This window comes from Delphinapterus leucas, chromosome 14 (assembly GCF_059928025.1).
Source record: "Delphinapterus leucas isolate spDelLeu-1000000601 "Yukka" chromosome 14, BTC_Dleu_Yukka2, whole genome shotgun sequence".
Lineage (NCBI taxonomy): Eukaryota > Metazoa > Chordata > Mammalia > Artiodactyla > Monodontidae > Delphinapterus > Delphinapterus leucas.
Window position 1 is genome coordinate 27,216,767 of NC_143142.1, and position 118,593 is coordinate 27,335,359.

General features: G+C 61.0%; 5 protein-coding genes and 1 non-coding gene across 14 annotated transcripts; 4 read left to right on the plus strand and 2 right to left on the minus strand.

The window, feature by feature from the left end:
* The first annotated feature begins 1,523 nt into the window (after positions 1-1,523).
* On the plus strand, positions 1,524-22,813 carry DGCR8 (DGCR8 microprocessor complex subunit). 3 transcript variants are annotated; one of them, XM_022551157.3, is made up of 15 exons: positions 1,525-1,641; positions 6,187-6,415; positions 6,514-7,187; positions 7,633-7,792; positions 9,620-9,762; positions 9,924-10,206; positions 11,485-11,682; positions 11,840-11,941; positions 12,500-12,598; positions 13,854-13,936; positions 18,299-18,399; positions 18,630-18,736; positions 19,639-19,766; positions 20,707-20,820; positions 21,115-22,813. In XM_022551157.3, the coding sequence occupies exons 3-15, from the start codon at positions 6,525-6,527 to the stop codon at positions 21,196-21,198; spliced, it is 2,265 nt and encodes a 754-aa protein (XP_022406865.1). In that variant the 5' UTR covers positions 1,525-1,641; positions 6,187-6,415; positions 6,514-6,524; the 3' UTR covers positions 21,199-22,813. The 3 variants fall into 3 exon arrangements, with proteins under 3 accessions (XP_089750985.1, XP_022406865.1, XP_022406864.1); XM_089894859.1 differs by having other exon boundaries at positions 1,524-1,641; positions 6,187-7,187; positions 20,710-20,820; XM_022551156.3 differs by having other exon boundaries at positions 6,187-7,187.
* On the minus strand, positions 22,544-27,666 carry TRMT2A (tRNA methyltransferase 2A). 4 transcript variants are annotated; one of them, XM_022551161.3, is made up of 13 exons: positions 27,310-27,631; positions 26,628-27,193; positions 26,325-26,433; positions 25,897-26,078; positions 25,604-25,718; positions 25,397-25,512; positions 25,209-25,320; positions 24,648-24,770; positions 24,390-24,465; positions 24,003-24,119; positions 23,771-23,867; positions 23,549-23,682; positions 23,029-23,168 (listed from the first exon to the last, which is right to left on the minus strand). In XM_022551161.3, the coding sequence occupies exons 1-13, from the start codon at positions 27,331-27,333 to the stop codon at positions 23,137-23,139; spliced, it is 1,803 nt and encodes a 600-aa protein (XP_022406869.1). In that variant the 5' UTR covers positions 27,334-27,631; the 3' UTR covers positions 23,029-23,136. The 4 variants fall into 4 exon arrangements, with proteins under 4 accessions (XP_089750986.1, XP_089750987.1, XP_022406869.1 ...); XM_089894860.1 differs by lacking the exon at positions 23,549-23,682 and having other exon boundaries at positions 22,544-23,168; positions 27,310-27,657; XM_022551160.3 differs by lacking the exon at positions 23,029-23,168 and having other exon boundaries at positions 23,186-23,682; positions 27,310-27,612.
* A 201-nt stretch (positions 27,667-27,867) lies between these two features.
* On the plus strand, positions 27,868-33,941 carry RANBP1 (RAN binding protein 1). The gene is made up of 6 exons (XM_022551162.2): positions 27,868-28,012; positions 29,078-29,214; positions 30,727-30,884; positions 32,218-32,346; positions 33,007-33,072; positions 33,529-33,941. The coding sequence occupies exons 1-6, from the start codon at positions 27,998-28,000 to the stop codon at positions 33,642-33,644; spliced, it is 621 nt and encodes a 206-aa protein (XP_022406870.1). The 5' UTR covers positions 27,868-27,997; the 3' UTR covers positions 33,645-33,941.
* On the plus strand, positions 33,113-33,238 carry LOC115804133 (small nucleolar RNA SNORA77). The gene has a single exon (XR_004024984.1). It is a non-coding gene; the product is annotated as a small nucleolar RNA SNORA77 (small nucleolar RNA).
* Positions 33,942-36,492: 2,551 nt separating the features above from the next.
* Positions 36,493-51,347, plus strand: ZDHHC8 (zDHHC palmitoyltransferase 8). Of its 4 annotated transcripts, none has more exons than XM_022551304.3 (11): positions 36,493-37,045; positions 43,316-43,437; positions 43,605-43,762; positions 43,840-44,012; positions 44,216-44,318; positions 44,741-44,832; positions 44,994-45,135; positions 45,329-45,449; positions 45,523-45,632; positions 46,945-47,945; positions 50,774-51,343. In XM_022551304.3, the coding sequence occupies exons 1-11, from the start codon at positions 36,942-36,944 to the stop codon at positions 50,997-50,999; spliced, it is 2,352 nt and encodes a 783-aa protein (XP_022407012.1). In that variant the 5' UTR covers positions 36,493-36,941; the 3' UTR covers positions 51,000-51,343. The 4 variants fall into 4 exon arrangements, with proteins under 4 accessions (XP_022407012.1, XP_022407014.1, XP_022407013.1 ...); XM_022551306.3 differs by having other exon boundaries at positions 36,775-37,045; positions 43,605-43,678; positions 50,774-51,347; XM_022551305.3 differs by lacking the exon at positions 50,774-51,343 and adding an exon at positions 49,039-50,259 and having other exon boundaries at positions 36,777-37,045.
* Positions 51,348-52,376: 1,029 nt separating this feature from the next.
* On the minus strand, positions 52,377-54,622 carry CCDC188 (coiled-coil domain containing 188). Its single transcript, XM_089894864.1, is given in 9 exon segments — positions 52,377-52,563; positions 52,651-52,813; positions 52,816-52,886; positions 53,076-53,140; positions 53,231-53,290; positions 53,398-53,454; positions 53,542-53,703; positions 53,801-53,908; positions 54,014-54,622. Coding segments are annotated over 9 exon segments (1,410 nt in total). The 5' UTR covers positions 54,551-54,622.
* Positions 54,623-118,593: the final 63,971 nt, after the last annotated feature.

The following is a 118,593-nucleotide window of genomic DNA, read 5'->3' on the forward strand; positions in this document are numbered from 1 at the left end:
GTTGGAGGGTGGTGTGCTGAGGGTTCCCATGGGCTCTGACTGCACTGGACAAAGTCAGCAGCTGGCTGAGTCCAGGAGCCAGACCCTTACAGGGCTCGGTGTCCACTGGGGTTCCTGGTGCTGTCCCCTGGCACAGCCTGACAAGCAGAGGGGCAAGCAGGGAGGGAAGGGCCTGGGTAGGCCTCCAGCTTAGTCACCTGCAGCACCCCTGCCCCGCTTTTTTGTAGGAAATGATTTCAACTTGCCACAAACTTGAAAAAAATAGAACAAAGAATCCAATATCCTTTGCACAATTCCTCCCGACTGTAACTTTACCTAACCACAGTAAACTGTATTACAACCATGAAATTAGCATTGACCTTTTCTGAATTTTACCAACTGTCCTGCTAATAACCCTTGTCTGAGTTCAGACCCCTCATCCCACTTAGTTGTCTCTCCTTCAGTCCAAGACAGCTCCTCAGTCTGTCTTTGACTTGAACAATCCTGACACTTTCTGAAAAGCACTGGCCTGTATTTTGGGTAGAAGGGCCCTCCTATGGGTTTGCTGGATCTTTCTTCACGATTACATTCAGGTTTTGCCTTTGGGGCTTTAATGTGGATATATGTCCCTCTCAGGAAGCCGTCCATATGTCCCTTTACTGGTGCTTTTTTCATTTTTATCGAGGCATCATTAACACACAAAGCAACACAGGACTTTCAAGTGCATCCTCTGATGTTGGTCGTGTGCACCTTCGGTCACCTGGTGAAGGGGTCTCCCAGGTTATTTCTTGAAAAATCACTGTATTCACTTTGCCGTTAGAGTCTGGGGCGGGTGGGAACTCTGCAACTCTGCCAAACTGACAAGCCCCGTCTGTTTCTCATTCTTTGCCCTCTGTCTAGCACCCCTAGCTTTTGTCTGCAGCAGCCACCGTGCCGGCTGCAGACGGCAGAGCGTGTTCCCGGCGTTCCTGGGAATTCCCGCCTCAGCAAGAGCGGTCCCTGCTCCACGGCTCAGCACCTTTGTCAAGGTTCCTCGCGCAGGATCAGCAAATGGAAAAGTGCCAGACACTTGCGCACACTTGTCTTTTTTCCCCTAGTGGTTACGTTTAATGCTTTTAAATGGAAAACGGGTGATGTCTCTATGTGTACGGTCTCGTCCTCACCGTGCACACGGGAGAGGCACCCTCTACTCCCAGTTCCCGGCGTCCTCCGCGCCTCCCCGTTCCCGGCGTCACCCGCGCTCCCCGTTCCCGGCGCCCCTCGCGGCCGCCGTCCTCCGCGCCACGAGCCCCGCCCCGGCGGCACCCGTTAGCGCGGCCGCGGCCTCAGCGCCTGGTCCCGCCCACGTGGCCGCGCCATTGGGCCGCGCGCTGTGGCCGGGAGCGCCGCGCGCCGCCGATTGGCTGCCTCTGCAGCCCGCTCTGCGGTTCCCCCAATGCGGGGCGGCCGCGCGCAGGATTGGCCGCGCGCGCCAAGGTCCGCCCTCCGCTCGCCCCGCGCGGCAGGCGGGTCCCGCCGACTAGAGAGCGCCCGCGCGGCCCTTCTGGAGGGCGGCGGCGGCGGCGGCGGCGGCGGCGGCGGCGGCGGCGGCGGCGGCCGGGCAGTAGGGATCTCCGCTGCAGTTGGGCTGCGGGCAGCTCGCGCCGGCCGCGGGCGCCGGAGGTAGGTGCGGGGCGCGAGGGGCGCCCCGCGGCCGAGCGGGCGGGCGGGCGGCGCTGCGGCCTGCGTGAGGCGCGCCCTTCCCCTCCCTCCCTCCCGGGCCGAGGCCGCGGGCCGGGGTCGAGCGGGCGGGGGGCCGCGGGCGGGCCTGGCCTCTCCGAGTCCCGGCCTTTGTGAAGCATCATGGCCACGGGCCTCGGAGCGCGGGCGGGGGGCCCGCGGGGGCCGGGGTCTGGGCTGGAGCCGGGGGCGGGGGCGGGCCCCGGACCGGGGGGCGCCGCGCCGCGCCGGTCGCTTTCCGCCCGGGCAGACACCGGGGTGTGAGGAGGCCCCTCGTCCCGCGGGCCCGAAGCCGTAGATGGCTTTCAGGCGGGAAAGGTACCAACAGGGGCGGCGCTCGCCCAGGACCCTGCCGGGTGTAACACAGTTTGGGAAATCTGAGAAGTCGCCCGTCTTCACCAAATGCTCACGGACTGAGTGTCACGTAGGTGATCAGGATGTGGTTTTGTCGTAACAATGACCATGATAGAAATAAGTGGAAGGTGGCAACCTGTTGACAGTGGTACCTGTCAGGTGTCGTCCGATGGACTTGGGTTGCTCAGGGTAGGAACTTGATTTGTCGTTTGCATGCTTGCATGTACCTTGTTACCCGGTGCACGACAGTCCATTCTGGGGCTGGGGACTGTGCCAGGCCAACCGCTAGGCGGGGATCCTGTTTCCTGGCGGCGGTAGAGTGGGCCAAACCCTGCCACAGGCGGTCACCCACCAGAGGGAGTGAATGGCCAGTCGGCAGTGCCGCCTGTAAGTGCGGGATGTGAGGCCGATGGAGGATGACAAAAGGACGGGATGAGGTCATACTGCTGCTGGGTTGGGCGGGAGGCTGCAGCGCCGAGAGGCTTGAGCGAAAGGCAGCAGCCACAGCGCTGGACCATCACAGACGGCACCTCCATGCCAGCCCAGCAAGCGGACTCCAGTGAAGGGCACTGTCCAAGCGTCTCGGTTTTACCCTGTGTCGGGATCCAGGGGAGCCTGCTGCAAGTCTGCTGCTGGCTTATGGTCCACTTGGCAAGCAAGGTTTGCATCCGTGTGTGCAGTCAGCTGAAGCAGTAGTGAGGCCGATGGCAGGAGAGCCACCCTTTGAGCCCTTTGTGGCCAGCCACTGTGCAGGGCACTTCCCAGGGGTTTTATAATCCAACCGTGACCTTGGGGGTACGAAAGTGAGTCTGACTGGTTTGCCCAGTCTCGGCTTCAGGTTGGAGCTGCCCTCTACTCCTTGGTGATCTCGTGCAGTCTCCTGGCTTTAATGCCGTCTCTCCTTGACATCTGCATCTCCATCTCCAGCCCTCGCCTCCCTTCTGAGCTGCAGCCTTATGCCTGTGGCTGCCTCTTCCACATCCCCCCGCGTTACTTTGATGCCAAGTAGCCATGTGTAAACCTAAACTGTGATCTTCACTCACCCCAAACACTCCCCATGCTGCCTTCACCACCTCTGCACGTGACATCTCTGTCCTTGAGTATGGAGTCACTCCTAGGCCTCCATGCAACCCTCAGGACAGTTTCTCACCACTTCCAGCGTGACATGCTGGTCCAAGCTCCCGGTGAGCCTCTTTATTCTTTTCTTTGCTCTCACCCTTGCTCCTCCTACTGTCCACCCACCTGGGGTTTTTCTGGACCTACAGTGTTTCTTTTAAACTGCAAGATTGTAATCCCGAGGCAGTACAGACTGGAGCCAGCTTACCTGGGTGGTAAAGCAGCTCCACCACTTTCTAGCTGTGTGACCTCGAGCAAGTTGCTTCACTTCTCTATCCTTAACTTTTTCTCACAGTGCTGTGTGAGAGCTGGTGAGTGACAGTACCTAAAGTGCTTAGAACAGGGCTTGCCTGAGGGTTGGTTGCCACTGCTGACCTTGGATCATGTGACCTCACCGCTTGGACCCTCCTGTCCAGTGGCCCATCTCTCAAGATAAGAGCCAGAGTCCTGCTTTCCCTCGCCCTCATTGATCTGGCCTCCTCTCTCCCCACTGGGCATACTGCTGTCACCTGCCACCCCATGCTCCTACCCGGAGGCCTTTGCTCTTCTCGCTGTTGCCTGAAATGTCCCCTCCTCCCACCCCAGCTACCCACCCGGCCCACTCCTCTACCTTCAGGTGGACGTTGGCTGTGAGGCCTTTGCTGCCTACCCATTTTGAAGCTGCCTCCCCTTCCCCAACTCCTTGCTTTGTTTTTTCTTGAACGGTTCTCAGTTTTTCTTAGTTGTTACTTGTCAGTCTCTCTGCTAAAACGTGAGCTCTGTGGCCAGGGGTTTTGTCTGTCTCATGCCCTCAGCATCTAAAATGGTATGTGTGTGCCACCTGGAAGGTATTGATAGGTACCGACAGGCAACAGGGATGGTAAGGAGCTTGCTTAGGATGGCCTGCTGTGGAGCCCTCAGCATGAGCTGCTGCCCCTGGGGCTGGACAGCTTCCCTGAGCTCCAAGGACCACACTTTCCATGGCTTCTTGGAGACTCCACTCTGTGCAGCTCTTCAAGGCTTCCATTCTTCAGTTTTTATCATTCTCATCCTGGCTTCGTGCTGCCCTTAGCCTTTGAACGTGGTAGCAGGTGTCCCTGTCCTGTGCCGAGTGTGTCTTCAGTGCCCCCCGTCTCCTCACATCTCTTCATGTTAGCCTTTTTAGCCCCAGAATCACGAGTTGGCTCTTGCTAGGGTCTCTGCAGACCTGCCTGGTGCCAAGGGGTTTGGTCCTGGTCACATCTGTGTTCTGTAGCACTGGGTATGCTGACCTTCTGTCCTTCTCTGAAATGACCTTTCTTGGTGCCAGGAGACTGGCCCATCTCCACTCAGTGTTCCTCGTGTGTGTCTGGCTACAGCCTCCTCAGCGATCACTGCGGTTCTGAGTCTGTCATCATTTGTGTGCTATGTTTCCTTGGTCCTTAGCACCTTTGACAGACATACCTGTGGGGGAGGTATTATGTTAAATTCCCACTGAAATCAGAAATGTGAAGACATCTTAGAATCTAGGAAATAGATTGACAGTCAGTGGTCGTTGCCCTGTAGTTCATGGTAGTGCCCCCATCAGAGTAGGTAGTCTTTGGGTAGTTGTTGGATGAATTAATCAAATCTAAACAAGTCTCTGGTTTTTATGTTATGTCCCCTTCAAAGTTCAACCACCACACTCTGTCCCTTCACTGTAAACTTCTTAAACATGTGGTGTCTGCTGTTTACTGTTCTGTCTGCAACCAGCAAGCTGCCCCGAGTGGGCGTGGGCACGCACATGTGTCTGCATCCGCGTGCATATGGCATGTTTGTGCGTGTGTCTGCACGGTGTGGGGGTGTACATGTGAGCACATGCGTGCGTTTCTGCACGTGCTTCTGCTCTGGTGGGTGCCCTCCCTCCTGCAGGCCCCTGTGTTTGGATGGCCCCCTGCCCTGCCTTCTCAGCCTTGTGTCTTCCTTCCGTCGTGCTTCTCCAGAGTTGCGTCCTCAGCCCTCTTCTCGGTCTGCATTCCCTCTCTGGGCGGCCTCTCCTGCGGTTTGGGTGACCGCCTGGCTGATGTGTCCTGGCGGCCTCAGCCCCGTTGGCCAGGTCTGCCCAGAGGCTCGGGGCGCCCTCCTCTGCGGGCGCTGCTTGACTGTCCCTCCGGGGAGAGGCCTCGTTGGTCGTCAGGGCCCCCTTGTCCCAGCTCTCCACCTCTGCCCACTCAGCAGTGCGGTCAACCCTGTGTCTCTGCTGTTCTCGAGGGCACGGGCACCATGCCTGGCGCAGCTGTTGGCCTCCCTTCTCAAGTAGGGACTGAATTGTGGCCTGAGGGTCCCTTCACTCCCGGTGGCTTCTTGTTGCCCCCCAGGATGGAGCCAGGCTCCGGGCGGCTCCCAGGACTCCCCGTGCCTTGGCTCCAGCTGTCTCCTGCGGCTCCCCTGACCCACCCTGGCTGGGCTCCCTTCCCTGCGGCCACCACCCCTACCTCTCCCGGGAACAGAACCACGCCACCTCTGGCTCCCCCAGCCCGCTGCATCACTGTCCCCATCCACCTGCCCCAGGGTCCCGGGTGACAGAACCCCTGGCCCTAGTGCCGCAGAGTTGAGCCGAGGGTCTCCCGCTTGCCCTCTGACTGACCCGGCCCTCGCAGGTGAGTGGATCCATGTCGCTCTGGTGCTGGAGGGAAGCCGCACACCTTCTGTGTGTTCTGGAAAGGGCAGCCTTGCATTGCATGCTGGCTTGCCTTGTAAACTGAGTTAGGGGGTGCTGCGGTGAAGTTTAGTGGAGGATTTTTTTTTTTAATCCTTTTTGAGCCTAAACATAATATGGTTTTTGTGTTTCTCAAGTTGGAATTACAGTGGACAATTAATAAAGTATTTAATTTGGGACTTAAGGTACAATTTGGGTTCTGAAGAAAAAAGTAAAGTTCGATTGTTTTGAAGCATAGAAGGTTCTCTTTTTGGGCAGCATTCTTTTAAGTTTTCACTGCTCTGTCAATAGCACTGGGCTCTTGATACCAGGACGCGGAGGGCTCTGTTGCGTTGTGACGGCGCCTTTACGTCTCTTTGCAGGTGGAGGAAGACGGGTGCCCCTCCGGCTTGAGGACAGACTCGCTTAGTCGTCAGTCATTTAAGCTGAGTGCATTGTGATTTCCAATAATTGAGGCAGTGGTTCTAAAAGCTGTCTACATTAATGAAAAGAGCAATGTGGCCAGCTTGACTAAGCCGCCAGCGTGTGCAGCGCGGGCAGGACGGCACCCGGGTCTCGACGGACTTGTGCATGTTAGCTGTATAGATTTATGTAAGGTTTTTTAAAACTCTGGTCTTTTAAAATAGTCTTAATCACTTTTACTATGGAGACATGTGAGAGCCCCTCTCCTCTCCCGCGTGAGCCCGCAGGAGGAGCGGTGATGGAGAACCAAGCTTGCCCCCTCCGAGCGCTGCCCCGTGGACAGTCTCCACCACCTCCCCTGCAAACGTCCAGTGATGCAGAGGTAATGGACGTTGGCTCTGGTGGTGATGGACAGGCCGAACCCCCTGCTGAGGACCCGCTCAACTTCTACGGAGCTTCTCTTCTCTCCAAAGGATCCTTCTCTAAGGCCCGCCTCCTCGTAGACCCGAACTGTAGTGGCCACAGCCCGCGCACCGCCCGGCACGCACCTGCGGTCCGGAAGTTCTCCCCTGACCTTAAGTTGCTTAAGGATGTAAAGATTAGCGTGAGCTTTACCGAGAGCTGCAGGAGTAAGGACAGGAAGGTGCTGTACACGGGAGCGGAGCGCGACGCGCGGGCAGAGTGCGGTCTGGCCCTTAGCCCTGTCAGTGGAGACATGCATGCTTGTCCCTTTGGCGGGAGTGTTGGTAACGGGGTAGGCGTAGGGGGTGAGAGTGCGGATAAGAAGGATGAGGAGAATGAGCTGGATCAGGAAAAGAGAGTGGAGTACGCAGTGCTGGATGAGTTAGAAGATTTTACTGACAATTTGGAGCTAGATGAAGAAGGAGCAGGCGGGCTCACGGCTAAAGCGATCGTGCAGAGAGACAGAGTGGACGAAGAGGCCTTGAAGTTCTCCTACGAGGTATGTCGGTGTCCCCTCCTTTGGAGCACTCTTAGCAAAACCCAAAGAGAGGTGTTTGGGAATCGCAGCATCTCTGTAAAGCTGATGTTGCAGAGGAAAGAACACCCACAGGAGGTGGAAACGTAAATGTGAAAAGAGAAAGCCGTCAGGAGTCCAGGTTTTCAAACTTTGCTAATGAAAAGTTTGGCTGACAGGTCTGCCTCGTACCCTTGTCCCAACTGAGTTGGAAGGAGCTGCTGGGCACGCTCCCTGGTGGCACGCACACCTGCCTGAGCGTGTGCTTCAGCTGGCGGTTTCATTCCATTTGTTTTTCAGATGATCACGCAACATAGAGGCACACCTAGGCCCCCGAGAGCGCCTCCTTTCTGTGTCGTTGTCAGTGACACTGTGACACTTGCCTGGAGGGCACCGGGGGGCTGTGGTGTCTGAACAGCATATTTTGCAGGATGATTTTGACAACGATGTTGATGCTCTGCTGGAAGAGGGCCTCTGTGCTCCCAAAAAGAGGCGGATGGAGGAGAAATATGGAGGAGACAGCGACCACCCATCAGACGGAGAGACAAGTGTGCAGCCAATGATGACCAAGATTAAAACAGTGCTCAAAAGTAAGTCGGGCCAGGAAGTAGCGAGTGTTCACGGGGCTTTGCATGTATGGGCATGAGAGCCCTCGGTGTCAGGCAGCAGGTGTGTGTCTGAGGCCAGGAGGGCCCTGTCTGGTGATAGGAAACAGACAAGATGTGAGGACACACCCAGATGCATGATGGCCCAGCTGCAGGTGGTGCAGGTGCTGTGGAAACCAGAGCAGCTGGGCTTGTGCGGCGTGGTGGGGAGAGGCCTTCTGAGGGGGTTGGGCAGATCCCTGGGGAGGGGGCATCCAGGGGTATGGATGCTGGGCCCAGAGGCGGTTGCTCGGCATGGTGGCTGGTGATGGTTGCAGTCCGGGTTCTAGATTCTGTGCCAAGTATCGGGGGAGCCACTGGAAGCAAGCAGGACTCGTTCCACAGTCTGGTCTGAAAGCACGGCTCGCGGTGCACGTGTGACTCCTGCACTTTGAGTGGGCAGAGGTGGAGGGGTCGGAGACGCGGTGGGGAGCGGTCAGGGGGTGCCCAGAGCTGGCCCGTGCAGCCCCCCTGCTGATGCGGAGAGGTCTGAGGGGTCTCCGTGTCTGTTTCTGTCTTGGCCTGGAGGCACCTCTCAGTGTCTAGGTGGAGGTGTCAGGTGGGCGGTGGAAAGGGGCTGGAGGGACACAGGACTCAGGCACACAGGTTACATCTTCTGCTGAGCACCAGCGCAGGTGGCCAGCGTGATGGGAGGAAACCGAGGGTGGCCGACGTACAGTCTCCTGGCTGCAGAGCGGACATGTTGGCAGTGCTGGGCCGCGCGTCTGCCAAGTGGGCCGCAACAGGAACAGTAACAGACTATGAGATGCACGCGAGCTCTCCGGGCAGCTGGGCCAACTCTGTGACAGCTCACTATCGCAGACATGCCTTGTCCCATGATGTGCTCAGCTTGAGCTGTGTGAGTGCCTCCTTCTCCTTACTTAGCCCATAGCTGGTTGCAGACAGCTCCCAGCCCAGCCCGCGGTGGGCATGGGGGTGCCTGACGGGGTCTGTGCGTGTCCAACCTCACATTCCCTCCCAGGGCTGTCCTGACACAGGTGTCTGCTGGTGTTGGCCAGGTGTGGGTGTCAGACCTGGCACAAGGGTGTCATTCCCTTTTCTGTGAGAATAGCTGGTGCTGTTTTCAACTCGTATGTGTCTTTTTAGATTTCACTTGGTTTTTCACTTCCATTTCTGAATTTTTAACTTGTTCCCAATACCCTTAAGAAAAATAAGTTTTACTTCAGTCTTTGCCATGTGCTTTTTTCAGCAGCCAGGGCTGTCAGTAGCAGCTTGAACAGCACAGGCTTGTCACCTGGTCACAGGGAGCAGTGATCCACAGATGTGCAGTTACTAGCGAAGCCTACCCAGGCCCTGCGGTGCCTCTGGCCACACCTGTGGGAGGCGGGCGGGGAGTCAGTGTCCACGGTGCTTGCCAGCCGTGGAGGCAGAGCTGTGGCGAGGCCCTGTGTCTTGCAGAACCCTGCTCTAGGCTCCGTGGCGTACCTGTGCCGTTCTAGGCTGGGGAGTATAGCAGTGAGCAGGGTGGACAGCTTCCTGCTGCACGGAGGGACTTGGAGCCTGTGGGTCACACCCAGAGGGACAGGCACAGCAGCAGAGGGAGAGCAGAGTTTTGCAGGTGGGGCTGGGTGGGGCTTTCTCTAGTGGAGGGCGGGGTGTTCCCCCCTCCTACTTTTTAGAGGTTCTCTGTAACGTTGGGTCCACCTTGCTGTTGTTTCTGACACGGGTTGTAACTTTGGAAACGTCCTGACAGTTCTTACTCAGTTACAAGTGTCTTTAAGTGATTGCAGGGTGTTCTTGTCTTCTGTGCAGGTCGTGGCCGTCCACCTACGGAACCACTGCCGGACGGGTGGATCATGACGTTCCATAACTCCGGAGTCCCCGTGTACCTGCACCGAGAGTCTCGGGTGGTCACCTGGTCCAGGCCATACTTCTTGGGAACGGGAAGCATACGGGTAGGGGACACATCAGTCATGAATTTAGTCTCGTAAGTTGCAGGAGGAGCATGCATGTCTGCCCACGTTGCATTGCAGCCAGACAGGCAGGTGAAAGGCATCGGACGTTCAGATGTTTGGGGCCATCCTTGTAATCTGTGTTGCAATTTCACTGTCCACAGAAACATGACCCTCCTCTGAGTAGTATCCCCTGTCTGCATTACAAGAAAATGAAAGACAATGAGGAAAGGGAGCAAAACAGCGAGCTCGCCCCCTGTGGGGAGGTGTCTCCCGCCAAGCCCCTGAGCCGATCTGCAGAGCTGGAGCTCCCCCTGGAAGAGCCCGACTCCTTGGGGGCTGACTTGGGGCCCCCAGATGAGAAGGATCCACTGGCGGCCGAGGCCGCCCCCGGGGCCCTGGGGCAAGTGAAGGCCAAGGTGGAAGTGTGCAAAGATGAATCAGTTGGTAAGTTTCCAGAGTGAACTTGGTCCCTGAGGAGGAAGGGACCTGTCCGTGCTTGCCTGTCCACTCCCGCATGGCTGGAGAGGCCGTCTCCCTGAGCTTAGGAGATTCTGCCTGCTGACCTCTTGCTCCCGACCCGCACACTGGTGCTGCCCTGCAGATGGCGTTTTTCTTTGGTCATGTTCGCGATCTTTCCTCAAGTCTTGCTTTTCATGAAAATGGGACATGCTCGCATGGAGTCCTGGTGTACCAGTGCGCAGAGTGGGCGTCTCCACCACGTGGTGTGGATGCCGCCCCCTTCTCAGACCCTCAGTTGCTCTCAGGTGTGGGGCGTTCCTCCCTGTCCCTCCTGCATCTCTTCCATGGTGGCAGGCTGTCTTAGCCCCCATGCGTTTTCGGGGTCTCTCACTCTGTGCTACTGCCCGGCCTGTCTGGAACTCCTGCATGTGAGGGGCTGGGGCTGCTGCTGAGGAGGGGGACAGTGGTGTCTGGCTCCCCGTCCCGGCTAGCTCTGTCAGCGGGTGGGCTGTTCTCGGGACACAGCTGGAAGGGAGCCCTCCCTATAAGACTCTAACTTGACGGTCTGCCTCTTTACACCGTCCTTCCGCACATGCAGGACACACCTGAGTGTGCTCCTGTTTTTCTGAAAACAACTGCCTCCCACCTCTGACCTCATGGCGCTTGTTTCCAGACTCGCTTCTCTGCACTCATGTGTAAAGAACTATGTGGTTTTGGTTTGTCACTAAGTGTGCAAGCACGTTGTTCTGTAGCTCACGTGGAATCTCAGGCATCTGCCTGGTGGGAGGAGGGGTGCAGGCAGGGCGCCAGCAAGACTGATGGGAAGCCCTGGGGTCCTGGGGGAGAGGTGGAACAAGTGCCATGGCCCTGAGCTGCCTACTTGCTGCAGGGCGTGGGGGCGGCCATGGTGGGCACGTGGTGCCTCGGCTGCTGCTGGCCGTCCAGCACCTGTTTCCATATGGGGAGAAAGGTCCCAAAGGCTGGTTGCGGTTGGCTTTTTTTTTTTTTAGATTCATTTTTGTTTTTTTATTTTTGTATTCTTATTCTTGTTCTAAATAAACTAAAGGACATGCCAGAAATTTGTCCCTAGGGGACCTGGCAGGGTAATTTGAGCTGGCAGAATGAAGGGACGTGATTCTTTACTTCCCTCGCCCTTGGAGAGGAAAGGGGAAGGGGGTGTCGTGTGGCTGGGACCTGTCCTGCTCACCGGGTGGAGGGCGTGACCTCCACCCGTGACTTGGGTCTCTGGTGAATCCCGTGTAGACCTCGAGGAGTTTCGGAACTACCTGGAGAAGCGCTTTGATTTTGAGCAAGTTACCGTGAAGAAGTTCAGGACATGGGCTGAGCGTCGGCAGTTCAACCGAGAAATGAAGCGAAAACAGGCTGAGTCAGAGAGGCCCATCCTGCCGGCCAATCAGAAGCTCATCACTCTGTCTGTGCAGGACGCGCCCACGAAGAAAGGTGAACGGGACTCGCAGGTCTGATGTTCCTGGGATGTGTGTTCCAAGGGTGCTGCATCGGCCTGTGTCTGCCCTGCGGCGCAGAGGTCCTCTCCCCGCGGGCTGGGGTGTGGTCGCTGCAGCCCCCGCTGTTGCTGAGACGGCCCCTCTTGTCACAGAGTTTGTCATCAACCCCAATGGGAAGTCGGAGGTCTGCATCCTGCATGAGTACATGCAGCGCGTCCTCAAGGTCCGCCCTGTATACAACTTCTTTGAATGTGGTGAGTGTGACCTTCCCCATCTCACTCCTAAAGCATCAAGCACGTCACTGGGGTCATTGCTGGGGAGGTGGGAGCTGACTGTCATTCCCCTCTGCTGGGTAGGAACGAGAGGGGAGGTCGAGGGGGATCAGATGGTCACCTCCCCGCACCCCCTTCCCACTGCGCCTCCGAGGGTGGAGGGGCTGCAGCCCTGCAATGGCCACAAGCTGTCCTCTGGCCGCCCGCATCACTCCTTAGTGAAAACCAGAAGCTCAGCGTCCGCTATTGTCTTCCTGCTTCTCTGGCTCACAATGTCTGCATCCCACCCCTTGCACTCCTCCGTCCATCTTTCTCAGACGTTGGTCCCTGTCCCCCTCGACTTCCTGGCCATGCTCTCTGCCTGCTGACTGTCCCTCAGCCCCACCCCAGTGCCTCAGGGACCCCCCCCGCAGGCCTCTGCCTTCAGCAGCAGCCCTACCCCCACCTCGTCTGTCTGTCAGCGCGAGCAGATTGTGTGTGTGCACGTATGCTTTTAACGTCTTGGCAAGTGTGTTTTAAAATGGTAATTTTAATTTTAAGAGAACCCAAGTGAGCCTTTTGGTGCCTCGGTGACCATCGATGGTGTGACCTATGGATCTGGAACGGCAAGCAGCAAAAAACTCGCGAAGAATAAAGCTGGTAATGTGCCTGCTTGGTGTCAGAGACCCGTGTTGGCCCACCAATGGCTAGGGAAGGCTGTGGATGGGGCAAGTCTGTTTTATTTATGTAATCATCTACTTGGATCTTTTTAAATTATGTACTCACTGGAAAAGATTCAAATAGAAAAAGTAAAACGTGAGAAATGAAAGTAGAAGACCCTTTTCCACTCAGATGGCTGGGCCAGCGCCTCCCGCCCCGTCCCCAGCACTCACAGATGCTGGTTGCTCTGTGCTGCCTGAGCCCAGGGCACCGTCTGTTTAAACCCAGCAAGGCAGGGGTGTGCTGAGAAGGAGAACAGGCGGCATCTTCCTCAGGTGGTTTTGATGTCCATGAGGACCATTTTCCAAGTCCTTCCAGCTCCAGACTTGGGACTGCCACTCCTGGAACACAGCCAAGCAGGCCCTTGGGAAAGCTGGTGGTTTTTGGTGGAAGTCTGATGCTCCTCCTGCCCGTGGCCTGCTGCTGGCTATATTCCCGGCACTCCTTGTTGTTGGCGTGCTTTTCCAGAAGCCGCTTAGCCCCAGCACCAGGGTTATTTGGCCTCTTCTGGGGAGTGGACCACATCGCAGGCACGTGATGGATGCACCCCGGGCCCTGGCACCCCCATCGCCGCATTGTCTTCAGAGCAGCTCTGCCTCTTACAGAGTGCGGAGCGTTTATCGCAGTCTCACCGAGTCTCGGGTTGGTGGAGTGTCTGTGCTCCGGGGCTCAGAGTGCCCCTGGGCCTTGCTCTCTTCTGGTGGTGAATGTCGAGGGTGATGGGACCCCACCTTACTGTCTGGCTGACCCCGTGTGAAGCTGTGCTGGGTTCACAAGCTCTGCCCGGTCCCCAGGAGGTCTCCTGTCAATTTTAGAGAGATTCTCTCCAAAGGCTCTTCTGCTTCACAAGTGGGGCGTTCCTGGGGTCTCGGAGCAGAAGCCTGTGAGGGTCCCATAGTGGGTGGGGCCATCCTCATGGCGCTGGCGCCTCGCCTCCCACCCCCACCCCATGCTCCTCCCCACGTGCTCTTCGTTTTGCACCCCTGTTCATGGGGTGCCTGCACTCGGCTTCTCGCCACCCCTACGCTCGGGCCTGCAGGCGCCTCCCCAGAGTGTCCTTTTGGCCCAGCTGCTGCTCCCCACCACACCCTTTGCCTGTGCCTCACGTGCAGGCCCTTGGGGCTCTGTACCCGGGGCCCAGGCTCCCTCGGCCGTGGGGACCCCACCCTCACCCTCAGTGTTCCTCTTTCCACAGCCCGGGCCACGCTGGAAATCCTCATCCCAGACTTTGTTAAACAGACCTCTGAGGAGAAGCCCAAAGACAGCGAGGAGCTGGAGGTGAGGGTCGTGAGCCCACGCTGGTGTCAGGCTGTGCTTGGGTTTAATCGCCCAGGTGCCAGGTGCTCCGTCTCTTGTATTTCATCAAAGAGGAGACCTGCTTGTCTTTGCAAGCAGAGGAAATGTTCTTGTCAGAGATTTCTGTCCTTGTGTCTTGCCGAGGGTCGTGAGAAGCTGCGGGTAAATGTTTCGGAAGGAAGCCATGCTCTGCTGACAGCAGATCCAAAGTGGAGTGAGCCTTTGAGGCAGAGGCTGCAAAACCTAGATTGTTCTTTATGTTAAGAACCATTTAAAACTATTTGTAAAGTTTTTTTGGGTAAATATGGTCCTATGGTTATTTGTAGCAAGGGCTTCTCACTCTGAAGAATGCATTCTTTTTTATAACACCATAAATTTTTCCCTTTTAAACTACACAGTACAGTGGATTTTTGTACATTCAGAATATTTTCATCACTCCAAAAAAAAACTTTGTCCCCATTAGCAGCCACCCCCATTCTCCCCGTTCCCAGCCCCTCAACCCCCAGCAGCCACTCATTTACTTTCTGTCCCTGGATTTGCCAATTCTGACGTCTTCTGTCAGTGGAATCATACGATGTATGTTCCTTTGCGACTGGCCTCTTCCACTTCACGTGCTGTGTGAGCTGTGAGTATTATCAGATTGAGGACGTTTCTTCCACTCCTGGTTTGTTGACAGTTTTTGTCAAGAATGGGTGTTGGATTTTGTTTTTTCTGTTCCTGTTGAGATGATCTCGTGGTTTTTGTCTTTGACTTTACAGATGGGGGGGGTGTTTCATTGACTTTTGAATGGTAAACACACCTTGCATTCCTGGGATAAATTCCACTCAGTCGTGGTGTATAATCATTTTTATGCGTTGATAGGTTTGGCTCACTGGTATTTGTTAAGGATTTTTGCAGCTGTACTTATAAGGGGTACTGTTCTGTATTTTCTTTTCTCATGATGTCTTTGGTGTTGGTATCAGCGTAATACTTGCCTCATAGGATGAGTTGGAAAGTGTTGCTTCCTCTTTCATTGTGTGGAATAGTTTGCGAAGGATTTGTATTAGTTTTTTTTTTTTTCTTTACGGTACGCGGGCCTCTCACTGTTGTGGCCTCTCCCGTTGCAGAGCACAGGCTCCAGACGCAGAGGCCCAGCGGCCATGTCTCACGGGCCCAGCCGCCCCGCGGCATGCGGGACCCTCCCGGACCGGTGCACGAACCCGTGTCCCCTGCATCGGCAGGCGGACTCCCAACCACTGCGCCACCAGGGAAGCCCTTAATTTTTTTTTTTAAAGATAAACCACACGCTTCCTTGGTGGTACAGTGGTTAAGAATCTGCTTGCCGATGCAGGGGACATGGGTTCGAGCCCTGATCCAGGAAGATCCCACATACTGTGGAGCAACTAAGCCCTGCGCCACAACTACTGAGCCTGTGTGCCGCAACTACTGAAGCCTGTGAGCCTAGAGCCCGTGCTCCACCACAAGAGAAGCCACCTCAATGAGAAGCCCGCACACTGCAATGAAGAGTAGCCCCCGCTTGCCACAACTAGAGAAAGCCCGCACGCAGCAACGAAGACCCAACACAGCCAAAAATAAAAAGATATACCATGCAAGCACAATATTTATTCCTTCATTTATTTATTTATTTATTTATTGGCTGCACTGGGTCTTCATTGCAGCACACAGGCTTCTCTAGTTGTGGCGTGCAGGCTCTGAGGTTTCAGCACACGGTCTTAGTTGCTCCGCGGCATGTGGGATCTTAGTTCCCTGACCAGGGATCAAACACACGTCCCCTGCATTGGAAGGCAGATACTTAACCACTGGACCACCTGGGAGGTCCCGGTATTAATTTTTTAAACACTTGGTAGAATTCACCAGTGAAACAGTCCAAGCCTAGACTTTGCTTGGTTTTGAAGTTATTTATTTACTGATTCAATGTTTTTGCTTGTTATACATCTTCAGATTTTCTACTCCTTCTTGAGACACTTTTGGGATTTTGTGTCTCTCTAGGAGTTTTCCCACTTGATCTAGGTTATCTAATTTCTTGGCAAATACACATTCATAGTATTCCGTTATGATCCTTTTGTTTAAACTTTTTAAAAATAAATTTATTTTATTTATTTTTATTTTTGGCTGCATTGTGTCTTCATTGCTGCACGCAGGCTTTCTCTAGTTGCAGCCAGCAGGGGCTGCTCTTCATTGGGGTGCGCGAGTTTCTCATTGTGGTGGCTTCTCTTGTTGCAGAGCATGGGCTCTAGGCACGTGGGCTTCAGTAGTTGTGGCACGCAGGCTCAGTAGTTGTGGCTCATGGGCTCTAGATCACAGGCTCAGTAGTTGTGGCACATGGGCTTAGTTGCTCCGCGGCATGTGGGATCTCCCCGGACCAGGGCTCGAACCCGTGTCTCCTGCATTAGCAGGTGGATTCTTAACCACTGCGCCACCAGGGAAGTCCCTTATTCCTGATTTTTAGCAGTTTGAGTCTTTCCTTTCTCTTGGTTGGTCTGACTAAAGGTTTGTCAATGTTGTTCGTCTTTTCAAATATCCAACTTCTGGTTTTGTTGATTTTTTCCTATTGGTTTTTTATTCTCTATTTATTTCTGCTCTTGCCTTTATTATTCTTTTTTTCTGCCAGCCTTGGGTTTAGTTTGTTCTTCTTTTTCTAGTGTCTTAAGATTAAGGTATTGATTTGGGGTCTTCTTTTTAAATATGGAGTTTACAGCTATAAATTTTCTTCTGTGTACTATTTTGCATCCCATAATTTTGCTTTAATATGTGTTGTGTTTCTTTTGTCATTTGTCTCAAGGTATTTTCCTGATTTCTCTTGTAATTTTTTTCTTTAAACTAGTGGTTATTTTAGGAGCATTTACTTTTCATATATTTGTGAATCTCCCAAATTTCCTTTGGTTATTGATTTCTAACTTAATTCCATTGTGGTTCAAAAACATAGTTTTTGTGATTTCAGTCAGTCCTTCTAAGTTTACTGAGGCTTGTGTTGTGACCGCCTGAGAGGATGTGCATTGTGTGTTTCTGAGTGGAGTGAACAGGCGTCTGTGGGTTGAGCTGGTGTGGGGTTTGCTGTTCTCGTTCTTGGTGGGTCTTCTGTCTGGACTGGTGTTGAGTCCCCAGCTGTTACTGTTTAATTGTTTATTGCTCCCTTCACTTGTCAGGTTTTGTTTCATGTATTTTGGGGCTGTTAGGTGTGTATGTGTTTGTGATATTGTGATATAAAATACACGTTTGGTCTTTGTCCTTGGTTCCTGGTGGGACCTTCTAACGTAGTAAATAAATTAACGTTTGGTTTTTGTCTCCAGTTCCTGAAATAGTTCCAGTTGATAAAAGTGAAGGGAACGTTCTATTCTAACCCCTTCAACTACGCCTGAGTTCATGTTCAGGAGGTGAATTTTGGAAGCCCCGAGGATGGGGGTTGGTTGCCAGGGGAACCATCATGTAGTCGGAGGTTGGACTTCCAGCCTTGTCCTCTGCCTCCCCCAGTGCCCGGGGAGGGGTGGTGCTGGGGGTTGGGTTCATCCCTCGTGGCCAGGGGTCTGAGCAGCCTGGCTCACACAGCGATGCCTCTGCAGACACCCTGACTAAGGGGCTCGGGGTGCCTCTGGCTGGCGGACCCATTGAGGTGCTGGGGGCGCGGGGTTGTGCTTAGAGGGGGATGATTTCCTGCTTGCTGGAACCAGGGCCTCCTCCTGATGCTGGGTGAGGAGGAAGCCCCCTCTCTGCCAGAGCAGCAGGTTCCAAGGCTTCTATATGAAGAGGGCAGGGCTGGGGTTGATGCTGCTACAAGCCGAGGGGCCCTAGAAGCTGGACAGTCTGGGAAGGGACCTCTCTGAGAGGCCTCAAAGGAGCATGTGGTTCTCCGTTATGGCCAACCCGGGAGGGGGCCCACACTCCTGAGTGGGAGCCGGGGGCCATGGGGTCAGAGCCACCTCTGGGCTGGCAACGCCCCTGTCACCAGCTTCCTTTTTCTTCCCTGAACCAGTTGGGCGTCGCCTCTTAAGAACGTTGGTCACGTTTCTGTTCTGCCGTGTCTGGTCACTTTCTCTCTTCTATAACCTCACTTATGATGGTTTTCAAGCTTTTTTCCGAAGGTTGTGTGTCTTTAGACTTCTGACCGGTCGTCTGATCAGCCTCTTGATTCAGGATGGGCTCCCCAGGCCAGCGGCAGGCAGCCCGGCCCTTGCCATTCCTCGTTTGTGTCTCGGGCATCTGGGTGGGGAGGTGTGGGATGTGGGATGCAATGTCTCCGAGAGGTAGTGGTGGGGGCAGGAGGCCCCAGGGGAGGCGGCAGCACGGGAGCCGCTTCACGGGGCCGCGGGAGTGGCCAGCACTATGACCGGCTGCTTCATTTTGTAGTATTTTAACCACATCAGTATCGAGGACTCGCGAGTCTACGAGCTGACCAGCAAGGCTGGACTGCTATCTCCCTACCAGATCCTCCATGAGTGCCTTAAAAGGTAAGGGGAGGGGGGCGCTTCCCTGGCCATCGGGCATGGGAGCCTCTCTTGGGTGCCCAGCACCCTTCCACCCAAGGGGCCGGATGGCGTGTGGTGGGAGAGTCCCTCCTTGGAGCAGCGGTTTGGCGAGAAGGGTTGGTTCTGTCTTGATGGGCCCTTGGAGGGCTTTCTGGAAGCAGCCGTTTCCTCCCCCTCAGTTGATGTCACCTACTGTCTGTTTTCTCCTACAGAAACCATGGGATGGGGGACACCTCCATCAAGTTTGAAGTGGTTCCTGGTAAAAACCAGAAGAGTGAATATGTCATGGCGTGTGGCAAGCACACAGTGCGCGGCTGGTGTAAGACACACACCCCTCCCCCAATACACCCACACACAGGCTTTCAGTGATCCCGAGGACCACTGCCCTGGCATCAGCCGAGCCTCAGTTGTTTGCTGACTGCCCACGGTTGTGCCCACAGCATCCCATGTCCACGTCTGAGTCACAGCTGACCTGAGTGCAGCTGTGGGTGTCCCGTCCCCAGGCTGGTCATTTTGGCTGGGCTGTGTTGCTCCCCTGCGGCTGCCACCACTGCCCCTGTCCAGCCCTCGGTCCCTGTAAAGGGAGCAGGAGCCTCCTAAGACAGCAGCAGAGCCCCCCGCAGGGCCCTCTGCTGTTGCTGGGCACCAACTGTGCTCTTCACCTAATCTGGTGTTTGGATATAACCTTACTTGAACTTTGTGTAACTACTGTAAACACAGACCAGCGCTGGGTAAGTGAGAAGGTCATGACCAAGCAGGCCCTGGGTGTGCCCTGTGTCCTGCAGACACCATTCCTTGCTGAGGCCAGCCCTGAGCAGGTGGGCAGGGCATAGGATAGATCCCCCATCTGAGCCAGAGGCCCTTGCTGCTCTCCAGGCCTGTTCTGCACCCTGGCCCCACCTTCTCTCCATCTAGAAACGTCCCCAGCACAGGATGCCCTCTGGATGCTCCCCCACCCCTGTGTCTGCCCTGCAGGTGCGTCCTCTGTGTCGGCAGATGTGGGCTGGGGGCCGGGAGGCCTCATAAGCTATGGCCTTGGGTGTGTCCTGACCTCCCCGAGCTTCTGATGGGCTGTTCTGCAGGATGGGCAGGGCTGAGGTGCTGTGCCCAGTGCAGCGGCTGCGCCTTCTGCCCCCTCCCGTCGGGAGTACCCCTGTCTGGACGAGGTGGCCTTGTGGATGGCTGGTATCTGTGACTCCCTCTCTCTACATTTCCTCTCAGGCAAGAATAAGCGAGTTGGGAAACAGTTAGCTTCTCAGAAGATCCTTCAGCTGCTGCACCCACACGTCAAGAACTGGGGGTCCTTGCTGCGCATGTATGGCCGTGAAAGCAGCAAGATGGTCAAACAGGTAATGGGGTCCCCCACTGGCACAGGGGGCCGGGGGCAGAGTCAGGCTCTGGCTGCATGGGGAGGGGATGGGGTGCGGGCCAGGGCTAGAGGGAGAGCGAGCAGACCATACACAGACAGCTCTCCCTGGCCACCAACTTTCAACAGCCCATGTGTGTCATCTGTTTTGTTTCTGCTCTTTGGGCCAAGATCTCAAGATTTTAGCCAATACCCTTAGGTTTTTGTGTTTGGGGTGGAGAGAAGTACAGGGAAGCGAGGTTTATGTTGACTTTTTCCCTGACGTTTACAGAAACGGTCTGGGTCACCAGCACCCCTGTGAGTGGTGGGTGTGGAGGGTGGGGACTGTGGGGGGTGACCCCCAGGCCGTCTGTGAAGAGCTCCTTGCTCTCGGCCTGACAGGGTGGGTGAGGGGAGGGGACACTGGGCCCCGAGGTGCTTGGCCCTGTGTTGCTGAGCCTCTGCCTTCGTGTCTGTGCTCTACTTCTGTGCATTGTGCTGGGCTGTGAGTGAGGGGAGAAAGCCTGCTTGGGCCCGTGGTGGGAGCCCCCTGGAGCTGGCGGGCGAGGGGTCCATCCAGAGGCAGGGGAGTGTGGCACCCACGGCCAGCAGGCATCCTCAGATATGGCTTCTTCACCCTCGACGGGCCTGCAGGGAGCTCAGCGTCTGGGCCCCACAGGCTCCCAGGGGCCGCAGTGCCGGGGCGAGTCCTGTCCTGCAGTGTGCTGTCCCCCCGGCTGAGGCTGTGTCCTGGTTGCTCCTGCCTGAGGGCTCTGGGCATGTCAAGTGCCTGGCCAGTGGCTATGTCAGAGGCCAAGGGGGCCGGGGGAGCACCCTGCACAGGAGGCAGTGGCAGAAGTGGGGAACAGCTGGCAGGCAGCCAGCCAGGCGGGTCAAGGGAGGGGTGACCCCAGACGGTCCTGCGAGCGGACTCTGCTCCCCAGGAGACGTCGGACAAGAGTGTGATCGAGCTGCAGCAGTTTGCCCGGAAGAACAAGCCCAACCTGCACATCCTGAGCAAACTGCAGGAGGAGATGCGGAGGCTGGCGGAGGAGAGGGTGAGGCCTGTCCGCATGCCCTCAGGCTGTGGCAGTGCTGGAGAGCTGGTGGCCCTGGCCTCCTGTGCACTGATGTGGGGTCCCTGTAGGGCTTGTCGGGGCAGCTTCAAACCCCTGGTGGCTGTGACCTCCTTGACCCTCCACTCCCGGGCATGCGTCTTGATGCCCACAGAAGTGCCAGCACGCGGTGACTTGCGATCGCGCACATTCTGCAGCCCCGCCACCGGCCTTTCACCGAGGTTGGGCTGCAGGTTCCCATGTCGCCTACATCCCTGACCTTGGCTGTTCTTCCAGGAGGAGACGCGGAAGAAGCCCAAGATGTCCATTGTGGCATCTGCGCAGCCTGGCGGCGAGCCCCTGTGCACTGTGGACGTGTGATGGCTGGTGGTCCGGGCTCAGGGGCTGCCAGCTCTGCTGCGGGGGAGACCTGCCCTCACTCTGCAGCCCCGGGTCTCCAGTCCACGGTCCCCTGCCACTGCGTGTCTGACAGCCAGGTCCACGCAGCTCTTCCTTGGGGGCCACCCACAGGTCTGGGTGGCCATGTTAAAGCATCGACTCAGCCTGCCACACAGGTGGACACAGAAAGGTGGGAGGTCGCCATGGACCTCTGCTTGTGTGGACATGCTGCAGACTGGTGTTATGAAGGTTTTCATGAATTTTAGTATGTAACAGGCGCTGACAAGAAATGATAGTTGGATGACATGAAATGAGAAAGCCCTGCGCCTGGTGCTCCTGCGGGCACCGTAGGGACCTGGCCAGAAGATGCACGCTGGCACCCCATCCCCTTCCCCGCCTCCTGGGTTTTCCTTTTTTCTCCAAAAAAGTTATAGTTAGGAAGGAGTATTTCAGATCTCTTTGGTTTAAAATAAACACAACTTAGTATCAGAACTATTTTTCAGAGGCTGTAGGCAAACCACCAAGGTGATCATTCTTTGCCTTGAAATGCATTGCCCGTGACGTGGATGAAGGCACCTGTCCCTGCCCAGCTTGCTGCCCCTGCCTGGGCTGGGGGGGTGCAGTCCATTCTTCTGAGTAAGTCTTAATGCCCCCAAAACATGCCTTCTTAGACACTGAGGCCCCTCACCTTCGCTGGCCTCTGGCAGTTTTTTACTAAATTTTTGCACAGTCAAGTCTGTCCACCCATCAATTTTTAAAGCTTTTATGATATTTTAGCGTTTGGAAAGAAACTTTTACAGTGAGAGTAGAAGATAGATTTGGAATCACGTAGCAGATGTGAACAGTTAATGCATTTTAGCTCGTGGACTTGAGAGGAAACGACCCTCAGTGCAGTGTGTTCACATGCTGGTGCTCCTGTCCAGAGCTGGTGCGAGCATGTTGGGGCGGCACTGGGTCTTGAGAGCAGCCGTCTGGTGCAGCCAGGTGACTAGGTGGCCCCTATGGACAGGTGTGGGGTAGATTTGTTCCCACTGAGTCCCAGCAGTCCAAGTTGGTTGGGAGCCGTTGGCTCCCCGCCCCCGGCACCTGTTCAGGGCACCGTGTGCTCATGGCACAGTGCTTGACACCTCCCCTATGGGTGGTGTTTTTACAGGACAGTATTCTCTATGCCCTGCCACGCCCCGTGACTGAGGTTGGCGCCTGTGCCGACCTTTGTAAAAGAGAGTCCGCAAATCGAGTTGCTGTAATTACACACTTGCTTCTGTCCTGCCCTTTCTGCAGTTGTGAATAACCATTTGACTATAACTGTTTGCCCTTAAAACAGTCAGATGCACCACCTCGAACCAAAGCTTTGTGCACACTGGAGGCAGGTGAGCCTCATTGAGGTCTCCCCGAGTCCTTCCTCTGTCCCGTGTATGGGTGCAAGTATCCTGTGAACACAGCCGTACTGAGGGGGCAGAGGGCAGGGGGAGCCTATGCGGAGGCCACTTCTGGGTGGCCACCACCCTTCGTGTACCTCCCAGGTGGCAGCTGGGCCATGGCTATAGGGGTGAGCCTTGATTGTCTGAACGTATAAAGCAAAATGTCCAAAAGGAAATGGCTGGTCTGTCTTTCTTCTGGCCATGAGGTGGTCCTTAATTGGCTAGAGCTGCCCTGAAGGCCAGAGCAGCTGAGTGGTGTCCCAACCCCACCCCTAGCTCTTGTGGTCACTGGGAGGTATGTCCCTTTGGGGATGGGACTGCAATGAGGGTGGGGAAGGGCAGTAGGGCAGCATCTCATTCTGTGCTCCCCACACCATGTGTACAGTTGGCCCTTGGCCACAAGGCCTGTGTCTCTTGTCAGACAGCAGGCTCTCTGCTGGGACACCGGGACTTTCGGCCACGCGAAGAGCTGGGAGAACTGTTCCAATTGGGCCAATTCTTATGAGCGCTTCTGGCCCTGCCCCGTTGCACCTGTGGTGAGGGTAGAGGAGAGTCCCTGTGTGCCAGGCTCTGAGTTCTTATCACAAACATTGGTAGTTCAGCACTTGTTTATTCCAGCCCTTGCGGCCCATTTTGGGGGTGAGGGGAGAGCAGGCCACAGGAGCCCACGGGGACAGGGGTCTTGTACCCTCTGTGGCTACTGCCTGAGTATGCCAGGCCGGGCAGGGCAAGGACTTGGGGAGCCCCAGGATTCTGCCCATGATGCAGTCTGGGTGCTGTTCTGGAAAGGCTGGTTTCTGCTGCCCCAGAGGACTAAGAAGCAGGGGAGGCCCTGGTTTCTGGTGGGGTGTCACCTGGGGGCCCTGGTGGGGGCTGGACTGGAGGATCCTGGGGCTCCAGGGCCCCCATACCATTGGGGTGCTCCACTCTCTCAAACAGGATGAGCATCTCACAGTGTGGGGTCTGTGGGAACAGGTCCACGGCCACAGCCTTAACTGGCCGGAAGGGACTGCCCTTCACCCGGTTCGACGGGGCCCTGCAGAGACTGTATGGGAGGGAGTGCCATGGTCAACTGCGTGGGTACAGCCGGGTCTCCTGGGGTGAGGCCCCGTCCACCCATGCCCCACACTCACTCCACAAAGTTGCCCATGGCTGCCCGGGGGTTGCAGGAGACATATAGGAGTCGCTTGAGGTTCTCAGCTCTGCGGACAGCCAGGATCACTTTGGAATCTGGGGAGGCACAGACCCCTCAAGGGAGAGTCCCCAATGGCTCCCCCTCAAGGAGCAGACAGGGGCCCGAGACCAGGCAGCCTAGTGGGCCACCCTCTGCCTCCCCACACCACCCCTCAGGTGGACACCACTCACGTAGACCGGCGCGGGGTGGGTCCAGGATGGCCATGAGCTGCTGGGATGCCAGTCTGCTCACCAGTGCAGGCACCAGGTCCTCGGCCCTCCCACAATGGAACTCAACGTTGCTCAACTCTGGAGGTGACAGAGCAGCAGCCCTGCCATGAGGCCCGGGACACCCCCCAGAGATCTGCCCAGCCATGTCCAGAAGCCCCCAGAAGACACCTCAAGAAAACCCTTCCCTGCGGGGCAGCCCCAGGCATCGTGGGCGCCCAATAGGTCCGCGCAGTAGGGGCCCTTTCTGCCCCCACCCCATGAGCCCTAGGAGCCACTGGGTGGGTCCCAGGTGCCCTGTGGAGGGACACACAGGGCCTGCCACCCACTGTGAGGCCCGCTAGCTCTCACCGTTGTCCAGGGCATTCACCCGGGCGTCCTCCACAGCCTCCTGGCACAGCTCGATCCCCACGACTCTCTTTACCTTCTGGAGCAAAAACAGGGCAGACTGATGGCACCCCTCCCCACCCCTGGACCTTCTGGGGGGCAGCGGAAGAGGACCTGGAACAGTCTGAAGTCATCTTAGGGGGGTCATGACAGACAGGACGGGTGACGACACAAGGGTGGGGTGGGGGAGAGCATGCTCTTGACCGGGGTAGGAGGGCTCACCCGGGCCAGAGCCAGGCCGATGGTGCCGGTGCCGCAGCACACGTCCAGCACCGTGCTCCCTGCGTCCAGCTGGGCCCAGTCCTGGATGAGCGTGTAGAGCACCTCAGCCGCGGGGGTGTTCACCTGGGTGTGGGTTACGCATCAGAGCAGCCTATCCACTGCCCACCAGCCCCCCAGTGTCTGCATCCCCAGGCGCTTGTGCTCTTGGTCGCCCCCCCCCCCGACTCCCTTCTCCACCTCTAACTGCCTGAGGGCCCCAGGGCCCCTCCATCCACACCCAGTCTCCCGGCCCAAGAAAGCAACTCAATGCTGCCCCCCTCCCACCTCCTTGAAAGCTGGACCCATGAGACCCCTGCAGCAGCAGATACCAGACCCCACCAGTGCCAGAGCCTGGTGTCGTGCCCACAAGCCACCCTCCCACAGGGTGGTCACCAGGGTCTAGCGAGTGGCCACGGTTAGTAGCCCTTCTTCCAGGTGGCCGACCTCACAGCCCTGGCAGCTCCCTGCCTGGATGCTCTCCCCTCTCTGCTGCACCAGCCCGGAGCCCAGGGATCTGGTCACCTGGAAGAAGGCGTGAGGGGAAATCCGGAAGGTCAGCCCCAGCAGGTCCTCGCGGATGCACTCGTCCCCGGCCACGTGCTCCAGAGGCAGGCCCTCTTGGCTGGGGGTCTTTCTGTGGGCGGGAAGGTGGGTCTATCGGTGTCACCAGTCCTCGGAGAAACCCGCCCAGCCCCACCTGGACTACTAACCGCTGTCCCTCCTCCACGAAGTAGAGGCAAGTCACCCCGCTGGTCTTGCCTGACCCCTCCATGAAGTGCTGTGCCAAAGAAGCCTTCAGCCCCTCCAGCTCCTCAGGGCTCAGATTCTGGAGCAGGCAGTAGAAAAAGCCCATGAGACTGTGTCGAAGTCTGCTCTGGCCCAGACACCCCTCCCCCAGCAAGCCACCCGCTTGAGACCTGCGGATGGAAGTAGGCAATGGCCATGGCTTGGCCACGGCGGCTGATGCGCACGGTCAGCTGCTTCCAGTGACCCGAGTATGTCTCCGGGTCATACGCCGAGTAGGGAGTGGACCTGTGGGAGCCACAGATGGCCCTAAGTCCCTGACATCTGCCGACCAAGATAGGGTGAGCAGCGTCCCTGCTCTCTCCTCCAGCCACACCCACCAGACCCCCCAGATAGGACCCAGGTCTTCTGCTCCCAGACTGCCTCGGGATGTCCCGGAGCCACCAGCCCAGCCACGTGTCCTCACCGGATGAACTCCTGGAAAGCCTTCACCACCTGCTTGGTGGCCCCAGGGATATGCACGGTGTCGAAGGGGGCTGCCACAGCACACGTCCCGCCCTTGTACTTGCCAAGCCGGCAGCCGACTGTGTTGTCTTCCCCATCCACCCCAACGCCAACAAGAAACTCACATTTGTTCCGATACTCGGTCTGCAAAGAGAGGAGAAGGAAACAGAGATGCCCACCCTTACCCCAGCGGTCCAGCACTCGTGCATGGAGGGTGCACAGCAAAAGACAGCAGTGACCAAGGCCCTGGTTCCCCTGCAGGCCCTGGCAGCCCCGAGCAAAAGGCTTACAACTAACAAGCACTTGATGAGAACCATAAGCAGATGCGCAGCAGGAAGAGAGATGGAAGAGCCAGGAGGGAGGAGCTTCTGTGAGAGCAGAGGCCCTGACCTGCTGAGGTGATGGCCGGACCCCCTCCAGTGGGCAGCAGGCCTTGTTGTGTTTGTGCCTCTGTAAGAGCAGCCAAGGGAGCAGGGCGCGGTTGGTGCTCCCGATTTCCCTGCGGGGCAAAGGAGGGGCAGAGGTCAGGCTCCAATTGCCCAAGCACCTGGGCCCCTTTTTGGGACCTCACTGTCCCGACCGGTAACACAGGGTTTTTACTGGTTGGCTCCCCAAAGGGGTATCTGCGCAGGCTGAGCGCACAGGGAGCCGCCGATGGGCGCTCTGCCCAGGAGTGTCTGCACCCACACTCACTTGGCAAGCTTCTGCAGCACCTGCTCACACTCCAACCGCTTCCGTTCAAGCTGCTCCGCGTAGGGCATCGTCCAAAGAGGGGTCACCACATCAGCAATGCACGTGGCGGGGGTGGCAGGTGGCTCCCCTTGGTCCTCCCGTTGCCTCTTCCGGGCCAAGGGGTCAGCCTTGGGCCTGGCCAGGCGCACGCTGAGCGGCCGGCCCTTCCACAGGGCGCCGTGCAGCACACACAGGGCTTTGTCGCGCTCGGCGGCGCTGCGAAAGGTCACGAAGGCGCAGGGAGGCTGCCCGAACAGCTTCGTCTTGTGGGGCTGCAGCCCGAAGCGGCCCAGGAAGCGCCGGACGTCGCTAAAGCTGGCGTGGCGCGGCACGTTCTGAAGCTCCAGCTTGAAGATCTCCGAGGTGAACAGGCCAGCCCGGATGTAGCCGTAGGGCCCCGGCTGAGCACCCGGTCCCGCGGCCCCGGCCCCCGTGGCCTGCTCCTCCCCCTGATGGGGGCCCGGGGCCGCGGGGCTGCCCGGCACGCTGGGGCCGTCCTGGCCGGGGCCCCCCACGCACGCCCGGCCCTGCGTGGAGACAGCAGACAGGCGGGCTGGCTGGGGCCCGCGCGCTCCGAGCTTCTCCCTCCCCGTCCCATCTCACCACCCGCCCCCGGCTCCGCCAGGGTCTCCCTTCACCGTACTTCGCCGTCGAGCTCGTCACCCATCGTCCGCTCCGTCCGCCGCCTCGCCCGGGGCCTGGCACACGGGCGGCGCGCGGAGAGCGGCTGCGACTCGGCGAGGCCGGCCCTGCTCCGGCCCGGGCAGGGGCGGGACTCGTACCCTCTGCGCTCAGGTCCGGGTCTCAGGCACGGGCTGCGCAGCCAGCCAGGCAGGGTCCCGCGCCCACCGCTCTCCTCGCCTGCCGCTCTCTCGTCAGCCGGCGCGCGCAGCTGAGGCGGCGCGTCTCTATCGTCCCCGCTTCCGGCGACGTCATCGCCACGCGCCGCTAGGACCCCCAGCACTGTCCGCGAGCTCTAGGGGCGCGCGCGGCCGCGGACGGAAGTGCGCGCGAGGGCCGCCGGGAGTGCGCGCTCCCCGGCCTCCGGGCGGGCCGGGCATGCGCTGCGGGCGTTTTGGCGGGAAGCGCGGGGCGGGCTGGACAATGAGAGTGTCCGCCGCCTGAGCCAATAAAGCTGCGCTGGTTTTGAATCGCGGCGCGTTTCCCGCCGCCGGGGTCAGGGGTCGGGGTTCGGGTCGCGGGGCGGAGGGAAGAGAGGGCGGGCGGGAGGTGCCGGCGCCAGACGCGGAGGAAGGAGCTGCGACCAGTCGCCGAGAGGCCGCAGAGCCCGCGACGACCGAGCCAGCCGAGCCGCCGCCGCCGCCGCGCCCATGGCGGCCGCCAAGGTGGGCCGGGCTGGGCGGGCTGGGCCGGGGGCCGGGCGGGCCGGGGCCGCTGCCGGCGGCCACGTGGGAGGCCCGTGCCGCCGCCAACCCCCGCCGGCCAGCGGGCTCAGGCGCGGGGCCGCGTGACCTTGGGGCGGCCGGGCCTCGCTCTCACTCCTGGCCGCCGGGCCGCGGGCAGGCGCAGGCCTCCCGCTCGATCCCCGAGGGCCCCACACCGAGACGGCCCCCGCCCGCCCGCGGCCCGCGCAAAGCCCCATTCATCCGGTGCTGGTCCCTGAGCCGCCACCGGCCTCCGCTCCCGCGCGACCCGGCGGGTGGCCTGTGGCAGCGGGGGCCCGGGGGTGGCCGTGCGGCCCGGTGCGATCCGGCCGAGGAGTCGGCGAAGGCCTGCGTTTCTGGGCAGAGCCCGGGAGCTAAGTCTGGGTGTCTTATCCTCCCGGGCTATGGATTGCCAAGCCACGTGCTCCGTGAGACAACCTAAAACATGATCCTTTGTGCTCTACAGTTAGTTCTTTGTACTGGATTAGAATTCTGTGGCTCTTGTGTGAATTCTTTTGAATTTTAAACGTAATTTTCCCAACCTAGGTATAACTGCCGGCAGAAATGTGAGTCCTGTATAAACGCTAGCAGACCCATCACAACTTTTTCTCCTCTTAAGCAAGAACACAGATTTTTCTCAACCAGCAAAAACTCAAAGGGTTGCTTTGTTTTAGCGGTAGTGTTTCTTTCTAGGCTCTCTTTCCTCCATCATCGTGTCCGTAGTCTGTGCGTGGCAGTACCAGCATCTGCATCTTGCAGATGAGGAGCCTGGGGCAGTTTCTCCCCGGCACTGGGAGCTTCAGGGTTTAGGGAGACCAGTCAGTTTGTGCAGGTGTGGTTGTTGCATCTGGGGGAGGGTGTCGGAGTCCGGTGTCTCACTGCAGATCCCGGAGAAAAGCTTTGGGTTGAAAGGCTTTTTTAATCCCTTGCTTTGTGGTGAGGCCCTTCACTAGTGGGGATGATGGCTGTGGCCACTGGTGAGCTCTGGCGTGGCCAGTAGGGTCATATCTCCACCCTCCTCCACAGGACACTCACGAGGACCACGACACCTCCACCGAGAATGCCGACGAGTCCAACCATGACCCCCAGTTTGAACCAATAGTTTCTCTTCCTGAGCAAGAAATTAAAACGCTGGAAGAAGATGAAGAGGAGCTTTTTAAAATGTAAGTAAGTTGGTGTGTTTTCAGAAGTAGGCATTTTTAGTATAAGATAGTAACTGGTTTTTACGGGTGTCAAGGTCTTGGCTTGACCTTTAACCACACGGAGAGTTTTGTGATGGCTACTCCCACGTGGAAATCAAGGCTGTTGTTAGAATCAACTCATTCCTAGGTCCTGGGTGTCCCTGCTGCCCTGAGGCCAGTCCTGGGGAGGGCATGGGCACTCCCAGGTGTCACGTTACCACTGCTCTGTCCACAAGGGACATCTCCCCAAGACCCCTGTCCTTGCCACCCTTGCCTCTAAGACTCTCTCAGCCCCCTGCCGCTGGTTGAGCATCGGGTCTTTACTATTATCTTTTTTCCTTAAGTGTGGGGGTACTTTGAAGTTTATGAATTTCCAATTCAATACTTTTAGTATACAAAACAATGCTTGGAATTACAAATGAGAGTGGGCAGTGCTATAGTCATTAAAGTTACTCTTTAAAAATCATACGTGATTCTTGGTGCTTTCAACAAGAAGCTACGGTGGCCGTGTCACTTTGAAGCAGTGGTCACAGAAGCCGTGCATCCAGATGTGTGCAACAAAGTGACGGCACCGCGCGGACACGCAGGATCGCAGGAGACGCTAATGTAGCTACAAGTTAGTGGAAATCAGGGGGAAGCAAACTCTCCACCCATTCAGATTCTGTCCAAGATGCCAGGTTATGGTTTGAGTGCTTTGCTGTGGGTCAGGGGAGGGAAGCAGAGGGGATCCCAGCACTGCGACTCCTCCCTCTAAGACAGGGAGGCTGGAGAGACCAGCCCCTCCCCACCACTCCCAAGGGTCTGGGGAAGGAGAAGCTGTCTGCACCCCTTGGGTCTCAGAGGGTGCTGGGCGGCTCCATAAAGATACTGGTTTTCTGGGTCTCTGATCTGCATAGAAATGCTGCTGCACCTCCTGGCATCCTGAGGGGGTTGGGGCCCTCATGATGGGCCTGGGACTTCTTCCTGAGGATGCATCTCCCTTGACAGAGTTGAGTTCGGAGAGCAGAGTCTTCCACAGGAAAGGGACCGGCTGAGCTGGGGTCCTGTGGGGAAGCAAAGGGCAGGGCTGCTCTGGACAGGAAGGCGGGCTGTTGGGCCAGAGCCTGGCGGCCTGAGCAGAGGCCTGCAGCCCTGTCTTCCCAGCAGAGGGAAGGCTCCTCGGCTCCTGCCTACTTTCGTGCTGCCCTTGTGGCGCCGGGGACGCCAGGGAGCCCCCCGTCCCGTGATTGCAGCCTTGCCCAGGACGTGGTGGGCTCTCTGAGAGGTCAGGTCTTTCTGTTGGAATATGTTGCAACTTCTAGGAAATTTTTTTCTTTTTTTATTGTGAAGTAAAAACCTGGAGTTTGTTGAGCCGCCTCACTCTTTTGTTGACGTCTTGACTTGTGGTTCTGGGAGTAAAAAGAAAGGCAAGGGTGTCTCGTGACGCCGCGGGCGCAGGCTCATTCGTCCCCTTCCGTGCTTGCCTAACCCCTCGCTCAATGGCTTTCCTCAAAGGCGGGCCAAGCTGTTCCGGTTCGCTTCAGAGAACGACCTCCCAGAGTGGAAGGAGCGGGGCACCGGGGACGTCAAACTGCTGAAGCACAAGGAGAAGGGGACCATCCGCCTCCTCATGCGCAGGGACAAGACCCTCAAGATCTGCGCCAACCACTACAGTAGGTGGCCCCGGGCACAGTGTGGGGCGTCCAGGGAAAGCCACCTGCAGCTTGGCTGGCGAAGGGGTGACAGTAAGATTCCCCCCGTTTCAGTCCCTTGGTTACTGGGCTGCTCTGGAGCCGCGAGTGTGTGTCTGGAAGCAAAAGTGTCCGGCGGGGCAGGGCCCCTCCTCTGGGCACACAGGTGACCCTGGCAGGAACCAGAGGGAGCAGCCCTGGAGGGTGATGTGGCCAGATGAGCAGGGAGGGGCCTCCTGGCACCACAGTCCCCCTGGCCTTCACGGGCCAGACTCCATGTCCCTGCCCCATGGTCCTCCCACCCTGCCCAGGCCATCAGCTCTGGCCTGGTCCTTGTCTTCCAACCCAATTTGAGGTGTTTCCCTGGGGGTTTTCCCTGACCCCCTGCTTTTCTCAGAGCCAGGCCAGTCACTGGGTTGTTTGCTGTGAGCTGCAGGTGGGTCCCAGGCCTGGTGCCCTGTAGGAATGCGGGATCACTGGGTGTCTGTGGGCTGGGATGACGCTCTCGGTTTAGAATGTGACGTATTCCTGAGGCTGGGCATGTCCTGTATCTCAGGAGGCTTCTGCCAGGGCCGTGGGGTGAGCGTGGCTCTGGGGTGCTCCTGTTTCTTGGGGAGCTCGTCCCCCTTGAGTCTGTGCGAGGTCTAAGGAGATGGACAGCTGTGCTTATTCCCGGCCGTGGCTCAACCTTCTGTGACGTACGAGCAGGTCACGAGGCCCTCAGTGTCCACTTCTGGTGGCCTCGTTCCCTGTGGTGTCCCTGGACAGTGCAAGGCTGAGAGTGGTTGCCCTGGTCTGACCATGGCCTTCCTGAGTGATCACTCCACGTCCTGGCTTCCGCTCCTCTGCCGCTCCCCACTTTCTGTGGGCCAGGTCCCAGATGGAGCGGCCAAGCATGGACACAGCCACGTGGTGGGTGCCCTTCACTGGAAGGGCTGGGCGCACCAGGCCTTGTGGCCCATGTCTGCGCTGGGTCTGGGGGCTGCTCAGACAGGGGCAGGGCCGTGGGGCTGGGCGTGAGCAACTATGGTGGCATTGGAGGCCTTGGCTGAGTTGGGATTGGAAACCCTCGCTGAGGTGTCCTCGTGGTCAGGGAATGGGCCACCCTGTTCCCAGATTTAGGGCGGTCCTGGCTTTAAGTGAACATAGGATGTTTTCAGAGGTTTGGGTAAAATCCAGACCCCACAGGACTTTGTCTGAGCCTGGTTGGCAAACCCCAAACCAGGCCTGTTTTGCCCCAATTCGGGCCTTCAGGGGTCAGGGTGGGTGGGCCAGCTTGATAGCTGCACCATTCTCATGGGGCTTCTCTCTCCAGTCACGCCAATGATGGAGCTGAAGCCGAACGCAGGCAGTGACCGTGCCTGGGTCTGGAATACCCACGCAGACTTCGCTGACGAGTGCCCCAAGCAGGAGTTGCTGGCCATCCGCTTCCTTAACGCCGAGAGTAAGCAGGCCTGGGCCAGCCTGCCGCTGCTTCTTAACGGTGTAGCGGTTTGGTTGCAGACGCCAGTGCTGTTGCTTTCCTGGGAGAGTTGACGGCAGCTGGGAAGCGTGTGGTGGGGACTGTTCCTGCCCTGCCTGATGGGCCCTCGGGGAAGGGATCTCGGTGCCCTCGAGGTCTTGCCCAGACTCTTGAGTCCATGACAGTGTGGTTCCTTTGCTGAGTTCACAGAGGCCTGTGCTGGCAGTCTGCCCAGGGCCGACCTGTTCTCTCACCATGGCCTGAGTGCCAGCAAGGGCAGTGCCCAGGCAGACCTCTCCCCTGCTGGGACATCTTTCCAGCTCGGGTTGTCAAAAGCAGCACCCAGTGGGCCCTGGGGGGTTGGTTGGGTGCTGGGGCTCAGCACCCCAGTAACTGAACATCCAGTGCTGAGTGGACCTCGCCTCTCCTCTGGGAATGGGGCCTGCAGGAGCAGAGAGCAGAGCGCCTGGCAGGAGCAAGACTACCCTGCCCTGCCCAGATGGGTGCCAAGTCAGGCAGGGAGGTGGAGGGTTGGGGCAGCCGGGGACAGGCCTTATGAATCTTGGAGTTTCAGACCCACCAGGACACGTACTCCTCACTGCTCAGGGACCTTAAGGGGGGTATCTTTTCTCACCTCTGCAGATGCACAGAAATTCAAAACGAAGTTTGAAGAATGCAGGAAAGAGATTGAAGAGAGAGAAAAGAAAGGTGCCATGCCCATGGGGTGGCGGGCGCCCGGGGGGGCTCTGCAGACTCACTCTGCACCTGACTGCAGCCCCAGGCGGGTGCTTTTTCTGTCTGCCACAGCAGCATTCCGGGAGGCTGTGACCACTTTGACCTGTTAAGGGCAATGCAGCCACCCCGGTACATGGGTGCTTTCTGAGGGGCAAGCCAGCCACTGGGGCCCCGTGCATGTGCTTTCTGGCCTGGCCTAGCAGCCAAGTCACGACGTCTCCTGGAGTCTCCCAGGGGCTGCAGAGGCTTGGAGAGGTCCTCGTGGTCACCTGCTTACTCAGGGCCCCATGCTGGTCGCCAAGCATCCTGAGCGGGGTCCCAGGCGTGAGCACGTGTTTACCCGGAGGCACACAGGGAAGTGGTCTGTCCGCTGCCACGGGGCTGGGCAGAGCGGTGATTCTTTCTTACTGCGTTCCTGTGTCTTGGCAGGATCTGGCAAAAATGATAGTGCCGAGAAAGTAGCTGAGAAGCTAGAAGCTCTTTCGGTGAAGGAGGGCAAGGAGCCTGAGAACGAGACCAAGGAGGTGGCTGAGGAGGAGCAATGAGTCGGCTCCCGTTGTGTTCTTTCTTCCTGTCTTTTCCCTTTTTCTTTTTTTAAATTTTGCCCTGCACCCTTCTTTTTGGTTTGTTTTTATTCTGTTTTGTTTTTACAAGGGACTTTATATAAAGAACTGACTTCCAACATTCAGGTTGTTTTTTTCTAAGTTTTTGCCCTAATGAAGACGACTTCAGAAAATCCATTACCCAGTCGTGAGAATGTACTGTGCTAACTTTCTTTTCCATAGTGGAAACACTTATTTATAGTCATCAAAATAGCAAATAAACAACACGTTTGAAACTTGCATGGAGGCAGGACCATGTGTGCGTCGGCCCCATCCTGGGACAGTGGGTTCCTGCCCCGTTGGCTGTCACACACGCTCTGCTGTGTGGCCTTTGGGCCGCGGTTCGTCTGAGCTGGTGCTGGTGGGGCAGGTGGCCTGGGGAAGCCAGTGCTGTCCTGGAGACCTAAACAGCCCTGCTTTGCCCCATGGCCAGGAGCAGGGAGGTTTTTTCCTGGCCTTTGGGGGAGAGAGGAAGCCCACCAGGTCCCCTTGGCTGTAGCACAAAGAGACCTAGTGGGTCCCCTGCCTTCGGCTGGGCATCTTTCGTTGGCCCTCAGTCCTGGCAGAGCCACCCGTCCACAGCTCGCACATCTGGCCTGGTGCTGGGTGCAGGCGGGGCTCAGCCCCACAGCCATCCTCGGAGAAGACCTGTCTGCGTGCTCCTGGCCCTCCGTCTGGGTGGAGGCTGGGGACATCTGCAGGAGCTTTCAGTAAGGGAGGACTTCAGAGATGCAAGCGGGTTAGTGCCATTTGGAGTTTGTCCTGTAAGGCAGGTAGGCCTAAGCAGCAGAGAGGTTTTCCAAGCACACGGTCTAATGGCCTGTGTCCCGGGAGACCACCCGGGCTCGGAGGAGCTCCCACAGGGGAGGGGAAGGAGCCTGGCAGGAGCCGACCCTGGAGCATCTATCAGAGGCTTCCATCATGGCCCGGCCCTGGCCTGTCTTCCCTGTGTCCTGTGTCCCATTTAAACCTCACTTCCTTGGCATCTCTGGTGGAGGCACCTCCAAAGGAAGCCAAACTGAAGACCTCACTGGCCTTGGTCACGTGCTGGCATCCCAAGCCCTCGCTTGCCCACCAGGCACCTGTGGTGGTCCTTGCCTCCCAGGGAGGCCCAGGGAGGGACGTGGAAGCTTTTGCACCTCCCCATTTCAGTCGTGATGCTGGTGGAGGTCACGATGCATTGACCGGAAAGGCTGGTGCTGGGCCGTGGTCCTCCAGGGAAGGGTGGTCAGACACCCCTGCCAGCAGAGAAGGGACGTGGAACGTCTCTGCTTTGGGCTGTAATACATGGTGAATCCCACTTGCTGTAAAACGCCAGACTGACTTCCCTCCTCTTGGGTGAGGAGATGTGTCTCCAAGGGGGGAACCCTGAGCGGGGTGGCCCCTCAGGGTGGCTGGGGCACAGCCAGGCTGTGACCAGGCTGCACTGCAAGGTGTGACAGCCAGGACGATCAGGGACACTGGGGGGGCTCCTCTGAGCCCCCAGCCAGTGTATGTCCAGGTGGACTCCCTGAGGCTAGGGTGTGTGATGGGGTGGGGGTGGGGCGCGAAATGGCCACTCTGTTCCAGGTCAGTCCCCTGGCCTGCAGCTCAGGCACTCTCTGCTGTGCTCAGGAGAGGACACCTGAGCCATGGCCTCACTGGGTCCGCCCCACCCGGGACCCCTCTGCCCAGGCAGTCGGCAGGGACCTCTTCAAGGGGGACACGTGCCCTTCCTGCCCACGCCCAGCGACAGGTGCTCACTGCACAGCTCTCACCCCTCACAGACCTGGAGGCCCTCTGGGGGCCTCCGTGTGCGGGCCACAGAAGAGCCGGAGCCAGGGCCAGCCAGGCCCAGGGGGTGGCGGAGGGCTACAGTGTGTCCTCAGGCCCTGAGGCCACCAGAGGCTGAGGCAGCCCCGGCAGAGCAAGGAGGTGTCTGCTCTCCGCTCACCTCTGGGCCCTGGGCCTCCTGGGGTGGGTGGGCTCCCCGATGGGCGGAGGCTGTAACTGGGGTGGTGGGAGGAAGCCCATTACCACCTCTGCTGTCCAGCAGCTGCATTAATGCCTCTGTTCTGGCCCCCAAGCCCAGGTTCCTTTCTAACAGCTCACGGCCCTGCCTGCTGGGCTAGGACCTTAAGGCGAGGTGGGGTCTTCCAGTCTGAGGAGTCCCAGGGCCTGTGCAGTGTGGCCCAAGGAGGTGGCCCGAGGAGGTGGCCGCTGGCCTGCGCGGGGGTTCTGGCTGTAGAGAAGCAGATGGCCAGGGCCAGGGAGGGCGAGGGCCCCACATGGATTCTGACGTGGGGAGGGGGCAGATGGGTCTTGGTTTCAGAACAGAGGACCCAGGGACCGGTCCTCACTGTGGAGGTTGTGGTCTGCCCACGCGCGGCCCAGCGCTGCGAGGCTGCTGGTCCACCTTAAGCGACAGCAGTGGCGGTGCTGGCGGGGTGGGATTTCCTGCAGGAGGTGGGCCCGCCCGCGGGCCTATCCCAGGCACGGGCAGGGTGCCCGGCCCTTCCTGAGGGGCACTCCTTTCGGTCCTGGGAGGCCTGCAGCCTGGGCTGAGATGCAGAGGGACCAGCAGACCTGCCCTCCTTACCCTGCCCGCTGGCCCTGTGGCTCAAGGGCTGTGAGGTGGGCAGGGGATAAACAACCAAGGTGCCCCTGCAGTGTCACAATCCCCCACCCTCATGAATGCTGCGGGTGGGGTGGGGCAGGCAGGGTGTTGCTCCAGATGGGAGGGGCCTGGCCCTCCAGGAAGAGCTCCGAGGTGTTTAGGGAAAGATCTGTGCAAACAGGGACCCGGAAGGGACCTACATGCTCCAGCGCCGCGGCCTCTGGGCTGGGGACAGGAGGCCTGGCGGTCACCGTGTGTACCCCGGTGGGCGAGACCTCAGGTGTGCGGCGGCCGCATGCCTTCTGAGGGTCACAGGCTCCCAGCCTGGAGTTGGAGGAGAGGCCCCGCTGCGGGAAGGTCCGCCGCCGGCTCTGCCCCGAGCTCAGAGGGAGGAGGAGGAGGAGGAGGGAGGTTGCAGGCCAGGCAGGTGGGAGGGGCCGGCTGTCGCGAGGGGGCCCCGCCCGGCCCCACGGCCCCTCACCGCTGGTCCACCTTAAGGGGCGCGCTGACATCAGCACGCTGTCTCCGCCGCCGCCCGGGAGGTGGGATTTCCTCTGCTGCCACCGCTGCTGCCTGGGTCCTGCCCGTCCAGCCGGCCCCGCCCGCCCGGCTCCGGGGAGGGATGCGGCGGCGCGGTGCCCAGGATGCCCCGCAGCCCCGGGACGCGCCTCAAACCCGCCAAGTACATCCCGGTGGCCACGGCGGCCGCACTGCTGGTCGGCTCCAGCACCCTGTTCTTCGTGTTCACGTGAGTCGGCCGCGGCGCTGGGGCCAGAAGGGGCAGGGCTGCGCACAGCGGTGGACGCGGCCTGGTGAGACCAGGTCCGGGGTTGGGCTGGCGGGCCGGGCTGGGTGGGGGCACCAGGGCCGTGGGCAATGTGAGACCCCACTCTGGGCCAAGGATGATGCCACGAGCGTGCCCTTCCTGGGGTGTCAGGGACAGGTGAGACCTGGGTGTGAGGACACTGGTGTCCGATGGCCACCCTGTGAGCATACCGGGCAGGCCCTGGGTGCGAGGCGCCGTCCCGGGCAAGGGAGTGCGTGCGGGGGCTACCCAGGGTGTGGCTGCAGCCCTGCCCTCCCCACGAGGGGAGGGGGGCCGCCCAGAGCCACCAGCCCTCCTTGCTAGGAGCCAAGGACGACTCTCGAGTGCCCTCCCAGCCGTCCGGCCCCAGGCCAGAGCCAAGTTCCCGCGTAGGTGTGGCCTGGCCCGGCTGCCACGTGCCTGCCCCATGGCCACCGCCGACGCTGGCCTGGCAGTGCCCTCTGCCTTCTCTTGACCTCCTTCTCAGGAAGGTCCAGTGGTCACAGCTGGAGGGCCCAGGTCAGGCCACACCCAGGGACACTGGCCTCAGTGGGCACTGGGACCCTTGAGGCAGAGGGCAGGTAGGTCCCGGGCCCATGCAGACCAGGGCAGGCGCTGACCACAGTTCCCTCTGCATTGTTGTGCCACCCCCCTCCCCAGGGCTCCTCAGGCACAGGGAAGGGTTGGGGACCCCAGGCTTCAGCCATGCAGGTCTGCGACCACCTCCTGCCACAAGTCCCAGGCTGGGACACAGCCAGGTCACCAGAGTAACAACCACTCTAGCCTTCCTGGGGACCTGAGGCTTGGGGTGGCCGCAGCCAGTGGGGCATCTGTTCCAAGGCGGGGGTGGGCAGAAGCCAGCCGGGTACCCTTTCACCTTAGCCGGGGCGAGGGCAGCAGCACAAGGATGGAAGGCTGCATTGGGCACCTTGGAGGTAGGCGAGCCCCGACCTGGAGGCTGGGCTGGGTGGGCACCACAGGCTGCCAACAGCGTGTTTAAAAAAGGCCTGTGTGGACAGGCTTATTTCTGGCTTTGGCGAGCAGACTTGTTCTTGTCACTCAGATGCTGCTGGCTATGAGGCTGTGGGCAGCGGGTGCGGGCCGAAGTGGGATGCGTCCCGCTGAGGCTTCTGGAGGGTGGGGCCTGGGCAGGGGTCTTGCGGGAGTCTGGGCCCTGCTTCCCTGCAGCCTGGCCTCCACGTGCTGGTTCTGGTTTCTCACTCCCCAAATGCAATTCAGCATTTGTCCTGACTTTAAAAGGAATATGTGTTCTCTCATGAGAACTTGTGAAACGCTGGGAAAAAGTTCAACAAGCAACTGAGATCAACCCCACCCCAGGGAGCTCACCCACCTCCTCTCCCCTTAGGTGCACACAGGCCCCCTGAAGGGTGCTTGTCCTGAGCCTTCCCTTGATCTCAGAGGGTCCTTACTGTCCTGTGAACTCGACCTGCCCCAGGGGCTGGGCATGGAGGCTGCCTACCCTCCCTCTGCTCTCACTGCTGGGGTTCTGGGTTCTGGGTTCAGTGATCCAGCGCTGAGAGGTTCGGGGTTGCCTCAGGGCAGCACAGGTGTGCCCTGCATCCTGCCCTGAGTGACTCACTCTGCCTGAGAGACCATGCGGAAGATGGAGGTGCAGGGGTGCTAGCCGGCGTCCAGGTGCAGCAATCATCTTGCCAAGGGACCCTCACTCGCCCCCTGGAACAGGGATCCCTGCACCCCACAGCCACATTCCTTGGCTGAATGGCCATTGAGGACCCTGGCTGGCGCCCAGCCCAGTTCTGCTGGCGTTGTAGTTCCTGAGGGGGTCTGCTGGGTAGCCCAGGCCCAATGACACCACCCACAGTGGGCTGATTCCGGGTAAGCAGGGGGCCAAGCAGTCCCCTTCTTGGGACAGGCCTCTCGTCACCCCGGTACCCACACCTCTGCCCTGTTTCTGATCCCAGGCCCACTGCAGACTCAGACACCTGCTCCTGGGCCCTTCCTACCCTGCCCTCGGGGCCCCACAGGATTCTGTCTGCTCTGCTCCTTGGACTTCACTGGAAGCTGAGTGGTCCCCGGCCCCCGCTCTATACTCAGTAAATATGAGTTGCCCCTTTGAGACAGGTCCACGTAGGCAGCAGCTCCGGGTGTCACTCAGGGTGGGGAGCCCAGGCCTAGAGGACCAAAGACCCCTCCCTTGGGCCAGCTCTCTGAGGGGCTCGGCCAGCAGGACATTCAGACATGTCACCAGGAAAGGCTGGGGTGTGGGGAGGAGGCCCAGAGCTGGGGGTGTCCCCCCACGAGGATGGGTAGCATGCCTCAGGGTAGGTTCCTGGTGGCCCTCCTCCTCCAGGAAGCCTTCCTGGGTTCTTGGTACAGTTCTGTCCCCCTGGACCCCAGAAGGCTCAGTGTCAGGCCGGGTCAGGTGCTGGGAGGTGTCCGAGAGTGCTGAGGCCAGGTCTCTGCCCCTTCCCCTTCCTCCTCCTGGAGCCACCTTACGGAACGACAGGGACCCTGTGAACATCAGAGGACCAGGGCTGCTTGGGGGGATACCCATGCCTGGGGCCCACACTGGGCTGTCTTGTCTCTGTCTGGGGCCAGTGGGCTGACTTCTGGGATGTCATGGCAGGTCCCCAGGATGGGCCTGAGCCCTCCCTATGCTTAGAGGCCCAGTCAGCCACAAGGCCCAGCCTAGGACAGTGAGAGTTCCAGTCCAAGACCAAGCCAGCCTGCGGCGGGCCTAGGTGGATGGAGCCGCTGGCAGGGACCATATGGGGAGGGGGACACTTGGTGTTAGCCCCCTGCCAGGACTTGCTGTGTGTACCCCTGGTCCCCTGAGCTTCAGTTTCCCCATCCGCTTGGGTGTCTGTAGGGTGGGTGCATGTGGCCAGAGGCCCTGCCTGGCTGGACCAGGCAGAGTAGCCGCAGACCCTCTGGTTCTGGGTGTCCCGTGTGTGAGCTTCATTAGTCAATGTTAATGAAGAACCTGATTTAAGTGAAAACGTCTGAGTTAAAATTTTCCATTCTGCACTTAGCCGAGGCGGCATGCTACGCTGCAGAGCCCCATTCTGCTGGGCGGTGTCTCCCGCCGGCCCAGGTGGGGCCGTGGTGGGGGCTCAGGAGGGGGGCCGGCCCGGGGGAGGGGCCTGCAGTGTGTCTGCCACCAGTGGGCAGTGTACAACCCCTGCCTGGCAGGGCGAGCCTGGAGCACACCATTCCCTGGGAGGGGAGTGGGGTGTCATCCCTGAGGGCAGAGAGGTGCTCCTGGAGCCTGGCACAGACTCAGGTGGCCGGAGCAGGGCTGCCTGCCAGGCCTCGCCCACGGAGCTCGTGTGTCCTCACACATCCTCACACTTACCCAGCCCACAGGGAGCTGAGAGATGTCCAGAGAGGGCTGGGGTGTGTGGGTCAGTGGAGGAGGGGCAAGTCTGCATCTGTGTTTGTGTGTGAATGAGGGTACAAATGTGCCATTGTGTGCACGAGTGTGCATATCCATACACACGTCAGCACACACGTGCCTTTTGTGTTGATCACATGTGCGTGTGTGTATGCATGCTTGTGCAGTATCCACACATGTACGCCTGGAGCATTGTGTGTGTCTGCATGTGTGCTACACACGTGTGCATGCATGGGTCCCTGCATATTCATGTGGATGTGCGTGTGTTCTTTTGTCTTCTCCCCTACTTAGCCGTTCCTGGGCCCTGGCAGCATTGGCTAGTGAGCCAGTCCTTGTTGGGCATGACCCAGGCCTCAGCCCCTCTTATGGCACAGCCTGGGGGTAGAGGCCCCTGGGGCGAGGATGGGGGGACAGAATGCGTGCCAGTGCCTGATCCTGGGTCTGAGTGAAGCCTGGGGGGCTGGAGGTGGTGAGTGGAGGGTGCAGTGGCTCAGGTCCCAGTCAGAGAACCCGTGCCCTCCCAGACTTGCCCAGCACCGGCTAAAGCCCCACCCTGCCCTCCCCGGTATGTGCTGCCCACGCATGCAGTGGGTGTGTAGTGTCCACCCTGGGTAGAGGCCGTCTAGAGCCTCATTGCAAGCGTTACTCCATCACCTTGCAGCTGCTGCTCTCCCCAGCCCCAACCGTGTCACTCAGGGTCATCAAGGCCCAGGGAGGACAAAACAATGTGGGCCTCCGGGGCGGGGGTTCAGTCCCTGCCTTGGGTGACAAGCCCTCAGATACCCTTGATTGTAAAATGGGGATGACAGAAGCGCCGCCCCCCAGCCTGAAGGGTGGGATGCATGGTTCACTGAGCAGGCCGGTGGGCAGTGGGCTCTCAACATCCGCCGGTAAAACTTGGAGGGCAATGATGAAGGGCCGCGCTCGGCCCCCGTCCCACGTCCTCCCGCCTTCAGCGCCCGCCTGCCTGCTGCACTTCGTGTCTGCATGTCTGTCCGTTCTCGGCCGGTTCCTTCCTCTCGAGAGCAGGCTGGCTCCCCAATGTGCGACAGTGCAGGTGCCTGAGAGCCACGTTTTCCTTTTGCACAGACTACATGGTCAGCCCTCCCAGCAGGCGCATGGGGAGCTGGCTCGCAGCACCAGGGTGGGTCCGCGGTGCCCACCTCTCCCAGGTTCTGGCTGTGCCTGGCTCTCTCTCACCTGTCTTAACCGGCATCTGGGCTCCTAGCCCCCTCCCACCCATTTGGGCAGACCATGCATCAGGGACCCACCGTCATCCTGCCAAATGACATTGGATCTGAGGTCACAAACATACATTGAGCGCTGTCTGCACGCCAGGCTCCAGCGTGCAGGGGTGGGGAGTATGGAAGGTATCTGCTCTGGGCCGCCTGGGCAGGGGTGGTGGAGGAAGGCCTCCTGGCAGAGGACCCCGTGTCCTCAGACTATGCATCACTTCCACGGCGGGTTCTGGAGAAGAGGTAGGGGCAACTCATGGCTCCCAGCCTGCCGAGTGTGCTGCCTGCCGTGGGAGCGGAATCTTTAAATAGCCTCTTGCTTTCCACTAAAAATAGAGAAGTTCCGCTACCATGGAGGTGGTTGCTGGGGTGGCAGGGCTGGCTCCTGGCCAAGGCAGGCGTGGGCACCAGTGTGGCCGGCGTATGCCATGGGGGCGGGCAGGGCCACGGGCACGACTCACTCTGCAGGTGGCCACAATGCCCTGTCCACATGGTCAAGTCTGGTGTAGGGGATCCCCACCGGCCCCCCAGCTACACAGAGGGCCTGAGTGCGGGGAGGGAAGCAGACCCACTGGGTGCCCCCTGCTTATCACAGCAGCCATGGGAGAGATGGTGAGCCTGAAGCCAGAGGGGCTTCGTAGTAGCCTAGTGGGCAGAAACCCACCACAGAGTTGGGGCAGGGGGTCACAGGCCATGTGCCTGAGGACTGGCGAGTCTCCAGTGAGGGGGCGCTCTGGTCAGGTCCTGCGAGGCCTGAGGAAGATGCTCTCTGTGCCAGAGTGTCCACCAGGGAGGCGTGTGAGACCTTTGCAGGGAGCCATCAGTCTGAGAAGGCTTCATGGAAGAGGGGGCAGCCTTGGAGCCAAGTGGCGAGGGGTGATGAGAGATGGCGGAGAGGTGGGAGGCGCCATGCTTTTAGAGTCTCCAAGTATTCTGCACTGCCCTATGGAGAGTAAGGTGACAAACTAAAAAGAAGAGGCAGCCTGGGTGGGGATGCACCCGGGTCCCAGGCCCTGAGACTGCACCCCTCAGGGAAAAGCAGGGAAGAACCCTCCACGCATTTACCGACCGAGGATTGGGGCTCCCCACACCACACCCCAGAATCTCCCTGGCAACAGGACCCTGCCAAGCTGGGGACAGGTCTGGGTGAGGCCCAGGACTGGCCTGAGCTGCCCGGCAGGTCACTGGCCTCTACCCGTCAGAGCACATGGGCAGAGCCAGCTCCTTTCCCATCCTGGGCTCCCACCTCCTGTCTGTACCTCCCCATCGAGGGCAGGGGACCCGGAACGATTCCCAGCTGGGGCAGGAGGACGCGGCTTGGCTGTGGCCTATGGGCCTCTCTGAGCCTCAGTCTGCTCAACTGGGGGTTGAGCTCCTAACAGGTGCTCAGGGGTGTCTGGGTCAGGGCTGGCACACACGGAGCCTGTGCACAGCCCCTGAGGGTTGAGCAGAGAAGCAGTGGGCCCGTGGCAACAGTGGTCTCCCTGACTGCCATGCTGAGCGCTGCACGCGTGTGGCCAAGCCTAATTCCTCTGCCCCGCGTCACCTCCCCACACACCTGCCACACCCCCAGACCCAGCTCTGCACTGCTGTCCAACACAGGTGCCCATGGTTGACACGAGCTGTGTCCCCAGCCGTTCCTGTCTACAATGGCATCCTCTTCCTCTTTGTGCTGGCCAACTTCAGCATGGCCACCTTCATGGACCCTGGCGTCTTCCCCCGAGGTAGGGCCCTGTGCTGGGGCAGCTCATCTGGCTGACTTTTGCTAGAGTGTGAGTGACTGACAAAAGAGAGCCTGGCTGGGGGCGGTGTGGGGGGTGGGTCGGAAGGGCTGGCTGGAGAGGGGCTCTCCTGCCAGGGAAGTCACTTTCATGCTGCCCCCGGCCCACAGCGGATGAGGACGAGGATAAGGAGGATGACTTCCGGGCCCCGCTGTACAAGAACGTGGATGTGCGGGGCATCCAGGTCCGTATGAAATGGTGCGCCACCTGCCACTTCTACCGCCCGCCGCGCTGCTCCCACTGCAGCGTCTGCGACAACTGCGTGGAGGTGACCGCCTGCCCCGCCCCCAGCCCACGCCCTCCTCCCCTGCCCGCCGTGTGCCCTGACGCGCTGTTCCTGCCCAGGACTTCGACCACCACTGCCCCTGGGTCAACAACTGCATTGGGCGCCGCAACTACCGCTACTTCTTCCTGTTCCTGCTGTCGCTCAGTGCGCACATGGTGGGCGTCGTAGCCTTCGGCCTGGTCTACGTGCTGAACCACGCCGAGGGGCTGGGCGCCGCGCACACCACCATCACGTATCCTTGGCCTGACCACAAAGGCGGTGTGGACCGGGGACGCTTCTCACAGGGGAAGTCGAGGCTTGGAGGGGTGGGTCGGCAGCCCAGAAGTCCCCAGGGAGTGGGTCTCCTTCCCTGAGTGGGTGGTGGGGAGGGGCGGGTAGTCTGTCCACAGGTGCCTGCTCCATCCTCACCCACGGCCGTTGGCCTTAACGGGCCAGCATGGCCGTCATGTGTGTGGCCGGCCTCTTCTTCATCCCTGTCATCGGCCTCACTGGCTTCCACGTGGTGCTGGTCACTCGGGGCCGCACCACCAATGAGCAGGTGCAGACCCTGGGTGGGGCCATGCAGTGATGGGGTTGGGCATGGGAGGGTCCCCGATGGGCTGAGCGAGGAGCCAGGGCTGCACAGGGACTGGGGTGGGGTGGGGCAGGGCAGGGCCGGGGCCCTCGGCTGATGGGTAGGGGAAGCTCTGGCCCTGGAGACCCCAGGTGGGGTTTGGCATGTGGGGTCTCACCTGCCCTGTCCCCCTCCTTGCCCCCATCTGTGGGCACTGCAGCCACCAGTGAATCAGAGCCCAGAAATTCCACAGCAGGGGCAGACCCTGGTGACCTGGGTTGGGGGCACCCCTGGGCTAACCCTGCCTAACTCACCTCTGTGGAACCCCTGCTGTCCCTGCCTGTCCCCCTGCCCTCCTTGGCCAGACCCTGGCTGGCCAGGCTGGCTGAGGGGTCCCATGTCCACAGGTGACGGGGAAGTTCCGTGGGGGTGTGAACCCCTTCACCCGCGGCTGCTATGGGAACGTGGAGCACGTGCTGTGCAGCCCCCTGGCGCCCCGGTGAGGCCCGGCGGGTGTCCAGTGGGCCTCCTCGGGGTTTGGGGTGGGCAGCCATGGGCCCTCAGCCTGATCCACTTCTGCTTTTGGCAGGTGGGGTCCTGCCCTTGGCATGCATTCAGGCCAGGTTGCCCTGGCCACTGACCCCTCTGGCCCTGGTGCAGGTATGTGGTGGAGCCGCCCCGGCTGCCGCTCGCTGCTCGCCTGAAGCCGCCCTTCCTTCGGCCGGAGCTCCTGGAGCGAGCCGCACCACTCAAGGTCAAGCTTAGTGACAACGGGCTGAAGGCTGGCCTGGGCCACAGCAAGGTGGGGGCCCAGGGGTGGGGTAAGGGATGGGGTGAGGTGGGAAGTGGTCAGGTTGGAGGGGCCTAAAAGTAGAAGGGGGAAGGACTGGGTGGAATGGGGGAGGGGTCTAGGTCCCAGGCCTCAGGATGGAGTCCCCAGTTAAGCCCTGCCCGTGGCCTGTACCCTACACACCACTGACTGCGCCCCCTCCCAGTCCAAGGGCAGCCTGGACCGGCTGGATGAGAAGCCGCTGGACCTGGGGCCGCCGCTGCCCCCCAAGGCGGAGGCTGGCACATTTGGCAGCGACCTGCAGACCCCACGCCCCGGCAGTGCTGGTGAGGCGGGGGCGGCCAAACGGAGGGAGGGGCACAGACTGATCCCAGTCTGACAGTGGTCCATCTTCCCCAGAGAGCGCCCTGTCGGCGCAGAGGACCAGCCCCCCGACACCCGCCATGTACAAGTTCCGGCCCGCCTTTTCCACGGGTAGCAAGGCGCCCTTCTGTGGGCCGGGCGAGCAGGTGAGGAGGCCTGGCCCTGCCCAGAGGTCCCGAGGTCCCCACCCGCAGGCTCCACCCAAGAGGCCCCGCCCGGGAAGCTCCAGAGCCCCGCCCCCAGACTTCGCCACACCCTGGAGGCCACTTCCCAAGGAATCCTATCAGAGGCCACGCCCCAGGTCTCACCCCTGAAAGACCCGCCTGGGTCGCAGAGGGTGTGGGCATCCCAGCTGGGGCTGGTAGAGGGGAGCAGGGCCAGGTGTCCTGGGAGGGGCTGGCGCAGGCAGCCCTAGACACCCGGCCCTTGGCCAGTGTTGCCTGCTGGCTCTAGGCGCTGCCCCCGGGGGCACTGTGTGCCAGGATGCCTGGAATTCCACAATTAGTCATTCTGTAAGGTCCTCAGGGCCCTCGGGAAGGCTTCAGAGGAATTTGAGATTGTTTGAGGAAGCACATTTATTCTCTGCGTTCACGTGGAGCAGCGGACGGCCTGAGCAGACACCCAGACCCCTGAGGTTCCCAGGCTGCCTGCCTCCTTCGTGCCACCAGAGGGCAGGCCCATGGCTGAGCCAGCACACTTGGACCAGCCCCTCTCTCCCAGGGAACTCCCTCCAGGACTGATATCCTTCCTGACCCTGCCTCTGGGGCCTGCTGGTCAGGGCAGTGAGTCTGGGCCTCCCTGGCCAGTGTCCGGTGGCCCTTCTTGGAATGAGGGGGCTTAGGTGGGTTGCCTCCTTCCTGGGATTGTCCTGGATCCCATGAAGGGTCCGGCTGGTTGGCCAAGTGCCCTGAGGCCACATTTGTCCCCACCCATGCGCCTTCTGGGTTTTGAGGTTCTGCAGGCTCTTGTCCCAGTCCAAGTCTGTGTGCCTGGAATCACGGAGAATCAAAAAGGCCCCTCTCTGTCACTGTGGCTACCCCCTGGGTTGCTGGGCTCTGAGGGCACTGCCCTGCTGTCTGCTTTGCACTACCCGCCCAGACCCTCAGCTGTGGGCTGCCTGGGAGAGGCCCTGGGTCACTGTGTGGTTATTAAGTCTCTTTGAGGTCCTGATCCCAAGGCTGCCCCAAGGCCCCTTCCTCTCCCTGGGGAGTTGGGCTGGAGCAGATGCACAGCCTTCCCTGGAGAGATACTGGGGCCCCCCACTCTGCTCCACCCTGTCCCCACTTCCCTCTGTGGGGCGCAGGGGATAGAGAGCTTCTGGGAACAGCTCGTCGGTTGCACCTGCCGCCATCCCTGATGCCACCGGGATTGCAACTTCCTAGTGGGCACAGAGCACCTGGTGAGCGGGCAGGGCACGGTGGGTGGGCCAAGATGGATGTGCGCCATCTCCCCCTGCAGGTCACAGGCACTGACTCCCTGACGCTGGGGGAGGACAGCATCCACAGCCTGGACTTTGCATCCGAGCCCAGCCTGGACGTCCCTGACTACCCGCCCAGTGGCCTGCATGCGGCCTACCCGCCATCCCCACCACTCAGTGCTGCTGACACCTTCTCAGGCGCCTTGCGCTCCCTGAGCCTCAAAGCCGCCAGCCGGCGGGGCGGGGACCACGTGGCCCTGCAGCCCCTGCGCTCTGAGGGTGGGCCCCCCACACCCCACCGTGGCCTCTTTGCCCCCCACGCACTGCCCAACCGCAATGGCAGCCTGTCCTACGACAGCCTGCTGAACCCTGGCTCTCCTGGGGGCCACACGTGCCCGGCCCACCCCTCAGCTGGCACAGCTAGCTACCGCTCGCCCTACCTGCACGCGGGGGCAGCGGGCGACCCACCACGGCCCCCGCCCCGCAGCTTCAGCCCCGTGCTGGGCCTGCGGCCTCGGGAGCCCTCGCCTGTGCGCTACGACAACCTGTCCAGGACCATCATGGCCTCCATCCAGGAGCGCAAGGACAGGGAGGAGCGTGAGCGGCTGCTGCGCTCTCAGGCTGACTCGCTCTTTGGCGACTCGGGCGTCTACGACGCACCCAGCTCCTATAGCCTGCAGCAGGCCAGCGTGCTGTCCGAGGGCCCCCGTGGCCCCGCGCTGCGCTGCAGCTCCAGGGACGACCTGGTGGCCGGGCCCGGCTTCGGGGGCGCCCGCAACCCCGCACTGCAGGCGTCGCTGTCCTCGCTGTCCAGCGCCGTGAGCCGAGCGCCGCGGACCTCCTCTTCCTCCCTGCAGGCAGACCTGGCCAACAGTGGCGCCCCGGGGGCCCGGCCTGCCAGCGGCTCGCACAGGTCGCCCGTGCGCCAGGTCCCTCCGTCCCCACCTAGCACTCCCCGCTCGCCCTCCTACGTGGGCCCCAAAGCCGTCGCCTTCATCCAAGCGGAGCTCCCAGAACCGCCGCCCTCGCTGTCTGTGCAGAGGTGGGTGCTCAGGGTGCGGTCAGCTGCCGGGCACAGGGCAGGTGGCTGGCTGCCTGCAGGGCCTCTTGGCCAAGCACATGGGGGCTGCCCAGGAGGCCTGAGGCTACCTAGGGGGGTGGGCCTCACCCACCTTGGAGGATCCTGGCGGCCAGTGTGAGGGTAGCTTGGCTCCAAGGGCGCCTTGGCATGTCCTGGGACCAGGGGCAGGAGAATTTGCATCTTGAGCCCAACACCCACACTCTCCCCTGGCTGGCACAGACCCAGCATGTGGGGGACCCTAGGGTTCTTCCTCTAGAGAGGGTGCCACTGTCCATGTCCAGAAGGCCAGGTCTGGGTGACCCTCCTCCCACAGCAAAACATGCCACTCTGGGCACCACGGTCCTGGCCCTCGGGGGGCACACAGCCCCAGGAAGCAAGAGCTTCCCTGCTCAGAGATGGGCAAACTGAGTCTCAGAAGGACAGGCTGGTCCCAGGCCCAAGTACAAGAGCTGAGCACCTGCTGGGCACGTTTGCTCACCAGGGCTTCACCTGGCTGCCGTGAGCACAGGCTCAGTTGACGAGGAGGTTCCTGTTGTGCGTGTGACAGGCCCAGAGGGGGCAGCTGTGAGGCAGCCCAGGGAGGGAGGGGCTCCTGCCCGCATGAATGCTGGGCAGCGAGGTCCATGCTACTGGTCAGTGCTGGGCAGACTGGAGGGCAGAAGGGCAGCCCCTCGTTTCCCTTGGAGGGAGCAGGGAAGAGGCCACATCGTCACTGCTGGGCTTCCCAGCTCAGGGCACCAGGACAGGGCAGGGTCTGGGGACTCGCCTGGCCAGCATCCACCTGGCCTCCCTGTGTTCTGTGGTCTGTGCCGAGAGGCCTGGGAGGGGATGGCAGCCATTCTGACATCTGTCTGTCCTGTGACAGCACGGCCCTCCCCTGGCAGGTTCTGCTCCCCCACCCACTTCCGTGTGGGACCGTCCAGGGTCAGAGGCAGGGGCTGCCCAGTGCTCCGTCTGTGTCTGTGTCCTCTGTCCTCTTGCCTCCGCTGGCCCCTGTCCTGCCATGGTCCCGTGTTCACCGTGTGTGTGCGTGTGTGTGCTTGTTTTGATGCAGGGACCACCCTCAGCTGAAGACCCCCCCAAGTAAGCTTAATGGGCAGTCCCCGGGCCTGGCCCGCTTGGGGCCTGCCACCGGCCCCCCAGGGCCCTCCGCCAGCCCCGCCCGGCACACGCTCGTTAAGAAGGTGTCCGGCGTGGGTGGGACCACATACGAGATCTCGGTGTGAGGACTGACTGCCACCCGTCGCCATGGTGCCATGGGAGCCAGGACCCCCCCCCACAGCGGCTGCCCCCCCTCCCAACTTCTCTACCCCGGGAGAGGAGGCCCAGGCTTGGTGTGGACGCATCCGCGGGAGGAGAACTACGCCTCCACGGGCCTATCCCTCGTCCTCAGCCCGTGCATCCACTCATCTGCTCACCAGGGCACGGCTGGGCCAAGGGCCATGAGGCTGCAGGATCTGCGTGTTGGTGGCCCTGCTCCCGCGAGCTGGGGCAGCAAGGGGGCGTGGACTGCACAGGTTGTCACCAGGCCAGTCCCTACCCACTTCCCTTACACATGGGTCACTGTGGCCCACAGATGGACAGAGAGGCCTGGGCCCCTGGCCGTCCTCCCAGACCGAGGGCCCCACCGCCCAGCTGCTCCTAACCATTGCCTTTCAGGGACCCGCTGGAAGCTTGTAGCTTGGCAAGGCCCACTCTTCTGCAGGGAGTCCAGGCCCGGCCCACAGGCACCCAGCTTCGGGACTGCTCTGGGTTCTGACGGACAGGTGCACAAATGGACAGACGGACGGACAGCCAGCTGTGGGTGGGGTCCTGGCTCCGTGTGTCTCGTCTCGCCCAGCTGGTGGGCGCGTCCCCGTGTCTGTGCGCTGAGCTGCCATGCCACGTCCCATGTGTTCACGCTCGGGCCCCCGCTGCCCCCACTGCCCGGAAACTCGCTTTAATTGAAGCCTTAATCTTTGCTTTATGCTCTTGTGGGAGGTGACGGGGGCAGGGGGAGTGGGCACAGGAGGCCGGATGCCGCCACAGGGGGCCCACGCGACCCCGAGTCCCCTCCCTGCAAACTGGAGACCCCCACCCGAGGCATGCAAAGTCCAGGCCCTGCTGGAGCCTGGGCACCCACGTGGAAAGCACATCGGGGAGGGGTCGGAGTTTTGTCTGGCGCCAGGGACCCGAGAGTAAGCACACGGCAGCGTCCGCTTGCGTTGTGTCTGTTTTATGTTTTTATATCTACATCTATATATCTATAATTTTATTAAAAAAAGAAAAAGAGTCATTTCGATCCTTTCCTTGAGCAAGGCCAGGGGCTCCGGGCGGGGGCAGAGGGGGTCAGGCTCCGGGAGAGGTGGTGCCAGATAGTCTGGGCGTGGACGTTCTGCGTGGGCGTTTCCGTGGACTTAAGCCAAGTTGGAGGCCTGGGGGTGGGGGCTGGCCGGTGGTTCTCTGGCTGACCAGCGTGAGGTTTCCCTGGGTCTGCGTCATCCCTGGCAGTAACAGGACGTTTGGAGAGAAGCTGGGACTGCAGCTGCCCCAGGGGCCCCGGGATCCCAGGAGCAGGGAGTGCCCGCCCGTCCTGCAGCTGCGCGGACTGGAACTCATCTCCCGTCCCCCCTGCAAGTGTCCGGGGTGGGGGCGTCGGGAATCCACAGCTTTTCAGGGGCTGGGGGACCGGGGCAGGGGCTGGCCATGCGTGGGAGGCCAGTGGGTCCTCAGACCCTGAACCGGGCAGCTCTGCCCCTTGCTGACCTCCGCCTTTCTGCTTCTCTCTCACGGGACGCTGCAACCCACAGGGGGCGGATCGGTACCTGCAGCCGTGGATGGGGGCGGCGTGGCCAGCCCAGGGTGCCCCCCGGCCTGCACCTGTGCCACCTCGGCCTCCCGGTGGACCGCCCGTCACTGCGGGTCCCCTGGAGCCCGGCCACTGGGGCGCCCCCCCGAGGGGCCGTGTGCCGTCTACACTTGGCCGCCTCCAGCCTCTTCCCCAGCCTCTCAGGGCCCGAGCGGGACACCAAGTAGGAGACTCCGGGGCCCAAGAGACCAGGCTGCCGCGGACCCTAGAGTGTGGGCTGGGCGTCCCCTCTCCACCAGCTGCACCTTGACTGACCCCGAGCCCACCAGGGCCCGTGACCCTGTGCCCTCCCAGCTCAGGAAGTCCCCACCTGCTGCAGAGGGTTTGAAACCCTAGGTGGGGGCCCTGGAGCTGCTGGGACCAGCACAGCCTTCCCGGGTGTCACCATCACCTGATCCCCCTGCCTGACCAAGCACTTTACATGCCACTTCCTCCCAGGGAGCCCCGGCCTCTGTGGGTTGGGCTGGGTGGGGGTCTCAGGTCGCCCCTGCAGGTCGCTACACTCCCCCCTCCCTGCACCCAGCACATGAACAGATGCCTTAAGCTCCTGGAGCTGCCAGCTGGAGGAGACCCCAGCCCACCGGCCCTGCCCGGTGGTCTTCACTCCTTCACTCTGAGATGTTGCACCTGGCGAGCTCAGAGGGCCCTGCCACCCCCAGCCTTGCAGCCCCCAGCCGGCTGGGCCTGGACGCTCCCAGGGGCAGGGCTGGGCCCTGGCCGTCCCCTCTGCCTGGGCAGCGGCTCTGTTTCTCCCACTTGGGGGTGAGCAGCCACAAAGCTATTCTCTATTGTTCTAAAAGGTATTGCCCCGCCCCAGTTTAATGCACTAAATAAAATTTTTGGTGTTTACCTCCATGGCTCTGTCCACCAGCGTGGTCCCCCTGTCCTCCAAGCCTCTGGGAAGTGCCAGGAGGCTGGACTGGACAGGGACCCTGGGGTGGGGAGGGAACAGGAGCCGGGGGACGGGTGGTGGCTGGGCTGGTTTGGGAAGGGGGGTGGTCAGCCAGACAGGGACGTGGCTTATGTGAAGGGACAGCAGAGCCGCAGGCTTATGTGAAGGGTCCCTGATCTCCGAGGTCCGCCAGTCCCAGGGATGAGGCCTGAGGGCCTCACTTTCAGTGGAGCCCCTTCTGCACACCCTCTGCTCAGAGCCCTTCTGGTGGCCAGGGCGGTCTGGGGGCGTCCTGTGGAGAGGCTGCCCTGGCAGTGGATGGGGCTTGGGGGACGAGGCAGGGGCGCCACTGCAAGTGGGACCCTAGGGATGAGGCAGGGACCCTCACTGCAAGATCCGCCTCAGAAGGCGGCAAAGCCTCCTGTGCCCCGCCCCCATTTCCATGGAAACAAGTGCACAGGCCTTGTGTCACTACTATATGTGCAGTCGCAGGCCCAGCCCTCAGGACAGACCCCACCTCCACCCTCCTCCAAGGCTCTGGGCTGGGACGGTGCGTGGCAGTGCCATGGGTGGGGGCTGGCACGGCCGCTGGGCACCCTGGGCCACACCAGCCGCCTTGCTTCCTCCTCGCTGGGGCTGCTGGGCCTCTGGCCTAGAAGGGCAGGAAGTCGTCCACCTCAAGGCGCAAGAACGGGCCCAGCAGGGTCCGGAGCTTCCAGACGGTGGCGCGGCTCAGCAGGGGTGGCACCAGCCCCTCGAAGGGCGCGGGGTCCACCATGTACACGTAGGCGGCGGTGCAGGCTAGGAGGGCGCCCAGCAGCAACCTCAGGGCCAGCAGCCTGTGGACGGCTGTGGTCAGGGGGCGGGGGCGCCCAGGGGACAGTCCCTGGGGACTGGGCTCTGCCCCAGCTCGGACGGCCACCTACCAAAGCTGGCCTTTGAGGCCCTCGGAACATCCCAGCTGCGGCCGCGCCTTCTGCGGGAGAGGGGCTGAGTCAGAGCGAGCTCCTGCTCTCCCCCAGGACAAGGATGATTCTGGTCACAGGGATCCTCTCCAGCTCCCTAAGCGGGGCCTCCAGGGAGAGGGTGGGGTGGGGGACTTACCCCTATGCACGCCATCTGCTGCTCCTTCCTGACCTGGCTGCGGCACTGGGCCCGTTCCCTAGCGGGGGGGGGGGGGGGACAGTGCACAGTCAGCGCCACATGTACCCCCCACCTCAGCCTGGCGCCACCTGGTCTGGTGCAGGGGAATTGGGGAGGGGTCAGGGATTGGTCCACCCCATCCTGACCTGGACACCTACCCCTATCCCGGCTCAGCCAGGCCCCACTGGCTCCCAACCCTGCACATCACCCCAGAATCTCCAGCTGGATGTCCTTCATCTGGTTCAGCACCCCCCGGATGTCCTTCTTGAGGTTCTGGGGGGCAGAGAGGGTAAAGCTGGTCCCCCAACCCCACTGCCCCCACCCAGCCCCCTCATCCTCTGGGTGTTGCCTTTAGGAACCTACCAGGAGCCCGGTGGCCTGGTTGTTCAGGGCCATGTGTACTTCGGCCACGCCGTCCCACACCTGGTGAAGGGTGGAGGCTGGGTCACGCCCCAAGGAGCAGGACCCATGCAGGATGCACGTCACAGGTGGCTGCCCCAGCGCCCCCTCCCACCCTTGCAGGTGGGCACCTCGGTGATGGCCATCTTCTTCCTCTCAAAGGACAGTCGGATCTGCTGCAGCTCGTTCTGGGGGAAGGCACAGTGTGGGCAGAGGGAGGGCTGGCGGGTGGTCAGCTCCTTCCTCCCCGCACGCCCCCGGCCTCCAGGGCCCACCTGGGACTGCTGCACGAAGGACTCTTTCCCCCGGCACAGCTCCTGCTGCAGCAGCTGCGGAGGGGCCCTGTCCTTCAGGGGCCGGGCGCTGGCCTGCGCAAGGGGCTGCAGAGGATCCACCGGCTCAGCCCCAAGGCCATCAGCAGCATCCGTGGTCAAGGACTGCTTAGGAGTGGGGTGGGGGTAGCGCATGGAGTGACAGGGAGCTCCCCAGAGCCTCCCATTGTCCTACTGGGGCTGCACCCCGCCACGCACTCACCCAGGTCAGGGCCGTGCAGCTCAAGTGCTCCGGGCACAAGGGCAGGAACTGCTGCCCCGGCCCCAGGAGGGCCCCCAGCTGCTCCCGCAGGTCCTGGTTCTGCCTTTTCTGGGGGTGGGGGCAGAGAGATGGGAACAGCCACTTCGCAGGCAGGAGGTCTAAGCGGGCGGTGGTGGAGGGCTTGGGGCCTGGGAGGGCTGGGAGCGCACTCACCAGATTCTGGTTCTCCTGCTCCAGCTGGAGAAAGGACTGCTCTGCAGGCCCCAGGAGCACGCTCTGGAGCTGGGAGGGGGCTGCCCTGGGCGAGGCCGGGGTCCCTGCCCCCGGGGTCAGGGGCGGGCAAGGGCAGGGTCTGGGCCCTGAGCTGGGCCCCGCCCCCTGCATGGGTGTCCCCTGCTCTCGGCCTGAGTGCAGGGGCCAGCCCCACCCCAGCCCCGTCTCTACTTGTCCTTGTCTCACCCCCGCCGGGTGGTCTCGTGGCCTCTGTCGCTGCATCTCTCCCTCTTCAGCTGTGATAAAGTTCCCAGGTACCTCGTCACCGACCCTGGGCCCCCCACCCCCTGTCCCTGGGGCTGGGAAAGGCCTGGCCGACTCCACTGAGTGGGTGGAGCTGAGAGGCACCATGCAGGGCCACCTTACAAACCCCTGGCAGGGTGGGTCCAGGCATCCTCCATGGCTGCTCAAAGCTGGGGGTTGGGGGCACTGGGGGTGGGAGTGGCCACGGGGTCCCAGGGTTTTCGGCCCCTCCATACCTCCCTGTGACCCCTTCCTGACCCCAGGTCTAGGCTTTGGCCTGGCCTGAGCTGCCACCCTCTTACAGATGGCCCTGTGAGCCATCTGCCCCTTGGGACTAGATCATGAGACACCTCACAAGTCTGAGGGCCCTCTGGGTGTCATGGCTCACAGGTGCCTCAGGGGCACCTGTCACAAAGGCCTGGGCATGGCCAGGGAGGTCATAATGGGCTGGGGTGGTGGTCAGAGCAGGGCTGGCAGGGCCCCTCCCACCATGTCCCTGTTCCTCAAGTAACCTCAGGGGGTCACCCCCTCTGCATCGTCCCCACCACACCCACCTCAGCTATTTTCTTAAAATGTACAGCAGATCATGCAGACATGTGGTTAGAACAAAGTCAAACAACAGGAAGTGTCCAGTGTGACCCTGTCCCCAGCCTGTGATCCCCGTGGCTGAGACCTTTCTGGAGGTGGCCACACGTCTCATGGTCTCTCTTCACACAGAAGAGATCATCCTACAGCCTGGCCTTTTCACCTAACGTATCTCCAAGTTTTTTTAAAAAAATCATTTATTGAACATTCGATGGTCCTGCAAGGACTATTATTATCCTCTCCCTGTAGGCGGGGGACTGAGGTGTGAAGACACTTGCCCGAGGCCATGGCCTATTCAGTGATGGAACCAGAGTCCAGCCTGCTCTTCACCACTTTAGGGGTCTTTTCAGTGACAGCAGAGCGTGCCTCCCATGCGGAAACAGATCCAGCCCCCGCCCCACAATGGTTTCTCCTCCCTTCCTACAACATCGTGTGGTGCTATCTGTCCCACTGCACCCCCACTGCTCCTGGAGCCCCTGCCTCACATCCTCCTCTTTCTCAGTTCCCTCCCTTGTTCTGTGGAAGCACATCCTCAAGCAGCGTCCTCAGAAAGGTGGGTCGGTGGAAACCCGAGTGCCTGTGTGGTGGAAACAGCCGCAAATCCCTCCTGTCCCCGGGTCCTTGGCCCTCTGCAATGTGACCCTGGGCTCTGGGCTAGCCTGGGGGTTCGATAGGGCCAGTGGAGTCTTACCAGCAGAGACCTGAACAGTGCTTGTGTGTTGGGCTGTGACTGTCTTGCTGCTCTGGGGACCCTCTGTGGTGGGAGGGGGGCACGACCTTGCTCTCAGATACCAGGTTGTGGGGAGGGAGGCTCTGGTCATCCCAGCGGGTCCCCAGCTGCCAGGAGCTGGGTTGAAGAGCCCAGCGAGACCACAGAGACCCACCACGTGGGGCTGGCCAAGTCGCCGAGGCCCGACTGACTTGTGCTTGTTTTAGCCTCTGAGATTGGGAGCCATCTGCCCCTTGTGACTAGACCATGAGACACCTCACAAGTCTGAAAGCATCTTACTCTGACCTCACGCTTGTTGGCTGAGTTTGGGCAGAGTCAGCTCGGAGGGCATTTTCCCACAGGAATTCAGGGGCTCCACAGTCCCTGGAGCTGCTGCCCGCAGGCCGTGCTGCAATCGTGCTTTAAAATTTCAAGACATCTCCATTGTTCTTTGTGTGCCCTTATTCTTTTTTCAGAGCTTCCTGTTCTGTTTTAGGGATAACGTGGATTTTGCAGGGAGGGGAACTTTTGCTTCCTGCTTTTTCTCTTTGTGGTTCTTTTTTTCTGTTTGGTAGGACTTCCTATTAGTCCCTGTCCTCAAATGTCTGGCTTTTCTACTCCTGTGCATAGGGAGGCAGGATGGAGCTGAGGAGTTTCTCTCCCCGTTAGCAGCCGGGGTGTCCCAAAGTCAGTCCCCTGGAAGGAAGGCCTCCTGCCTCTGGGCAGACGTCTGGAGAAGGGGACAGCTTGGGGAGTTTGCCTGGCAGTCCCCGTGTCACCTGCCGTCCCTCACACGTGCTGGAGGCCACCCCAAGCCGTCTCCTAGCCAGCCCAGTTTTTATGCCCTGCCTCGTCCACACCCAGGTGATGTCAGCCCCTGTCCTGCTATGTCAGCCCCCGCTTCCTGCTTCCTGTCTGAAGAAGTCTGTCAAAATCCCTTATCTGCTGATGGTCTCACTCCTGTCCTCTTTGTAGGACAGATACACTACAGGGGCTGCTGGACGGGGGCCACCCACAGAGGAGGGGGCATGCACAGCTCACAGGCTGTGTCTACCTGGACACAGGTGGCCCAGCCCCAGGAGGTCACTCTGTTTCTAGGGTTGCATCTGTGAAGCATTAGCAACAGGCTCTGGCTGGGGATGGGCTGGGAAAGATGGGCCTGGAGCCCCACTCAGGCATCAGCGGTCCCCTGAGCTCTCCCCTGAGCAGACTCTGCTTAGCCACCAGGGGAAGAGGGGGTCTCTGGGGTGGGGCGGGGAGCGGCGTCCTGTCAGGTGCCAGCAGGTGCCTGGGAACGTTAAATGGGGAGAGGGGATCTCCTCATGGAGACTGGGAACCCCCTGTAATAACAGCAAGGACAGTGGCTGCAACCCGGGAGCTGCTAGCAGAGGCCTCAAGTCTCAGGAGCCAGGCAGGGCACCCAGGCGGGGCTGCAGGAGGGGGTGCTTGGGACACCCCATGACACAGGAGCCTTGGCCGCACCCACCGTGTCCCTGCCTGGAACCCCATGTTCCTGGATGCAACCTTTACCCTGGCTGCGCCCCATCTGGGAAGTTTGCTGGTGGCTCACAGCCCAGCCCTGAAGAACCCAACACCCTGAAACCTTCCTCACACCCTCCCTGTGGTCCTTGTGAAGTGCCCCTGAGCTTGAGAATAGCCCAGAGGGTGGGGGGCTCTCAGAGGGAACCTCAGCTTTGGTGGCATTTCCACAAATGGGGACAGGTAAGGTAATGTATGCGGGGCACCCTGCAAATCCTTGTTGATTGGGGTGAGGGTCTGAATAGAGTCAGGGCTCCAGGATGGGGTCGGGGAGAGTCTGCATCGTCAGATTTCCTTGCCATGGCAGGAAGCGAGGCTCAAGTGCGTCGTGGACAGAGCCAGGCCAAGGCCCTCCTTGTCATGCAGTGTGCACCTCCCTGGACACCAGTTGCCATGGCAGCCGCTTCCTGCCCAAGTTGCCATGACGCCCAATAGCCTCAGGGAGCCTGAGCCTGTGAGCAGGGGTTGGGCTGCGGAGGGAGAGGAGGTGTGGAGGCCCGCGCCCTTCCTGCTCCTGCCAGGACTTACCGTGGCCTCGACATTCAAGGCCCCATGCTTATTTCCAAAGCTGGGAAACAGACCTGGAACTTGGGGTCCCTGGACCAGCCATAGCCCCTCAGGAGGAGCCCCATCTCTGTATCCCCTAACCAGGGCCCTGGTCCAGAACCCCCCTCCAGCCCTCAGACCCTCAGGCTTCCTGGAGCAGCCCCAGGCTGGGGATCACCCCCTTCCCTGGGGCTTCAGGTCACTCTTGGGATCTCACCTCCTCCCAGGGCCTGGCGGTTCTCCCAGGGCCTCCCAGTTCTCCTGTGCTCTGAGTTTGTAGCAGACACAGATGGCCTGAGGCTGGGACCCATGGGGCTCTGAGGGTGGTCTTGTGCCCTCTTGGGGCACAAAGGGGTGGTTAGGCCCATAACCAGGAGGACAGGTCCACTGGGTGTGACTGCATGAGGGTGGGTGGCCTGGGGAGTGACCGCCCCAGCCCAGGGCCAGAGCGCAGGCACACTGCAGGCGAGTGGTCACAGGCAGCTGAGCGCTGGGCAGCTCGCTCCCCTCCCCAGCCTGTGGGGAAGCCCTTCGGGATGGAAAACAGGCTGGGGGTGGGCCCTGGGAATGGGTGAAGGTGAAGGTGAGAGGAGGTGTTGGGGGTGGGCCCATGGGGTCCTCCCACAGTGGTTCTATTTCAGAGGCGGTGACTGAGCAGCTCCCAGGGCATGGGCTTGGCAGGCCATTTGTCTCCCCTCCCTCGGTGACTCTTTGGACAGCTGCTGCTCACATTTTCTATTTAAGAATCAGAGGAGACTGTACATTTGAGATTCACCACGAGATAGTGTCAAAATGTTTTTTATCATAAGATCTACAAATAATTTTCTGACAAATCTATGATACCGTATATGTGTAATGTAAAATCACAACCATGGAAACTGTTACTTTGGAAAACTATGCCTAAATCTAAGTATGATTGGAGCTTTAAATTTTTTTCCAGCAATAATGCTTGTTACTTGTTCACTTATTTTGTCAAGCAGAAAATCAATAATTGATACTACAGATTTAAGCAAAATTTATGAGAAAGTTATTTCAAACTAAGGCAATGCTCTCCATGAGCCTAACTTTTATCTGTAAATTAGGAAAGACTGTTTTGGTTCAATCAGTGATCAGACCCATGGATCATTGGTGCAGGAAAAAAAAAAAAATCAGATGAGATAATGTCAAGGAAAATACTCTCTATAAATTACCATCAGCCAGGGTGCTGAGGGCTGAAGCCTGGGGAGGTGGCTGTGCTGTGGCTGCAGGGCCTCCTGCACCCCAGGGTGGGTGAAGTGGGTGTTCTTACCCTGCCTAAGCCCAGAGATCCCCCCCAAGAGGGTCTCACCCAGCTAGGTTCACCCCCTTTTCGATACCGCCATGCCCATCTGCCCCTGCTAGCCCGACAGTGGTGCCCGGGAAGCCAGCATGGCCAGAGCACCTGATGGTCAATGCTGGACTCACCTCACCAAGTCCATACCGCGGCCAGAATCCAGGACATCTGCCCACCCCGCTCTCCACCCTCTGCCCCTAGCCAGCTCTTGCTGGGCCGTGAGCTACTGGGTCCATCCCTGAGTCCAGGCAATGGGCCCAAAGGGGTTGAGTGAGACTGGGGGTAAGGTGAGGGACGGAGACCTCGGTGGCAGATGCTCCCTCCCTCTGAAGGACGCTCCATCCTCTCCCGGCTGGCTCTGTGTAGGTCCCAGGATCCACCACCAGATGGCGCCAGAACCCTGCAGACGGGCTGCAGGCTTTGGGGAACCCCAAACCCAGGGCAGGGGCAGCCCTGGGCTGAGGAGGAGCCAGGGGTGGTTCCACTGAGGCCTAAGCTTCTGGCAGTGCTGGAGGAGAAACCCCCTCCCCACTTGGATCTGCAGTTCTGTGGGGGTCTGAATGCCTCCTGCTGGTTCCATCTCACTGTTCACGCTGAAATAAATGACCCTGGGACACACCCCCCACTCCTTCCGGCCCCTCGCCTGCTCCCTGCCCAGGGCCTGGGCTCCCAGAATGGGGGGGAGCCTTCCCCAGTGTGGGAACACCACCCCCAACCCTTGCTAGCAGCCCTGGGTTGGCCACATGGTGCCTGGTTGTCAGTGGGCAGCCAGAGATGGTGAGGGGGTCCCAGGTTCAAGACTGTGAGGCCTTGGCTAGAACGTGGCTCAGGCGCTGGGAGGTGAGAGCCCATCTGCAGGGGGCAGGCTGGGGCGTCTGGCACCCTTAGGGGGCCAGTGCGGCAGGGGCAGGCTGTGGTCACCTGCATGGTCTCCAGGGTGTCTGGGAAGCTGTGCAAGGGGACAAGGAAGGAGGCAGAGGGGTTGGGGAGAAAGAGCCCCCACTACCAATTGTTGCCTCAGCCCCCAAGGCAGCAGTGGCGGTGGCGTGGGGATGGGGGACGCTGATGCTCTGTGCCCAGAGATGCCGCCCCAAGCCTTGCCCTGGGGTGACGGGCTGGCCGGGCAGCAGGGTACAGCCACTGTTTTGGGGTGACCACGTGGTGCTGGCACAGAGAACAGGCCTGGAACCATCTCTGCCTCCCACAAGATCATCAAGGTGGACACACTGGACGTTTGCTTGCATGCTGGGGACAGGGCCTTGGATGGGTTCTCAGCGCAGGCTCTCCGGACTTGGGACTGGACCCCCAAGGCTTCCGTGCCTCAGCCCTGGGGGGGCCCAGCCCTTTCTAAGGCCTTCAGGCCCCTGGGCAGCCACTCTACTCTTGGAGCCAGGTCAGGGGTCTGGGCTCTGTTCTGGTGAGATGGGGTTTTGGGGTGCGGGACCAATTGCTGGGGTGGTGAAGTTGGCTGTCTGGGCTCTGGGGGTGGGCCTCAGAAGTCGGAGGGAAGTGGGTCAGTACTGGGGCATGAGTTGGGGGTTCCTGGGTTGGGGGATGCAGGCTGGAGGGGACACAGGCTCTCTCAACCCTGGGCTTTTGGGGCCTGAGCCTGGCTTCCTTCCCAGGCAGGCTGTCCCTTTAACTACAATTCCTGCATGAATGGGGAGATGTGATGAGGGAGTATCAGAGCCTCCCTTGGCCTGGCCCAGGACACACAGCTGGGAAGTGGACCGAGGTCACACTGTGCACCTGACCTTGGGGCTTCAACACCGACCATACCACCAGAGCCTCCAGTTGAGCCTGGGCTGCAGGGCCACAGCGGTGGGGATGGGGGGAGCCAGTGGGGGATGGAAAGGAGGCAGGCGCATAGTTGTGGGGTGCAGTCATCCCATCCACCCACCTGCACGGGGCTTCCATCATCCTCCCTGGCTGCCCATCTGGTCCCCTCCAGGGCTCCTCCAGAGGGCTCAGCTTCAGGGGAAGGTCGGACCTCCAGAGCCAGTATTCCAGGCCCCTGGCAACCCCAGCTTGTAGCCCTTGGCCAGAGTCTGCCCAGACATCCACAGTGGGAACTGATTTGGGGCCTTCCCCCTCCCCCCCCTACAGAGCAGAGACCAGCACCCACCCCCCAGCTTTCTCTTGTGAATAGTCTCACTGTTGGGTCCTTTGTCTGAAGGTGGTTCAGCTGAGCACAGCGGCCAACACTTGTAGCAAACTCAGTCTCTTGTCTGGGCATCTCAGCTTCCCCACTACCCAAAAGGCCACCCCCCAACCCAACCAGCAAGAGGCACGTTTCTGCACCCACCAGCCAACTGTGACCACCAAACCCACCAGCTAACCAGCTCACAAACTTACTGACCATTCAAACACTTGTCACCTACTCCGCCCTCCCTTCTGGCACTGACCCTGAGATGCCCCAGGACCCTTGGGTGCCCAGCGCAGCCCAGTGGGCAGTTAGCTGCTGGGGTCAGCTTTGGTCAACAGGAAGGGGCAGGTGGGTGATCCCCCTCCCTTGTTGTCAGGCCTGCTCTCTGCTGCCCTTCCCTCAACCCTCTCCAACTCCGGTCCCCTACCAACCAACCACAGCTTCCAAGCAGAGGAACCCACCGCCCACACACCTCCCGAGCCGACCCTGGTCCACTCTGGACTGTGCGGTGGAGCCCAGGTGCCTCCCGGGAGGCAACGTGAGGCATTCTTCCTAAGAAGGCCCCACGTCAGTGATAAAGGGCAGGATCACCCCTTGCTGATGTGCCATGAACCGCCCGCCATACAGGGAGACGTTCATTTATCTCAGGAACTGGGCGCAAGTTATAAAAATGGTAATTTCTTGGAGATTCAATTACGTGTTTTCACTGTTACCCTCAGTAATCAAGGAAACGATTTTTAAAGGAAGTCTGTGGGATGACAGGAATCTGGAGGGGAGGATCGGGCCGGGCGTTCGCTGGTTTGAGGACCGGGAGAAGGATGGTGTCTGCTGTGGGCAGGTGGGCAGAGTGGGGCTGGGCTGCTGGCCTCAGTCTTCCACCCAAGATGGGCCCATCTGGGACCCTGCCAGCCCGCAGCAAGATGAAGTGATCCTAGGGCTGCCGAGGACGCCCACTCCCCGCCCAGCCCCTGGGCGGGCCTCGTCTGTCTCCCAGGGCCTCTGTGGGAACAGAAGTGGCTCCTTGTGGGGTTTGGGCTTGATTTTCCCCCAGTGATGTCTTGACTTTAAATAACAGCCCCAGGATTAATGGTGCTGGCAGCCAACAGCTCCAGGTGATTGGAAAAGGGTTTTATGGCCCCTCGGGTGAAATTGAACTTGCTTCCTACGTGTGTTTCTGAGGTGAGATTGTCCTCCCTGGCAAAGGTGGCAAGTTTCACGCTAATTACAGCGGCTCATCACCCACGCTGCCTGTGGTCGGGGCTGGGGTCACTGCCAGGTCGCCTAATCTCAGCAGATCCTGGTGCCAGTTCTGGGGAGGTGACCTCACCCAACCAGGGGCCAGGGAGGGGAGGCAAGGCTGGCCCAGCCAGTCACACCAGGGAGGGCGCTGGAAGGAGGCCCCAGCCTGTGGGGTGGGTAGTCTGGACTCCCTCCCACCAGGCCCACAAGGTGGCCCTACCTGCCAGTGGTGACCCTGACAACAGGGGGGGCGGTGCCCAGAATCCAAAAAGGGGACTTTTCCCAGAGTAATCACCTTTGATTCACTTGCAGTAAATACTAGGTTATTTTTTTCCTTTCCAATAATTGAACTTATTTATTTTTAACTAAGATTAAATGTTGTCTGTCAGCTCAAGATATACCGCTGTCAGGTCTGGTCTAGGCTCTCTTACCTGCTGCCTCTAGGGACAGCCCACAGGCAAGGATGGGGCCAGTGGCTGGGGTGGGGCCAGTGGCCAAGACATTGTTTGTCTGGGAAACTCTGGGTCCTGGAGAATCAGTTTTCATTACCACTGCTGTCGCCATAAACATGACCATCATTATCATCACCTCTACCTCCACAGCTGCCACCATCACCTCCTCCACCATCACCTCCACCCTCACCTCCACCACTACAACCACCAACACCTCCACCACCACCACCAACACCACCGCCATCACCAGCACCACCGCCATCACCAACACCACCTCCACCAACACCACCTCCACCACCACCGTCACTTCCACCATGACTGCGATCACTGTGCCTGTGCCATCAGCACCACTGTCACAGCACCGTGTTGACAAGCCGATCGTGGGTTCAAGCCTCCATCAGTCGGCACTAATCACTCCAGCACAGGCACCTTTATGCGGTTCTGATCACGCCTGAGGGGAGGTTGGATGTGGCTGTCTGTGGGGGACATGGGGAGCGGGAGGGAGGCAGGCTTGGCAGATCTTGAAGGACTCGTGCCTTGGGGGACCCCAGCCCAAGGACACTCCCAGTGCCCCCTCCTGTCTCAACACTGACCCACATTCTGTCTTTGGCCACATGGGGGCAGAGGAACTGCTAGTCCTTCTGTCCGTCCACACCCACGTCACACAGGCTGGCCTCCCCAAGGCAAAGGAGGCCTGGACCAGATGCCCAGCTGTCCTCCCCTTCAGACCCCAGCCAGTGCTTGGGGAGCCAAGGGGCCGGGCTCTGGGCAGAGGTGGCCCTGGGCGAGAGAGCCAGAGCTGGACCAGTCTCCTGCCTCTGAGCTCGGTTTGCTCATGTGAGATGGGTGACACAGCGCCCTCTATGCAGCAGGCCATGAGGGCAGGGTGGGAAGATGCCCACGAAGGGCAGCAGGAGGGGCCGTGGACCAGCATTAGCCAGCGGCCTCACTGTGTCAGCTTGCTGAGAACAGCGGGAAGTAAGCGGGGAGCTCGCACTCACTGTGGTTCTAGGTCACTGGTGTCACATAATGTTGCCGCACAGTGCCAGCTCTGTCCCCGCTGGGATCCCCAGCACCAGTCAGCTGCGGGCACCACTGTCCTGCCCTCAGAGCCGACACACAGCGAGAGAGGGCCTGCTGGTGGCTCCTCCCTGGTCTGCTGTCACAGGGCTGCAGCCAGAGTTCCTGGATGGTGGTGGGGCTGAGTGGTCAGTGAGGCCTGCGGGGACACACAGGCCTGGAGCTGACCTGGGACAGCAAGGACCTCAGTGGCACCTGACCTGTGATGGGCACCCTCCTGGTTGGCCTTGGTGCCAGGGCCTCAGAGAGGCTGGCGGGTGTGGGGTGGGCATGGACACCAGGAGTGGGCCACTCTCCTGTCCAGGTGTTCGGGGGCCCTAAGGGGAGCTTGGGAGGGCTGGGTCACGCCTGGGGCCCAGGACACACGCGTGGGGGAGCAACCCTGCCAGGGCGGCCCGGGGGGGGCCCCTCCCTGCCTCATCCAGGCAGGGGGGAATATATCGAGGTGCATTAAACCTCCTTGTGTTTGGGAAATATTATTAACAATCAAAGATCTTAAATCTTTGCGACACTCCCGATGACCAGAAAATTAATATAAGAGCAGATAATAATTACTTAATGATTAATAATTACACTTAATAGATTTCAAAGTAATTGTGATAAAGAAAAAGTTAAATGAAAACCCATCAGAATTGCTGATGCTCTGCACACTGCAGGAATCTTGGTGCTGGGGTGTGGGGGAGGGGTGGACAAGTCATCTGGGCCACGTATGGTTTCTCTGGACCCCTGAGCGGCCCAATTCCCGGGCCTGCACCCCAGGGGTGAATGTTACCTACACACAGACGGTGAGGACCCCACACTCGCCTGCAGAGAGGGATGTCTTGCCCAATCACTGGGCCTGGTGGGTGGAGCCTGTCTCCCTCCCTTGGGTGCTAGTGGAGTGGTTACAGGGTTGCCTCAGTGAGCCCATGAGTCTCTGCCCTGTGCCTATAGGTGTCCTGGGTCTCAGGGCTGGCAGGCAGGGACATCCTCTGCCCCCATTGGCCGATCCCTGGTCCTCCCATGGCCTGTAGACCCTCTGGGCTCTGGGAGTACCCCTCTGCTATCAGACTTACCCTGCCATCTCCTGGATCAGCCCGCCAATTCTCACTAAAGTGTGAGTGGTTGCTCAGTGCTGCCCTAATCCTCTAGGCCTGCAGTCTCATGAAACCTTCACCTGAGGGAGAGGAATAGGGCAATTCCAGGCAAAGGAGGCCTGGTACTGGCTGCCCTGAGTTTCTGGACTCTCCCAGCCCTGGACAGCATGTCAGGAAGACCAGAGCCCTGGTAGGGGCAGGACCTGGGGACCTGCTGCCCTTCATGTCAGCCATTTTTTCTGATCTTGGTTTCTGGTCCCACCTGGTGAGACTACCAGCTGACAGCACTCTGCAGCCCCCTTACCTTGGCCTCAAAGCAGGACCACCTTAATTATTCCCCTCCTCCAAGTCATCACAGCTCCCAGAGCTCTCAAAGCCATGTGGTGCCCTAGCCAGGGCCAGTACTGTCTCTGCACAGCCTGCCACAAGACGATGGTGGGACAGAGAGGTCCCCCAGCTCCTGCTCTGGGCAGGCAGATGGCCACTTAAACTTCTCTTGCAGCTTTTGTGAGGGTTTAAAGTTTTTCAAAGCACAAGTTAGGAAAAGGTGGCAGCTGGAGGAACGAAGAGAAGATGGCAGCCCCACAGGGAGGGCTGGGTGGGGACCCCTGTCACTCAGCACAGACAGACAGTCACCACACGCGACAAGCAGACAGATGCGGTCCTGGTGTTGGCTTCCGCGTCCCCCACTGTGGAGCGCTCCCCTCCCTCATCAGCCCTGTTCCAAGGGAACCCCTGGATGGGTAAACTGAGGCCCCAAGAGGTTCAGGGCTGCCCAAGGTCCCAAAGGCCCTGCGCCCAGCCCAGGCCCTCATATTCAGACCCTCTTGACCTCTGGCCTGGGGTCACTGCTCTGAGTGTCCCTCAGTGTCCCCTCATTAGGCCCGTCATGGTTCCCTTCTGAGTTCAGCGGCTCTGAGGCCATTAGCGGGATCGCAGCTCCTCCAAACTCAATTGCTCATTAAGGCTCCTCCATGGGCCCACCCTCCTTCTGCTCCTGGCGAATGGCCTTCCCAGGGCAGGCGTTGGCTGTCCCACGCGAGCACCCAGTGGCCTTGGCCCTGACCCATGGGCGACACAGTGGGGTGGGCGAGTCTGCCCACCACCCGCCCTTCCCGCCTCTGCCTGTCACCACCCCACCCCCGACTCCTTGCATCAGCCGGGAAGGGACTGATTACCTCGGGCTGGGCTATCCCAGGATGCACCCCAACCAATCCCAGGAGCCAGGAGGGGGCTGGGAGGGGCCTGGTCCCAGTCTCTGCTCTGTACTTGGGGCTGCCTACCCCGGGTCTCAGTTTCCTTGTCTGTGAAGTGGGTTTGGGTAGCCGTGAGGCACTGACCTTGATGCTGAAGTTCCTGTTTCCCAGGGTCCTTGGGGCCCAAGCCGTCCTGAGGGCAGCCTCCACGCAGCCCTGGGGCAGGGGTGCAGGATGCGCTCAGATTCTGTCCCCAGCTTCCCTCTCACTGTGAGGAGACCGAGTCCCACTGTGGGCCCAGGTCGGAGCAGAGGCTGCCTCTGCCCCCAGGGGAGGGGTGGACAGTAGGGGTCAGGGCAGACCCCGAGGGCAGAGGACCAAGGCTGTACTCGGACACATTAGTTGTGGGCAGTGCCTGTGCTGTGGACCCCACCTCGGCTCCCCTGCTGGGGTCAGAGGCTGGGGGTGGGGTGCTGCCCACGGCTGCCCCTGGCCCAGCAGCAGAGGCTCAGCTGGTAAAACGTGTGGGCTCAGCCAGAGGCGGATGGAGCTGGGGGTCCCCAGGGCAATGGCGTGGGTAGTACTTGGGCCCCTGCCCCGAGGCCTGGACACCACTGGGGTCCTCGGTGCTCAGGGCCCCACACCCCCTGCAGCCTGGCGGACCCCCCTGAGGGCTCGATGACTCCCTGTTAGTCTTCAGGGATTCGGAGTGAGACTGGTGATTCAGTGGTCTGCCTAATTAGGCCTCCTCATTAATAATCCATTCCTGCTAATGATCTTCTCTCCTCCATGACATTAAAACTGTCGGTGGGCTGGTGGGTAGAGGGAGGCAGCCAGGAGGCCTGGGGTCCCCAGGGGTGGGGCACTGGGGGAGGCTGGGTGGGGCTGTGTGCAGGGTCCCTGCTCCCGGCATTGTCATGAGACGCTCTGGAGGGTGGGTGGGGCTGGGCAGGGAACCCAGGTGAGGCCTCTGCGTCCTGTGGTCAGCAGGCGTGGGTTGTGGTCTATGGCTGGGGTGACCCAGGCCCTGGGTGGAGAAGCCTGGGGATGGTGGAAACGACAGGATGAGGTTTGGAGGGAAGGAGGCTTGGAGCACATTTTTGGGGCAATCCCATGAAGTGATGGATAGAAGTAATGGCAGCCCTTCCTGTGGAGCGGGGCCTGGGCCACGGGGCAGGGGGCAGATGAGGAAACGGGTCGGATGGGGAGGCACCCAGCACCGGCCACTTCCTACCCACCCAGGCTCTTCCCCCAGGATCCAATCCCCACCAGGCCAATTCTGCCCACGGGCTGAGAATCACAGCAGATTGAGGACAGAGGACACGGTAGCTCTGGGGGGTGACAGGGGAGTCAGGCCAAGGCCCAAGGACGCCCAGGTGCCATCCCTGCCCACCTCTGGGGCAGGCCGGCCGCAGTCCTGCTCCCGCCGTCCCCTCGGCAGCACAGAAAGGAGTCCTCTGTCAGGTACAGTCACAAAACTTCTAAGACTTAATTAAAATCAAGCTCCAATTACTCAGATGCCATTGACTCAGGTCTCGACCGGTGGGGAAAATATGATCATCATTATGGGAAACGTCGATATTAGGCCATCGACCATTCTTCTCCACACAGAGCTGGCCAGGACCCTACTGCGCTCTGGCCCAGGCCACTCAGCCCTGGCTCAGAACCCCCGTCCGGGCCCTTCTGGTAGGGATGGCCCTGTCACTCCCCGGCTGGCATCCACGTCCGTGCCCCGCTGGCTGAGCTCCAGGCACTCACAGAAACGGGAGCTGTTGGCCGGCTTGACAGTTTCTGAAAAGTGTGCATCTTGGGGTGGCTCCGTGGAGGTGGCTGCGGTCTTCTTGCTGTTGCAGTGGGGACCCCTGGCTGAGTCTCACTGGGGTCCACGGCTCCTGCCCAATCAGCCCCATGGCCTTGACAGAAACCCCTCTCACTCAAGTGGGTTTTGAGGCCTGGAGCCCATCGGGCAGCAGCTGTCCAGCGACCTGCATCAGACACCTGGGCCTCTGTGCCCCTTAGTTCAAACCCCTAGGTTCAGCCTCCGCAGGGGAGTGAAGATGGAGAGCAGGACACATCAACAGAGGTAGCTATCCAGGAGGAAGGAGGTGACGCTGTGTGGGGCTGGGAGAAGTGGCTTAGACCAGGGACCCTTGGGCCTGTCCTGGGGCCTAGGGGCAGCATACCCATGAGGCCTCAAGGGCAGCCCAGGGCAGAGGGAAACCCCGGGAGACAGTCAGGCTGTGGGAGAGTAAGCCACCTAATCTAGTTTTCTGTTTTTCCTTAGAGAAAGAAATATAAGCCCTCAACTCTCCTGCCCTTAAAATAAAAAGTCGGATAAAGCGCTTCTCATAAATGTAGCAAATACTCAAGCCTCGTGCGATTCTTGATCAGGGTGCTGGGGGTGAAGGCCAGGCAGGGGTGAGAGGTTGGGAGGTGAGGGGACTCAGGCAGAGGGAGATGGAGGGCACTTGGCCAGTGCTGGCTGCAGTGTCCGTGTTTTGTCTCTGTGTCCCCTGCCCCCTCCCCAGGCCACACATGGCCCTGCGAGGTCAGGACACGAGGCTCCAAATGGCCTTTGACGTGTGGGCCATGGTGGAGAGGATTAGAGGGCGCTGGGCTAAGGGGGTCAAGAGCTTGCGGGATGAGCGTGGGGCCATCCCTGCTGGCCATGCTTGGCCTCCCCTGACCACCTGGCCACAGCCTTTCCAGCCGGGCCCCGCCCGTGTTGTGCTGAGTCTTTGTTACTTTAATTAATGCCCAGCTTCCTGACGTCTAATTACACTGGAATCGCTCCATGTCCATGCGTCCCATTAGATACAAGTTAATGCAAGCGTCGCTGTGGCAGTGGAATGAGGCTGGCCTGTCCCCGGGGAGGGGTCCAGAAAACAAAGGGATGATGGATGGCGGCACACAGGGAGGGCACCAAGCCTGGGCCCGGGAGGGTGCCCTTCACTGGGCTGCACATGTGGGGGCCCAGCCTGAGGGAGCCTGACCCCCTTGGGGCCCTGGGCCTCCAGCTTCCGCCGCCCGAGGGGAGCCTGGTTTCTCCCTGCTGACACTCTCTGTTCTGATTACCTGAGAAACCCGTGCCCGTGTAAGAAAAATTGGAAGTGCAGAAAAATGAGAAAAGGGAAACTGCAAAAATAGGTGCCCATTTTCCTGCCTTGGGCTCCTCTGCGGCTGGGGCTGGGGGCTGGGGCAGGGGTCCCAGGAGTGGGCCGTGGGCACAGAGGCTGGTAGGGAGGAGCCCTGTACCCCAGGAGCTGGCCGTACCAGAAGGACCCCTGGGCAGGAGGGCAGCAGGGCCGGGAGCAAACTGGGGGTCCGGGCTCCTACGCTGATGGCCTCGCTGACCAGGGCAGCCCTTGTGAGGGCTCTGTTAGGGGCCAAGGGGCGTCCTGCCTGGTTGGTCTGTCACCCCTGAGTCTTGGTTCTGTTCCAGGAGGAATTGGGTGGGGTGAGGAGTGGACTAGAGGAAAGGCTACTCTGGGCAGCTCCATGGAGGTCTTTACGTGGGCACCAACTGTCCTCAGGTCTGGACTCCCACATAGGGCCTGGGGGACCCCCGAAGTAGGGACGGCCCTGGCCGGAGGGCAGAGCTCAGGGTTGGGGTAGCTGCAACAGTGGTGGGGTAGGCACAGGTGTGGGGGCCCGGGCTGGCGTCAGGCTGGTGGTGCCACAGGGCTGGGCACTCCGTCTATAGCTTGTATGCTGTCTGGTCCCCTCCTGAGGCCAGGGCCATGTCCACCTTGCCCCTACGGTCCTTCAGTGTCCAGCTCGGTACACATGAGGGCTGGGTGGGCGTGTGTCTTAGGAGATGTCCCATGCCCCCAACCCAGGGACACCCCGTGGCTCGGTGTTCCTGCCATGTTCCTGCCCGAAGGACTTGGCCCCCAGAGCCCCACTGTGTGTTTGGCTCTCCAAGCCCCTCTTTGGTGCTGTGGCGTTGCTACTGTTAGCACAGAGCTAATCCGGGGCATGTTTGTTTAGTGAGATTGCCTCTGCCTCCAGACGCGAAGCAGGGAACGTGTGGGTGGTGGCCCGAGGGTAGCGCTGCCCGCTGCCCGCTGCCCGCACTCTGCAGCCAGCCCGGAGTGCTGGAGGCACGGTCCTGAGGCGGCCACCACTGTGGGTCACTGGACCTGCACAAGCGGGTCCATCACATCCAGCCCTTCATCCAGTCTCCGTGGTTCTGAGCTGCCCAGGGAGGGGCCTGGCCCTGGGCCCGAGGTCAGAGGAGCAGCCCCCTTCCCTGGGGGAGGGTGACCCAGAGCAGCCTGCCCACTGGCAGGTACGGGAAGAGTGGGAGGTAGCAGATGTGGACTCTGGGGACCTGGCTGTGGGGAGGGGCAGTGCCAGCCTGTGGCCAAAATGTGGCCCTAGAGCCAGGGACAGGGCTCACCTCCTCGCTTTGCCATTTATTTACAGGCCGGGGGACCTTGGGCAGGTGTGTCTCCTTTCTGAGCCGGTGGGTGAGGACCAGCCTCTGGGATGATGGGCCACATGCTGGCTAAGCTTGGCTGCCCGGGCATCCTCGGCAAACAGCAGCCGGGCAGCAGGCGTTAAAGGCAGCCGGCCCTGCCTCTGAGCCCAAATCCCACTTCAGCACCAAGACCCCATCTTGGCAAGGGTTCACCTGCTGAGGTCCTGGGTTTACCACACACCTTATCCACTCAGGACTAGGAGGCCCTGGGCTGCTTATTACCCACAGTCTTGGGGACGTTTCTGTTCATTTTTTTCCGGAAAGGAGCCCACGAGGGCATCTGCCCAGAACCTCGGGAGCTTCAGTTGGACGAATTTTCCAGGCGTCTGGGGTCCAGGTGGGCCTCTGCCCCTTTGCCTGCCCCTGCACTCTGGTCTGAGGTGGCCCTGTGGGGACCCAAGGAGGTCCTTGATCCTCCATGACCTCGGTCTTTGTTCCTCCCTGGACCCAGGTGGCCTGGGATAGCTCTGACCACAGATGGAGGGTGGACGTGATGCTGAGCTGGGCCCTGGGCCTTCAGAGCCTGGAGCTTCTGCCTCCTGCTCTGGGCCTCGAGCTGCCACTTAAGGAGTCTCACCACTGGCATGGCCATGTGGAGAGGGGCGACCTGCTGAGCCTGGCCAGGCAGCCAGCCTGCCAAGGCCAGGAATGTGCTGAGTGGCACCCAGGGACCCAGTGAACGTCACACAAAAGGGAAACTCAGCCCCCACAGCCCAGCGTGGATTCTGACCCCCAGACTGAGCACATGGGAGCCATTGGGCCTGTCTGTCACCTGTGGAAGGTAACCAGGCACAGCCTCTCCCCTTTCCTTGACTTCCCCTCAAAGCCTGTGGGGAAGTGACTGGTCCAAGGGCTGAAAGCCCTTTTTCAGGAGCCTGGCCTCCTGAAAAAGTCCCCAGTCAGGCTGGCCTGGGGGTCCAAGGGGGGTTGGGGTCAGGGTCTGACTCAGAGCTCCCTTTCTAACCCTAGTCTGGATCCCATCCAGCACTGGTGGCACAGAGGATGGTGACAGATGCTTCTCACACTGGCGAGCTCCTACTTATGCCTCAAAGCCCAACTCCACAACTCCCCCCATTGGGGCATCACGGCACCCATACCTTCCTCTGCTACAGCACCAACCACTCTGTGGTTTTAAGTGTTTAAGGAAAGTCCTGTGCAAGGTTTAGTTGACCCGGTCTGTCTGCCTGGGAGGGCATGAGCTGCTCAGGGTGCTTGGGTCCCCTATCTTGCCAGGGACACAAGGGACACATGGACGAGAATACAGAGTGTGCTGGTGAAGGTCCTGGTCGGGGCGGGGGGACACACCAACCCCCTGGGAGGGGCAGGGGCTGGCGGGGCTGGCGGGGCTGGCAGGGCACCCGGCTCCCACCCTTCACCTCCCGTTGTTTTAATAGCAGCTGAGGAGAAAACAAGGACTTTCCAGCCGGCACAGATACTTCCTCCTGTGTGTTTTACAGTCCATGGCTGCTGCGAACTCTGGGCTCCTGTCGGAGCCGGAAGATTCATAGAATATGCCTGAGTTTTTATGTTCAATGATCCCAGTCCCCATGGGGGGCCCATGAGCTGCCCCGTGTACCACCCAGGCCCCTGATTCTGTCTCAGCCCCATCCCCACCCTGGCCCCCACCTGCCTTCCCAGGGGCTCTGGTGAGCTCTGAATGCTATACCCGTCCCATTACCCCCCCCACTTCTCTCCCCTGCCGTGGGGCTGGGTGATCTCCGTTTTTACAGCCAGGGCTGGGGGACCTGGGTCCGGGGCTGGGGGGTGGGAGTGGGGGCTGTGCGCCCACCAGGACCCGTTCCTCAGGCTCAGCCTCCCTGGGCCTCAGCTTCCTCTCCCGGAAAGAGGGTATATGAGTAATGTGGTTGCTGAGAAAATTCTTGTCCAGAGCCTGGCACTTGGAACCGTGACGGGGCTGGGCGGCGCCTCGGCGGGGCCCCCCAGCAGGCGGAGGGCACGGGTGCGGCCTCGCGTCCCTGCGTTACGGCGCCAGCAGAAGATGTTCTCTGATTAGTCCGCTGAATTATGAATTAGGTTCCGGGTCCCTGTGCAGCTGTTCCCGGCTTGTCATCCCCACCGCTTTATTTCCCCATCTGCTTATAAAACCAGGAGCGCCGTCCTGCAATAAACACTTCAAACGCTTTTTTTAGGGGCTAATTAATCGTGTTGCATTTCTCCGACACAGCAGCAGGCTGGACCTGCTCCGAATTCCCAATGCCGGCGCAGCTCACCAAGGGCCTGGGGAGAGGCCGGGGTGCCTCGGGGCCCAGAGCCTGGGGCTGCAGGTGGCCTCCCCAAGTGCATGTCCCTGCAGGCAGCGCCCACCCCTGTTCTGGCAGCGTTCTCCCTGCTCCCTGTCCCCTGGACCACAGGACGTCCCTCCCCTCCAACTCACTGTGACATATCCAAGGTCAAGTTCATGCTCCTCCCCTCCCCCTGCCACTGGCAGTGCAGACTCTGTGACCCCCAATCCCCCCGCTCCCGACAGCGTCCAAGCCCCCTCGGCGCCCATGCTCACGCCTCCTGCCTTCGTGCAGTCCATCTCCCTGCCCCAAGCACCCCCGGCCTTCATCAGCTGGAGTTTCTCCCGCCCCCAAGATACTGTTCCCACATCCCCCTCTTTAGTGGAGTCCCCCTCTGCTCTGCGCTTGGACGCCCAGTGCAGAATGTGGTGGAGGAAGTTTAAAACAATGACATTAATAAGGAAACAAAATCACAATTATTGAGTTACAAAACAGGGAGCGCTGAGGCAATTAAGTTATATCAACCATTTGACTGTTCCTGATGGCGGGGGAAGGGGCTTTTTTTTTTTTTTTTTTTGCGGTACGCGGGCCTCTCACTGTTGTGGCCTCTCCCGTCGCGGAGCACAGGCTCCGGACGCGCAGGCTCAGCGGCCATGGCTCACGGGCCCAGCCACTCCGCGGCATGTGGGATCCTCCCGGACCAGGGCACGAACCCGTGTCCCTTGCATCGGTAGGCGGACTCTCAACCACTGCGTCACCAGGGAAACCTGGAAGGGGCTTTTTATTGAGATGATTCTCACGGTGGGCTCTGCATTGCTCCAGTAAGAGGTCTGGGTGTTAAGCCCGCGGCCAGGCGCCGGGGTCCCCATCCAGCCCCTGTGGGACCCGGGAGGCATCCTTCCCCAGGCCAGGAGGGCTCCCGCAGGTGGTGTGGTCATGCCTTTCGGAGCTGGTTCCTCATCTTCAGATGATGGGAAGGCAGGGCCTCGGCGGTGTTCCCCAGGAGAGGGTCCTGCTGTTCAGAGCACAGGGCCTGGCAGGGACTGAGCCTCGGTCCCGCTCGTCTGTTGGGCCTCCAGGCCCAGGGGTCATGGGTGCCCGCCCTCACCTCGGTCCACACCACAGGGACCCGGGAGGGCTTTGCTCCTTTGACCGGCGAAGGAGGCCGAGGCAGGGGGAGGCCGGGAGAAGGCCGGGCTCCCTCCCCATGAGCCCCAGACCCCTCAGGCCAAGGGTGCAGGGTGACGGAGCTCGGCCTGGGAGAAGTGGGCCCCCAGAGACTTGAGGGAGCATGGCCACAGGGGGCCACCAGGACACGTGAGCCCTTGCACACGCAGGGAGCACGCTAGCTGCTGTCTTGCTGTGGATCCCCCAGAGCGGCCCTGACCCCAGGCTGGTGGCGGGGGCTGGTTTGGGGGCAAAGTTGGGTGGGGCAGGGCAGGGCTGGGGGGACAGAGAGGCCCGCTGGAACCGTGAGGCCTGGCGAGGACCCCCTGGAGGGGATGTAGATTAGCATCCCGCTGGGCCGGGCTCCACTCAGGACACTTTGACGGGCTGTTAATCTTTACGCCTCCATTTAATTCTGCGTGTCGTTCCCTGTCAGCCAAGCCCGGTGGCTGGGATTTACACCCCGAGTTACAGGGCTCAGGCTGGTCGGAGGTGAAAGAATCACCCATCAATCAGCACTGACTGGCTCCCTCGGGGCTGGCGGGTGCGGTGAGGGGAGGGCAGGTGTGTGGGACCCCAGTCACCATCTCTGGCTCCATTTCCGAGAGGCTTTGGGGTCAGTGGCCCGGCCTGGAGGAGCCTGGGGTCTGCACTTGGACGTTGTGGACGTGGACACTGTGACACAGGAAGCCCGTGTGTCCCGTGTGATGCTAACCCTAACCTAACCACCCAGGAAGCGAGGTGTCCAAACGACAGAGGGGGCCTCGACTCGCCTTCTGAGGACCAGCACGAGGGATGGGAGCTGCTAGGCGGGGATGGGAGCCCCAGATCAGCTCCTGAACCCCTTGGAGATATTCTGTGCCTTGGTTTCCCTCCTGTGAGCTCCCGGCAGTGGAGGGTGGAGGAAACTGGGGGGCCCCGTGGAAGGTGGGCTATGCAGACGCCCAGGCCAAACCTTGCAGGGATCTTCCTGGGGAATGAGAGGGGCAGTGACCTGGCAGCTCAGAGGGAAGAAGGGCTGCAAGGTGTTGGGGTGAGGTGAAGGGTGAGGTGAGGGGTGAGGTGAGGGGTGAGGTGAAGGGTAAGGTGAGGGGTGAGGTGATGGGTGAGGTGAGGGGTGAGGTGAGTGATGGACATTCCCACACCTCCCAGTCTGGTGCTTCGTCCTCCAGTGTGAAGGTGCCTTGGTTTTGGGTCCCTGGAGGGGCTGCTCTGGGCACAGGGGTTGGGGGGTAGGGCTGACACTTGCCATGGGGGAGGGGCCTTAGGGACCCCTGCAGCTCTGGCCCAAGAAGGCAGTGGCTTCATAGCACTTGCACTGGCAGACCAGGAGCCCCTCTCCCAGGTGCCCTGTGTCATGGTGCCTGCTGTCCTCTGGCCCTCCCCCCGCCCCTGCCACGCCCAGGCAGCTGCACTGACATTTGGAGCCCTGGGAGCCTGTCCGGAAATGTCAGGCTGGGGGCAGGGGGCTTCGCCAGAGACCACGGGGGTGCTGCTGGAGCTCTGGGGCCGCTGTAGTTGCTGAGGGACCAGGCCCGTCCCCATGGCTTTACTGCCCTGCTAGGCCTCTGGTCAAAGAGTGAGGGTGCCCTGGGGCTGAGGCGTCTGAGGGAGGCTTATTGGTGTCACCGAGTCACCGGGCCCCTTGCTGTCAGGCACATGGGGGTTGTGACGAGGGGCACCGGGGACCGTGGGCTGCCAGGAGGCAGGTGGGAGGGTCTGTGTTGGGAGAGGGCAGGGGCGGTTATGGGATGGGGGCACCAGGGGACACAGTGACAGGGAACCAAGCGCCCCGGGGAGTCCCCTGCAGGACAGAACCGCTGTCCCCGTGCTCTGCTGCCCAGTCTGGCCGACCAACCCGCCTGCACCGCCCCATGGCCGCCACCTTCCTGGCCCCAGCGCCCTCCCTGGAGGCCCTCCTGGAGAGCCCCTTGCTCCTGAGCCCAGGGAGGGCCACCCACCCCCGGGCCACGGCCCTGGTTGGGGAGAGGACAGTCCCTGGCAGGTGGCTCTGAGGAGGCTTCCCCATGGGGCCGGCTCAGTGATGAGGGGCAGGACCTCAGCCCACTGTCACCATCATGGTCCATGGGGCCTCCGCGTGGCCCTTCTCCCTGGAGAGGCCAGGGCTCAGTCAGCCTGTGACTGCGGGCCCCTCCTCCATGCAATGGGTTGTGTGGGCCGCGCTCTACTCCTCCCACTCCTACTCTCCACCTCTCACTCCTCTGGGTGACAAAGTCCCCTTTTCCTGGACTCGTGTGTCCACCCTAGAGAGAAGCCTGCGTCTGCTCAGCCTTTGGGCCACGTGGGATCTTCCAAGTGCATGGACACTGTAACGACGCTGACCTGGGCCCGGACCCGGCCAGCATGCTTCCTGTGCACCTGGCCCTTTCCGTACCCCCGTCTGCCTGCCTGCCCCATGGCTGGGGACAGCTGCCTTGCCTGTATTGCTCAGGCAGGCTGGCCATGTCTGGTGGGGCTGCCCTTCAAGTCCAGCCACTCCGAGATGTGCTGGGCTCAGCCCCGTGTCTGCCCCATGTGGCCCCCGGCAAGTGCCCCCCGTCCGCCATACCGAGCTGGCCCAGGCTCTGCCCCAGGTCAGACTCGAGGGTCCCCCAGGACAGTGACTGGCTCCGAGTCGAGCTGAGCCTGGCCCAGGGTCCACAGCCAAGGCCCAACCCTCTGTGCAGGGCCTCTGGGAGGCCCCTGGCCCCTCGAGGGCTCAGGGTTAGGCAGGGGGGACAGGTGGCTGTTTTGAAGTCCCTGGCACAGGATCCCACCTGGGGCGCCAGGTGCACAGTGGGACAGATGGCTCTTGGCAGGACAGGAGCCCCCACCCTTCAGGGCCAGCTGCCCCCTGCTGGCATGGAGCACAGCTTCCGGCAAACCCAGAGGGGTCAGATCCAGCGGTGGCCAGGATACCGGGGATTCTTGGCGCCGGTATCTGGAGCTTGATGTGCATGTAGGGCTGGGACCCAGGAGCGCAGGGCTGCAGAGGAAGTCCAGGAATGCACAAGTGTGTCTGTTTCCTCCATGGGGTCAATTCCTGGCAGATCACCGGTCCCCAGTGCCTTGCCGACACTGCCCCTGGGAAGCAAAAGTTTTGCTGGCTCCGTGCTATCTCCCACCACATGGGGCCATCACAGACGCAGCCCCCAGGTGCCCTTGCCAGCCCAGCAGTGCCTTTGGGGCCTTCACCTGGAGCATCCCTTGTGGGGCCCATCCCAAGCGGAAAGACCCTGTAGGGAGTCCCGAGGTCTGGGACTGGACCCAAGGGGACGTGAGTTCCCGTGGAGTGCTTGGAGACACCCCAGAGGCCCAGCTGGCTCCTGGCCTGGCAGCTCCATTGCACTCTGGGTCCAAAACCCGACGTCCCCAATCCCAGGAACACCTTGGAAACCACGTAAAACAGTGACAGGCTGCCAATTGTTTGAGCAGCACACAACGGCCGGGGCCAATTAGCTGAGATTCTCAGGGCTCCCATGGGCTCAGGTGGGGAGTGTTGGCCCTGGTGCCACTCCACCAACTGGGCCCCATTGATTCCAGAGGTAGAGGCTGCCACCTAGGAAGCGACTCCTTGCAGGAGTGGGATGTTTTTTCTCTCCTTTTTTGGTTCAGATAGAGGGACGTCAGTCAAGGTGCTGATAAGATCTGCAGGGAGCACACGGCCAAAGGCTGGAGCTGGGTAGAGCCACCTCTGGACACAGACACAAGGCACAGAGAAGTCCTGCAGGGGACCCCTTAACCTTGTTTAACCCAGAGTTCCCCAGGGGACCTTCTTCCTGGTTCTGCCCTGGTCTGTGTGTGGATGCTGCCAGGCTGGGGCTGCCGTCTTCCTGCTCTGCCCTGGGCCTTGTGCAAGGGCTTGGGGTGAGGCTGGGACTGCCCAGGAAGGTGGGAGGTGGGGATCCCAATCCCCAGACACCTCCTCTGAACTGGGGCCAAGATGAAGTCATTTCATGTCCTCACTAGACAGTGCTCGCAGGAGGCGCCCACTTGGGTAAAGGAACAGCTTTCTGACCCTCCGGTGGGGCCCCCCCATGTGTCGGGACCAGTGCCCCTCTTAGCTCTGCGTGGAGCTGAGCTGCCAGATCAGGGCTGCAGACCTGCGGGTCCGGGCCTCGCGGGGTTTCATAACATGTTTTGTTTTCATTCTGTTTGTATGGATACCTTCTATTTGTCGCCTGCAATGCTTGTTTTCCATTTCCAGTGGTGCTGTAAGATTTCCTTTCAAAATATAATCATTTAAGTAAAAAAAAATCCATTTGAAGAAAACCCTCCAGTAAATAATAGTGAAGCAGGTGGGCAGATGCAGGATGGAGCATTGTGTGGTGGGCCTTGGTGGTGGGCAGGGTGAGGGTTGCAGGCAGGAGGTGTTGGGGGGGAGGGGTTGGGGACCCCCCTGTTGCTGCCTGGTCAGCTGGGCCCCATTGGCCACTGTCCTGAGGCCGTGGAGCCGTTGGCCGTTTGCGTGTTGAAGTGGCCATGGCCATGCTTGTCCAGCCCTGGACTCCCCTGGATCTCACACCCACTTGTGCCCTTAACTTGTGTCTAACTGTACTTTTTATTTGCCTGTTAACCTTCCAGCATATGTATTCATCAGGAAGGTGCCCAGGAAAGAAGTGTTTGGGGGAGTCTGGGGTGCCCTGAGCCGGCAGGGGGCTCCCAGAGTCCACCTCAGTTGGGGCCTTCTGCGCATGGACTCACACACGTAGTGGAAGGCCCCGCCTCCCCACACACTCCCTCTTCGCAGGGGTAAACTGAGGTCCAGTGTGCTACCCCTGCCCGAGGTGTGTGGCTCAGAGGACAGGCCCTGACCTCTCTCCACCCCCCCGCCACCGAGGGCTTGCGAGGCTGTGCACAGGGCAGGCCATCCAGGAACTGCTTGTTGGGACTTTGTAGCTGTCGCCCTGTTCTCCCCACACTTTCCTGGCCTGTGGAGCAGAGGTGGGGTGGGTGATGAGGTGGGGGACGGGCTGGACCTGTCACCAGAGGTCACGTTGTCCAGCTGGTGAACTCACATGAGCAGGGTCCAGGATGGACACTGTCGGGGCCTGGACACCCCTTATGGGGGCAGGAAGGGGGGCACGGAGCCTGGCACAGTTGGGGCATCTGTGGGGCATCTGTGGGCCTGGGTCTAAGTCCTGACCTGACTGCCCCTTGGCGAGGACAGGCAGGGCTTGGCCTCAGTGTGCCCAGCTGTACCCTCCGCCAGTGTGCCCAGCTGTACCCTCCGTCTGTGGGCGTGGTGGGCCGGGGCTGCAGAGCCCAGGGGATGTTCACAAGAAGTGGGCTGGGGAGCCCTGGTGGCACTCGGCCCCACGCCCTCTCTCCATACAGACAGGATGAGGGTAGTGGGGGGCTCTGCAGCCGACTGTCTGGGCCTCACTCCCTCACTCCAGTTGTCCCCCACATCCCGCAAGGAGACCCGGCCTAACATCCTCTTCCCACCCACTGAGGGGTGACTCCCACTGGGACTCGTGGGTGAGACCCACTGTGCACCCCCCATCCAGGCCACGCCCTCCTGGGACACCCTCCCCCAGCCCCATTACCCGCTGCTCCGTCCTGTGCCAGACCAATCCTGGTGGATACACGTAGGTCATTTCCGGGATGTCATGACAAGACGCTCAAGCAGGTGTTGCCAACCAGTCGACCCCAGGCCGCCCCGTGGGGCATCCCCCGCAAGCAGGGGCCTTTCCAGAAGGTCATGGACTCCCGACCCAGCTGAGAGCACTGCCAGACAAGCTATAATCCCTGGGCGGGGGCAGGGGGTGAGGGCACCAGGGGTGGGGGCACCCAGGGGCTCCCTGCGAGCCAGCCTGGGAACCAGGCTGGTGTGAGGATTAACAGAGGGTGTGTTGTAATAAAGAGCAGGAAGTCACTGGCAACCCTGCCTCACCCATGCCCCTCAGGGCCCCCAGCCTGCCTGACCCCTCCCCATAGGTCAGACCCACACATGGCCTCTGGGGCAGGCACTCTGCCTGAGGCTGTGCTGGGCTCTGGGGGTCTCACAGCACAGAGCTCCTGAAGACCCAGCCCAGAATCCTAGGACCACCCCTCCCATCTCAGGGCCTGGAAAGGGTGTCAGGTGTGTGAAGCCAGGCAGCCCGTGAGCATCTACAGTGTGCCAGGCTCTTGCAAGTGCATGGCCTCCCTGTGAATCAGGCCTGGTCATCCTAGGTGGGGTGGGGACATGGGGGTCCCAGAGGTGCTGGGTGCTCATGGTGTCCCATTGGGGGTCCAGGGCCCCTGTGCCAGACCAAAGGTTACCCCTGGGCCTGGCTGTGTGTCCTGGCGTGTGAGCTCTGAGCACTGGTTGGGCCTTGGGAAGGTGGGGCTTCCCAGGGGCAGGGGCCGGCTCTCAGCCAGACGCGGCCCTGTTTCAAGCCTGGATCAGTCTTGACCTTCAAGCAGGTGTTTCTGCACTGTCCACTGCCTGCCTCCCCTGCCAGAGGCCTGCGACCACCTACTGTGTGCCTACCTTTCACTTAAACCTTAGGATAGGGCCTGTTGTCAGCCCTGGGCCACCCCCCCCCCCGTCCTCCCCCTCCTGGCCAGGACACTCCTGGTCCAACCTCCAGCTGCCACTCAGGGTCTGCAACCCAAGGGCCCCACCGAGACATAGGGCTTACTGTCACCACCTTGGCTCCCTGAGCCCTGGTCAGCCCAGGGAGGTCCGAGAGGGACCTTAGTGAGTGGATCCCAGCCCAGCTGTTTATTTCCCTGTGCAAACCTGTCCCTGCAAATGCTCAGCACCAGCCGCGGGGGCAGTGGGCAGGGGCAGCAGGTGGTGGAGTCTGTGGGCCGCCCAGAGGCCTCCTGAAGCCTCACACCCCGACACACAGGAGCCCTGCTGCCTCACCCGGCCTCCCGAGAGTCCCTAGGTCTGCCCTCCTCCACAGGCCCCTGACCGTGCCCATTGGCCTCTCCCGTGTCATCACCACCTCCTCCACGCTGGCCTCTGAGGCTGATCATATGAGAATTAGGGGAAGAAATGAAGAACAGGCTTCTCTGGGGACAAGGATTCAGGACGCTGGTCCTGGTCACCACTTTGGCTGGTGGCCTTGGGATGGTCAGTGCACCTCCCCTTAAGTGGGGTCATGAGGACTGTCCTGTCTCAGAGACCATGTGAGCCCCAGGGGAATGAGGCGGGGGGCACCCCCAGCTCTGCCCTGCACGTTTGCATCCTCTATCAGTGGCAGCTGCCTCCCCTGGCACTCTCCCTGGCCCCAATCAGGGCTGGCCAGACACACTGATGGGCTCTGTTCCTGCTTTGAGCCCATGTCCGTGGTGGCCCCTGCTCAGTGCGAGGGGGAGGGAGTAAGGGTCCTTTCTGGGGGTGGGGGGTTGCTGCTATCAGGCGAGAGAGTGAGATGCTAGTCGGGGCCCTGGGGACACACCACATGACCGGCTCTGTGGGAACCACTGGGCAGGTCACCCAACCTCCAGGGTCCTCATGCTTCTCTGCCAGGCAGTCAGACAACGGGCCTGTTGTCCAGGCTCACGCATGGGAGCAGGCCTCTCTGAGGGACCGGGAATGATGCCCTACAGACAATATTGATGCTGTTTCCTCCCTAAACAACCAAATGCCAGATATTAGTTCCAGCTCTGCTGGAAACAAGGAAATCGATGCCCAAAGACCAAGGAGCACAGACCTGAGATGCCCTTCATGGTGGCCTCCCAGCGGGAGGCAATGTCAGCAGGAGGGTCAACAGAGCTCTTGACAGGTGGACCCATCCTGTCACCGCCCCTCCCCCAGCGCAGACATTCCTGATCAGGCTCCGGGAGGAGGGGGGCCCAGCTCCCCCTGCACCGTGAGGTTGACTCAGCTTCCCCAGAGGCAGCAGTGGGACCCCATCCCAGCAACTTCTCACTCCAGCATGGGGCATGCCTGGGGCATGGTGCATGCCTGGGGCATGGGGCATGCACCTTCCCACCAGCCTCCTCCTGGGAATCTTCTGCAGGAGGTTCCCAGTGCTCCTGGGCCCATGGCTTGCTTGCAGCTTCCAGGAAAGGCTCCTGGCCTCCTCGGTCCCCTGCAGCCCCCACGCTCCATCTAGGACCCCACCTCTGTGTCCCCCCGCCCTGCCCCCCTGCTCGGGAGCTGGTGCCTCTGTCAGAAGTGGGAGTGGGTGTGGGGCAGACTCTGGCTGGCTGGTCAGTCAGCCTCCTGGTGCCTGGCGCCCAACGTGGAACCAGGGAGGTGCCAGCGGCCTGGAGAATGAGGGCAGTGGAGCCTCTCAGGCACCCTCCGCACCCTGGGGGTGGGAAAGCCAGGCTCTGAAAGGTGGGGGCCTGCATGGAGTCCCCCAGCTTGTGAGTCTGTGAGCTGAGTGCCTGCTGGGCGGTGCAGAAGGAATGTCTCTGTACCCCTAATGCAAGTGTTAGAATCCTAACCCCCAGGGCATGGTATCAGGAGGCGGGGCCTTCAGGAGGTGATTAGGTCATGAGTGTGGAATCCTCATGAATGGGAGTAGTGCCCTTAATCAAAGAGCCCCAGAACTCCCTTACCCCTTCTGCCATGTGAGGACCCCGCGGGGACCTCTCACTAGACACCCAATCCGCCTGTATCTTGGTCTCAGACTCCCAGCCTCCAGAACTGCGAGAGATTCAACCCCATGGTTGATAAACTGCCCAGTTCCTGGCATTTTGTTATAGCAGCTGGAATGGATGGAGACAGCGTCCACTGTAAAACGGGGATGGGGTCGGGGGCATCTCCTGTAGACACACAGCAACGCTGGGGGTGCACGGTGGCCCGCCTGCCCAGTCCCCCTGCTGCCCCGTCCAGCTGGACTGCTGCCATCTCCCAGGGGTTTCTAAGGCCCCCATCTTGCCCAGGCCCCTCCCCATCCATCCTGAGACCTCCTGGCCCCACTTGGGCGCCCAGCCCTCCTTGTGGGGCTGCCTCTTGCGGCCCTGAAGATGGATGCTGCTCCACCTGCACGGCCCCTTCCTCTGCCCACAGCGGCCCCTCGGTCCCAGCATCCCTGGAGTGGGGTCCCACCTCCCAGGCCATCCTGGCTGTGCTCCCAGCCCCTGCCAAGGAGGTATCAGAATTTCTGGCTTTTTGGAAGGAGTCCCTGAGTACAGCTCTATTTAATCTGGTAGGCTGAGATGCTTGGAGCACAAGCAACAGGGTGTTAATAATAATGGGCCAGCAGGTAGTGGAGCTGGAGATTTGCCCCCAAGGACTGCACAGAAGGAGGGATTTGGCACACACTGGAAGGAGGTGGGAGGGAAGGGCAGGGCCTCTGCTGTGACTGAGACTGAACCCAGCTACAGAGCAGATGGTCTGCTGGGCTCTGGCCTCCTCCCTGACTTTCATCCTACTTTAAAGATTGGCCCGGGATCAGAGGAGTGCAGGAGTGGCCAGGGATGGGCCTCCTCCTCCAGGAAGCCTCCCAGAGATGCCTCCAGACCTGGGCCTCCAAGCTGCGAAAAAGAAGAGTTTATTCTGGAGACACAGATTGTGGGAAAACAGAAAGAGCTTTCTGGGAAAGAGAGAGGGGCTTATAAAGGCTAAAGCCTTATATGCTGTGACATAAGAACCCCTTTGTCTTTAAGGGGTGGCTGTCATGAGTTGTTTTAGGGTAAGCGTCCAGTAAGTATCTTGAGTTTCTGGCAGATGTTCTGGGTGCTGCATTGGGACAGTAAGTGTTAGAGACATCAGATTCTACCCGCCTGAGACGGGCGCTGCTCGCACCTCCTCGATGGCTCTTGTGGCAACACCGACTGTGCCTTGACTTTCCTTCCACACACCAGCCTTGGGAGGGCAGGGAGCGCACCGTTCCCAAGAGACTGCCCAGTGCACGCCACCTCCTGAGCAGCCCCAGGGATCAGGACTCCAGGATGTCTGAGGCTGTGAGAGGCCTTGGTTCCTCAGAAGCTCATGGGAACAAGCAAACAGCCCCAGGGATCGGGACACCAGGATGTCTGAGACACAGTGACCGTGCTCCATCCCTGGGTGTGGGCAGGGCAGGAGCTGAGGTAGGCAAGGCCTGCTGGGCGGGGTGGCCACTGGCTGGCTGCTTGGCGTCCATTCATCAGCCTGCAGCTCTCCTACCCCAGCCTTTGAAGCTGCAATAAATATTGATTCGGGCAAATCGATGTGTTTCTGAGGACCCAGCTCGATAGCAAAGTTACAAGGATCAGGGCAGTCATCCACTCACTGAGTGTCCTCGCTGAGCCTAGGGCTGAGGGAAGGGATGGGCAAAAAGTGCTGTCCGCCCATCCAGGGGCCAGTGCCAATGGCTGGGTCCACCTGAGGGGAGAGGAGGAGCTTGGCAGGTACCGGCCCCTGGCCCTCACCTGGCCAAGGCCGAGGGGCCTGCTTCATGCCACCCCTGTCTGGGTGTCTCCCGTTGGTACCTGAGCAGGTCTGTGCTTGGTGGCTGAGGGTCTAGGTCACAACAGAAGACCCTGCCTCAGGGCTCTCTCTGCAGCCTCTGCTCTCCTTCCCTTGGTGGCATGGCCCCCCACGAGAGGGAGCTCACTACCTCACAAGCTGCCTCTTCCATCACGGCCCGCAGCAGTGCCTCATGATGGACCAGGGCCCCAGACGTGGCACCCCTTCCCAAATGCACACTCCGGGGCGGGGGGCAGCCTCTGCCTGCTCTGGCCCCTCCAGCTCTGATCACTTCCTCCCTGAATCAGTCTGAATCCTCGGCTGGCCCTTGGGGCTCCCGGGGCCCCGGCCACCCCTCGGTGCCTTTGCATGTGCTGCTCCCTTGGCCTGGAGCTCTCATCCCCCCACCTCTCCCCCCCATTCAACACCTCTCCCTCCTTCTTCTGAGCTCCGACCTGCCTGGAACTGGGGCCCAGACCCTCAGAGGATCCCCTTGGAGTCTCTCCAGGGGGAAGGTGGGCAGGACTAACTCCAGGCCACCTGGGTGGGTGGGTGCCTGGCTCTGCCTGTCTGTCTCAGGGACATTCCTTCCCTCTCCTCCCCTACCCACCGCCCAGGCATTTCTGTGTCTCCAGCCCTCTCTGCTTCCTCCCTTCTCCTGGAACTCTGAGGCTAGGTCAGGTGCGCTCTGGCGGGCGGCTGTATTTATGAGAATTGGGGAAATGCAGATGTGATGTTTCCAGCTAATAGAACCAAATCACTCGCGCCACCCCATTAGCAAGGAACCCGGCCCGTGTACATGATGCCCTGCACTGCCAAAGTGGTAGCCAAGACAGCGGTTTTATGACCCCATAAAACTTTGGGAGTTTATTGCTATTGAACAAACATGTAATCCAATGCTTCAGGTTCAATAAATGTAGCCAACGGCATCCCGAGCCAGTGGGGCTGCGGCTCCCACGGCCAGGCCAGGCTGCCATGCAGGCCGAGCACTGAGACATCCAGGGGCTTTGGAGCTGGTCAGTGATTGGCTGGCTGCAGGATGGAAGCAAGATTTATGGTGGCCAGGCCGAGGCGTGTCCTTCTGCACCCTGAACAGCCCAGTGGTGGGGCAGAGGGGAGGAGCAGCACCTAGGACCTGGGCTCTAGGCAGAGGGTTAGCCTGCAGCCCCCAGGCAAGGGGCTGGTCTGAGGGTGCTGAGGTAGAGGCCACAGCAAAGGGAGTGTGTGCGTCCCAGAAAGAGGTGGGCCCTCCCCTAGGAGGGAGGGGCAACAGGACAGGCTTGGGGAGGGGTCAGTGGCTATGTCTTACACGCCAGAGGCCCCCACCCACTCCCCCATCCAGTCACCTAGCCATCCCTCCGCACACGTCTGTACATCCACCCCTCCATCCCTCCAACCCTCCACCCGTTCATGCATCAACCTGGTCATCCCTCCACACAGGAGGGGCCACTCCAGGTGAAGGCTCAGCCTCTCACCACTCAGGACGCCGACGTCCCACCCACTGAGCCTGCCCTGTGGATGGTAGACGGGGCCCTTCTGTGCTGCCCGGAGGGCGGGCTGGTGGGCCAGGGCTGGGGCGTTGGAGGGGCTCCCCTCTGGGGAGGCGGGTGTTCCCCTGGCTCCAGGGCACTCCCTCCTCTGAGTTTGCTTGCGTCCTTGTTGCTCCGGCTTCGCTTAGGCTCGTGCTGTGTCAATGTGTCTGTCACGTTAGCATCAGAACTTTGCCGGGTTCATCTCTTGCCTTTTCAGTGTATGGCTCCGTCTGAGCCCCTGAAAGTTTAGCTCCTGGTGTCCCTGCCTTTGCTTTTAGGAAGTTCTTCCCACTGGGGCACTCGGTCAATATTTGTCTGTTGGCTTCAGCTCCTTTCAGTGGCTCCAGAGCCTTGTCAGCGGGCAGCCCCCATTGCCACCCGAGACTCAGGGGTCCCCCCTCCCAGTGGAAACTTTCCTCCACAGCCTGAGTTGCAGCTACTAAGGGGACGGATGCACAGAGCAGAAGGCAGGTGTGGAGTCAGGGCTGAGGACGGGGCAGTTGGAGCTAGGCGGCTGGAGGAGAGGGTGGTGGGGCGAGCCGGGGATGCCCACAAACCCTTGGAGCCACGACTGCCACGGGGTGGGCAGGACTCGGCCAGGTGGCAGGGGGTGGACGGTGCTCTGTGCAGGCCCATTTTGTCCCTGTGTCAGGTGTTTGGGACACCTGGAGTGGGGGGAGGTGGCGGAGCTGGGGGGCTGGACAGGGAGCCATTGGATGTGGATGGAGGGAGAGAGGGAGGGCCCGAGGCAGGGGGCCAGTTGATGCTCCTGGGTGGCGTGGCTCCCTTGGCCTCTGCCCCCTTTTGTGAAGACCTGAGGGTTTCTGGGGACGAGACCCTGACTTTGTTTGCAGCCGATGGAGGCACAGCTGGGTGACCATCCTGGTTGGAATCCCAGCTCTGCCTCTCATGTGTGGTGCCAGCCGAGCCTCACTTTCTGCACCTGCATAACGGAATGAGCAGGCATCGAGGAAACTCAAGATTTGCCCAGCCCGGTGCCAGGTGCACAGAGGCACTCCCAGAATGTTCTGGGACTACTTCCTCCTACCAAGGACTCCTGAGGCCCCTCTGTCGTAGGCTCCGTGCTGTCCAGGCCGGGGACGGTCTCCGGAGCCTCCACCCTCTCCTTCTGGTGCTCCCTGCAGTGTGGCTGGTGGCAGACACCCGTACCTTATCAGCGCACGTCCTCCTCCCCCCTCATAACTCAGCCCCACACAGCTCAGGCTCCCAGCTGACCTCGGCAGGGCCTGTGGAGGCAGAGCAGGAGGGAGGCCTCGTTCCTGCCCCTTGGGGGGCCACGTGTGGGGGGCCTGGGACACAAGCCTGGACCCGGTGGGCTCAGGCTCAGCTGATGACAGCGAGAGGGATGGCACAGCTGCTGTGGCCCCTGCAACGAGTGAGCTCAGGACATGGACCAGCCCCCAAGAGGGAGCTCCATCCCACAGCCAGAAGGAGTCTTCCTGGGGACGCTGCACAGGTGTTACCAAGCCAACCAGGGTGCAGGGGGCACAAGGCGTGGCCTGCGCACGGCCTGGACAAGATGGGGCTGACATGGTGGACTGTCTCGTCTTTGCCCACAAAACCTGATGACTCAGGGTCAGGTGGAGAGGCAGGCTTGGCCGGTCACAGAGAAGGAGACTCAGAATCAGGCTACAAAGTCCCATGAGTCCCCAGTGTGGCTGGACGCTGGCTCAGATACCAGCACTGTCCATAGTAACAGAGGTCGGGGCCTAGAGGGAGGGAGGGGACAGGTCTGCTGGGTGGAGAGGGGCCTGAAGCTGCGGCAGAAGCAGGTACAAAGTGGTCTATACCTAAAGCTGGACATGGGCCTGGTGGCTGCCTGGGCCAAAGGGCGGGGGAAGAGGAGAGCTGCCCCTGTTTGGTGGCCAGTGGCAGGGAGGCAACCCTGGGGAGGAGGGGGGGAGGGAGTAGGAGGCTGTCGTGTCCGATTGGCTGTGACACGGGACTGTGACAGCCTGCCGGGGTACCCCACCCCAGGGGTGTGAGATGGCCGATTCGGGAGCCAGTGAGCAGGGCAGGGTGGCCATCTGGGGCTGGGGGCTGGTTCTGGGGGCCCCTAGCCCCAGCCTCTCCTCATTCAATGGCCTTGTGGTTACAGCTGAGATGCAGCCCCGTTAGCTCTGGGGCAGGGCCAGAGCCACGTCCAGAGGATTAATGGTCAGAGAGGAGGGTCTGGGCCTCTTCCCAGCCTCCCCGAGTTCATTATCAGCCTCCATTAACTCTCGACCTGTGGCCAGCAAGGGCTCCGGTCACTCATTACCGCTAATTGTGGGGACTGGGTGGCCCCTCTGGCTTCTGTCACCTGGGCCTCAGCCCCTGTCCTGTGGGGGTGGGGAGGGGAATGCGGTGCCTTCAGCAGCCCAGTCGCCACCCCCGGGCGGCCAGGCTGCTCTGTCAGCAGACGTTTAGGCCACTGGCCTGGAATCACCAGGACTCAGAGCCTCTGTCTTGCCTTGAGCCCAAGGGGTTTAAGAGTCACCCCCTGAGTAGAAGGTCCGTCGGGAGGGGCTCTGAGAATGGACCCCACCCCTCCCCGGCCCCCCTTGTCCTGCCTTGCGACTGCCCCCCACCCCGGCCCATGTTCCACTTCCCACTGGGCCACCCCAAGGCCAGTGTGAGTCGGGGGCTGTTCTGACTGTGTAGGGGGTGGACGCAGCTAAACCCCCACTGACATAATCATCCTTCTGTTTTCATTGGGATACATGCCTGGCTGGAGGTTTGGGGCTGTGAATGGCCCCCCTCCCCGCTGCCCAGGCAGCTAACTATGGTGGCATGGCGGATGGCTCTGCTTTTGAAAGGCACGGCCTCTTCCCTGGTGACCCTGCCTTGGGTGTGGCAGAGGGTGTGCAGGGGCTGCCCAGGCGTCCCCGCCCCTGGCTTGCCTCTTAGGCTGCCCCGCCCCAAAGAACTCTCAAGGTCCTCCCCTGTGAGCCAGGCTCCGTGACTCATCCAGAACGTTCCACTGGCTTGGATTTAAACACAGCTATTGAAACTTGGGGATCCCGAGATCCCCAAGTTGGGGACTGCAGCCGAGCGCAGTCATGGTGGCGGGCGGACTCTCCTTGCCGTGGCCCAGGATGCATCTCCTCGCAATGAATGATGGGTTTAATAGCAGAGGGCCAGCAGGCAGCCCGGGTTCTCCGCTCTGGCCCGGTGGCTGGGGCTCCGGCTGCCCTCACCTGGCGCCCGCCTGCTCCCTGTCAGCCGGGGGAAGCAAGCCGAGAGGAGATTTATCTTCCCCGACTTTACGAGGTACTAGCAGAGAGAGGCTGAGAGGCAGGAGCTAAATAATTGATGACCTGGCTCTGAGGGCTCAGAGAGGCAGCCAGGCCGGACGTGAGGGAGGGTGGTTGGGCATTGACCACGGAGAGCTGGGAAACCAGCCAGAGGGCTGGGGGACCCCGACTGGGGGTCCAGGGGTCACAGACGCCTTGGGACGCGTGTCCCCAGGAACAGAGCTCAGAGGATCCCAGGGTGACCTCCCCTCCACACTCGCGCCCGCCCACCCACCCTGCAACCTCGCAGCTCCGTCAGCCCAGTGACCACCCTGACGGAGGCCTGGATGTGATCCCTGCCGGGCCCCTGGACACTTTTCTCAGCCATGTGAGCCGTGGGAGATGACTGGAAGGGGCTGTGAGGGTGGGCTGCGGTATCCCTTAGCACCCGTTTTCGGGCAGCCTTGGCCTCCCTCTGAGGATACCACCCTCCACCACTGTGCACATCTGTCCTTATCGGCATGCACTCTCTCTCCTCTGTCTCTGCCTGCCCCCCCACCTCCTGCAGCCTGGGGACCATTCCCCTGCCCAAGGGCAGTGAGCCCCCAAGGAGCCAGCGGGTGGGGATGGGGGGCCGAGCTTAGCTGCCAGGACCTGGGGGCAGGAGCCACACCGCCAGGACAAACAGGCCGCCGAGTCGGAGCCCAGGCCACACTGAGCCACTTTCTTTCCTGGTGACAGGGCTGTCCATGACCACATGTTTGGCACCCAAGGTGGAATCCTCCAGGAAGGGGGGGCTTGCAAACCCACCTGCCCTCCCGCCTCTAGTTCACTTTGCTCTCCCAAAGCCAGCCGGGCTGTTTACAATGGAGGGATTTTATTCACATTTTTATTAAATAAAAGTTTGTCAACCTCCCTCCCGGCTGGCCTGGGGTCAGGAGGGGTCGCATGGGTGAGTCATTTCCTGTGGCAGGGGGCCGGGGAGGGTGAGGCCAAGAGGTCCCCCTGGGCGTTGCTGCCAGGATCAGCCAGGAGGCTCCAAGGACCCCCAGGCTGCACCCGGTGCTGCCTAAGTGTCCCCTCCAGGCCCAGGCCTGTGTTCAAAGCCCCGAGACGGGGTCTGGCCTGCGGGACCTCGGCCTCCCCAGATGCTGGAATGGATGTGATAATAGAACACAAATCACATTCCCTCGTGCCGGGTCCTGGGCCCTCCAGAGGGTCACAGGCACAGGAGGGGACCTCAGCTGCTGCATGTCGACCAACCCCCCTTCTCCTGGGGGCAATCCTGGCCCCAGGTGTGGCCTTGAGGGCCGGCGGCTCTGACTGACAGTGCCTGCTCCCTGTGGTCCCCAGAGCTGAACCAAGCAGAGGCAGACCATGCCCTTGACTTTATTTTCAATTAACACCTGCTTTAGTGCCGCTTCCCCGTCAGATCCCCCTTCACGCAGCAGGGCGCCCTCTTGGCCCAGCATAATCGGCACTTGCTCAAGTATAGGCAGCTTTGCCGCTTTCCAAACACAACTAATCCAGTTCGGGTTTTGGGGGTTGGAGGTGGACAGCGCTGGCCAGCAGACCACCTGGGAGGGGGCGGGGCCTGGGTTGGCATGAGTCCCCTCCCCATGACTTGGCAGCGGCAGAGGACCCCTGTGAGGATGCCCTCGAGGCAGAGCAGGCCTTCCACCCCGTGCCACTGCCCCCCTCATGTTACCGTCCCTCTGTGTGCCTGCCCTGAATGACAGCGAGCATGGTGCTCGGTGTGTCTCTGCAGCCTGACTGCTGGGAGACCAATGCACCCCTTTCCTGAAGGAACAGAGGGACCCAGGATTGGGGGTAGGGCCTGTGCGGTGGGACCTCAGCACCACGGGGGCCAGGGTAGACACCCCCTCAGCCTGAGACCCCAGCTGACCCACCCACTTCTGCCAGCCTTGGCCTCTGCCCCCGGCCCACCCAGCCTAGCTGGCCATGCCTGGAGGACACTGGGTCAGGCTCCAACTGGGGCCTTCGAGGGCTCTCTTGCTGGGTTACCCGCCCGTGGCAGAAACGACAAAACTAACCAGAACACACACAGCCCCCAGGAGACGGATTCAATTCAATTCCACAAATATTGACCGCCCTCTAATCCACTGCCCCTGGTGCCAGCTTGTTCTTCGGAGGCGCCAAGCGTGGCAGCCGAATCAACCCATTTAATCCAGGCCCTGACGATGTGACAATATTGCCGGGTCACGGTGAGGGAGCTGAGGCCTGGCCAGGCTCCTGGCAGGTGGGGCTGGAGCTGGGGTCTGACCTCTGTGCCAGGTCAGTCCCCCACAGCCATGGCACGTGCCTAGGGAGGGAAGGGGGCCCCGGCCACGCAGGGTGGGTCGGGGACCATGCTGGGGAGGGGTCGGGGGCTCCGCCTGGACCCTGGGGGAAGCTGGGTGAGCCCCTGCCCAGAGTCCAGGCCCGCGTGGGGCACCTCAGCAGGGCTGGGTGGCTGGACAGAGACCAGGACGAAGCCAGCCCTGGTGAGGGTCCCTTCCCTGCTGCAGATGGGCCCCGATGCCCTGGGTTCACGGCTGTGCTCTAGGCCCCTCCCGCCCCTGCTCCTGGCAGCTCCTCTGCTCTGGGCCACTCACCTCTGCCCCTCAGACGTTCTGTCCAGGACTTACATGCTCTGTGTGGCTTCCAGGCTTGAGGTGGAGGGGAGGGGGTCAGAGAGAGGCTGAGAAGGGGAGGGTCCCAGGGCCCAGCACCTGTGCTGGGCCACGTGTGAACCCTTTGTGCCTGTGGGGGCTCAGGGCTGGGACCATGGCAGGGTGGAGTCTGACCCAGGTCTGCACGGGGCCTGGGGTCGGTTCCCGGTCATACGCAGGAGGGGCAGCCTCAGCGCCCCCGACCCTACACTCTGGGGCCAGCCTGAGCAGCGTCCCTGAAACACCTGAGCAGAGGGAGGGGCATCCACATGCTTCTCAGGCCCTGCCACCCTCCTAGCTGAGGCTGAGGCGAGTGGCTGGAGTGGCCCCTGGAGGGCGGTGAGCCCTGGACCGCCGGCACAGCCCCAGTCACCTCGCAATCCTAACCTGGCAGCCACTCTCCGCTGGGCACCAGGAAATTCATCAGAAAAGGAACTGACGGATTAAAGTGGACCCAGGAGAATTGATTTTTTCCCTGGGCACTTAAACGTTGCTCTCAATCAGGCCATCAACTCCTAGGCAGGGGCAGCCCTGGGGACAGAGGTGGGGCTGGGCTGCAGCCCAGCCACTCTGTGAAGTCCCTTCTCCTTTGACTGAGCGGGGACCCCAGGCCGGTCCCAGCCCCTCTGAGCCTCGGTGGCCTTGGTGTAACTGGGTGGGTGTGTGTAGGGGGAGACTCACCACTCGCTCACTCACTGACTCACACACGTGCCAGGCCCTGTGGCAGAAGGTGGTGATGATTTTCCACAGGACGCACGGCAGCAGCGTTGACAGCCCAGCCGGGTATGCAGGGCCTCAGCGTGGAGGGACCCCAACACACCCCCTCCGCCTGCTGCTCTGCGGCCCCTGCCCCGGCCCTCCCACCCCTCTGCGCTGTGAGGCCCTGTGTGGATCGACTTAGGCCCGGCAGCCACCCTCTGTTTCCTGCTGCCTGAGCCTGAAAATATGTCTGGGACCCCGTGGGCACTTCAGCTGGCCCTGGGGCTGTGGTCCCCAGGCTGGGGCTCAGGACGGCTCCTGAGCATTTTCTCCACTGTGCCCTACCTTGGGCCCTGGCTGAGAAAGAGGGTGAGCCAGCACTGGGCCTGGTCTCCGTGCCATCCCACTCTGGCCTGACCCCAGGAGGCTGTGAGGGGCTGGGGAGGCAGCAGGCGAGTCCTCAGGAGACTTGGAAGGGGCCGCCTGGGAGGAAGGCGCTCCCGTGCCCTGTGGTTTGGGGGCTCTTGGGTGGTGTCAGCACGACTGACCTTGGTGACTCTGAGGGTTAAATTCATCACAGGACACTCCCCAACACACTCTGCCCCTCAAATAAAACCCTGGTGCCAGTTACCCAGCCATCAGCCCGGGTTTCCAGGTACAGACCAGGCCCATCTCTAAGGGTCTGGCAGGGATCCCAAGGAATGTCAGCTGTGCCCAGGCCTTGGTTTCCCCCTGTATTCGGCAACCCGACCAGCAGAGTGAGCATAGGGGTGTGATGAAGCAGCAAAGCTGTCCGAGCCCCTGATTAAACACCCAGGCTGCTGACCCTGGCCCAGGGTGAGACAGGGCCCCCTGGGCACCGCCTACCCAGTGGTCTCTGGCAGCTCCTCCCAGCTGTCATCAGGGGCGGCTCAAAAGGACTGTGGCCCCTGACCTTTCCCAGTGGCCCCATGGATAACAGGAGAAGTGCTGACCCAGGAGGGCAGAGGGCATGCTGAACCTGGGCTCCCTGGGATGGGGTACCAGTGTGGAGCTGCCCACTGCCCACCTGAGCCAGTGCCCAGGATGGACGAGAGAGCCTGAAGTTGTAGGTGGGCAGCTGTGGGGGTCCCCAGACCCTGATCAAACCCAGTGCAAATGTGGTAAACAAACCTGTTTGCTTGGCACCAAGGGTTTGGGGCCGCTGAGGTGTGGACAGGGGCTAGCAGGTGAGAGGTGGTAGGGGGCTCAGGTCTGAGCAGGGGCTGCCCTCAAGGTGACCAGCCATCTGTCTCTGACTAGTGTAGGGTACAGAGCTGGCCCCGCCCGGGGTCAGACAGCTCTGGACGCCCCCACGAGACCAGGCACATCTCTGCCAGCTTCCCTCCTGTGCACGTTCCCCGAGTGTCCCCTCCGCTCATACCTGCTCTGGGGGACCCTGCCTGAGACAGCCAACCATCAGCACGGTCCCAGCCTCCCTGCCAAACCCACCCCTTCCCCACCTGCCCTGCTGGCTCGGCTGCCATGGGGCTCCTGCCCAGTGCATGGAGGGGCTGGGCTGCCGCCGGCTGAGGAGGAGACCTCCTGGTTGGGCCTTGGCCGTGGTCAGGGCTGTGACCTGGGCCTCGGGAGAGCTGGCCTGCCAGGCCCGTCCCTCCATGACAGCATCTGGCCCGGAGGGCCTCCCAGCTGCCGTCCCCCTCAAAGTCATCTCAGACTGGCAGGCAAAGGCACAGAGGGCCTCAGAGCCCCCAGACTCCCGACCCCAACCAGCCTCTCCCCAAACTCAGACCTCGAGCCCTTGGGCAGGGTCCTCCTGGTCCCCCAGACCTGCTGATGAGGGGGATCTGCTGCCTCTCCCCGCGGCTGTGCACCCCCAGGCAGGGGGTCTGAGTACAACTCCCCCCTGCACTCTGTCCACCTGACGGTGTCCCTCTGTCTGACTCCCTGTGCCTGGGCCCCACGGTGGGTCGTGACCCATGCCCTGTCTTGGCCCAGGACCTCCCCACCCAGCATCTCCTCCCGCCCTCTGGGGCCACTCATCACACTGTTACCTCTGGATCGGGTGTCTTCCAGGCCTTTAGGAACCTCAGAGGTGAGTTTCATAAGGGGAGGGGCTTTGCCCCCATCTTGCTGCCTGTCTCTGCCCTCTGAGTCCCATGGGGCAGAGCCCAGGTCCTTGCCTGCCCCATCTCCCCCACACACCCGCCCAGGCCCCAGTCCAGGGAGGTCTCCAGAGGGCCCAGGCTCACGGCACCCGGCTGAGCAGGCACGCCAGCTGGCTGCCAGCCCCACCCAGGGCCGTCACCCAGGGCCGTCACCCAGGGCCTCTCGGAGGTGAGGGGAGACCTGGGGTCCCTGGGCTGCAGGGGAGGGTCTGGAGGCAAGGGGGTGCTGTGGCTGCTCAGACACTTGGGAGGGGGCACTTGGCAGCAGCTGCCGGGGGGACACCTGCCTCTGAGGGCCAGGGAGGGTCTGTGCAAAGAGTCTGAGAGAGAACCAAGGACAAACAGTGCTTGTGCGTGTGTGTGAATCGTGAGAGAGCATGTCCATGTGCACGTGTGCTCGTGCACGTGAGACAGTGAGCGAGACAGTGTGATGAGCGTGTAAGTCAGCCTGTGTGGTGTGCAGATGTGAGGGCCATCCAGGTCTTACATCTGCATGGCCTTGGCCTCTTGGGAATGGACTCTGAAAGCTGAGTGAGCCCATGGGATGGCCGAGCCCCTGGGCTGTCTTAAGGTCAGAATATCTGGCCCTGTATGACATGCCCAGGAGGACAGGGGCCTCCAGGTCATTACCAGCTTGGAGCAGGGCACGGGCCTCGGGGCTGGAGGCCACACCCCTGCCCTCCACTGGGCCTCTTGATAACCAGTGACTCGCAGGGAAAGTGCCAACAGGGTGGACCTGCCACAGGCGCCCTGTCCACACCCCACAGAGGTAGCTGCCATCTTCCCTGTCCCCAGGGGGCAGACGGGGACTCCCCTCCACACCTGGCCCCCCAAGGGACACACAGCCCAGGGCCTGTCCACCATCTGCAGAGCAAACAGGCACTGAGCTGAGCTCACTGTGACTCTGGGGTGGGGGGGGCGAGAGCAGCCGCTGGGTGGGGGTGTTTCACACACACAACATGGCTCCGTGAGCCAGTGGGTGCGGGAAGATCTCAGTCCCGAGGTGCAGAGCCTGCAGCTGAGCAGCGCCTGGGGGCCAGGAAGGAGGACCCTGTGCTGCCAGGTGGGATCGTCAGGGCGCCTCACGCCGGCCTGGCTGTGTCTGGGGGGCTCGGGCCAAGGTCTTGTGTGCACTTGGCTTGTGTGTTTGCTTCCGACGACCCAGCCGGGACAGCCTGGCGCAGCTTGCGGCCTGCCTCGCAGCCTAGACACCATTGCTGACCCCCCTCCCCACCAGACAGCAGAACTGGACTCCCAGCCAGCTGTGTCTCTGGGTGCCGGGGGTGGGGGTGGGGAGAGAGCGCTCTCCCTCCAGTTTGGATGTCCCCCCCCCTCCCCCGCCTGTGCTCGCACGCCCACCTCCATCACAGCTATTCCAGCAGATCCTGGCAGGTGCCGAAAGCCAGGAGCGGCTGGCTCCATGGGCGTTTTTGGAAAACGGCCGCTCGAGGCGGGGCTGTCTGGCTGGGGGTCTGCGCCTCGCCTCTGCACCCCCAGGTTCTTGGCTCCCCCAGCAGCCTTCCTGCCTGGCCGCCGCCCGCCCTTCTCGGTGCAAGATTTTGCGGTGGTGTCTCCTCACCAGCTTGTGTCTCACGTAGGGGATGTTTCCATTTTTACAGCAGAAAGCAGCAGATCCAAGTGCCGAAGCCGAAGCCGAAGCCGGAGCACAGCGGCCCCCCTGGGAGCTGCTGCCACGTCAGGTGCTTTGGGGGGAGCGGGCTGCTCTGCCAGCCGCAGCCCTAATTGCTGTCACTCGGGGAGCCAGCTCTAGCCTGGGGGGGCACAGAGTGACGGGGACGGGGGTGGCAGGGGCTGGTGGGTGGGGCTCTGAGGCAATCTCGGCCCCTGGGGGACTTGGGCCCCATGGTGGTCCTGGGGCAGGGGCTTTGCCTGTGGGACGCGTGTCAGGTGGGCTGCCTGATGGCCCAGGCCAGGAGGTTAGCCCAGGTGGGTTGGAATCTTGGCACCATTCCCACCAGCCATGTGGCCCTGGCTCGGATCCCCCTCATATCCTGTCCTCGGGCTGCTGTGAGGAGAGACCAGGACGGCTGGCTGCGGCTCGTGGTAACCATGCAGCCATGGTTGTTACCAGACTCTGTCCTGTTGCCATATGTTGCCTGCAGCCTCTGGCAGTGTCCCCAGGGGTGGGGGGGACACGGTGTCCTCTGTCACCTCCTAACCTTGCCTGGGGCTGGTCTCCCAGGACACAAGGCTGTCGGAGCACAAGGATTGTTAGGAAGACCCAGGGCACAGCAGGTCCACGAGCTTGATGTCTGAGGGTCTCGCAGGCTGGTGTGAGCTCCACTCTACTCCTGAGACGTAGAAGGAAAAGGATGGGAAGGGCAGACGGGACACTTGGCAATTCACCAGCCAAGTGATGAGAAGTCTTAGGAAACGGAGGAGTATTCAGCTTCACCCTCATCAAAGCCATGTGCCTGGGCACAGCTGGGTGCTGTTTGGCTCATCAGACTGGTGGCTGGGGGGGCACTGCTGACCCTGCAGCCCCTGGGGCATTGCCAGCACCGCAGTCCCACAGGGGACGGGAAGGGAGCCAAGGGCAAGACTGGCCACGGATGCTGGGCCCGGGGAACGCAGGGTGGGATGTTGGGCTGTGTCTCCACCCTGCCCTGTGGCTGACCACCTGGATGTGTCCACAGGCTCCAGACAAAGAGGAGAGGGTAGCCTGAGGCTTGGGGCCCAGGTGGGTCAGCATGGGGAGGCGTGTCCAGCCTGGCCCTGCAGTGCCTGCCTTTCTGCAGGCCTAGTAGGGACTCAGGACCACCCAGCTTTAGTTGTGTGGCCAGGGACCTGACGGGCCAGTGCTCAGTCAGCCAGAATCACAGCTACGTGCACTTTTGATTTGAACGGCAAGAGGATGGTCTCGGGGCTCACAGCAGTGCCTGTCAGTTCTCACGTGTGGCAGGTTGGATGCAGAGCTGTCCACACACACACGACTGGGACCGGAGCAGGTGCACTGGCCCCGGGTCCCCCAGGGGTCCACAAGGGTTTGGAACCAAGCCTGCGGGTAGCTGGGCACGAATCCCACTGCTCCCACGGAGCAGCCGCGCTATCCGGGGCCTCACTGCCTGCCCAGCCTCAGTGTCCTCCTGGTACCTGCTCCCCCAGGACCCTGCCAGGGTGACATGTGTGCAGTTTCTGGATTTTCTGAGGCCTCCCTACAGCCACCCTTGTCTCCGCAGGTAAGGGAGCCTGCCATGGGTCGTGAGCCTTCCCAGCCCTCCCTGGGGGCTCTGAGAGCGGGGGTCCCATTTGAGGTTCCACAGCAGCTCCTGGCTCCTCGGTCAAGACCCACATCGTCGAGCCTCAGTTTCCCCTCATTAAACGGGGCATCATTACTGTGTGCCCTCCACCCTCTCCAGGCTTCTAGCCTCTGCCTGTCCTGTGTTGTCACCCCCAGCAGGCAAGGCACCCACCTGGGGGTCCAGGACCTGCTTCACTGGTGGGCAGGGCTACTGTCTTCTGAGGTGGGGTCCTCCCTCAGACACAGGATGTACCTGTCCTTCCCCAAGTGACAGAATCCGTAGCTCAAGTGCTTCCCAGGGCCTGGTTACATCTGCCTGTGCTGTGGCCTCAAGCTTGGACTTGGGGTGTTGGATGAGGGGGCCCTGCCTGGCCTCTGTCCTCTTGCACCCGGGCTAGGCAGGGCGCCTTGCCAGTGTGGGGCTGCCTTGACCTCTGCCCACTTAGGAATCCGTTCCCACGATGCTCCAAGTATATGATGATGCCAGGACCTGGGGACAGAGCCTCTCCTGGGGCTGGTCCTCAGGGCAGCCACCACGGTTCAAACGTCTGCACACCCACACATGTTCGTTCACATGCCTGTTCACACACATGTGCACACACGTGCATGTACACGCACACACAGGCACACACACTCACACACACGAGGGACTGGTGACAGGAAGGTCAGATGGGAACGCTGGCCAGTGGTGCCCAGGGAAGTCAGGCCTGGTGGCGGGCTGGGGCTGGCCTGGGCTGGCCTAGGCTGGGCCCAGCCCTCCATCTGCCCTCCCTCTGCCCTCCCTCTGCCCGAGGCGGTCTCTGCGGAGGCAGGGAGCCCATAGGGTCAGGATTTGGAGTCCGAATCAGGGATTTGAATCCCATCTTTGGCCTGGGGATGGCAGGGGTCCTTCTGCCTGCCCAGCAGGGGCAGAAGGCACAGAGGAGGTGCCTCAGGCCTGGTGGAGGATCCCCGAGCTCAGGAGGGGCAGTGTCTGGGGATGGACCTGGCCTGGGCCCAGCGAAGCCAGGGCTCTGAGGTCTGAGTGCCGCTGAACACAGAGACCCCTGGGCCACAGACTCAAGGGCCACCCCAGGAGTCGGACCCCACTGCTTGTCCACCCAGCCACCCTGTAGGTAATGAGGCCAGTCAATGGGGTCTCCCTTGTGCCCACCAGGCCCAAGGACATGCCCAGCTCCTGGAGGTCCACCCAACAGCCTGCCCTCCTGGCCAGCCTCCCTGCACTGTGTCGGCTGTGCTGCAGGCGCCCCTTCCCCTGCCCAAGACCCCTCATGGGGACTGACCACCAAGACCATGGCTCTGAGAGGCTGCCAGGGGCCAGGTCAGGTGCACCTGCGAGAGCAGCTTGTCCCCTGACCTCTCCTGCCCACTCACAGCCCGGCCTCCCTTCTGTCCCAGCTCTGGCCCAGCCCCACGCTGTCCTTGACCCTGGGCCCTGGGCATCCGCCACTTCCTCGTCTCAGCCCACTGGGGCTTCGGGCAGAGTTCCCTGCTGTCAAACATGCTCCCACCCAGCAGCCTGAGGTGAGGGGGGAGCACATCCACACTTGCTCCTGCCCACCTCCCTCCCCAGCCCTCGGCCCCCAAGTGCCCAGGCTCTGCCCCCGAGCCTCCATTGGCCCTGGCTTCTCTGATGACTGACTTTCCCACCGATTCCTTTCGGCTCTGCCTTGGCTGCTCCACCTGCCTGACACTGTGGTGGAGACAGATTCTCCCGCCTGTCAAGCCCAGGATGGGGAGGGCCCCAGGGAAATCGAGGCTATATAGCCCCAATGGTTATTACTCTACTCAGCCCACCACGTCCTTGGCCTCAGAGACGCCGCCTGTGCCTGGCAGACACAGGAGGACCAGACGAACAGGGCAGCTGATTGGCATCTGTCCCTGGAAGGTGGGGCGCCCAGGGCACATCATGGCCTCCACCCCCTCCCACACACAGACACCCTGCCTGGCAGAAGTCTGGGTGCCTCCCGCAGCCCCACGCCCACTGGTATCTGTGTCACCCTGGGGAGCTGGTGGTCCCTGGGAGGCCCCACCTGAGGGAGGAGCTGCCCCAGAGGGATGGGGCCCCCCATGCCCCTGCCCACCCCTGCACCTGGCTGACCCGAGAGTCGTCGTGGGCTGCCTATTTCAAATGTAGGTCTTGTTATTAATATTATTCAGATATGGCAAAGCCAACAGATCAGGAGACGGCCGTCATTGAGGAGAGTTGTTACTCACAGATCCCAAGAGGAGGGGGCACACCAGCTCCGGGGGCCACATGGGGAAGCTGCATGGTTAGTGAGGCAGAGGGACGGGGGAGCTGTGGGCAGGACCCTGTCTTGCCGCTTCTCAGTGAAGGAACTGTGAAGCAGGTGAGCAGGCTCAGGGTCAGCTCTGGGGCACCGGCCCTGGGTGACTAGGGCAGGTGGGAAGTGGCCTGGAGTGTGGGAGCCCTGGGGCGGGGGAGGGCTGGGGGTGGGCTCTGGATCGGCTGGTTTGTGTATGAAATGTGCAGACCGGGGCACGTTTGCTCTTTCCCAGGGCTGGGAGCTGGCTAGCCCGGGGCAGGGGCAGTCTCTCCAGGGTCAGCAAGGACCAGGATGACAAAGCATCAGAATACAGAAAATAAGGACTTCCCTGGTGGTCCAGTGGCTAAGACTCTGAGCTCCAAATGCAGGGGGCCCGGGTTCAATCCCTGGTCAGGGAACTAGATCCTGCATGCCACAACTAAGGCCCGGGACAGCCAAATAAATAAATATTTTTTTAAAAATACAGAAAATAAAAGGCATGGAAAGCCAAGGGCAGGGAGTGGGGGTGGCCAGCAGTTGCTGACACCCAGGCTACCTTCTGCCAGGACCCCAGGGCCCACCCTGGCTGCCTACCCCACTGAGCCACCTGGGCCTGTCACCCGCTAGAATCCCTGAGGGCCAGCGACCTGTTTGGGAGGGGGGGCAGAGCCTCACGAGGACTGGCCCCCTGTTTCAGGCCTGGTACCTCCTGGTAGCCGGCTGACCTACCTTCACGTGCTTTCTGGTTGTTGTGGCTTTTCATTACAACTTTTGTTTGAGGAAATTTAAAAAGTATGAGAGAGCTTCCCTGGTGGCGCAGTGGTTGAGAGTCCGCCTGCCGATGCAGGGGACACGGGTTCGTGCCCCGGTCCAGGAAGATCCCACATGCCGCGGAGCGGCTGGGCCCGTGAGCCATGGCCGCTGAACCTGCGCGTCCGGAGCCTGTGCTCCGCAACGGGAGGGGCCACAACAGTGAGAGACCTGCGTACCGCAAAAAAAAAAAAAAAAAAGTATGAGAAGGAGGAGCTGTCCCCTCGGAGGGCAACTCTCTGACGTGGGGCATTCCTGCTTCTTGGCCCCATCTGTGTCCCCCTGAGAATGTCTTGTCTGCCCCATCAGCCACTGTGTCCCGGAGCCTACCACGAGTGTGGCCACAGAGGCCTCTCAGGATGAAGCCCCGCGTGTCCCCCCACCAACCCCGACTCCACTGCGTGGGACCCTTCCCCAAGGCAGTGCAGGCTGTGGGGAGGGCGTTCCGAGGGCTTGTCCCTTCCGAGGGTGTCCTCCTTCCAGGAAGCTGCTGTGGACTGTGGTGCCGGGTCCGCTTCAGTCTCCAGTCCTGAGGGCCCCATTTCATGCTCTCCCCCTTCAACTGAGATGACCCACGTGTTGAAAGATTGCGTAACCAGGACATTTTCTCTGCAGGCGATCCTGCGCAGTCAACCTCAAATGAAGCATAGAACTATTTTTACGTACTTTAAACGTTAATGTTTAAAATACATACATACAGACTTACAATGTTGGGGGTTTTTTGGAGGGAGGACATTCCTTTTTTCTTTAATGCGGTAAAATACACATAACACAAAGTTTACCATTCTAACCATTTTTTTTTTTTTTTTTTTTTTTGCGGTACACGGGCCTCTCACTGTTGTGGCCTCTCCCGTTGCGGAGCGCAGGCTCCGGACGCGCAGGCTCAGCGGCCATGGCTCACGGGCCCAGCCGCTCCACGGCATGTGGGATCTTCCCGGACCGGGGCATGAACTCATGTCCCCTGCATTGGCAGGCAGGCTCTCAACCACTGCGCCACCAGGGAAGCCCCATTCTAACCATTTTTAAGTGCACATGCACAGCTCAGCAGCATTGACATTCACACTGTCCTGCAGCTGTCACCTCCGTCACATCCAGAACTTTTCATCTTCCCAAACTGAAACCCTGCCCCTGTTAAACACTGAGTCCCCCTCCCCTCCCCCAGCCCTGGCAACCTCCATCCTACTTTCTGTCTCTGCGACTGTGAAGACTCCAGGGACCTCATACGAGTGGAGTCATGCAGCATTGGTCCTTTGGTGTCTGGCCTATTTCACCCGTCTGTTTCATGCCTTTTTGCTGCCTGGCACCTGGGCTTTCTGGGTCCTGCAGCCACGGGTGGTGAGGCAGACGGATGTCCTGCTCTTAATTTCGAGGACTCAGGTCTCGGTTTTCAAACACTCACCTGCCTCTCTGGTTCTTCAATTATCAGGCATGTGTAATGAAGCGATTCTTGCGACTTCCCACCGTGCAGACTCTGGAATGACATCCCAGACAACATCCGGATTGAGCCGGAGTCCCTGGGCCCGGCACCTCTGCAGCCCAGCTCCCGAGTTAACAGAACCTCTGCGCTGACTCTCGTGGGCCAAGAGCTCAGGCTCTGCTGTGAACCCCCCAGGCCCAGGGACGTGTTTCAGAATGGCGTGGGCTGCAGGCGGCCTCAGGACACAGAGTGCCCGAAAGGTGCCCCAGCCCCTGTTGCCACTTCCCTCCACGGTCAACCTTCCCGACTGGTGGGTCCCCAAGCTGGACCCATGGCCCCAGCAATGCCAGCCTTGTACCTCCAGACCAGGTGGAGAAAGGGGTTCCACCTCCTGCTTCAGTGTGAAAAATTCCAGGGAAGCATCTGACTTGGGGCATTTACTGCTTCTTGGCCCCGTCTGTGTTCCCAGCCAGCCTGGCTTGGGTCATATGACTCTCCCTCCACTCAGTCACTGTGAAGTGACCAGCAGAGCAATGGTTGTGGCTGGGCTGCCCCCTGCTGTCATCCCCTCGCTGGCCTGTGCCCAGCCGCATGCTGGCTCTCCCAGGTTCCCACCAGTCTTTCCTCCTCTAGCCTCAGGGCCACACAAGCCGGGCCAGCCCTGCTTCCTCAGCTGCCACCCTCTCACGTGTGGGGCAGACCTGCAGGGATGGACCAGCCTCCTGTTTGCCCGTCGGGACCAGGCTGGGCGCCTGGAGCCGCGTGGAGCCCTTGGCCTGCAGTGCGGGGCCCGGGCTTCTCCTCCTGCCACCAACGGGCCCAGGTCGCCTCATTACAACCAAGTCGGCACCTGCTTTGTAAATTATGAACAGTTGTGAGTGTTTGGGGAGCCCTAGTGTGACTTTGGCACATGCCATTGATGATTCGGGGTTGGGGGGCATGTGGAAACGACAAGCCTTATAAATGGGAATCTGCTGGAATGCCCCGTTACGGAGATTTACACTGATCCTTAAATAGTGGAGATTAATTTTTTGAAAACATCTATAAAATAAGAGATTTATACCTAAAACAATACCATACACTATGACAGGAAGGGATTAGAGTCAATTTATTCACGTATTAGTCAAAAATTCAATTTCATATATTGTGAAGAAAAATTAAACCCTTTCTGCATTTTATTACAAATTATGTATTCTCCATATATGGAGATAAATAATTGATAGAGTTACAAATACTTAATCTAGAAAATATTTATTAGGAACAGACAACTCTTTTTTTTTTTTTTAATTTTTGGCTGTGTTGGGTCTTCGTTGCTGCGTGCAGGCTTTCTCTAGTTATGACGGGCAGGGGCTACTCTTTGTTGTGGTGCGCAGGCTTCTCATTGCGGTGGCTTCTCTTGTTGCAGAGCACAGGCTCTAGACACATGGGCTTTAGTAGTTGCAGCACGTGAGCTCAGTAGTTGTGGCTCATGGACTCTAGAGCACAGGCTCAGTAGTTGTGGCTCACGGGCTTAGTTGCTCGTGGCATGTGGGATCTTCCCGGATCAGGGCTTGAACCCCTGTCCCCCGCATTGGCAGGCGGATTCTTAACCACTGCACCACCAGGGAAGCCCCAGACAACTCATTTTTCATGTGTTTTCTTGAGGACAATATTGCACACTTTAAAAAATTAATGATGACTTTTTGCAAGAAAAGAAATATCTACATTCTAAATCTTTGGTTCAGCATCATGTTCTAGCTAAGGATAGGGAGCTGGGCAGCAGGATGAGGGTGTAGGCTGTGATATCCACCCCTTGACTCTGGCTGTGGGCAGGCCAAGGGGCTCCAGCATGCTGGCACTCAGCCAGCAGAGCCTCAGACCAGGGAAGGTGCCTTTGGAGACTATGCTGCTGCCCGAATGCTCTGTGGTTTGTAGTTGAAGAAATCAGTGTTTCTGACTGAATCCCCGAGAAAGCATCAAGTAATGGCATTTGAAGATTGACTTGCAGAGCTGAGAAATCAACGCCCGCGGACTCTTGGCCCAGGATCTCACGAAGCTGAATCAACCAGGCCGCCAGCTCCGGTCCCAGGCTTGGTGCGTGTAGGAAGGCAGGCCTCACACGTGGCGTGAAGCAGGGCTCGCCGGGGGGCTGGTGGCCTCACATCCCCAAGACCTGCTTGGCCCACGCTCCCCACACGTGCTGTCCTGCCAGGGGATGCCCAGCCCCCACGTGGAACTCTGCCGTGGCCACCTGGCCCTGGGCTCCCTCCACACACCTATCACCCCATCCCGGGCCTGCAGTGGGGGACGTGAGAGGAACCGGGGGGGCTCTGGGAAGTGTGTACCTTGCCTGTGACCTCTGCCCTCTGCCCTCTGCCCCACTGTGTGCTCAGGAGGCTGGGCCAGTGGGGTGCGGGCTGACATTGCCCCTGTGTCAGGCCACCCCAGAGAGCCTAGGGATTGAATAAATAACTGTCGTGTTTATTAAAGAATAAATTTGGTGCCTAACGGAAGTGCTGTTTCTATACATAGAAAAAAAGATTTAAAATAAAAACCAAAAGAGTTTCAAAGGTGCTGTGGCATTAATTATTCATCTCTTGCTAATGAAAACATACGTTTGCAGGCAGCATGCCCCTCATGGGGTCTCAGGGCTCCCAGATAAGCCTGGCCAAGGGCAGGGGCCCTGGAGCGATGGCCGCGGTGTGGCAGACCTTTTGGGGCCGGGGCAGGTGGCCTGAGACTCAGTGTCCCCTTGTGTAAAATGAGGGGACCAGGTACCCGCTCAAGGCTGTTTAGTGAACACCTACTGTGTGCCAGGCACGGCTGCTCTAGCACTCAGGACCCAGCAGGAGACAAAACAGACAGCCTGGCCTGGAGGACTGAACAGTGGGTGCTGGTCATCAGGATCCCCACCCTTCCACAGTCTGGTCAGGGAAGCAGGGAGGGGTCTGACCTGGAGGGGGAGGAGGGAAGCAGGGATGAAGGCCGGTAGCTTCGTCCTGATCACATGATTCAGCCCCGAGGGCAGTTGGGTGCATGTGCCACTGAGCTGGCCCGGATGGGCCACGGGGCTGCGGCTCTTGAGGGAGAGACTGACCTCACTGAGCTGCAGCCCAAGGCCCTTCACTGCCCTGCAAGGCCCAGGGGACTGTGGCTGCAGTCCGTGCTGCTGGCCTGCCCATCAAGTTACCCCTCACGGGCTTCAAGTCTGCAGACTGCTGGCCCACCAGCTCGAACTTTTGCCCGGGAGGGGGCGTTACACCCGTGCCTCCCCTGGCAGCCTCAGACCCTGCTTGTCACCTGTTTCTACGACCTGTGCTTGTCCCTTGTATCCATCAGATGGACGTATTAAGCTGACGTAACAAATAGCCCCAAACCTTAAAGCAACAGAGGGTTTTCCCTCTGTTGAAACCCATGGTTGGCAGGGGACCCAGGTCAACATCATCTGTTGGCCCAGGCTGACGGGCAGCCACCACCCGGGACGTCACTGGATCCCGGCCGAGGGAGAGAGGTAACTTGCAGGCCTTGCACGCAGCCCAGATGTGCTCCACCTGCTCCTGCTCACAGATTGGCCAGAACTGCACACAGGGTCACCTCGTCAGAAGGGCCAGCCTCCTGGGCGGGAAGGTGCTGATGGGAAATGCTTGGGGAACATGACTCTGCCCTCCACAGGCCACACAGCGTATCCAGCCCACCTGGTACAGAGGGTGGACCCAGGAGGCCCCGGCTGTCCTGCAGTGGCCAGCAGGTACTGACAGAAACCCCAAACAAAGCTGGGTTCAGGGTCCTCCACGGAGCCCCCACCTGTGGGGCCCTGGAGCTCTTGGATCCTGCTATCACCTAGGGCAGGAGCATCCCTGGGGATTTGGTTTTTTTTCCCATTCGTTCATTCACAAACACCCCTGAGCCCCCAGCACCACGCAGCCTGAGCTCACACTGGGTAGGTGGGTCCCCTGGAGGATAGAGGGCGCTAATCCCATTGGCCACCCCTCTGGGCCAAAGGGCCTGGGGGCCAGGAGAGGAGCATCTTCAAACTGCACTCACAGCACAGGCGGTGCAGGTGGTGTCCATGGTGACGGCTCCCTGGGGAGATGAGATGTGGCCTTGGGAGGCAATGGAGGGGGACCCTGGAAGGGGCCTTTGAAGCTCTGCCAGCCGTGGAGTGGTGGGGGGGGGGTGGAGGAGGGGCCTGCCAGGGCCCTGTCCTGGTGCCCCTGTGCTGGGGCAGGCAGTGGCGTGGTAGCTATGACCTGCTGCCTGCTTGCGAGGACCTGACCCCAGGGTTCATATGCCGGGTGCCCCCCAAGGGCAGGTGGAGCCTTGCAGGTCCTGGCCCTAGGACGGCCCAGCTTAGCCTACAGAAAGCACGTCGGGCGCTTGCACAGACGCTTTCAGCCTATGAGCGGGTGAGAGTAGGCAGCCTGGCCCACTCTTCCTTCCACCTCCCCTGCCCCAACCAACAGGTCTGACCTCGCTGGAAGCATTGCTCAGCCCAGTATGGATTTCCTGTCTTCGCCGAGGCAATGTGCTGTGAGCAGGCGCTGAGCTGATGGCCGGCCCGGGGATGGTTTTCTGTTCTTGGGGGGAGGGCCGGGTGGGGTGAGCTGCCCAGAACTCAGGCTCCTCTTTCTGCCCATGACTCGGGGAAGCCTCACCCAACATGGGCACTGAGCGCCACCCTGCAGTGCAGGCAGCTGTCCAGCCCAGACCCCTTCCCGGCTAGGACACTCTGCCCATCCCCAGGGCACCACCGCAGAGCCCTTTCCAGAGCTGGGGTGACCAGGGCACAATCTCTGAGCTTGGCGCACATGTGGCCTCATGTGGGGGACAGTGCAGTGGCAGCTTGCCCAGAGAGGGGCCATCAGCTGCCCAGCATCTTGCGACCAGGCCCCTGGGGGAAGTGCCCCCCTGCACTTGAAGGCTGGGGTGCTGCGTGGGGACGCGGGGTGAGAAAAGGGAAACTCTGGGCAGAGACCATAGTCGGGTGTCTGCCCAGGAGGGCTGACTCCATGACCTCACAGGTGTGCCCACTCACGTAGCGAGTTCACGGATACACACACAAAACTTTCTGTGAAGACTGAAGTGAGGACAGCAGAAGCCTTGGGCAGGCGTCGGAGCTGCTGCAGCGATAATTGGTCCCTGGTAATTGGGCCTGGCTCACGCCCTCCAAAACCAAAGGGCAACCACAGCCTGCAGCTTGGTGAGGGGGCTCTGAGAGCCCATCCCCACCCCACAGTGTTCTTGGGAGCTGTGGGGAGCCCCCGCAGCAGGAGCCTGGGACGTGGGACTGTGTGGTGTGGTCCCCGAGGTGGGGCATGCCCAGACCCCCCCAGCTCCCATGTCCCCAGATGCCCCAGCACAGCAGTGGTGGGGTAGGGGTGTAGATGGAGGGGAAGAGAGGGAGCCGCAGGCCAGGACCACGTGCCCATGGCAGGGAGACAATAGGGCTCCAGGCCTGGCTCGGGCCCTGTGAGGGTCTCGGGGACTCAGCCTAGGCCTGGGCAGGATCCATCACTCGCTGGACAGGCTGACCCAAGGCCCCGAGGCTGGCTGGGCTGCCCCACTCTCAGGGGCGGGGCCAGGGCAAGGGCCAGCTAGCAGGGCGTGGAACTCCCAAGGCCCTCAGCCCCAAGCTGCACAGAGAATAACGGCTCTGCTGTTAAAACAATTTATTTTGTTCTCCAAGAGACTAACAGCTGTTTACAGTCAGCGTGTCTGAGCTGCTCCCTGGGGTGGCTATTCTACCAGAGCCAGCCTCCCCTCGGCTTCCTGGCTTCATGTGTGAGGAAGGGCCCTGATGGGCCTGAGGCTCAGGAGGGGTGGAGGATGACACAGGGGGCCAGGCCATGTCCTTTCGGGCCACTTCCATGACCCTGAGGCATCTGAGAACCCCCAGGTCCACTCCCCCTCAGCCGAGGCCTCTGGGAAGCGTCCTGGCGCGGACAGCACTCTGTGGCTTGGACTGCCTTGGGGAGAGTGTGGGGTGCAGCTGGGGAGTCGGGGAGGCCCTTCAAGACGGTGGGCTGTGAGCACTGGCCCAGAGGAGGAGGGAGCTTGCGCCCAGAGGGAGTGCAGTGGGGGTGCAAAGGCCCGGGGTCCACGTTGGCCATGGCCAAGGCTCTTTTAGCTCCACAGCCTATACCTGCCATGAGGGCTACACAGCACCGCCCTCAACTGTGTGCATACAAGGTAAGTGCTCAAAAAATGCTTGCTGGATTTGGAAAGTGACAGTTGTGGAACATGGGACTGGGAAGCACGGGGCCATGCATGTGCGGGGTCTCCTGTTGCCCGGAGCCCTGGGCTGCTCTCCGGGTGAGCCCTGTGCGCAATGGCCCCGGGTCACTCCCACCGCACTTGCTCCTGGGCTCATCTCCGGAGAGGCCCTAAGCTCTCAGGAGGCTCTGGGTGTGGACACTGGTGGCTGGGCACCCGCCCCAAACCCGGCCAGCCCCTCTCACCACGCTCCCGGCTCACTGAAGCGACTGCCCTTTGGGGCAGGGATTCGCCTGAGGTTCAGCAGCAGCTTGTAACCTTCACGCCAAGTGAACTGTGAACAACCCGCCACAAGGCAATGAGGCGCAAGTGAGCTAGGAGCAGAAGCCCTGGCCCCTCCAGGCCACCCCCGCTCCCTTAGCTGGGTGCAGGTACCCCACAGCTGGGTGGGTGGTTCCAAGGAGAAGGAGGGCGACCCTGCAGACCCACCCAAGTCTGAGGGCAGCTGCTTGGGGTCAGGTTATGAGGTGGCCTCCCGCCCAGCACCGTGTCCCAGGGCTGAGCACCAGCGAGCGTCTGGAGCTGACAGTGCCCGGTGTGGGCTCGAGGGCTGTTCCCAGGGCCGCGCGGTCAGGCCTGGGCAGCTCAGGGCTTGGGGGTCCCTGGGCTGACGATACGTCTGCTGTCTGTAGCTGCTGTGGGCTGTGGGGTGATGGGAGGAGGCCTTAGGCTGGACGAGGGGAGACGCGGATACGCGATCCTCAGAAGAGGGCGGAGAGCTGGAGGGCTGGGTGACGTGTGGGCGCTGTGCTCTGTGCACTGTGCACACGTGTGCATACATGAGAGTCTGTGTGCACATTCGGCAGGCCCCTCCCGGGCACAGCCCATGCACGCAGTGAGTTCCTTGGAGAGTGTGCACTGCTGGGCTGAGGAGGGCAGGTCCGGGGCCTTTTGGTGATTCCCTGAGAAGGTCTCCCTATCACCCCATTTCGCAGAAGAGAAAACAAGGCCTGGGTTGGTGAAATGGCCCCCAGGGTCCCCCAGCAGCGGGAGGCCAGGCTGTTGGCCCTGTCCAGCCTCCTTGCTGCCCCCTGTGCTCCTTTCGGAGCCTTTGTCTGTGCTTTCCCCAGCAGGCAGGAGGGCAGTTGATCCTGGGGCCTCTCGTGCCCTGCTGCTCAGGCCAGGTGCCCAGAGACCATAACCGTGCACGTTGGCTTGGCGCAGTGGCCTGAGCAGGGGAGGTCCAGGCAACGTCTGTGGCCCCAGGCTGTCCCCACCACACCTGGGATCCATGCCCCTCCTGCTCCGTGGCTCCCAGGGACCAGGAGCTACTGCGGCTGCACTGGCCTCTCGGCTCTGCCAGACTTTGGTGAGCAAAGATTGTGCCGACGTTGACAGAATGGGCACCAAGCCGCGCGCGTGGGCCCTGACAAGGCCCAATTAGAGGGGAAGTGTGGGGGTGAGGCAGGCTCGGCCAAGAGTGGGTGAGCCCTCAGGCCCAGCCTGCCAGGGGCGGCCACACGCGGCCACCAGCTACCAGTGCCAGCGAGTGCACAGCACACCCTGCGGTGACAATGCTGGGCGCTGGAGAGGGAGCCTTTCTCCCCAGGAGCCCACTTGGAACCACGCCTGCCAGACCCTCAAGCCAGTGTGTCCGAGTGAATTCTGGGTGTGGGACCTGGGTGCACAGACTCCAGCCAGGTGCAGAGGGGAGGTGGAGGGTGGGCACGGCATCCCTGGGCGGACACAGGAGGACCAGGACCTCCTGTGGGCAGCCACACTGGGGGCCAGGGACCCCCTCCTACCCACTCAGCATTGCTGGGAAAGCGCTCATGGGCTCAGAGCTCTCCCGGGTGCCGAGTGCCTCCTCATCTTGCTCCCTGGTGCCCCTGCCCAGCTCCCCTCTGGGCAACATGCACGCAGCCAGCTCGCCAGCCAGTCTCAGTAACAGAGCTGTAATTGGGGAATTTCCTTATAAATGAAGAGTGGGCCACAGCGACCAGCCTGGACTGTGCCCTCATGGGCACGTGCAGCCATGTTGCTGGCGTTGAGATGTGAACGCTCTGGGAAGATAGAGGCCTTGGCAGGGTCCCCGGCTGACCCCCTCCTCCCTCCATCCCCCTCCCACTGGCACCTCCCACAGACCTCCCACGCTGGAGGGGTGCACGAAGCAGCTCCTTGTGGCCTGTGGCCCCGACTCGGGCAAGGCCTGCCCTGCCCTGCACAGGGCCCAGGGAGGGGTCCTCACCCTGCCCCCAGCCTCGTGGCTGCAGCCTGTTCTGTGGAGACATCTAATCCTGATGCCTTCCACACTACCCTCGGGTCACTCCGTCTGTGGGCCCAGCTCAGCCCCTGCTGAGGTTGTCAGCTCTCTGTACCCTCAGGCCCACCCTGCCAGCTCTGAGTCCCTATGGGGGACCCAGAGGCGGGGGGTGAGCTGCTATTTTCAGGACTGAGGACCACCCACACTAAGAGCCACAGCAGTGGGGCTCCTGACTGCGGCAGGAGGCCCCTCTGTTGTGAGGCCCCCAGAGCCAAGATGGAGTATGGGAGGGGTCAGGCAAGAACCCCCACCCCAGACCCCTCCCACAAGGGCACAGGGAAGGGCTGGGCCTACTTAAGGCTCTGGGATTGGCAGGTGGGGCACTGTCCCTACAATTTGGGCTGCCTACCTACTCACAATACACTGTCCTTGGCCCTGAGCAGGCAGGGGCCGAGGTGACAGGCCCAGGGTCCCCTGAGCCCCACTTTCTCCACCCTCACGAGCACCCGGGCCAGACCTGGGTGTTCTGCCCTGATGCCTGGATTTCAGGTCCCTGCCCCCACCCCATGTGAGCCCATCCTCTTATTAGCACTGTTTTGCCGATTTTGCAAGTCAAATCCTTCATTATTGAGTCCCTAGCTTGATATGCAGCCAGCTGAGCTGGAGGCTAGCTGGGAACAGGGAAGGCTTGGCATCACATGACAGCAGCCGCCCATGATGGGGGCCTGGGGACCCCAGAGGCAGGTGCAGCAAACCCTCCAGACTCATCCACGGGTGCCCAGGGTCACCTCCCTCTGCCCTCAGCCTCACCCTGCCCGGCCTAGCACCCCTCAATGGGTTCCCTGGGGAAACCCTGCCCCCACCCCTCACGGGCTACAGGTAAGCCTGATAGGTGAGCCCAGGCCCTACCCAGGCTGCTCAAGCTCAGGGTAGGAGGTCAGCCTCTTGCTTTCCCGCACAGTCTGTTCCTTCTGCCAGGACCTGCTCAGCCAGGGTGGGGGTGGGGTAGGAGGGGGTGAGCACCCCTTCCACGGTGCCCTCAGGGACTGAGAGCTGAGACACAACAGGAGAGGGTTCCACCGCCACAGCCTGGCTCTCTACCGGGCTGAGTGTATTTTTAGTTTCTCCAGGGCCGGAATCTCCTTGACTGAAGGCTCAGCTGCTCCTTGGCCCCTCTGGCTTTCGGCAGCGTTGTGGGCGGAAGGTGAGGGGTTGGGGGTGCCAGGTCCCTGGGCGTGAGCTTTCTCCCGTCCAAGAAGCATTGACCCCCACTGCCTTCCCCAGCCTTTCCTCCTCTGTAAGTCCCAGTCCCCTCTTGTACCCTACCAGTGACGGTGACGGTGACGGTGGGGCCCAGCCCAGGGGCTGCAGGAGAGAGACCCTCCCTGGCCCAGGCAAACGGCAGGTATGGTGGTAGGCGGCTCCAGGCTGGTGGAGGCCAAGGCCCCCTCAGCTGTGCTGTCCGTCGTCGGTGCTCCACTCTGCCTCAGACTGCCCTGTGGTCCCAGGAAGGGACCAGGTGCTGTTCCAGGCATCACAGTTGTTCCCACGTTCCCTCTCCAGACCAAGGAAGCTTTTCTGGAGAGTGGGGGTCAGCCCATGCCTGATGCTCGCTTGTCACAGGCAGGAGACAGGGTCACCCCAGACCAAGTTTGGAGGGGTTGAGTCAAGACCTAACAAAGTTAGGGCTCTTTCAGGAGGCAGGTGAGGGCTCAGACTCCAGGGCTGGGTGGATGCAGTCTGGGCCGGCTTCCAGGAGGAGGTGGCCCCAGATCCAGGTGTTAGAGCATCCATAGGACTTATCGCGGTGGAGAATGCTGAGTGTCAGACACCGTGCTTGCTGCCTGGATGCCCACAACAGCCGGCGAGGACACAGAGGCTCCCTGAGACGCTGCTGTGGGGACAGCGGATGCCAGGCGCCCCCTCACTTCACCGCATTGGAGTTCTCACCCCGGCGCACGTCCTATTTCTGGAGTACAGAGCTGGGTGCTTCTGTGTGGTGGTGTTAATTAGGGTTGGTTTCCACAGAACACGCCTAATGTGTGGGAAACCTGCAAACGTCGCTGTGCTCAGTTCACCTGCACGGAAGGAGTGGGTTTGGGGGCCATCTCACCACTTGGGCACACCAGTCCCCAACAGACAAGGTGCACGTCCCCAGCCTGGGCCCCTGAACAGTCCAGACCCAGCAGTCGGCATGGGGGGCAGTGCACAGTCTTCCCTGGGCACGGCAGGCATGGGGGTGACAGTGACACTGCCCCGGCCTGGGTGGTCACTCTGAGTCAGGCTTGGCCCGGGACAGGGCCTTGGGGCCAGTGTGTCCCTCTGCAGGTCTGGAGAGGTCCAGGGCTGGAGCAGGGTGTGTGTCCTGAGTGACATTGACCTGGGGACAGGAGAGCCTTCGTTCCCCCAACGCACCCACCAGGGCCTGTTGAGGGAAGAGCTCCTGAGTGACACTGACCCGGGGACAGGAGAGCCTTCGTTCCCCCACCGCACCCACCAGGGCTGTCGAGGGAAGAGCAGAGGAGTGTGGCTGAACAGAGTGGGACGGACAGAGAGCGGGCGGACGGGTGTGTGGGCGGGGCCTTCAGCAGTCAGGGAGAGTCAGATGCTGATGGGCGGGTCCAGTAGCGGAGAGAGCACAGGGGTCCTGGGGTGGAGGGGCAGGATGGGAATCAGGGATGGGTGGTGGTTGAGAGCCTGGAGGTGGGCAGGTGTGGCTGCAGCCGCTCCTGGGGGGCAAAGGCGCCCCAGGAAGGGCTCAGCCATGTGAAGTCCCCCTTGGTTCTCAGGAGCCCCAGTGGTCCTAAGGCTGAGCCCCTTGAGCTCCTGAGGCCCTGAGACCCTCCTCCCCTTTGCAGCACAGCGACTGCATCCCAGAAGCCCCTGGTATCCTGGAGCCTGCAGCACCCCCCATACCCCCACCTCTGCTCTTTCTCTGTTCCATCATTTTTCAAAAATAATTGTGTGGCATCAGGCTGCCCCTGACCTGGGGTTGTTGGCTCTCGTCCCCAGGCCCACCCAGGCTGGCCTCACGTGATGTGTGTGTCAAGGTGTTTCCCCTGCAAGGCCTTCATCGTTCCCTGATTGCTCACATTAATTTTTCTCCCTCCTCGGTGATCCTCCCCTGTGCTGTGCTGGTTGGGAGGGGGCTGACTCCCCCGATCCTGCCCGGCTGCTGCTCCTCTGCCCTCCCCTAGATGAATGTTCCTTTATTGTCCATAAATCTCTGCACAGCCCTTTGTGAAGACAGATCGGAGGCCTCCTGCTCCCCAGTGTTTGTCGGCGGTGGGTTTAATTAGCACTCCCCCCAGAGGAACGGAAGGGGCTCTCTGCCGCCCCCAGGCTTCTTCTAGGGGACAGAGGCTGGGGCTCCATCTGTGTGGATTCAACACGCCAGACCACATAACTGGCCTCCCCACGTTCCATCCCAGGCAGCCCCATCTCCCTAGTGGCCCCGGGGGTGGAAGCCCAAAGCCCAGCAGCACCCCTACCAGCCCCCAGCACACAGTAGGTGCCTAATAAACACACAATGAGTTGGTAGATGCCAGGATGAAAGGCCCCACCTTTCATCCGACAGTGGCTGCTGGCTGTGAATCTGTCTGCTTCCCGTTGCCCGGCCGGGGTGTGCAATAGGCTGCAGGAAGGAAGGGAAACTCTTGGGGTGCTCCCAGCCGTCAGCTACAGCAGCCCCGCAGGGGCGAGGTGCACTCAGAGGGCCCAGCCTGGCCCCACAGCGTGCCGCCCGGCCTGGGAATCCAACTGCGTGCTCTGTGCCGAGGTCTGAGGGCCAAGAAGACAGGCCTGTGGGGGGTAGGCTGGGGGGGTTGGCTGGAGGGACGACCTCAGGATGGTGTGGCAGGAACATCCCATCCGCTTCTCCACCGGGGGCCGCAGCCGTCTCAGAGGCTTGGGAGTCCCTCTGGTGCTGGTCCAAGCTGAGAGCCTTTCTCACAGCGGCTCCATGAGCCACGGGGACCCCTGCCATGAGGGTTTGCTCATTCCTCATGACAGGAAGGAACACCGAGGACCAGTGAGGTGTGGTGATCTGCCCCGACCCAGGACCCAATAGTGGGCCTCCCCAAGCCCTGGCCGTGTAGGTCTGGGCACTGTGGATCCATTCCGTGACTGCCTGGCTGGGTGGGAATCAGCCTGGGGGGATCACAGAGGGCTTCCTGGAGGAGGGGTTTGTGTCGGAGTTGAGTGTTGAAATAAATAGAGGGTGCTGGGTGGAGGATCCTGCGGCACTTTGTGGCTGGGAGCTGGGGTGGGCAGTAGTGGCGGGGGGGGATGGGGCAGGGCCCCTGTATTCCCGCAGGATTCCAGCCTGGCCACGTGGGGTGGGCTGCATCCAGAATGCTGCTGTCCCCCCAGGGCTGCCCAGGCTTCACGTGCAGAGCCCGGCCAAGCCCCTGGGCTGTTACGTGCACTGGCCGGGCCAGCTGTCCAGGGCTCTAGGGCAGCTTCAGCCCAGCGCAGGGTGGGAAAAGAGGGGGGCAAGGCAGGACCAAAGGCAAGGCTGCCAGAGGGGCTGGTCACAGTGCGACACATCATGCCAGTGGGGTCAAGGTGCATCCACGTGCCATGTCAAGTGATGCTCTGGGCAGAGGGACACCCCCAGGCTGACTGGCACAAGGAGGAGAGATTTATGCCAGGCCTGTGCAGGCCCAGCACTGGGGTGAGGACACTGAGGCTCAGGAGGGAGCCACATGGCGCTCTGGGGCAGAGCCACGCTGGCCGTGGGCGGCTCTGAGCAAGCACGGCCTCAGGCAGGTCTAATGCTCCAAACATGTCATTTCACACCTCTGGGCCTCAGTGTACTTGTGTGCACGCAGGGGACGTCAGCAGCCTCTTCCTGCGAGGGCGTCGTGGGGGGTGAGGGTGGGCTGGGTCACCCTGGCTGTGAGGAAGGGCCTCTGCCCTGCAGCCCCTGGGCCCCAGCTCATGCAACAAATAAATACTTCCTTTCCATAGACACGTTCTCGTCTCACTGGACGTCGGGCTTCTATTATTACAGCACTAATTTAAGGATTAAAAAATAATTCTACCAATTACTGTGCAAAGCCCTGGGCACCAGATAGACAGGGGCAGGTTTTCCTGTCCGAGGACTTGGGCCAACCCTGCAGGTAGATGGCAGGACAGGGTGGCCCCAGGGGCCCCTTTGTCCCCGGTGGGCATGCAGTCATGCCCCGCTGCCCTCCCAGGGCCCCAGGGTCAGGGCTGGCAGAGAAGTGACCTGGGAGGAACCCAGCCTGAGCCCAGCACGCTGCTCACCTCCCATTCACCCCTGCAAGCACAGGCCCCAGGTGTCACCCTCCACTGATTCCTCTCGGTAGCACCAGCCTGGCTGGGCTTGTGACACAGATGGACCTGTGAGCTGGGAAGGATCCTGTGCACAGGCTGCCCTGTGGCTGGCCTGGCATCGTTGCATGAGGGCCAGGAGCATCCTGGTAAACCAGCGGCTGGCCTGGGGAGGTGGACACTCCCAATGTGCTTCTTGTGGTCTGAATTAGCTTCCTTCCCAGCCAGGTCCAAGGGTCTGGGAGACTGAGGCTGGACATCAGTCACCTCCTGTCTGGGTCCAGTGGGCCTGACCCCAGGGGACCAGCACGTCTGGTGAAAGGTAGGGGTCAGGGTTGGGTGGGGCAGGCAGGAGCTGAGCCTGCCGCCCCCGGCCCAGTGCCAGCTGGTGATGTCATCGCTTCCTGGGCTGTAAATATCACCCAAACTCACAACTCCCAAATTGTCCTCCAGCCCGGGCCCCTCTCCTGAGCTCAGCCTGCACAGCCCACGCGACACCCCCACCCAGATGTCTCCTGGGCCTTGACAACGGGGGCTGGTCCTCTGGGGGCCCCCACCTCGGGGACGGGCTGCTCAGCACAGACGCTGGGAGCCCTGCCCACCTCTGCCTTCTGCTGGGTCCAACTCAAACACAGCCGCAGCCCTCCTGGTCCCCCACCCGACCCTCCTTGGGCCTGGCCAGACCTGTGTGCCCACTCACAAGTCTTCACTGTGTTCGCAGAGGCCAGATGGGTCTATTCAGGAAATCAGAACCCATCTCTGCACCTCAGAACAAAGTCCCCAAGATCTGCACCCCACCCCACCCCCAGGTCCACCTGCTTCGCCCTCAGAAGGCCTGTATGGCCCCTTGTCCCCATTCCCCACTGTGGCCTGGGTTTCTCTCTCCTGGGGGAGGGGAGGACGCAGGGCCCCAAAGGACGGGCTGGGGATCTGGCAGTGCCAGGAAGAGCATGTGGCCATGGAGCCATGGCATCTGGGGGTTAGCCAAGTCCCAGCTCAGCATGGGGCCCTGCAGCCTCCTGAGTTGCTGGGGGCTCCCAGGCCCCACCTGAGGGCCAGCTGGTGGTGACAGGCACAGTCAGCCTGAAAAGTGCCCTGAGGGCAGATGGGTGTCTCTCAGTAAGAAGCAGGCTCAATAGAGGTAGTGAGCACCCTATCCCAGGAGGTGTGCAAGCTGAGAAGCTCAGGTGTGCCTCAAAGATCTTTGCAAATGCATGTCTGCAGTTTCCTGGCTGCCAGGAAGGTGGTGGGAGCCCAGGGGCCACCATGCTGAGCAAGAACCCTGCACCCTCTCCAGATTTAGCAGCTTGGCTGCGTCTTCTTGGGCATGGCAGGGGCTGCTCAGGATAAAACTGGATAAAGAAACTCCTGCCTACGCTCCCTCTGCCCACCAACGCCCAGGCGCAGGCTGGCAGACTCCCGGCCTGGCTGTGCAGTCACAGGGATGGTGTCCGGGGGTGCTGATGGTTGCCAAGGCTGCCCTATACCTCCACACCAGACTGCACGGAGCTGTGTGTGTGGAGGCTGTCCAAGATGGTGATGGGGTCTCCTGGGCTCAAAGGGGCCTGCCCATGCTGCCCACTTGGAGCCTGGGGGCAGTGCGGCCTGGTCTTGAAACTCAGATGTACCCGTGTCCACAGTGCAGAGGGGCAAACTGCCAGGGCTCACACAGCGGGTACCAGGGGCCCCAGGCCCAAGGGTCCCTTAGAAGAAGAAATGGGGCACGTGGGAGGACCCGGCTGAGGAGGGGAAGGGGCCGGACAGGAGAGGCAGGGACCCTCCCCCAGCAGTGCCCTGACTCTGCCCTGGGCTGGGGCAGGGAGGGTCTGAGCTCCCACCACGGGCACAGAGGGGCCAGGTGGGGGAGCGGGCCCTGGTTGCCGAGCACACTCCCTCCCCTCCCCCCTCCCCTGGGCTTCTGGAGCCCTGGCCGCCCCCACGGCCATCTGGTTCCACCAGCAACGTTCCCCCACTCCCTCTCCCAACTCACGGTGTGTTCCTCCCTCTTCCTGCTCCCCCAGGCCCCTGCCCCGAGGGGGATGGTGGGATGGCCACGTGGCTTCTTTTGTTACTGAGTCCTCATGCCCAGTAAGGACTGTGAAAATGTGCATGTGCATATTTTTGCCTGTGCTGCGTGTAAGCACGCATGCACATGCATTATGTGTGAATACAAGTGGTCCCTGCCCTGCCTGTGCGTGCACGTGTGTGCGGTATGGTGTAGGTATGCGGCACCCTGGGCAAACGCCAGAGCAGGCATGGCCACAGCACTGGCATGAGACCACAGGCAGTGGTATGAAGGTGGCACATGGCCCCTGCCAGGCCTTGGAAGGTGGGGTCAGCCTCACCACCCAGCACTCCATCAGGACC

Coding starts and splice junctions, on each gene's coding strand:
- DGCR8 (XM_022551156.3), top strand. CDS start 6,468: ATGGAGACATGTGAGAGCCCCTCTCCTCTCCCGCGTGAGCCCGCAGGA. Junction 7,793..9,619: donor GATTAAAACAGTGCTCAAAA/GTAAGTCGGGCC, acceptor TCTTCTGTGCAG/GTCGTGGCCGTCCACCTACG. Junction 10,207..11,484: donor GTGCAAAGATGAATCAGTTG/GTAAGTTTCCAG, acceptor AATCCCGTGTAG/ACCTCGAGGAGTTTCGGAAC.
- TRMT2A (XM_089894860.1), bottom strand. CDS start 27,333: ATGGGTGACGAGCTCGACGGCGAA. Junction 25,719..25,896: donor GCTTTCCAGGAGTTCATCCG/GTGAGGACACGT, acceptor TGGCTCCCACAG/GTCCACTCCCTACTCGGCGT. Junction 23,169..23,770: donor GCCATGGGCAACTTTGTGGA/GTGAGTGTGGGG, acceptor CCCTCACCACAG/GTGCAACGGGGCAGGGCCAG.
- RANBP1 (XM_022551162.2), top strand. Junction 29,215..30,726: donor GAAGAGGAGCTTTTTAAAAT/GTAAGTAAGTTG, acceptor CTTTCCTCAAAG/GCGGGCCAAGCTGTTCCGGT. Junction 32,347..33,006: donor CCGCTTCCTTAACGCCGAGA/GTAAGCAGGCCT, acceptor TCACCTCTGCAG/ATGCACAGAAATTCAAAACG.
- ZDHHC8 (XM_022551304.3), top strand. CDS start 36,942: ATGCCCCGCAGCCCCGGGACGCGCCTCAAACCCGCCAAGTACATCCCG. Junction 44,833..44,993: donor TGCAGCCCCCTGGCGCCCCG/GTGAGGCCCGGC, acceptor GCCCTGGTGCAG/GTATGTGGTGGAGCCGCCCC. Junction 47,946..50,773: donor CCCTCGCTGTCTGTGCAGAG/GTGGGTGCTCAG, acceptor TGCAACCCACAG/GGGGCGGATCGGTACCTGCA.